Source organism: Poromitra crassiceps (genome assembly GCF_964638095.1).
Source record: "Poromitra crassiceps genome assembly, chromosome: 6".
Lineage (NCBI taxonomy): Eukaryota > Metazoa > Chordata > Actinopteri > Beryciformes > Melamphaidae > Poromitra > Poromitra crassiceps.
In genome coordinates this window covers 10,932,228-11,076,406 of record NC_139627.1, presented here as the reverse complement: position 1 = coordinate 11,076,406, position 144,179 = coordinate 10,932,228, and the positions used below count along the sequence as shown (strand labels likewise).

General features: G+C 43.6%; 1 protein-coding gene across 1 annotated transcript; it reads right to left on the bottom strand.

Moving 5' to 3' along the window:
- Nucleotides 1-34,830: 34,830 nt before the first annotated feature.
- On the bottom strand, nucleotides 34,831-139,147 carry atp8b1 (ATPase phospholipid transporting 8B1). The gene is made up of 30 exons (XM_083639137.1): nucleotides 139,017-139,147; nucleotides 110,953-111,135; nucleotides 105,784-105,881; nucleotides 84,313-84,426; nucleotides 82,207-82,305; nucleotides 81,268-81,329; nucleotides 79,723-79,795; nucleotides 79,057-79,127; nucleotides 76,141-76,223; nucleotides 74,011-74,169; nucleotides 72,856-72,944; nucleotides 71,427-71,617; nucleotides 70,055-70,139; nucleotides 68,233-68,356; nucleotides 61,222-61,265; nucleotides 59,947-60,103; nucleotides 56,740-56,928; nucleotides 54,166-54,278; nucleotides 52,972-53,136; nucleotides 52,325-52,436; nucleotides 50,878-50,953; nucleotides 50,275-50,407; nucleotides 49,210-49,335; nucleotides 46,729-46,885; nucleotides 45,094-45,317; nucleotides 43,807-43,890; nucleotides 42,357-42,602; nucleotides 39,014-39,152; nucleotides 37,694-37,824; nucleotides 34,831-36,892 (listed from the first exon to the last, which is right to left on the bottom strand). The coding sequence occupies exons 2-30, from the start codon at nucleotides 111,116-111,118 to the stop codon at nucleotides 36,662-36,664; spliced, it is 3,741 nt and encodes a 1,246-aa protein (XP_083495263.1). The 5' UTR covers nucleotides 111,119-111,135; nucleotides 139,017-139,147; the 3' UTR covers nucleotides 34,831-36,661.
- Between the last annotated feature and the right edge of the window lie 5,032 nt (nucleotides 139,148-144,179).

Genomic DNA, 144,179 nt, shown 5'->3' with positions numbered 1-144,179 from the left:
ATTTCTGGGGCAGATTGATGAGGGAGCTCCTCAGCCAGCAGACTGTTCAGCTCCACCTGGGCATCTGCCCACAGCATGTTTTTTTTTTATAATATTTATTTTTGAGCAGGGAGCATTGGCAGTACAGTAACCAGTTTAATTTTCTTTCTTTTTTTTTTCACATTGAAACATCGCAACCAACACATCTACCCTCCTTTGCCTCCCCACAACCCAATCCCATTCCAACAGAAAAAATAAATAAAATTAGATAATAAAATAAAATAAGAATAATAATATACATACATACACATATTCATATGTATATGCATATACACACGTACATACAGTAAGAGGTAGTATAACAGTGAAAACAGTAATAACTCAAGTTGTCAAAGTTTATACTTGCAAGCATCTGGGTCAAGTTGGCCTATTTCGGTCTCATGAGGCCAGAAAAACACTGCGCGGCTGTGAGTGTGGTGGGCAGGCAGCAAGGTATCCGTTCATCCCTGGGAGGGCCCAGGCCCTTGTTCTATGGAGCCACGTCGTCTGGGGGAAGACCATCTACGTATTCGATCAGCGGTCTCCAATGTGAATAAAATTTGTCAGAGGAGCCCCGCAGGGTGAATTTAATTTTTTCCAATTTAAGCAAAAATAAAATGTCTTCAAGCCAAGCTTTAAATGAAGGTGGCTGAGAGGTTTTCCAAAGAAAAAGAATCCTCCTACGAGCAATTAACGAGGCAAAAGCGATAACATTGGATTGGGTGACCGACATATCTAGCTCATCCGGTGGTCTACCAAAGATTGCAATATGAGGGGATGGACAGATTCTCACCTTCAGAATGTCCGAACACATATTAAAAAAGGAGTACCAGAAACCAGATAGTTTGGGACAAGTCCAGAACATATGAGTCAAGTTACAAGGTACTTGTGAGCATCTCTCACATTCATCAACCACTTTATCTGGGTAGAATTTAGCCAGTTTGGCCTTACTATAGTGAAGTCTGTGTACTACTTTAAACTGTATCAGGCTAAGTCTGGCAGAGCTAGAAGAAGAGTTGACGCCTCGCAAGGCTTCCTCCCAGAAGTTGTCTGAGAAGGACGTCTGCAGTTCACTTTCCCAGCTCTCTCTGCTTTTATTGATGGCCACCACATTCACTGGAGAGAGGAGATCATAGAAATAGGAGACATGGCCCCTGGATAGAATGTCTGCCTTAAGCAGTAGATCTATTCCACTGGGAGGCGGGATTTGAGGAAATAGAGGGGAGTGGGTTCTACCGAAGTTTCGTAGCTGAAAGTACAGAAGAAAATCTGAACAGGGTAGGTTAAAAACAGTATGAAGTTGATCGAAGCTGGCAAACACACCGTCTATATACAAGTCTCCCAGGCGGCGGAGACCTCTTCCCTCTAAAAGTGAATAGTAAGGGTCTGACTTAGCAGGCAGAAATAGGTGGTTGTTGCAAACCGGAGTCGCCTGAGGTAAAGAAGACCAACCAAAATGACGCCTGACCTGTGCCCAGATCTTAAGAGAGCTTATCACGATGGGATTAGAAGTGAACTGTGAGAAAGATACGGGTAGGGTGCTACACGCGAGAGCCTGAAGTGATGTAGAACGGCATGACATGGCCTCAATCTGACACCAACTACTTTGGGGGGAGGTGAACCAGAGCATGATCTTATGCACGTTGGCCGCCCAGTAGTAGCCCATGAGGTTTGGTAAGCCCAGTCCGCCATGGGACCTGTTCCCCTGTAGTAACAACTTGCCAGCTCTTGCGTGCTTGCCCGCCCAAATGAAAGAAGAGAGAATACCATCGATGGTAATGAAAAACGATTTAGAAAGAAAAATGGGCAAACATTGAAAAATATATAAATATCTAGGAAGTATGTTCATTTTAACTGTTTGGACTCGACCCGCCAGATAATATGTGTCAAGATTTTTGTGCGTTTTACCGCACCATTTAACCCACCAGTGTTCAGTGAAATGATCCTCACTGCCTGCCCACCACCAGCCGGAGCCTCTGTCACGCTTGCCATGGAATGGTCCATGGAAACCTCGGATAACACAGGCCAGACTCACGATGCAGGAAACATATAAGAGAAGTGAAATACTTGAGAGCAGTGAAACACAAAACAAGCAGCATTTTCAAAGTAAAACTTTCAAACGAAAAAATAAAAATAAAAATAAAATAACAAAAAAAAAACACCGACCCACCCCCCTTCCCTATTGGATGAGCATAAGACATCCACCCCTTCCACCTACCCCCTCCCCCTCTAACCCTCCCCCTCCAACCCATACAAACCTTGAACTTCCCTTTCTGCAACGACGGCATTCTTTCTATCTTTCCCGACATGTCCCAGGGACTACCCTTCCAAAGTTTCGCCCCAAAAGTTTACCAGAGTAAGGGTTGTGGACAACATAGCAGTTATTGAATGTGTAATCCTCAGTATCACCAGCAATGCCAAATAGACCAGAGGACAGAACAACCTGTCAAGACAATAGGGAGGTAAGAGTAAAAAATAAAAATAAAGAAAATACACATACACACACACACACACACACACACACACACACACACACACAAAAAAAAAACAAAAAAAAAAACAACAACAACAAGCATACACACTAAAAGATACACACCCCCCCGTAGGTACACATCTACATCCCTGTGCTCGCTCTGGTGTTTGCACAGGTATATGCATGAGTTTCCCATACCAAGGCACACATCGGTATAGAGGTAAGTCCTATTGATAGAGGGAGGTCAGTCAGTTGGCATGTGACTTCCCTACATCCACATACAATCGAATATACCCTCACATACATCAGCATTAATAAGAAAAAGAAAAAAGAAAAATAAGAAAAATTGATCATTCTGACAGAGGTAGGTTAATCAGCCAGCCTGTAGGCTGCACACACCCACACACACACACGCCCACACACACACACACACACACACACAACACACACACCCACACACACGCACACAAACACACCCCCCTCCCATTTCTCTTTTTCTAGTGTATAGTTTGTAGCTCGGCCAGCATGTAAAACCCACATATCCACGCATGTACCACGACCCACATTAACGCTGATAGAGGTAGATCACTTTGATTGGCCAGCCTATAGGACACACACATCCGCACTCATACCCTGGCCCCAATAGAGGTAAACTGGATCAGTCAACTAGAGGACTGGCCGGTAGAATCATTTCATGAGTGTCAAGATTTAACATTATGGCTGACCGGGTTACATGTAGGCGCGCACCCACATACTCGCACACACACACACTTATACCCCCCTACATTGGCATCACAGACTATGTACCTATAATGTTTTCAGCCTTTTACCCTCCCCCCCCGCCCATACCCACGACGGCCAAAAAGATCTTCCATTCAACAGTGGTTTTATTAAACTAATATTAACTGAAACTATTATACTGGCCTATTCAATAATAGTCTGCACTCAGTGTGATATGAAAATTAAACAGAATGGAACAAAGAAAGAAAGAGAGAGAAAAAAAAAATCCAAATCATTGTCACTGTGGACTGATTTACCACTCTCAGTCCCGCTTTAGAAGTAATGAAAAATCCTCTTGGTTGATGTCCTTATGTCCTATGATAGAGGGCCAGTACTGTGTAGTCCTGTGTTAGCCAACTAGTTAGCATCATAGTTAGCCTGAACCATGTCCGAAGTAGGCCATATCGAGAGTCAAGGCCTAGGTTGTAGAAAAACGTCAAGCTTTGTGAAGTCCGACCCGTTTAGGTAGAGAAGTGAAGAAATGTGGCCGCACCGGAGTGTGGTCCCGGGAGGCACGCTATGGTTTGTTTCCAGAGAAGTGAAGTAACACAAACAGAGTGGTGGAATGGTGCTGGCTAATGTAGCGGTTAGCTCCGTTAGCTCGTCTCAAGTTGACGGCCGTGGCTAGGCTAGATAGCTCCTCCGACCCAGTAACAAACCACTCAAAGAAACAAAAAGGGAAACAAGAAGACAGGACCTCAATCTTGTCGATAACTGACTGCGAAGGTTTCGGCCTCCTCTGGCGATGTGAACCGTTTCTTGGTTCCATTTTGAAGTGTGATCTGTAGCCGCGCTGGATATAGCAAGGATGGCTTGAGACCAAGGCCATACAGCTTCGCCATGATATTTCGATACCTTACGCGCTGTTCAAGCACTTCAGGGGTGTAATCTTCAAAGATGTGCACAGCTGCTCCTCGATATTGTATTTTACCACGTCGGTTACGAGCCTCTCTGATGATCCGGTCCTTGATTTGATATCGATGTATTCTGATTATTACAGGCCGCGGTCTCGCTCCGTTTGGCGGCCTAGCAGTAAGCACTCGATGTGCTCGGTCCAGCTCCGGAGGGGAGGTGAGGATCTGGTCCCCCAGCAATTCCACTAGGAGCTCCGAGAAGAATTCAGTAGGTCGAGGTCCCTCAATGGATTCGGGGAGGCCGACGATTCTAATATTGTTGCGACGGCTACGTCCCTCCAGGTCCGCCGTTTTCGCCATCAGCCTCATGTTGCTCTCAGCCAGGGCGTCGCACCTTTGTTCCAGCTTAGTGATACGCTGGTCTTGGAGGTCGACATTCGATTCAAGGGAGTCGATACGTTGTCCATGCTCTGTCACCGAAGACTGTATTTTATCTAGCTTCGCTTCCATTGATGCGAAGCTAGTCATTATATCGATCCTTAAGTCTGCCAGCATGCTGATAACGCCAGAGTCGTCAACTTCTATGCTCTGAAGCGCAGCAGTTTCTACGGGTGGAGCTTTCTTTGCTGGCATGTCGTTTGATAAGTAGTTAAACGATAGCCATTCTTAATTCAACATTCAAACTTTGCATAGGGCACGAAATAGTAGGTTTTAAGCATAAGCGGGCAGGAGAACCCGAGACGCCACCTCTCACTCACATGCTCACCAAACCGGAAGTCTCGGCCCACAGCATGTTATATGTCATTTGCGACATGTCAGTGCAGTGCAAGCACAGAGTGGCTCGTTTTTAGTGTTTCAAGCAAACTAGTGCAGTGATTTATGACATCAATGTAGATGTCACAATGTCTAATTACATCATCAATGTCTGTCATAAATCACTGATGATAATAACTTATGCATAGAATTGGATGTCACCGAGCACTCTATAAGATGTGACATTACAATTGCTCGAATGACATCACTGATGAGATCATCACTGACAACATCATCACTGATGACATTACCGATGAAATCGTCATCACTGTCTGTGACATCATCAGTGATTTTTTTACGACATCATCGATGACTTGGTGACTTTCTTTCTTCACTCACTCATGACATTACTCACACTGCATTTTGCCAGGGAGCTGGACACAAACACAAACACACCACCACAATTGGGCTTCGAAGATGTCACAATGTCAAGACTGCTCTCACTGATGACATCACAATTGCTTGAGTGACATCACTGATGACATCATCACCAAGGACATCACAACTGCTGCATATTTTCTTTCACAGAGACATGATATCATGACTCATCACAATTGCTCGGTATAAGTGATTTGTGACATACACTGATGACATCACAATTGCTCAACATAACTGATGACATCACTAACATCTGATATCTCGCCACAGCTATTGCAAATTTGCGCTTGTTATATAAGTCACTTGTTTAGAGTAGCCTACAATAGACGATACAAAAGGCTGTTTTAGAGATGATTTACAGGTCACCTGTCCATGATTGCGCAGCTTGCCGATAGATAGACCAATAGCATGCAGACCAGGGTAGTCCTTGTCTTGTTCCGTCTCGTGTGAGTTGCGCAAGGACACCAAGACTACATACACTAGGCTTCCAGAGTCTATAAACCAATGGTAGACTTCGTCATGCAAAGTTAGGCTAAACGTTGGCTAGGGAAAACTGGCCTGGCCATTTTTAAAGGTGTCCCTTGACCTCTCACCTCAAGATATCTCCCCTTTTCAGACATGCCCACTTTATGCTAATCCCTTGCAGTTAAAAACAATGCATGCAGTGCAGTGGGTCCAGTTGTATTAATGTGCGATGATGTTAGTCCCCATATAGTAGCCTACCCCGCCCGATCCCTTACATTAGAGTGAGACCATTCTTTCTAAACTTGACCTTTTAAATATAGTAACTAACTACATGTATAAAATGACCTAAATGTATTTTTAAATAATGTGGATGTGACTGGATATAGAAGTTTTATTTATTTATTTATTTATTTATTTATTTATTTATTTATTTATTTATTATAAAGCGGCTGTGGCTCAGGAGGTAGAGCGGGTCGTCCACTGGCTACAGTCTAATGTTACTACACACTCCAGTACAGTAGGGGGCAATATGCACCTATACGTTGGTTTGCGAGCCGCCCTTAAATAAGAGAAGAAGAAACCCTCAACAAACTGCATTTACCATCAGCCTTCTGTTTATTGTGTAACGATGGTGGTCGCATTCCACTGACAACTGACTTTTTGTTTGTCGTCTTGCTGGGACAACTGCTGCTGCTGTGCGCTTCAGGGTGCGTCGTGCTTGACTCTCCACAGCCAGCATCCATTGGACCGCTCGCCTATGATGGGAACCACATAAATGCCCGTTGTTTGTGTGCGCGCTGCAAATTCACCATGATGTCTGTAAGTCGTGTTTTTGTAACCCTAAAGTTTTGCTTGATACTGCTGATACGTATCCCCCTCTCCCCCCATTTAGCAGTGTGTTTGCTTTATATGCTTTCTCTCAGTGTGTATGAGAGAGAGTGTTCCTTCATGGAGCGATCACCTACTGAAAAGAACAGCCAGAGATAGGCTATGTCCAATTGAGTTACGGTAACTAATGCGCAATGTGAAGTAAAGTGTTACTCATTTTTGCAGCCTCTGCACCACTAGTCTGGGCACCTTCCACCCCGCTTTTTGTCATGGGGGCGTAAACCCCGGACCCAGAATTAACACCGGATGGCAATGCGCCTAACAACGTCTTTGTTGCCGTTAGCTTGACGCGGTGATGTTACCTAAACTAGAGTCTGATCAAAACAAAGCTAGCGTTACATTAGCCGCAAAACGCGACTATTTCACTCGAGTACCTCTCCCATCATAGTCGCGCTCGCCCGACCCCTTTATCGAGGGAAAGTTGCACATTTAGCGATCTACAAGCTTCAAACATGCACCAATCACTAATATAAACTACGCACCTTGTTGCCACGGATGTTGTCGAGCAGGCCGCGCTGAGGCCGCGCTTTGTTAACTCGTATTTTAAGAAAGTTTGGGTTATTTGTGTGTCCGGAAACATTATTTTCCCTTCTCCAACGACTCTTCTTCTTTTTTGCTGCTCACCGGTTCAACTGCTCAACTGCGCCACCGCATCATGGGGTATTACATCATGTGTCAAGTATGGGGTTTGCCCTGTGTCGTTCTGTCAGTCACATGCGGTGGCGCAGTTGAGCAGTTGAACCGGTGAGCAGCAAAAAAGAAGAAGAGTCGTTGGAGAAGGGAAAATAATGTTTCCGGACACACAAATAACCCAAACTTTCTTAAAATACGAGTTAACAAAGCGCGGCCTCAGCGCGGCCTGCTCGACAACATCCGTGGCAACAAGGTGCGTAGTTTATATTAGTGATTGGTGCATGTTTGAAGCTTGTAGATCGCTAAATGTGCAACTTTCCCTCGATAAAGGGGTCGGGCGAGCGCGACTATGATGGGAGAGGTACTCGAGTGAAATAGTCGCGTTTTGCGGCTAGCGTTACATAAAACAAAACGTTTATGCAATATGGCATCTCCGCCACCACCGCCTGACACACCGGTCAAAACGGTGAAAGAGGATTCTGATACTTGAGTCAAATTGTCAAGTTAACGTGAAAGTTGGCGAGCTAGAAACGCTGCCATCCGGTCTAGGGCGGGCTCTAGGCGGGAACCAGTAGGGTGACAAAATCAATTGTGGGCGGGAGCCAGGCTCTTTCTCGCCGAGAAGAGCCTGGTGACGCGAGGTTACTGCACCACTGGCATTGTTTGCTCCACACACTCCGCCAGGCTGTAAAGTTAGAGGCTATTTCAGTTATGCTGCAGTTTGCTGCAATCTGCAAGTATTCTGTCCACTTATAGGACTGGCAAATTATATCGATATTTTGATATGAGATAGACTGTAACTATGTCTTCGATTTTTTGGTATGGCACAAACGTGTCTTTTCCTGGTTTTAAATGCTGCATTGTTTTTGGGTGGGAATTGTATTTTGTGGGAAATTGTGGAAAGCTGAAACAAATAGAAAGCATTTTTTTTTAATAATCAAAACAAAGTGGCTTATAAAGGGTTAAAATTCTGAAAATGAATAAACATTTGGGTATGTATGATGTCATCTGAGGGTATAAGTTTTGGCAAACACAAAAAAAACAAAAAAACAAAAAAAAAGGAACCAATCTTGCATTAACATATTGTAGCGCGGGGTAAGGTGGAGTATTATGGGATAGCTAGTAGGGTGTATGTCTAACTGTATCTGTCTGTTATGTTGTTCTGTGCATGTGGGGTTTGGGGTTTTGGAGTGGCAAGTGAAGGGAGCATAGGGCCAGTGGGTGGAGACTAGGGGAGGAAGTGGGAATGGTCGAGAGAGCTGTGTGAAGCTGGAAGAGAGCAGACGTGCTGGGGAGAGCTAGGCTAGGCTAGGAGAAGCTAGCGAGGTGTTGGCGTGCCTGCCTTTATGTGTGTCTGTTCGCTCGTTAATAAAGAGTTTGATAAGCCAAAGGATCTGCCTCGGTGTGCGCCTCATTCCGCCACATTGGTGTCAGAAGTGGGATCGTTTTGGCTTAAAAATCAGGCTCGACTTAGCGTTAGCAGTTAGCCGTTTCTAGCTAGCTGCCATGGACGACCACAAAGGAATGGCACGCGACGGAGCACGCCGGGAGTTAACGATAACTCCGGAGCACAGCTGGTGGTCTGCCAACTTGGGGAAGATGGAAGCCCGTGTGTTGAAGGGGATCAGACAGCTGTTGGAGGCTACGCCTGCCTGGGCAGAGAAGTTGATGCAGCTAATAAAAGAGGCCACTCTGCACGGTGAGCAGCGGCCGGAGCCAGCACGGACAGCTTGTTGGACTTGTGGGAGAGTGGGTCACTTAGCGAGAGGGTGCCACTACGGTTCCAGGAGAGGGACCAGACCCAGGGAGCAGAGACTTTGGGCGCGTCCAGGTGTCTGCTGGACGTGCGGGACATGTGGACATTTGGCCAGGGTGTGCCCCGACGCTTTCCGAGATCAAAGGACAGTGCGAACGGAGGGAGGTCCGCCTGGAGGAAGGGTGAGGCTCTGTTGGACGTGCCGTTCGCCTCAGCACTTAGCTAGAGAGTGCACTGAGACTGTGGGGAACGGAGGAGACACACAGCCTGGGGAGGAGGTGAGCAACCAGAGGGAAGAGCCGGTTCTTCAGGTCGGGGCGATTGTGTTTCCTGAGGTACCAGTGGTGCAAATGTCGGAAGAGCCGGCCCAGTCAAGCTGCTCCACACCCCCCGCTGGTGCTGTGCGGAGGCCCGGGGTGGAGAGTGAGATGGCGTCCATTTGTGTTCCCACCGCTGACCTGAGCTCGCCGCCCCCTGGTGGAGGGTGGAAGGACAAGCGTCTACAGGTGGAGGATGAGAACGTGACTATGGGGGATGTCGATGTGGAGGAGTGGATACGCAGACAGGAGGAGGACGCTAGCGTTGGACCGGTGCGCAAGTGGGTGGCGTTCGGACGCCGGCCTTCCGTGGAGGAGGTTGGCATGTGTTCAAGTACCACGAAGGGACTGTGGGAGTTGTTTCCGGACCTGAGGGTGTGGGAGTCGGGGATTCTGGGGTTGGAAGGGCGCGGGAAGAGTGGCAGAGTCGTGGTTGTGCCCAGCTGCCTGCGGGGGTTGGTGCTACGGGGGGCGCACAGGGGCCACAGCGGTCAGGGGCATCGCGGGCCTGAAGAGACACTCAGCCGCCTTTGTCGACATTTCTACTGGGTGCAGATGGAGGAAGAGGTAGAGGACTACTGCCTTTGCTGTATTGAGTGCGGTGCGGGGAGGGGGAACAAAACTGTTGAGTGGGGAAGGGTAGGACCACCTGTGCCATGGTAACATCAGAAACGGAGATGGGCTAGATGCACGAGGGACTTGGGGATGTGATGTACGGGGGGGGAATAAAAGGGAATAAAAAGGGGAAATGTTCTGTTTAAAATGTAAAATGTTGAATGGCTTATAGTGTTGATGTAGGGTTGTTTTGGGGTGTCATTTGGGGGCAAATGGTTTAAAAATGGGGGGGGCAGTGTAGCGCGGGGTAAGGTGGAGTATTATGGGATAGCTAGTAGGGTGTATGTCTAACTGTATCTGTCTGTTATGTTGTTCTGTGCATGTGGGGTTTGGGGTTTTGGAGTGGCAAGTGAAGGGAGCATAGGGCCAGTGGGTGGAGACTAGGGGAGGAAGTGGGAATGGTCGAGAGAGCTGTGTGAAGCTGGAAGAGAGCAGACGTGCTGGGGAGAGCTAGGCTAGGCTAGGAGAAGCTAGCGAGGTGTTGGCGTGCCTGCCTTTATGTGTGTCTGTCCGCTCGTTAATAAAGAGTTTGATAAGCCAAAGGATCTGCCTCGGTGTGCGCCTCGTTCCGCCACAATATTGAGTGACCAAAAATGGTCACTCATTATACTAACGCAACTCACGTATAGTATTAATTGGGGTAACATGGGGGTTAAATAGTTACTTTGACCGACTCATTTTTTTTCTCAACTTCCAAAATTGTCATATTAACCCTTAATGGGGGTATAGAGCTCAAACAGCTCTCTTGATACCCCTGTTGAAACTATGGCGCATTGATATGAACGGTGAACAGACCATTTGCATTTAGCTAGGTTTACATTATCACTGTACATTATCACATTGACACACGCTTTATAGGCAAGGAAGGCAGAGAGAAACAGAGAGAGGAGGGGAGAGGAATGTATGAATAGTTTGGAGTGTGCGTCAGCGCAGTCCAACTGGGAGACTTGTTATCAGCAAGCGTTCCTTTTCTCATGGTCATTGTCATGCTGAGTTTCTGAAGGCCAGAGCAAAGGGGAGAAATCTCCTCCTTGATAAACTAGTTATGTGTCTCTGCATAGTGCAAATATGCATTTGTGAGATGTCTTATGACTAATAACTCATAGCATTAATTATGTGTATGCAATTATAGCTTATAGCTTATTGATTAGGAAATGCCAATGGAACTTCAATTTTCTACCACACCAACAGTCTCTGTTTGATTATGTCACAGCTGATTGGCAGGAAGAGATCTGGTGGAGGAAGAGAGCAAGAGACAAAGATGACTTCTTCACAAGAGGTGAGAACATTAGAATCTGTTGGTACATTTAATCTGTTAGCTCACCTATTTATAGGATGTTGTACTGTATGTCACAATGATTACTAAGTATTCTCTCTCCCTCGCTAACTTTGCTAACATTAACCTGTTGACGTGGTTCTTCCTACATTTATGATGAGATATTTCACAATGCAAAGCTGCTGCTGTTGTCCAGGTCTGGATCAAATAACATAACCTGCCATTTATTTTATCATGTGACATTTTCTGATATGTTACACACAGTGTTGGGCAAGTTACATTCAAAATGTACATACCAGTAGCGTAGCCAGACTTGGCTCATTGGGTGTGCCACAGAAAGCCAGGGTATGCCAGGGGGCGGACCATGGCCGCCGCCAAAATTTTTTTGGGTCTTTTCAAACCAGATTTAGAGGAATATTTGTGTGTTGTTTGCTCCTTTTCACACTCATTATTAGCAGGTAGAAGCAGTCAATTAAATTGTATTTTTTGGCAACATGTAAAACCACTTTGTTTAGTATCTCAAAAAAGTCTCACCTACTTTTTCCAATGAGTGTTCTAGTCGGGAAAGAACGCAAATTTGGTTGGCATGAAGGTTCGTCTACTGCAGAGAGATCTGTAACGTTCTCAGTGTCCTCTGGCTCTGCACAAACCTCCAGTGTGTTGTTGGCTGCGTTCCCCGCTGTTAACGTCATTGTTTCGGCTGCATCATCTTCTTCATAATCATCTGTCTCTTCTCCACTGTACACCACCAATACAGGTGCGGGAAGGGTGCACTACAATCCGCACTTGTTGAGGGGGAGGGTGACAACGAGTCATCTTCTTCCTCGTCGTCAAAGCGACGTTTCTTGCCTTTGCCGAAAAAGCTTAAAAGCGAGCTTTGTTTCATGTCTTCTTGATTTGCGCTGCTGCTGCTGCTACAGCTGTGCGTGCATTTGTTTACTTTACGTGGACGACAGCTTAACTATTCCCATGATGCTCTGGGGCACATAGGTCAGCGGAGCGTGATTTCTATTCGCACATAGGATAAGTTGGACACAGTGCATGACAGCGTTGATGCGTTTTGCAGACAAAACAAAAAACCTTTTTTACCCCATTTTTTTTGGGTGTGCCAGCGGCCTGTCTGGGTGGCATTGGCACACCCTAGCACACCCGTGGCTACGCGCCTGGTACATACTATGGATACATGGGAGGAGGTGTGCACTGAGGCACACCTAGCTACAAATTCAAACACATGGAGGGAATTTAAATGGAAAATAATCACTAGATTCTTTAGAACACCAGAAATTGTAGCCAAAATGGGCCCTTCACTTTCCAGCTCATGCTGGTGAAATTGTGGAGCCGATATGGCCAATCACACACATGTATTCTGGCTATGTCCTAAGGCAGCTAAATTTATTCTGGGGAGAGGTATTTGACGCCTTAAAAGAGGTCTTCCAACAAGATATACCGCAAGACCCCACAGTGGCACTGTTAGGGGTAATACCTGAAGGCCTAGACGGGAGGGCCAAAAAATATCTTTTAAATATACTACTAACTACAGCCTTAAAGTGTATTACTATAAGATGGCTGAAACCAGATCCCCCCACATATATTGTATATGGATTCAAAAAGTGTGGGATATTTACCAGATGGAGCAAATCACTTACACACTAAGGCTTCAGAAACCAATTTTTGTTAAAAGATGGGGGCCTGTCATGACTCTATTAATGCAATGACTACCTGTGAGGTTGGCCCTTTACTGGAGATTTCAGTGAGGAGGCAAGAGGCAGATCAAGCGGTTTACAAACCCTCGTGAGGCCATTTATTTTCCATCAGCATAACACCAGCAACACTGAATTCACACAAACCAGTCACCCTTTACATAGTGCTTACAATGATTGGGAAAAACCAATTACAGGGGAGCTCCAAACACAGACATAATTCAACATAAGGAAACAAACACATTTTAACATATAACATATATATCTATTTAACCCCGGTATACCATTTAGTTTCCTATATCTATATATACAAATCATTTAGGAAATATAACTATAATAACTCATCAGAAATCTCCCCCTTCACATACTATCCCCACCAATCCAGAAAGGGATAATCCGGGATAATTGAGTGGCAGCTGGAAGTCCTTTGCTCCACTCAATAGCCTTAATTGGCCTGTTCCATGGCTGCCAAACACTGCACCCAATGGCTCCTCCTGAGACACAAGCAAACATGTCAATACATACAAAATACAGGGTGATATGAGGGAGGTTAAGCAGCATCTCCCTCACACTACCCAATGCTGTACGCTCCCCTAGTCTAATTTCCATTCTCTTACACATTTCTGATAGATATCACATACATACGGTACATACAATCACTAGTTCCCCCGAAGTAAATTTCTCTCTTCTCTCTCTCTCTCTTGCTCTCCTCCCTATCTATGAAGCGCTGCTGGACATATGTATAATTTCCATTCTCTCACACATTTTTGATAGATATCACATACATACTACATACACACTAGTTCCCCCGATGTAAATTTTTCTCTTCTCTCTCTCTTGCTCTCCCTATCTATGAAGCGCTGCTGGACATATGTATATGATGGAGTGGAGGTTTATTATTTTTTATTTGTTTGTTTTCAGTTTTGATGGTCATTATTATTGTCATTACAAAGCTATGAGTGTATGATAATGTGTACAATAAGCACACTGCTGGAAAAGGAAAAGGAAAAAGTAAACAACTGTAATCGAAGGAATACAATGATGTACAATGTTGATGTAAACCAAATAAAAATTAAGTTTAAAAAAACAAAACAACAAAACAATGTACATACTAGTTATTTTCTTTTGAAAGTAATACGTTATTTTACAATATTATTGTAAAATAATATTATCACACTACTTTTGCGTTGCTTTCACCAAAATAACCGCAGAACGAAACCACCGTCCCCCAAAAAAATTCAACCGCCCTAAAGTCAATGTAAATCATCCACAGTTCTAAATGTAAACAATCCTTTTACTTTGTTATTGTCATCTATAGTAGTTATTTGCATAAAAAACACAATTTGATTAGGAAATTATCTTTATTTAAATATGTGCTTTGATCAAAATAAAAAATAAAGTCTTGGCATTAGTAGTTTTAATTATTATAAGCTGCTTAGAACTATAGTGTAGGAGGTTACAGTAAACAGGGCATAATTCCCTCTAATATTCTTTTGTGAAGTCATAACGTTATAATTTACCTTCACCCAATACTTGACTTTACTGAGTAGATGAATGCATCATAATGTAGCTCAATGCACCCTAACGAGGAGCTGACAGCAGCTCAGTTTCAAGTTGTAACTCACATTACTTGACATAGTACAGTAACTGGTATAATATTACCAAAATCCTATTGGCGTTATATTACTGTGTTTACTGCTAAAAGTAATATATTACCTGTCTCGACCAGGAGGACCCAGAGCCCCCAGACATTAAAGAGGAACAGGAGGAACTCTGGATCAGGAGGGAAGACCAGCTTCAGGAGGACCCAGAGCCCCCAGACATTAAAGAGGAACAGGAGGAACTCTGGATCAGGAGGGAAGACCAGCTTCAGGAGGACCCAGAGCCCCCAGACATTAAAGAGGAACAGGAGGGACTCCGGACCAGTCAGGAGGGAGATCAGCTTCAGGAGGACGTAAAGCCCCCACACATTAAAGAGGAACAGGAGTTAAGTCATGAGGGAGAGCAGCGTCTATACTGTACCCTCCTCCTCCTCCCTCCTGTCCCTCCTGACCGTACCAGTCAGGAGGGAGAGCAGCTTCAGGAGGAGTCAAAGCTTCCATACATTAAACAGGAACAGGGGGAACTCTGCACCTGTCAGGAGGGAGATCAGCTTCAGGACGACTCAAAGCCCCCATACATTAAAGAGGAACAGGAGGGACTCCGAACCAGTCAGGAGGGAGAGCAGCTTCGAGGGCTGGAGGAGGTTGATATCACCAAGTTCCAATTCACCCATGTTCCTGTGAAGAGTGAAGATGAGGAAGAGAAACCTAAGTCCTCACTGTTTCATCAAAGCCAAACTGAGGAGAACAGAGTGGCAGAGCCTCTAGCCAGCTGCTCAACTGAACAGATGGAAACAGAAGCTGATGGAGAGGACTGTGCAGTATCAGAACCAGCCATTAACTTAGATCCAGGTAATGATTTACAACCAACTAGTCATGGCAAGACTTCAGACTCTCCTGAACCTGAAACGGAAGACAGTGATGATTGGAAGAAGACTAGTGAACCTCAGTCAGGTGGTAAAATATTTGACCGCAGGCGGGGAACTCTGTTGAGTCACATGAGAGTCCACACAGGTGAGAAACCATCTAACCACACCCTCCACATCACGTAGCTGATTCTGTTAAATGGGCATATATCGTGTCATATCAATCACAGACCCCCGAATTGAATCAAAATAATATTGTGGTAGACTTTGTGATATCAGCAAATATCATATCTTTGTCCAAAGAATCTATGGCCTAATCCCAATTCTTATTTGACCCCTACCCCTTATTTTTTGAGTGCCCCTCGCATTTCCCCCTTGTCCTTCAAAACGGAGCCAGGGGTTGAAAACAGTCGCCTAGGAAATGGGACACCACTCATTACGTCATCACATTGGCAAACTGTGATAACAAAGCTATTTCTGCTTCAAACATTGATTGAAGTCTGCAGATTCTCATAGATACACTATTTTGTCATCATATTGCATATTACCAGAAATTAATCAATTAAATTATTGATAACTTATTCATATTTAAATTATACTATTTTATTACTTGACTGGTTTGCTCAGAAGTCACTGGAAACCATGATTATAACTAGAGCTGGTTATTGGTGCAAATTTCAAGAATCGATTCGATTCCGATTCACAAGGTTGCGAATCGATTATCCCGATTCGATTCGATTCCGATTGGATTGATTTCAATATCGATTTGGTTAGTGATAGCAAAACGTGTTTTTTGAGCTGTAACATGAATTACATGACTGTCCAGTTATGTAACACAGGGGTTCCCAACCTTTTTTGCGCCAAGTAGATACATGGGGAAAAAAGTTGCGGACCGGTTGTCAATTTTAATGGTTTTAGTTACACATATATTTACTCACCAGGTGGTGACAAAGGGTAAATAACAGCCTTTTCATCTGTCAATAAAGACACTTTCACAATTATGCACAGTGATTTTATTTCAGCCTATATAATTTCTAAAAGTAGATATTAATGATCAAACATTTCCATTTATGTAGCCTACAGTATTTATGTTTTTGTTTCAACTACAAACATAAATAAACGTCAACTTGAAACTATGTTTCAACTATCACACACAGCATAATATTTTAGCCTGTTTATTAAAAAATAATAATAATAAAAAAAATCGATCTCTGGACATATGAATCGATATCAAAGGATTAAAATAAAAATCGATTAAAAATCGGAGAATCGATTTTTTTAACCCAGCCCTAATTATAACACTATAGTAGGCTAGAGCCTACTATAGGGTAGTATAGCCTATTCAAATTTATGTTGATATTGTATAATAATAGTCTGGTTTTTTACATTTTATTCTGGTGATTGGGTTGCTTCATAATCAGGAGAACTATGTGGTTTTCACTGGGTCGGGTGTTGAATCTTTTTTTTTATTGCTCCATAGTCACGTTTCAGTGTTGAAGCCGTTTTACACGGACCTGCTTGCAGAATGCAGATGTTGGCTGTTCCCAGCTTGGAAGCGGGCACCCATACCGTCTATGTTAAAATAGTCACAAAATAGCTAACCAAAACTTACAAACCTGGAAAAGTTAATGGAATTAGTAAAAAAAATTATGAAAGCTTTTGAAAAGTTAATGGAATTTAATTGTGTTGTCTGTAATGAAATTAATTCAGCTATGTTATAGTAATATCTCTTCCATGCATGATGAGGTTTTGGTGTTGGAATAGTAACATGCCATGCGTCGATGTGTGACTATGTCCTTGTTGCTTTTGAGTTTTGCAAGCTACAATGTTTTGTTGTTGTTGTCTTTGTAGATCATATGGCTACTGCTCCATCACGACGACTGGACAGCGAGACCTGGGATACAGATACAGGCAGAAAGCCACAAAGAGAGGAGACGACTTCTACTTCTCTAAATGGAGTGAAAAAGCCAGTGGTCGTCTTGCGCAGACTATCTGAGCAGACCATACGTAGAGCTCCTCATCCACCAATGCCTCAGCTGGGCAGCAGTGAAGAGGATGATGACACACAGAGGGAACCTGAAGAGGACTTTGATCGCTCGAGCTTAAGCTCAGAGACTAAGTCAGTCAAGGCGAGAGGAACGGATGGAAAAGCTAAAAAGCTCAGCACGGATGATGCAACCAAAACATCCAAACCACAAGCAAACCGTGACGCCAAAAGGAAGGCCCAAAACAGCACAAGTACACCGCAAGGAGACGGGAATGTTGCAAAGAAAAGAGCAGCAAAACAGACAACTGCCACAGTGCAAAAGCCAAACAAAGGTAACCTTCCAGCTCTTTCAGTTTTTTGAGTGGTACATTCCACTACTGTTTGTATGAAAATTACTGACAATTAGAGAATGAAAAAGTTTGCCGTTTAATTTTTTATACAATAATCAACCCCATTTACTTGTACTTTTACTTTAAATACTTAGGTACATTTAATATCAGAAAAATACTTTTGGTAAAATGAGTAAATATCCGATACTTTAAAGAGTATTATGCAACATTTGATCATATGACTCATTTGATCATAATATGACTCGTCTAGTTTATTTGCATTTCACCTCAGACAAGACAAGACAGTCTGAAATTTACATAGATTTGCTAGAAAGATTAACACTGTGTCACTAGGTTGACTCTACAGTAGAGTAGTAAGGATTTTGAACGTTTTGATGAATCAAAACAACCACAATCCAAGTCAGAAACACAACAGCATACAGTATGCTGTGAGCCTGTTAGAATTCAAAATCCTTAGTACCAACACTTAACACATTCACTGCCAGCCGTTTTTTTTTTACTGTAGGTAGCTTCTGCCAGAGGGTTTTTTTGAGGATTCTGGCTCATCTTTCAAGACCCGAGGATTCTTTTCTGCTAAGATTTTGTGAACACAAAATATCTCAAAAGAACTAATAGAATGTGTGCTTTCTCTGTCTAAAAGAGTTAGTTTGTAGAGTTAGTAGTTATGTAGGCATTAGCACTTGAATACAGCATGGTTTCAGCGTCTGAAAATTTAAGCTGAGATAAATAGCTTTTTGTGAAATTCGATAGAACAGTCACTTTAACCATTCATTTTTGGCATCAGTAAGACGTCAGACATCTAAACAATAGTTTTGAACAGTAATTTCCTCCATAACAGCAGGAAACACCCCTCTCCTTCAAACTCCTCCCTCCGTGTGTGTTCTTCTTGGCTGCAGCGGGCGTGTCACAAGCTCGTTTCTGCTGCTGCTTTGCTGCTGCTCCTGTCTGCTGGCGGCCGCTGGGCAAGTCTGGATGGGCTCGCTCGTTTCTTGGGGTTTTGGTTGAGAGCTTTGATGAAGCTTTTGCGATTCTGGTCTTATTTATGCTGCGTGTTTCAAAGTGTGTTCCACCCGTAATCTATTATGCAAATTTGCAATCCCGCACCGCCAGCTCCCAAGCGCGAAAGCGAAAGCGTTTTCGCCAATCCATTTTCATGAGAATGGCTTCCTCACACTGCTTTTTGCTTGCCTTCCTCTAGTCTGGAGAGCACTGTCGCCACTTAGTGGGTCGGTGGAATGGGTTGTACACGTTCGGTGGCTCCAATATTTATATAAGAGATGTAAAAGGGTTAGATGCACATCCCACGGTCAAAAAAAAAAAAAAAAAAAATTTTTACGTATTAACACGTCATTGGCAGTCAACCGTTGGATTTTTTTTGACGTATTAACACGTCATTGGCAGTGAACGTGTTAACTAGCCTGTACTCCACTACTGTACTCTACTTAGATTGATAGGTTTTCTTTTATATCAGACACAGGTTTGTATTCCTACCTGACATGTTTCGACGGTAATACTTCCGTCTTCTTCAGAGGTGTCACTAGATGGTGTGTGACGTGTCTTTAACAGCTGATGTTGTTTACAGAGGCGTGATCGTCCTGTCAGATTTGACAGGACGACCACGCCCCTCGCTGTCATTTCGCCGTTTGAGAACGCTGCTCCAGGTGGTGGAAAGCATGTAAGCCCCCTCGTCCCGGTTCATCGTCGTTTGCGCCCGCTTCCTGATCTCCACTGCCTCCATAATCCAGCGCTGGTGTTTGTTGTCCTGGGTGCGGATGACTTTGGCCTTATCCCAGTCCATAATGTGGTTCTCCCTTTTGCAGTGATCTGTGATTGCTGATTTGAGATTTGCTTGTAGTGCCTGTTCCTTTATAGCCCGTGTCTGCCTTTTTGTTGTCTCCTTCTCACATTCCTTTTGGTGCTCTTTTTTGCGGGTGATGAATGACCGTCCTGTTTCTCCTATGTATGATTTATTGCATGATTGACATGGTATCTCATAGATGACGTTACATTTATTGTTTGGGTCGATTTTGTCTTTTGGGTGCACTAGCAGTTGTCTGAGTTTTATGTGTGGTTTGACTGCTTTCCACCACCTGGAGCAGCGTTCTCAAACGGCGAAATGACAGCGAGGGGCGTGGTCGTCCTGTCAAATCTGACAGGACGACCACGCCTCTGTAAACAACATCAGCTGTTTAAGACACGTCACACACCATCTAGTGACACCTCTGAAGAAGACGGAAGTATTGCCGTCGAAACATGTCAGGTAGAAATGAAAACCTGTGTCTGATATAGAAGAAAACCTAACGATCTAAGTAAATTATAGACACTATGAACCTTTTTGGATTACTGTACTCTACTGTTCTGTACAGTCAACCTAGTGACATCATCTAGCAGTGCCCTTGGTGGCGAAAAGCTGAAACGTCTTTCTAGCAAATCTAGGTAAATTTCAAACTTGAAAGCCTTGTCATGTGTTGTCTGAGGTGAAATGCAAACTAACTAGAATACAACTTTTCACGGCCCACCTCCGACCCCATGAAAAATACGGAGGCCAAATATGTTCTCAAAGCCCTGTTTATTTTAATGATAACGATCGAACATTCAGGAATTAAATGAATGCAAGAGAAACACATAGGAAGCTCCACAGTCACTAACAGCATTTGAAACATGTTGCAGCATTTTCAGTATAGAGAGCCAAAGTAAAACGTCACTTCCTGCTTTCTCCCTGTACCAGCGCTGCGAAAAATATGAATGGCGGTGGACGGAGAATAAGGTTACTTTTTTGACCCTGTTTGAATTGTGCCACGGGGTGCCAACGCCAATTTTGTCAATTTAAAACATAACTTTGCATGTCAAGAAAGTCACAGTTTGTCGCCAAACTGTTGCACTAGAAGTTATAAATCAGAAAGACTACATACACTGTCGCCTAAGTGACGTCACTTTCTCTCCCGGCAAAGCTGAAGACCGGCGATATGCCGCGAGCTTCCACGAGCTATGTAGTTTTTATAGGAAACTAACCCCTACGTTTCAGTTTGACGACAAACTGTGACTTTCTTGACGTGCAAAGTTATGTTTTAAATTGACAAAATTAGTGTTGGCACCTCGTGGCACAATTCAAACGGGATCAAAAAAGTAACCTTATTCTCCGTCCACCGCCGTCCATTTTTTTCACAGCGCTGGTGCAGGGAGAAAGCAGGAAGTGCAGCGCTGGTACAGAGAGAAAGCAGGAAGTGACGTTTCACTTTGGCTCTCTATTAGTTTTCAAGGAGCTGTCCATCAGCACCACACAGAAATCAGACATTAAAACTAAAGTGCAATTAACGAAAAATTTGTTGCTAATTAAAAAACAGCATCATGGAGAAATGCATTTTCATAGCCTAATCTGGGGCGTGATTTCGAATCGCACATAGGTTACGCAAAAACCACGCCCTGTGCCCGCCTACGCAGCAGTCAAGCGCCGGGATTGGCCAGGAGCAAGTCTTTTGTCTTCTTTTGACAGCTGGAATCTCCCACACCACAACCACTGCACGGCACGCAGCCCAGCGATTTCATGAACCAACTGAATTGCTCTTGATAGCGGACATTGAAATTAATTATTAGTGTGATGAAAACGTAACACACAAGCTTTTAACACATTTCCCACACACCACAAACACTGTGCCCAGCCCAGCGATTTTATTAACCAAATTGCTCTTGATAGCGGACATTGAAAATAAATTACTGTAATAACGCCAATGAATACGTAACACAAGCTTTTAACACACAATCAATTTTTAAACATTTAATTCAAAACATCATTGTACAATTCAGGCCTTTAGCCAAAGCTTCAATAACAGAGCTCAGCTGACAGTTTAACCTGCAAATGAAAAATATAAAATTAAAAATACAATAGGCTACAGCACATAGGCCTAGCTCCCCCCCCCCCCCCCCAGGCCAGCCGTTTGTTCCAGGCCAGTGAAGTCCCAACAATCTACAAAAACATGCAATAATATAAAATCATAGATAAAAAGTTGAATCATACACAATAAATAAAACCAAAAGTAAAGGGTTAGCCTTCCCAATGGCCAAGGGCAGCATCTGTTATTCTGGCTGAGGCGGGTGGTCAGAAAGTCAAATAACATTCAAATACATTGTATGCTTTGGTGCGATGTAGGATTTTGTCTTTCAATATCCTCATTGCAGCCTCGCTTGGTGTTGTTGCTTCTCACAGGAATGGTGTCCCTGTAACAGAGAGCCCAACATGAGCATGAGCGCCTGGCCAATCCCGGCGCTTGACTGCTGCGTAGGCGGGCACAGGGCGTGGTTTTTGCGTGACCTATGTGCGATTCGAAATCACGCTAATCTGGGGGGTACAAACATTATTTTTTATTTTTTTTATCTCACCATTGTTTTCATACCCTACATAAGCAAGCAGGTTTGACGAGGTGTGATGTCTGTTGATTAATCCAATTGCACCCATAAAAACGACTCTCGTATGCTTTGTGTCATCCGACAATGAGATGAGCTTGATAGGCTGCACTGGCTTGCGGGGGACAAAATTAAATTCTTCCCAATGGTGTGCGGTTCCCCCGCCTTGGCTATGAGTTGGGAGACCCGATAGGATGTCTCCACTGCCTATGTGTTCTCGCTGCCCAATGCATGTTGACTCAGTGACTTTCTTCTTGCTCTGATATTCCCTGAGCTTGTTCTCAAAAAATCCAAGTGGCTAGTAGTAGTAGTAGTAGAAAACTTTAATGTACTCCAAGGAGGCAATTTGTTGTACAGCACACTACAGTACTACATGAGGACACAGACACATTAAAATAACATGCACAACTCATAAAAATCATAAAATCATCTGTAGTGGTCAAAAATACTACAAAAATACGCAATAATACTGTGTATTAAAGTGTTAGCAGCCCTGCATATTTAAAGTGCATATATATATAAATAAAAACTTCAGATTCCCTGAATCTCACATCTTATGTCACGTCTTATATCTCTTGGCTCGGTCACATACTGTCCATGCTTTGTCTGGAGGTGATGGCGCGGTTTACATGGCTCTGTTTTCCAAATGATTTGGTGGTCCACTTGCAATAGCTCCACGGACCACCAGAGGGCTGTGTTTTGATTTCAGTAATAATTTGTGTCTGATATAGTTTTTCCACAAAAAAGTTCAATTATGGAATTAAATTCCTAACTCCTCCCTCATAAAAAAAAAAAGTCCAGGGTATATGAATATGCAAATGTTCATTTCAGAAGTTTAACTGCTGAACACAAAATGTCTCCTAGATCACTGTAAAGCCCATCCTTGTATGTACTGCGGAAGCTTCGAGTTTCTACATTAAACTGTCTTCTTCCTCTTTCCAACATTTTGGTAACCAGCGTTAACGTGCATTACCGCCACCTACTGTATGTTGGATTTAGGGCCGTCACTTTTTATGCGAAATTTGAACGTTCGTTCAAATGTGGGGGGGAAATAAATAATATTTGAACTGAAATGACGCTTATCTTTTATAGTAATAAGAAGTCAACCGCGGCGCTGATTCAGTAATTCAGATTCAGGGAGCTATTGTCATTCAGTTTTGGGGTCAGCAGTCAGCAGTAAGCTACAGTCAACAGTATTTGGTACCCCTCAATCAAGAGAGTGGTGCCAGCGGAAGTCCAAAATGCGTGACTCAGTAGCCAATGAACAGCCAGGAAGGAGGCTCACGCTACATTTGAATGCTAAAATAAAGCTGATAATGTACAATTTGATTCTTTAAACATCAGACCCTTTCAAAGTACATCACAAACTGTCCATTTTGCTGCAACTCGACAGCGCTGCTTAATCCAGAACCCTACTTCCGGGAACTCTTGAGAGTAAAAAAACTGGTCCATTGTAGTGAAAGGAGATGTCGCGACTCTTCTATATATATGGCTCTGGGTCCACCCATAGACTGTATAAAAATATGGGCGGAGCCACTGTGACATCACCAATTGGGTAATGGACTCCTGTTTTTAAGCCTCAAGTTTGGCATTTTGACCATTGCCATCGATCGCTCTTTTTATTTTAGCTAGAAGCAGCGAGGGCGAGACCAGGGGTTTCCCACACAGCCACAGCTATTGACTTGCATTCGCAGTCTTCATTCATGTGTGTATGTCTCTATTTCAGTCGCACCAGCAGCCCTCCTGTTGGTCAGTAAAGAAGAGGTTCCCACTGAGCAGGAGGAGCGGAGCTCCAGTCTGGACCAGGAGGACCTAGAGCCCCCACACATTGAAGAGGGAATTGGAGAGACACACGATTCAAGATTGAAGAGACACAAGAGAGTCCACACAGGAAAGAAGCCTTGTAACTGCTCAGTCTGTGGTAAAAGTTTCAGTCGATCAACACACCTGAAGCAACACATGGTAGTCCACACAGGAGAGAAGGCATTTAACTGCTCAGTCTGTGGTAAAAGTTTTGGTTTTAAACATGTCTTGAAGCAACACATGGTAGTCCACACAGGAGAGAAGGCATTTAACTGCTCAGTCTGTGGTAAAAGTTTCAGTCAATCAGCAAGCCTGAAGAGACACATGGTAGTCCACACAGGAGAGAAGGCATTTAACTGCTCACTCTGTGGTAAAAGTTTCAGTATATCAAGAAACCTGAAGAGACACATGGTAGTCCACACAGGAGATAAGCCATTGAACTGCTCAGTCTGTGGTAAACGTTTCAGTCAATCATCAAACCTGAAGACTCACATGGTAGTCCACACAGGAGAGAAGGCATTTAACTGCTCACTCTGTGGTAAAAGTTTCAGTATATCAAGAAACCTGAAGAGACACATGGTAGTCCACACAGGAGATAAGCCATTTAACTGCTCAGTCTGTGGTGTAAGTTTCAGTCACTCAACAAGCCTGAAGCAACACATGGTAGTCCACACAGGAGAGAAGCCATTTAACTGTTCAGTCTGTGGTAAAAGTTTCAGTCACTCAACAAGCCTGAAGAAACACATGGTAGTCCACACAGGAGATAAGCCATTTAACTGTTCAGTCTGTGGTAAAAGTTTCAGTCAATCAGCAAGCCTGAAGCAACACATGGTAGTCCACACAGGAGAGAAGCCATTTAACTGCTCAGTCTGTGGTAAACGTTTCAGTCAATCATCAAACCTGAAGCAACACATGGTAGTCCACACAGGAGAGAAGCCATTTAACTGTTCAGTCTGTGGTAAAAGTTTCAGTCACTCAACAAGCCTGAAGAAACACATGGTAGTCCACACAGGAGATAAGCCATGTAACTGCTCAGTCTGTGGTAAAAGTTTCAGTCAATCATCAAACCTGAAGCAACACATGGTAGTCCACACAGGAGATAAGCCATTTAACTGCTCAGTCTGTGGTGTAAGTTTCAGTCACTCAACAAGCCTGAAGCAACACATGGTAGTCCACACAGGAGAGAAGCCATTTAACTGCTCAGTCTGTGGTAAAAGTTTCAGTCGATCAACAAGCCTGAAGAAACACATGGTAGTCCACACAGGAGATAAGCCATTTAACTGCTCAGTCTGTGGTAAAAGTTTCAGTAACTCATCAAGACTGAGGAATCACACGAAGATCCACACAGCAGAGTAACCATTTAATTGCCGTCTGTGGTAAAAGCTGGAGTCAAAATGGAAATTTGAACAGTAACATGACTTACCACACAGGAGAGAAACACCATAATTGCTCAGTTTCCCTGTTGCATACAATGTGTGTATTCATTATATAATTCTGTTCTATGATTGGTTGTTGATTAGATAATGTAGATCTAGCTAGGCCCGTTGTTAAGTCTGTTTCTAACTGAACAGCTGAGGAAAGTTGTGAATTAAACGGGCAGAAAAGGAAAAAGAACCGCAGGAAATTAATATTTAGATGTGTTTAGTGAAGCAGACGAAGCAGATCAAACTTAACTGTTCTGATTCACCTGCTAACGTGACACCACCTGGTTCAGATACAGGAAGTGCCTCAGACCCTAAAAAAGTAGTTCCATGCTGGATAGGCAATTTTCCCGCTTTTTAATAGTCGTGATAACACCGTTGTTACTGGTGACACTTAATAGTCTAAATGTTTGTGTTTCTCGCTCATACAGCTCAGCTGTCCTGATTTTTCATTTATGTGCCCTCAGTTCAACGCAGCTAGCTATCAGTCACCGAGCGTGGATATTATTTTGCCACGAAAAGTTAATTTGTTTAGGTGGGGTCGTCACAATGTACTTGTTCACCACAGTTGAGAAATAAAGTTCTTTGTTAAAATGCACTGCCTTTTTGTTCAGTCTGATAAAATAGCAAATAGAGGTTACCCCAAAGAAAGGGGCAACTGGTCTTCCTCTCCCATTGCCTACAGCTTGGTAAACATGATTAATGTATAAAATGAGACAATAAATGCATTATATACATAGCCACAGTTCTGTGCTGTGCTTGTAAGAACAGTATGAGGTGCGTCAGAGCCAGCGGTCTCATAGTGTGGTGCTCTTGTCTGGTCTCTACTTCGGCGAGGCGGCTTGGCGTTGTCATTTGTGCATGAATGACATCACCGTCCACAACTTAAATCAACTGTCAAACTAAATGAATGTCTGCAAAGTTGTTGACTGTTTTCGGCTATACTATATATATATATACTATAGGCCCCTACTGATTTTGTAATGATATAAAGCTAGCTTTACTCAAAATATAGTTTTAATAATAACAATAGACTTTAGCGGCATAGTGATTTCTAAAGAGTTAGTGTGCTTTAAATACAATGAAGTGATTATGTAAAAAGCAATATGATGAATGACAGGGCTTTGGAACAATGAAATGAAAATAAAAATAGGTGCAAACAAACGCATACATGTCCATACACACATAAAACACATAGTGTAAAACAGCCATGTATATGCTCTGGACTACTTTGATGTCTGTGTACTGAGTGTATGTAGCTATGCAGTGACTTTCCACTCAGTGTCTGCTCCACAGTGCTTTAATGATGACCTCCATGTCAGGTCAAAGGTCACTTGGTCACTAGCAGCCAGAGCCAATGGCGTTCTGGAGGGCAGGGCGTGGCCAAGGCCCCCTTCCCCCACCCCTAGCACTGCATCTGCAGCCTCCTGCATCAGTGCAGGGAAGCAGTGGGCAGCCCCGGACAGCAGCCAGGCTAACAATTCCCCTACAACAACCAGGAAGTTCCCCATCCCTTCAGGGCCTGTGGACAGACAGGTCAGGAGAGGCTGTGCTGAGGATGAAGTCCGGTCCCCCCCCTCCTACCTTCAAGAGAACCAACACGGTCAGTGCACTTCCTTAGCTGCCAGGAGCTGATGGTGGTGTTGTGTTGTTCAGTCTTTGCTCATGTTTTCCCCCAGCTTAAATGTGAAAATGTTTATAATAATATAGTGTTTACTAACCTATTAACATCCTGCTCTCTTTGACTTTAATATATCATAGATTTAACTTGCGCTCGTTTTTTGAGGGAGCAAGCACAGTGTCATTGCAAGCTTTAATGGAATCATTGGACATAAAGGCTAAATGTTGTTGAGACCACTCTCCATGCAGTAAAAGTGACACTCATTTCTCCTCCACTCTTGATCCGAGTAGTAGAGGATTCCACTGCCAGCATACTGACACCAGCATCGCCGGGCCCCCTCTGCTGGTCGTAAAAAATGGATGCAACACAACCCCTCCACCAGCCTGGACCTGGGGTCAATTTTGCAGCCCGTCTGCCCCAAATCTACAATCAAAGTGTCTGCTGCCCCCAGTTTGAAGGCCCTGTCCAGGTGTAATAAATATGTGCTCGCGCATCAGCCGATGGCCTCCAGTGGTGAGATCCACACCCAACTCATCCAGGTAAATCAGCTGAAATGGTGAAGATACTGTATTCTGGACACACATTGAAATGTTTTAAACTGCACCAAGCAGCACATGCTCGGCCCATGGCAGGTCAATGTGGTGCAACAAGCCTGTTGGAAGGGTCTGCGGTGGACACAATGCACCTAATGCCTCCTGTTTGTTTCCCCTATTCTTCTTCTGTACAGGGTGTGGTCGTGAAAACCAGAGGAGGAGGGCGAGCGGTCCAGTTCACAGAAATAGAGAGCCTGATGCAGGAGCCCACCACAGGCCCAAGGTAGCTTTCCACACATATGTGAACGACAGACAGACACTGCTGACATTATTATAATTAATAGTAATATACTAGTACAGTGCCTGTTCCCCCATTCACCACCTCCCACACACACACACACACACTGCACTCCATCGGGTCCCCCTAAGCGCACTCGCCAAGTTTGAGGTCGATCCAACAAACGGTTCTCGAGATACGCAAAAGACAGTCAGTCATACAGTCCTGGAATTGACAGAATTGAACACAAATTCAGGGGCCAAAACCCCAGGCTCGCCTGCTGCGTGGCCTCGCCTGCTCTATTGGCAGGCGCGGCGCACCATTCGCTTAACTTCGCATCACTGAAGACATCGCTGTCACTGATGATGCGACAATGGCTATGACATCACTGATGATGTCACAATGCCTATGGCATCATCAGTGCCTATATCATATCTGATGATGTCATCATAGACATTGTGACATATCATCCAGTGACATTGTTGACCAAAATCATATTATGATCTCACTGATGATGTCATAGGCATTGTGACATCATCAGTGGGACAACAATTGAAACAGACAGACAGATATTGCCCACTTGCTCACTTTTATATAAATAAATATAAAGGATTGAATGTGTTGCGCGTCCAAATTGCACAAAAACAGCGCTCTGCACTCAGTCCAACAGTTGTGGAGAGAACTATGTGAAGGACAGACAGAGAGACAGTCCTGACGATGGATGGTTGGATGGAGATAATGATGTTTAGAATGTTTACTGTGTCACCATGTCTTTGTTTCTGTGAAGGAGAGCACCAGAAGGCAGCCGCACCAAGGAGCACCGGTGGTCCCGCTGGTCCCGCTCTGTTGGTCACAATGATAAATGGATGGACCACAAGCCCTCCACCACCGTGGACCTGGATAGAGTTTTGCAGCCCGTCCTCCAGAATTCCATCCCGGTGTCTGCCCCTATCAGCGAGAAGTCCCTGTCCAAGTGTCAGAAGTACATGATCACACATCAGGAGGTTGCCTCCTCCGATGGTGAGATCCAGACCCAACTCATCAAGGTAAATAAGCTGAAAAGGGGGAAGGTTTTAGACACAAATTGAAATGTTTTAAACTGCACCAAGCAGCACATTCTCAGCCCATAACAGGTCAATGTGGTGCAACATGTCCATTCTTTGACACTGGAAGCCTGTTGGAAGGGTCTGTGGTGGACACAATGCACCTAATGCGTCCTTTTGTCTTTTCCCTTGTCTTTGTCTTTACAGGGTCTGGTGTTTAAAACCAGAGGAGGAGGACATGCCGTAGAATTCACTGACATAGAGACCCTGAGACAGGAGGACGTCGCAGCAAATCTTGGAAGTTGGTTAAATCCTCATCAGGGTCTGTGTCACCTCCCACTCTTCCTGAGCTTTTAAAGGTAAACCACAGTGAAATTAAGGGTAAACAGAATATAGCAGATGCCTTTAATAGGCATTTTATCAATGCAGGCTTAGACACTGTTTCACTGTAAATACTAAAGGCAGTGTAGCCACCACTTTAGGTTGCCCTCGAAATAGTTTTAATGTTCTCTTAATTTCTCCCACTCAGGTGTGCAAAGCTCTATCAAGTCTTGATTGTAAAAAATCTGCTGCTCCCGACCAAATTGAGCCATATTTTTTAAAAACAGCTGCCAATTTGATTGCAAGGCCCATTGCCTGCATTTTTAATCTTAGTCTAAGCAGTGGTGTGATCAGGCGCGGACTGCATAATCGGGCACGTCGGGCAAATGCCCGGTGGCCTGGGCTGGCCTGGCCTGTAAATTTTTTTTTTTTTTTTGGTGCCCGCAGTCAGGCCACTCACTGAACAGCAGGCCAGGCGCCACCTACTGGTTTACTAGTGGTTTTATTACTTTATTCAGGGTTAAAGTGGGTGCATCTCATTGTAAAATTGGACTCGGCCCAAATTGGGCTTCAAACGGCCCAAATTGTGCTTCAAACTGCCCAAATATGGCTACAAACGACCCAAATTGGGCTTCAAACGGCCCAAATCTGGCTTCAAATGGCCCAAATTGGGCTTCAAACGGCCCAAATTTTTCGCGCGTGCCGGACCGTATCGGCCTGGCCTGCTTGGTATCTAATGCCCGGCCTGAATTATGATCCCAGTCCGCCCCTGGGTGTGATCCCCAGCTCTTGGAAGTCAGTGTTTGTCCTTCCTTTATTAAAAGGTGGAGATCCTTCTGTTCTTGATCATTATCGCCCTATTTCTAGACTGTCTGTTACAGCTAAAGTGTTTGAATCCCTTGTGAATGAACAGCTAAAGCATTTTTTGTCTGATAATAATATTTTAAGTCAAACTCAGTCAGGTTTTAGGCAAGGGCATAGTACTGTAACTGCAGCTATATCGGTCACAAATGATATTATAATTATTAATACTATTATTAATAATATAATAATAATATAATAATATTATTATTATTATTCAATATCTCACACATGTTAACCCAGGATAACCTGAACCAGGAGTTTTCAAAGTCTGAGACTGTGGGCCTCCCCTCAGACAAAGCTTGGAAAAGCCCCCCCCCCCCCCCCACCCCCATTAGTTTACTTGCTTATTTTCCCTCAATTTCTGAATGCCTATTGGATCATGATTATGTGATTTGATCCCATAAACACTCAACAATTGAGCCAAGATAGCCTGATATTGCTGTTTGACATACTTCAGACTAAATACATAAAAAGGTCTGTCTGAAGGCATTTATTTCTTTCTGGCTCTGGGAAAGTGAGAAAAACAGTAAAGTAAAATGCACAGTCCCTAAAACTACTGTATCTCTGAACTATCTCTTTAACCAAATCACACACATTCAGGCTATTCTATGATCTCCTTTTGATAACTAACAATATTTTTTCATTTCTATTCACTGAGCCTCCCCTGAAACTGTTTGGAGCCCCCCCCCCCCCCCCCTGCATGGGAAGAAAAAAGTTATATTCTTTGAGGATGCCGATATTACTGTCTTTGAGAGGCTGTAGCGGGCTCATTTTTAAAGCCAGAGTGAAGATCATGGTATTATATGAAACTAAAAGACCTAAATTGCTACCAATCTTGTCACACTAGCTTGTCTGGAGTGTAAAGGGAAAGGGAGCCCCCAAAGTTAGGCTACATTTTGAAGGGGGAAATCTGCTCCCTTAGCCCCAGGCTAACAGAATCCCTTTAGTGTAGTCAGTGTGAAACGCCCTCTTGAGTTACATTGACACATTGCAATGATTCATTCATGTCTTTTGTAATACAATGATCTCTGTTTGTGTAAAACTATGCAAACTGTGTACTTAATCCATTCTCCAAACAGATGGGCTTGGCTGTGAATTGTTGTTGAAATCTTTTTTTTTTTTTTTATGACCAGTGGAGAAACTACAATAGCTGAGTGTGTGTCAGAGGTAGTTGAAGGGATCAGAGGCAGGGAGGTGTGTGAGCTGTTTGCTCCGTGTTTGATGAGTGCCAGAAAGTACGTCACTCATAACTTTGCCAAAAGGATGCAGGATGACCCATCCTGCTCGTATAACATACTGCTCTTAATCAAGTGATTTAGAGACTTTGTTTGACATCATCATGTCTCAGTCTGTTTGAAGTACAGTATAAAGAAAGTCAGGGAGACGAGTCTGGGAATTAAAATGAGATCCGAGTGTTCAGTCTCTCTATAGGTCAGATCTAGTATTGCAGATTGATTTGGGTCAATTTTGATTGTGTATGGTTTGCCATATGACAAGCATCAGCCTGGTTTTTTATCAGCGATCCCCCCCTGCCCATTTCTTAGCTGTCGATCTAGAGACACAAGCACCATATTCACTCGTCAGCATGGATTATAATAAGCCTATATGCACACTCAAGATTCCTGACAGTAGCCGTAGTGACAGTAGCCGTTATGGCTATTTGTCCACGCTGACACCTGAAATGTAGCTGTATACGGATGTGTTCGATCTTGCACACCATTGCTATTAAAGGGCTAGGATGAATAGCACATCCAGTAAGGAAAGAGGATCATGTGGGCTACAAGACTTGAGAGCAGGCGAACAGCAGCCAAGTCTTTGCGACACTGAGAAACATACGGAGCAGCATGTTGTCAGATGATGACAGACAAATTGAAACGGATACAATACTCATTTGCAACAGTATGGATACCAGCAATACTTCCTTAATGAAAATCAAACATACTACTGATTTCTCCCTCCATATCATTGGTGGGTATCTGTTCCTTCAACAAGCTAAAAGTGTTCCGATAGGCTGATGACTAGAGCAGGGGTGATCTGCCGTGTTGTGATAGGCTGATGACTAGAGCAGGGGTAATCTGCTGTTTTATCTGAGTTTTATCGGGCCTAGATTCTGGAGAAGCGTGCGTCTGTCTGTCTGTCCATCTGTCTTCCTTCCTTGTTATGCTTGCTGTTGTGATGTCATCACCAACCCCTCTTGGTGTTCAGCAGTCTTATGGATTCAGATTGCGGCCTCCTGCTCCCCCCCTCTCAAAAGGAATTCATCAGAGTTATTTTTGGTGTCTGTACCCCTTCACCTCAGTACCCTATGCTCTTTCATTAGTTTAGTGTTTATTCATTTATTTGTGGTCCTCAGCCCACCTCCCCGTGCTGAGCAGCATGAGGCCTGGATGAGGCAGGTACAAATCACCCATGGAGATGAAACAGACGCATGTTCAAAAGCAGCTGCTCCTCCTCCTTCTTCCTCCTTTTGCCTCTGCTGTGTTTTGAATTTGTCGAGATGGTTGCTTGGTCCAGAGATGCCCGCTGTGTGCCGTTTTCTTTTGATTGACTTTTGAACATTTGTGTGAAATCGGTCCCGTGACATGACGGTCCTCTCTTCTTTGTTCTCAGGTACCATGGCTTCTTTGCCTGCTTCTGGTTTGTAAGTAAGATCTACAGTGTGGTCAAGGTGGACTAGAGGACTGAAGGAAAGACTAACTCCCAGTACTGGCCTCCTCGGTGCTGGCTCTGAGAGGAAATGGTCTGAATGGACCTGGACTGAAATAAATCGCTCATCTTAGAAAAGACCAGAAGACCAGAGTCCGTCCTCTTTTGTGCTTTAAGCCGATGTTGCTATTGTTTCTATACATTTTTTGTTCACTGTTGTTGACCAGTAATTTGTTTTGAGTGGCACCTTGAACATCAGGTTGCTCACTAGCTGTCGTATTGAGCAACTTGTTTTGGTGGGTTTAACAGGACATCCGTTTGTTTTCCTTTTTCTAATGAAAATAAGAAGTTCTGTATTTTGTTTTTATATTCCCTTACAGCTAAATGTTATATTTTTTTTTCACCCCCTCTGCTGTAATGATGAGCTATGTGTGTATGTGTATATATATATATATATATATATACATATATATAGATACTTAAAGAATGTCACCATTATGGAACTGTCCTTAAAAACATCTTTTTTCTTTTCTTTTTATGTTTGTTGGAGGTGAAGACAGGTCTATAAATTCCTAACTATCAGCATCCTGTATTGTAGTTCTGAAGAAATTATATAAAACACTGATATTGCTATGATGTCCATTCTCTTATTTAATGTCCACATTTCTGTTTGCTTAAAAACAAATGGTAAAGGTGGTTATGAAGCAGATCTGTATTGTAGAAGATTAGGCTACTGTAACAGCGATGTCATTCATGTAGGTAACCCTTTATTTTACAGGTACCCTAGTTACATATGAACTATTTGTAATTACACATGAACACCAAATCTAATTACACAGTAATTACCAATAGTTTAAATGACGTTTTTGTGCCCAGTATAATAGAACAGTATATAGTGACTGATTCAGTTATTACAATTATTCTACCTACTAGAAAAAGGATAGGCCTATAACAGAGTACCAACAACTCCATGACTCAGCAAGGAAATAGCCTATATTCGGAGGTTCTACATGGATTGTGATTTTTGACATTTTCAATAGTATCGTCTCTGGGTTGCTTCCTTCTTGCAATAGGGTGGCTGTGGCTAAAGGCTAATGCTATTTGGGGGCCCTTGGCATGGACAAGTTTGGGAAAAGTCTAGGCCTTTGTAGTACAGTGGCTTTGTTGTGTTATTTACTCATGTGTTGGTTTCTGATCACCATCTAGTGGGCAGAAAAATAGCTCACTACTGCTCTACATGTGCCTGCCCCCTAACAAAGCATACGTGGGGGTGGGAGCGGAGTCAAGAGCACTAGACCATATCATGCACACCCTTTTTATTTGTCAATTGGTGTAAACTAAATTAACATACTAAATTAATATACTGAATTCATATACAAAATTAATTCAAGCTAATTATACATGTCATCTGTAAACACATGCAATGTCTTCATGTGCACTTTTCTTGTCTTACCCGACAAGATTTCACCATTTCAGTTACCTGAGATGTTACTTCCCTAGTCTCTAGTCTCTAGTCTAGTCTAGTATTTTCCCCCTCTAGTGGACTAGAGGGGGAAAAGGCTGTTTAAATTACAGCCATCCACCAAACGTACCACCATGCAGGCTGCTCCATTGTATAATCCACATCAATCTTTTTCAGCGTGTAGCAACGAGCTAGCGACTAGCGCTGCTGCTGTTATTGTTTCAAAGGCAGCGGCGCAGGCATTTAAGCTCGGCAGATTCGACACGCACCGCAGCAGAGGCAGACAGATTCAACACGTGGAAAGCAAATCCAAATATGGTCGCAGCCGCAGTCAGAGCGGGTCGGAGCCAATTGCAGAGCTCGCGGGGAGCGGAATGGGATTTCCATCCGGCACCGACTGAAATGGTCGGCACCAATGAGAGAGCTAAGTCCACCGTGCTGCTTCCACCCAGTCAGACTACAATTTGACAGTCTACAGGTCATGTGACTCGAGTCCCCACCTCTGATTAGATGTCACCATTTACATAGATTTTGGTTTGGGGTTTAGTTCCTCTGTAATTGAAAATCAAACAGTTGGTGATCGCGCGCGCGCGCGCACACACACACACACACACACACACACACACACACACACACACAAAATCACTGATTCGAAGGTCTGATTTCAGATTGCTAAACGCGCTCATGGCTTTTTATTAACCACCACATAAGACAGACAGTAAACCATTACAGCATCCTGACCACTGGCTTCATTCAATCAATATTAAAAGACACTTGTCTGTGTACAGTAACACTAGCAGGACGGGATACAGTAACAGTCGGAACGGGAATGTGTCATTTGGCATAGTAACTGTTCACCAGATACAGTAAAAGCTGATTATTATACAAATGGACAAAAAATTCATTCGGGAATGGTGTAAACAACCAATTAAACTTTAAAACAATTATTACACACACACACACACACACACAAATCCTTAGTTTTTGTACAGCTACTTCCATGCATCTGAAATTGAAAGAAAGAAAAAAACAGACAGACATCGTTGCTGTCAAATAAAGATATAAACCTAGCGCTCCTCAGAGTGTCTCCAACAGCTTACAGAGGTTACAGCACCTTTTGGAAAATAGAACAGTGAGGTATAGAAACAACATTTAGGTCCAGCATTGAACAAAAGAGCTTAAGGCTGAAAATAACGGTTGAATTATTGATTACAACACCCACCTGAAAGTACACTTGGGACAGCTGATACCACATAAGAGATAAAAACAAAAAAAACAAAAAGAATATTCACAATATATTAAATTAAGACACAATAAACCTCCATCTCCCTTGCATAGCCTGGCATAGTAACGTTCCACCATTATTCATATTAAAACATTAAAAAGAGAAACCTCAACATTAAGTTCAGTTTTAGACCACCGTCTTCACTCTCACGGTGCTCGTCACACAGCTCCAGTCCCAAGTCAGTCTCAAGTCCAGTCCCAGGTCTAAACGTATAACACCAAGTCCAAGTCAGGACAAAGAATCCAGTATCAATTTAATATCAAATATCAAAAGAAATATCTGGGATGTTTCAATGCAATATGGTTTCCGAGTCATTGAGTCGTAAAGTCAAGTCCAAAGTCACCAGAACTGAAGTAAAAGTCAAGTCAAGTCTCGCGTCTTCTCTTGAGCCATCAAGTCAAGTCTCAAGCAACTCAAACGGTGACTAGTCAAATTCATGTGACGTGAGAGTCAAGGTCATGTGACACGAGTCCCTAGCTCCTGAGTTTAGCTAATGACAAACTGACAAATGAAGGAACTGCTTTTTTGTGTAACTGATGTGAAGTGCTGGTCGGACAACAGACTAAAACTCCACATGTCAAAGTATCAAACATCATTATTGCTCTGCGGCCGGCCAGAGGAGAGACTCACTGACTGACAGAGGCTAAAAAGAAGGCGGACATTTTAAAAATCCTGAGTTAAACGACAGTATCTGTCACACACGCACTCGCTGCACATCAAACCCCGGTGTCGGCGGTCATCTCTTCGGCACGGAGGAAAAGACGGAAGGACTGGAGCAAAACGGACAGACTGCTTCGGGGAGCGCTTCATTTACCTTCCCCCCGCATCTGAAAAAAGGGCGAGGCATCACTGGCAAATGCGGATAAAACCCCTGCTGTTTCATTTCGACTAGTTTGACTACTTTAGGAGCGCTTGTCTTGTTTTTCGCTTCTCAACCCCCTAAGGCACTTTAATGCCCTGAAGCAAAACTGACCTGGGATCAGTTTTCAAGCCTTGTTGTTCACCTTTGAGCATCCGACCTTTTTGCTGCTTTCGACTCCGTTCCAGTTTCCTGATGGTTGAAAAGCTGTGACAGCCTTTCCACTCTGAAGCACTTCCAAGGTCACCGTCCCCGTAACTTTCAAAATAAGATAAACCAAGTGCTCCTCGCACTTTTCCAAATATTTACAACACGTCCGACACCACAGTTCTGCTCCGTTGCCAGCTGGGCCGGGTCAGATGTTCTCCGCCTCGCCCTGGGGAGCCTCCCTGATGCTGTCCTGGGGCCCTCCGTGCGCCGCCACGGTCGGCCGCCTCCGGATGCTGCGCCCGGACGCGATGAGGTCGGCGTAGCCGCGCGAGTGGGAGAAGGCGTACGCGGAGCGCCGGGAACGCTGCCCGCGCTGGAACGCCGGCTTCTTCTTCTCCTCTTCCTCCATCTCGTACTTCTTCCTGTTCCTCTGGACCTGGGGGAAGGACGGGAAATCGCGGTCAATATCAAAGCAGGCGTGTCAAACATACGGCCCGGGGCCCAGAACCGGCCCGCTAAAGGGTTCAATTCGGCCCACAGGATGACTTTGCAAAATGTGAGAATTGTCTGAGAAGTCCACCATTTCAATTGTTCTATCTCAGGATTTGACACCTAATGCACTTTGTAAAGGCTGGAGCGAGGCACCACGTTTCAGGAGCAAGAGAATAGCGATTTCATGTTTTCTGTATTCATCACTAAATGGTCGATATAACTCTATACAACTATTTTCATTGTTTGAATTGATGTTGTTTGAATTGTTGAATCGACTCATCTCAGACTCCAGTCAAAAGCACCCAATTGTGCCTGTATACCAGGGGTGGGTCATTATTTGACCTGGGGGTGGGCACATTAGAAACCCAGATTGACTCTGTCAGTCATTTTGAAGGAGACAGACAAAGATGCAGCCAACACAGATTTCCTCATGTGCTCTGTCCACGAGCCTAAATACATACTGCTCTAAAATGCTGTTCAAAGTCAGAAATACAGCATCAAATACGTCATCTAATTAAAGCAGCTATACGGAATTTTCCTTTTCTATTGACTGTAGTCAATGATTGCATCAGTATTAAATGTAGAATGTTTCATAACCAGTTAAGGGTTCACTGTAGCTGCTTTAACTGTAACTTTCCTCAAATAATAATATATGTATATCTTTTTTAAAGATTAAACAATTAAATAACTGATAATGTTTTGAGAAGATGGTTTCATGCAGTAGGTTTGAGTGGTGCAGTGTCACCTTGTCGCCCACAGAGGGCCAGATGGTTTTATGGAGGAACTGGATGCAGATGACGGGCAGCAGGCTGATCCCCACCGTCAGGATGATGGTCAGCCACAGGTAGGGCTGCCGCAGAGCGTTGGAGGCTGCACCTGCACACACACACACGCACACGCACACGCACACGCACACACACACACACACACATCATTGTGTGCCCCGTCTTCTCCTACGCTGCTTCCGTACCTGCTGACCAATCAGAGCGTGTGCCCTCTCTTCTCCTACGCTGCTTCCGTACCTGCTGACCAATCAGAGCGTGTGCCCTCTCTTCTCCTACGCTGCTTCCGTACCTGCTGACCAATCAGAGCGTGTGCCCTCTCTTCTCCTGCGCTGCTTCAGTACCTGCTGACCAATCAGAGCGTGTGCCCTCTCTTCTCCTACGCTGCTTCCTTACCTGCTGACCAATCAGAGCGTGTGCCCTCTCTTCTCCTACGCTGCTTCCGTACCTGCTGACCAATCAGAGCGTGTGCCCTCTCTTCTCCTGCGCTGCTTCCGTACCTGCTGACCAATCAGAGCGTGTGCCCTCTCTTCTCCTGCGCTGCTTCCGTACCTGCTGACCAATCAGAGCGTGTGCCCTCTCTTCTCCTACGCTGCTTCCTTACCTGCTGACCAATCAGAGCGTGTGCCCTCTCTTCTCCTACGCTGCTTCCGTACCTGCTGACCAATCAGAGCGTGTGCCCTCTCTTCTCCTGCACTGCTTCCGTACATGCTGACCACTCAGAGTGTGTGCCCTCTCTTCTCCTGCGCTGCTTCCGTACCTGCTGACCAATCAGAGCGTGTGCCCTCTCTTTTCCTGCGCTGCTTCCGTACCTGCTGACCAATCAGAGCGTGTGCCCTCTCTTCTCCTGCACTGCTTCCGTACCTGCTGACCAATCAGAGCGTGTGCCCTCTCTTCTCCTACGCTGCTTCCGTACATGCTGACCACTCAGAGTGTGTGCCCTCTCTTCTCTTGCGCTGCTTCCGTACCTGCTGACCAATCAGAGCCATTTCTCTCACCGACGACCCAATGGCGATTCAACATGTTGAATGGCCAGGAAAAGCCGCCTACAGCCAACGGTGCGGGACACCCCCCAAATACTACAGACGCCCAGACATGGCCGACACCCACTAATTGGCTGTATGTGTCTTCCGCTATATAGACAGAGAGATAGACAGACAGAGAGAGACAGACAGAGAGAGAGAGAGAGATACAGACAGACAGACAGAGAGAGAGAGAGAGACAGACAGAGAGAGAGAGAGAGACAGACAGAGAGAGAGAGAGACAGACAGAGTTTAACTGACCGGTAAAAGTGAAGTAGGAGGGGAAGATGACGTGGATGCCGGCGCTGTGGATGTCGAACATGATGCCGAAGTAGATGGCTATACTGCCCAGGACGGCAAAACAGTTGACGAACGTCCAGTAGGAAGTGTCCAGAGAGATCTGAGCAGGAGGAGAGACAGGTCAGCAAACAACACACAAGACAGTGTCCACCAAGCTACCTGGGAGTCATGTGACTTTTGTTTACAAGTCCTGGTTGGCTTGTGTTTGGGCAGCGAGAGGCTAAAGCAATGGTTCTCAACGTGGGGGTGAGTTGTTAAACTTGTATTTCATTGACAAGAAGTTAAAGGTTAGAGAATGTAGAGAAATTTGCGTTTTGGTCATAGATTCTCTGTTATCTTTCTACCTACAATACAGACAGACTGTTATCTCTCTACCAACAATACAGACAGTCTTATCTCTCTACCTATGATACAGGCAGTCATGGAGTTCTGGACTAAATCATATCTGAAAAATAAAAATCGATCGGATTTCACATCACGTGTGTATGTGGACTAAACACATCACATGTGTATGTGGACTAAACACATCATGTGTGTATGTGGACTAAACACATCACGTGTGTATGTGGACTAAACACATCACATGTGTATGTGGACTAAACACATCACGTGTGTATGTGGACTAAACACATCATGTGTGTATGTGGACTAAACACATCACGTGTGTATGTGGACTAAACACATCACATGTGTATGTGGACTAAACACATCATGTGTGTATGTGGACTAAACACATCACGTGTGTATGTGGACTAAACACATCACGTGTGTATGTGGACTAAACACATCATGTGTGTATGTGGACTGAACACATCACATGTGTATGTGGACTAAACACATCACATGTGTATGTGGACTAAACACATCACATGTGTATGTGGACTAAACACATCACATGTGTATGTGGACTAAACACATCACATGTGTATGTGGACTAAACACATCACATGTGTATGTGGACTAAACACATCACATGTGTATGTGGACTAAACACATCACATGTGTATGTGGACTAAACACATCACGTGTGTATGTGGACTAAACACATCACGTGTGTATGTGGACTAAACACATCACGTGTGTATCTGGACTAAACACATCACGTGTGTATGTGGACTAAACACATCACGTGTGTATGTGGACTGAACACATCACGTGTGTATGTGGACTAAACACATCACGTGTGTATGTGGACTAAACACATCACGTATGTATGTGGACTAAACACATCACATGTGTATGTGGACTAAACACATCACGTGTGTATGTGGACTAAACACATCACGTGTGTATGTGGACTAAACACATCACGTGTGTATGTGGACTAAACACATCACGTGTGTATGTGGACTACCGTAAATTCCGGACTATAAGACGCACCGGTGTATAAGCCGCGGGACCAAAATTGACTATTTTTTTCTTCTATAAGCCGCACCGGTCTATAAGCCGCGGGTGTTTTGATGTTTAATTACCATATGAAAGGGTTCGTGCACAGAGAGGAATGTCGGGAAAGCGATGGCTGTTTGGGGAAGCTCCCATTTATTAACATTTCAACAAAACAAAACAAAAGTCAGGTCACTAATCCCCAGACAAAATCACACAACAATAGGCTATATGTGCAGCAAACCTGTAACCAGAGAAGTCAAGTCACTAATGCTCGTCTTCCTCTTCTTCCTGCGTACTGAAACCACCAAAGTCCTCATCTTCAGTGTCGGAAACGAACAGGTTCAGGGTGGCTTCGTCAACCACTCTCCTCTCTCCTTCATTGTCACTCAAAACCAACGAACTCCTCTTCATCTATAGCTGTGTTTCCATTACAGTTTTTCGCAAAAGAATTGCGATATTTCTACAACTTCGACAATGTACAATTGCGACTTGTAGGCGTTTCCATTGAAGTTGCGTTTGAGTGATTCCCCGTTGCAGCAGCTGCCACAGTGATTACGCACGGGGATCTGCCCCATATCCCGTCCCCTGCATGCTCAAATCCAACCAATGGTCAATGGAAATCCCAACATGAAGTTACAATGCATATAAACGAGCCTGATTATCAATTCAAAAGAAAATGAGTCGCAAAATGTTGCTGGCTGCGTGAATGCAGTCAGCGCGACAGGCAGAGGAAAAAAGGTAGCCTAATAGCCTACAACTGGTCCGATTTTGAGATGGAGGGGGGAAAAGGCTGATTTGGTTCTATAATTGCACCTGAAACGTGTGCAATGTATTAGCCTACTCACAGTCACTGTATTCACTTCAGACAGCACCACCGCACCAGTGTGTGCTTTTCATCCTCTCATCTCGCTGCTGTGCCAAATGCGCGCACACAGGCAGCCTGCTGGATAATATGGGTCACATGACGTGCAAATGCGAAAAATGTGTTTCCATTACACTTTTGCGATAAACTGCTATATCGACACGTCTGAAAAACCACCTCATGATCATCTACTGCTCGTTCTCATGCTGTCGAGAACGAGCAAAGCTTTTTTTTGGTGAAAGAATCCTCCAGGGCGCTTCTTGTTAACAGTCCGAGTGAGTGGCAGGTCGAACGTCAAAGGCACTTCATCCATATTTATGATCTGCTCCGGTTCGATGGAATATTCCTTGATCTTCCTTTGTGTGAATTCGCCGAAGTTTGTGATTTTCTCCTGGTAGTCGGGGGAGGGAGTTGATGGGCTTGTGGCCGTTTGCTTACCGTAATTACCATATGTAAGTGGTCACGCACAGAGGGGATTGTCGGGAAAGAGATGGCTGTTTGAGGAAGCTCCCATTTACCGTATTACCATAACATTTCAACAAAACAACATAACACAACACCACCGTTGTTTATTTTTACAGTGCACACAGTGTCCGCGGTGTGGTGAAAAGAGGGCAAGAGAGGAAATTAAAACAGAAGTGGATTTATAGTTAGAAAGAGTGCTAAAAAAGAGAGATTTTTTTTTTTTTTTTTTCTGAAAAAATCCATAGATAAGACGCACCGTTATATAAGCCGCAGGGACCAAAAAACGGGAAAAAAGCCGCGGCTTATAGTCCGGAATTTACGGTAAACACATCACGTGTGTATGTGGACTAAACACATCACGTGTGTATGTGGACTCTATAAGTCACTCTGTTGACCAGCAGCTCTATAAGTCACTCTGTTGACCAGCAGCTCTATAAGTCACTCTGTTGACCAGCAGCTCTATAAGTCACTCTGTTGACCAGCGGCTCTATAAGTCACTCTGTTGACCCTGCAGGCCCCAACAGGTGTTTTGCCCCAACAGGTGTTTTGCCCCAACAGGTGTTTTGCCCCGGGCGAGGCGAGGGACCCCACCTGCAGGTTGACGGTGATGATGAGCGAGGAGGCGGTGACCACGGCCAGGGACTGGTAGTCTGAGGGGGCCTCCCCGTCCTGCCCCATGGTCTGCAGGAAGGCTCCGTACGGGATGAAGAAGATGATGAGAGACACGAAGATGCCGTGGAACAGGCTGATGAAGAAGTTCCTGTAGTTGAACAGCGACCCCTGCTGGCCCGGCAGGTACAGCTTGGGGAACTTCAGACTCAGTTTGTCGTTTACGTCCTGTAGGTGAGAAGAGAGGAGAGGAGAAAACACTTACTCACCCGCAGAGCTCACTTTCTTTACAGTATAGGCTCCCCACTACGATAAACTAGACTACACCACTGTATAAATGTGATTGTTTTATGCACTTGTGCTTTCTGGGGGAGCCTGTGTGGTGACCACAAATGGACTGCTAGCGACCTCTAGTGGACATTTGGCATTAACAACAAGTGCAGGTTTGGAATGAGTCACGTGGCTCGATGGGAAGGGACTATACGGTATGTTGCTGTGCTAGTCAGTAGGGGTGGGGGAAAAAATCGATTCACCTAAGTATCGCAATTTTTAATGTCACGATTTTTTTAATTGATCTTTTATTCCAGAATCGATAATCGCAAAAAAAAAAAAAAAAAAAAATTTGGGTGCTTGCAGTCAGGCCACTCACTGAACAGCAGGCCAGGCGCCGCCTACTGGTTTACTAATGGTTTTATTAGTTTATTAGTTAGTCTGAAGTAATAATTACACTTCAGGGTTAAAGTTAAAGTATCTCATTGTAAAATTGGACTTCAAACGGCCCAATCTGGCTTCAAACGGCCCAAATTGGGCTTCAAACGGCCCAAATTTCACACGCGTCGGCCCATATCGGCCTGGCCTGCTTGGTATCTAATGCCCGGCCTGAATTATGATCCCAGTCCGCCCCTGTTTTTAACTATATCGCCCAGCCCTACTCATGATATATAATATACAGTCTCTAGTGTATGATTAAACTTTTCCCATGTTCTAATCTAGTGTAAAAAAGCAAACAAACTGAAAAAATAAAATAAAAAAATAAACAAAAATCGCAATAAATCGTAATATCGAATCGCAATAATCGTAGAATCGCAATACTTAAGAATCGCAATATAAATCGAATCGGCACCCAAGAATCGTGATAGTATCGAATCGGGAGATAAGTGAATCGCCACAGCCCTACTAGTCAGTCTTGTCTCCCCTCTGGGGATGGGAGCACACAGCTACCGCTGCACCAGCTAGTTAGCCACATCATGTTAGCTAGCCCAAAACAAGCTGTGTACTATGTTAGAGATTAGGAAATAAATGGCTCCAGCGCCTTGCTGGGCTAATTAATATGTGATCCGACTCTCTCCTTTCCTCTCATCTCTAGTGACTGAGCCCTGGTTTCTTGCTGTGATGATGGGAGTAAAGTGTGTGATTTTTGTGTTCTTTGCACCTGGTCCAGGAGTCCAACCAGCAGCACAGGCAGACTGCTGTAACACACGTTGTACAGAGTGATGAACCAGTCCTCATACGCCACCTGCAGGCAGAAACACATTACAGTCATTTAGTCAAGTCTATTTATTTGTATAGCCCTAATTCGCACGCAAAGTCTATACTAGCTAGATCTAACTAAACACTATCGATAAACAGAAACTGAACAATTTATATAAAATATTGCCAAGTATGGCAGGTGAGGGAGAAAAGTGAAAGAGTTTTGAGTTTTAACAAGCCTTTAATGAAACCTCTACCTACGACATGTACATCATGGCAGAGGACAAACAATTTTCACAAAAACAGAACCAATGCAACCCCTCGACAAAAACATTTCTTTTTTTCCCCTTTTTGACACAACACCAAACAAAACAAAACCGACCGGTCATGGACAATCATACACATTGTCAGGCCCTCCTCATCCCAACTCTGTGTTAAAAAGCAGCTCTCCTCCCTCCAGCCTGCACACAGCTTCCCCCAGACACCACCTGCTCTGAAACACTATCATGTCCTGCATCTTTTTGTAGTACTCAAAGTCTATGGCTACGCTCGCCCTAACCAGAGCTTTAAACAAGACTACAGGAAGAAAGAAAGAAAGAAAGAAACATTGGTGCCAATAGTCTATCAGAATGTCTGCAGTCAGAATGCGTTGTTTTGTTGCCACCGCTCTGCTTGTTATTAGAGGCTATATTATAGTATAGTATAGTATAGTATAGTATGCATCAGTGCTGCACGAATACAATAACATATCAGATGATCAAAAATATGTCGCCTAATAATTGAACCCCCCCCAAGCAAATCATATGCCCGCCATAAGACTGCCCCCTGGTGACGGGTATGCGCAATGTGCTTAAATTCACACCAGCATAGGACGCCATAATATCTTTACTTTATTTTGTTGTTTTGTTGCCTTTATTGTGTATTTTATATTCTATTTGTTTTTATATTTTATTAACTTCTTCTTAGTCCCATTTCTTTTGCTGATGCAGTTTCCCTTTGCAGATCCATATAAATTAGTTTAACCCCCCCCCCCGCCCATTTAATTTAATAGACAACAAGGTTAAGACATCAGATTATATATATTTTTTACGCAAAAGACTGGTTCCTACGACGTAGATCACACTTGTTTTAATGTCAATATTGCTATGAAATATTCCTGTCCGACCATGCGTGTGTGTGTGTGAGTGTGTGTGCGTGTGTGTGTGAGAGTGTGTGTGCGTGTCAGAGAGAGAGAGAGAGAGAGACGGACCTGTGCAGAGTACCCGCTGAAGAAGGAGTACCAGAAGTGGACGAGCGTGAAGGCGAAGTTCTTGAAGAAGAAGAAGCGGAGGAACTTGCACATGCGGATGTAGGACCAGCGGCCGTGCACCAGCAGGAGGCGCTGCAGGTAGCGGAACTGAGCGAAGGCGTAGTCACTGGACATGACCGCCTGCATTCCCTCCTGCCCACTGATACCAACACCGATATCTGCAGCTGGGGGGTGGTAGGGGGAGAAAGAGTTCAATAAGAAATTGAAATTGAAAATAGGGAAATGCTGTTTAGGACACTGGATAGATATTGTGGGCGTTCCCACACAGACCGACTGTATCTATTGCACTCAGCCTGAATTAGAGTCTCCAGTTGTCTTCTGTGTTTGGAACTGACTGAGTTGAGGTTTGGCAATGTAAACCCAGTCAGAACGGAGGGAAAGAACACCAGAACTGTCCTTCAAACACGAGCAGAGCGGCTGGACCTCCTTACTCTTGATCATGTTAAACACGAGCAGAGTGGCTGGACCTCCTTACTCTTGATCATGTTAAACACGAGCAGAGCGGCTGGACCTCCTTACTCTTGATCATGTTAAACATGAGCAGAGTGGCTGGACCTCCTTACTCTTGATCATGTTAAACACGAGCAGAGTGGCTGGACCTCCTTACTCTTGATCATGTTAAACATGAGCAGAGCGGCTGGACCTCCTTACTCTTGATCATGTTAAACACGAGCAGAGTGGCTGGACCTCCTTACTCTTGATCATGTTAAACATGAGCAGAGTGGCTGGACCTCCTTACTCTTGATCATGTTAAACATGAGCAGAGTGGCTGGACCTCCTTACTCTGGATCATGTTAAACACGAGCAGAGTGGCTGGACCTCCTTACTCTGGATCATGTTAAACATGAGCAGAGTGGCTGGACCTCCTTACTCTTGATCATGTTAAACATGAGCAGAGTGGCTGGACCTCCTTACTCTTGATCATGTTAAACATGAGCAGAGTGGCTGGACCTCCTTACTCTTGATCATGTTAAACATGAGCAGAGCGGCTGGACCTCCTTACTCTTGATCATGTTAAACATGAGCAGAGTGGCTGGACCTCCTTACTCTTGATCATGTTAAACACAAGCAGAGTGGCTGGACCTCCTTACTCCTGATCATGTTAAACATGAGCAGAGTGGCTGGACCTCCTTACTCTTGATCATGTTAAACACGAGCAGAGTGGCTGGACCTCCTTACTCTTGATCATGTTAAACATGAGCAGAGTGGCTGGACCTCCTTACTCTTGATCATGTTAAACACGAGCAGAGTGGCTGGACCTCCTTACTCTTGATCATGTTAAACACGAGCAGAGTGGCTGGACCTCCTTACTCTTGATCATGTTAAACACAAGCAGAGTGGCTGGACCTCCTTACTCCTGATCATGTTAAACATGAGCAGAGTGGCTGGACCTCCTTACTCTTGATCATGTTAAACACGAGCAGAGCGGCTGGACCTCCTTACTCTTGATCATGTTAAACATGAGCAGAGTGGCTGGACCTCCTTACTCTTGATCATGTTAAACACGAGCAGAGTGGCTGGACCTCCTTACTCTTGATCATGTTAAACAAGAGCAGAGTGGCTGGACCTCCTTACTCTTGATCATGTTGACGTCGTTGGCTCCGTCTCCGATGGACAGCGTGATGGCCTTCTTGTACTTCTTCACCAGACTCACCACGTTGGCTTTCTGCTTCGGCGTGACGCGGCAGCAGATGACCGCTTCACACTCACACGCCATGTCCACAAAGTCCACCTGCAGACCACACAGGTACATGTCAAATGTCATGTAAAACTATGATGATAATAATAATAATGAACACCGTTTACAAAGTGCTCTGACAGACAAAATCAAAGGAGAATAGGATCGTAGGATGAAAACCAAGATAGGTAGTGGTGGCCTAAAGGTTAGAGAAGTGAGCTTGTGACAGGAAGGGCGTCGGTTCAATCCCCGGGACCGGCAGGATAAATCTGGGTGAGGAAAATGAGAGAGAAGAAAACAGCACTTTCTCCTCCCTCATTACCACCACTGAGGTGCCCTTGAGCAAGGCCCTTAACCCCAACCGCTCCAATGGAGCTGCTCAGTGGCCAGCAGATCAGATGGGGTTGTACTGGGCAGCTTCTAGGTATGAATGTGTGTGTGAATGTGAAAAGCGCACTCCTGAAAAAGAGAGCATTGCTCTCAGTGAGACTCCCCCTGTATAAATATTATTAATTAATTAATTAAAAAAACAAAACAAAAACAAAACTGTAAAACAGAATAAAAGTACAACAGAATTATGACAGAGTTTAGACGTAAAAAGACAGTAGAAAGATGGTAAAGAGATAAGCCAATAAAAGATGAAAAGATTATAAAATATAACACGGACTGGCCATCCAACATTTAGTATCTGGTGGAGAAAGTCTTTATATCCTTCACTTAAAAGTAGCAAAACCATAGTGTAGAAATACTTCATTAAGTCCAACTCAACTCTGCTCAATTAACAGCAGGCACCAGCTCATTCAATTTAAAGTTGTTCACCCTCTTCATTATTCTAAACATAAGTTACACAGGATCTACCGTTCTGTCTCACCATTATGTGATAGGTGTCAAGAGGGCACACTGTCCCATGCCTTTTGGTTTTGCCCTTTGCTATCCGGATTCTGGGCCAAAGTATTTGACTGGTACTCTCTAGGGCCTATCAAATAACCCTTCAACCGGAGGCGGAACTCGCCATCTTCGGCTGCTCTGAATCCTCACTGCTCCTCCCCACAGCTGTGCAACAGTCTCTGACGCTGGGGACAACTGTCGCCAAGAGACTCATTCTAAAAGGAGTGGAAGTCTCCCTCTCCTCCTTCCTTTCAGTTGTGGCTGCTGGACATGGTCTCAGTTGTGCGCATGGAGAGACTCGGGTTCCTGAGGACCAACTCACTTGGGAAGTTTTCCACCATTTGGGACCCGTTTCTGGCCTACTTTGATGTAGTCAGGGGTGACGAGCGACTCGCCCAGCTGACCTCTCATGGACCCCTTGCATGTGATCCTATGTAAGACATCTCTCATAAGGACACCACGCTGCTGGTAGCCGAGACGTTACTTTGACAATGTCGTCTATGTTTTTCCTTTTTCCTGGGTATGAGCCTGTTTTTGTTCTTATGTTTATGTTCTGTTTTCATGTTCTGAAAACTGTAAAATAAAATATATATATATATAATATAAAAAAAGAAATACTTCATTAAAAGTAAAAGTCCTGCATTTAAGTAAAAGTATAGAGGTTATTATACTTCAGAACATTTACTGATATATCAGTAGCGTTACATGTTGTGAAGTATCAAAGTAAAACTCATCATTCTGTTCAATTATTGAAGCATGAATGTTCCAACTGCTCCATATACTGTTGAGATTATCTTGTGTTTTGATGTAAAACCTTATTCTGCAAAGTAACTAGTAACTCGGGCCAGCGGATGTAATTATTAATAATTAATGTAATAATTAATCATTAATCATTAATAATTAATGTAATAGAAGAAAAAGTGGATTTCCCTCTGAAATGTAGTGGAGGAAAATTAGACTCACAGAATGGAAATAGTCAATACTTTTACTAGTATTTTACATTATAACAAATAAACCTAATTTGAAATGGATCAACTAGTGTTATGATGTTAGCATTAATCTACCCTATCGATCTCATCTTGTCTGTCCTTCCAGTCATCTACAGCAGTTCTCAAACCTTTTCACATCAAGGACCCCTAAACTGACTCACAAATTAGACCACACTGACCCACATCTGATTTTTGCTTTTAGATATTTTGTTACAGAAAGTGTATGAAACCCATGACCAAAATAGTCAATATATTCTGTCATTGTGTTACTTATAGAAGGAATTATAGTGAAAATAAATGAATCCCCTTTTGCTGGGGACCTCTTGCAACCATCCAAGGACACCTGGGCATCCCCGGACCCCACTTTGAGAACCACTAGTCTACAGGCTGTCCCTACTGTTTTAGATTACAATAACAAAACCATTGAAAATGCTTTATCTGTTATTTAGGATGTTATTTCTCTACCTGTCTCATCTGTTATTTAGGATGTTATTTCTCTACCTGTCTCATCTCCTTCTCCCAGTCGTCGACCGGCTGGTTGTCCTGCGGGCTAGTGGGCGGACGCTTCCCCAGACGGCGAAGACGCAGGCGACGGCGTTTCTTCTTCTTTTCGTACAGAATCTCATTCTGGAAAAATCAAAGATAAAGAAAGAGATTCACTTAACCACAATAGAGACGCTGCATGAAATAGGCCACACCCATTGTGGGTGTGGCTTTTGAACTGTGACGCGCTCCGCACCGTCTTTACGCAGCAACATTCTTTTCACATGCTTTCTCCAGACAGTGGCAGTGAATGGAGAAAGAGAGATACAGAATTCTCCACTCTCGACACTGGGCTCCCCTAAACCTGAATCTGGACTGGAGTGACAGCAACTGGATGTTTGAGCCATTTATCCATGTTTGCTAGTTGGTTTGTGCAGTTTTGACATGTGTGAACGTGACATCACGACCTCAAACAGCAGTGTTACAGTTTTGACAAGCTGCTCACGTACGCCCTGCAAGCTGCTCACGTACGCCCTGCAAGCTGCTCACGTACGCCCTGCAAGCTGCTCACGTACGCCCTGTAAGCTGCTCACATACGCCCTGCAAGCTGCTCACGTGCGCCCTGCAAGCTGCTCACGTACGCCCTGCAAGCTGCTCACGTACGCCCTGTAAGCTGCTCACATACGCCCTGCAAGCTGCTCACGTGCGCCCTGCAAGCTGCTCACGTACGCCCTGCAAGCTGCTCCAGGACCTCTAGGGGCTCCGCGTACGCCTGGTTGGGAATCCCTGACATAGAGAATTCAACAATTTCACCACTGGAGATATACTGGCTTTTAACCCATTGATACCTGATGCAGCATTTGTGTGTGTATCCCTTTAAGACCGTCTTAAAGGGATACACACACAAATGAGGGATATACACGCAAATGCTGCATCAGGTATCAATGGGATGTGTTCACGTGCGTTTCATGCATCAGAACGCTACTCATACACTCCAAACGGATGCAGGATATGCGAGGTGGCCATCATGCGCACGAGCAGGCGTAGTCGAGAGCAAGTATGTATATATCCGGCCTAACTCACCAGCCATCCTCCAGTGATGATCAGGGCGTTCTTGCTCTGCTGGTTGAAGAACGGCTCGTACGGTTTCTTCTTGCTCCGCCCGAAAGACGGCGGCTCGCTTCTCCTGTTGGCCTGACGGATCGTCAGCTTCTCACTACACACACACACACACACACACACACACACACACACCAGATTGATACTTGTGTAATAAATGGGTGTTAAGTACAATGCCGAACAGTATCTTCTTTTTTTTTTTACTATGTCTAATCTTACTTACAGATATATTCAAATTGTCTTTCACATTGCTGTAATTATTTTCTCTACTACTACTTGAGAATGCCACTTTTCAAACCCCTGGAGGGGTTTTTAGGCCATTCTTCACATTCCCTTGCAAATTATAAAATTGTTTAAATTGTTTTCTTTTACATTTTTATTCAATTAAATAATAATAATTCCGTAATCCGTTTGTAACACACATACTCATCGACGCAGAGAGACCAAGAACACAATTTATTCTCGTCTCCTATGTCTTTTCAAAGTGCTAACTGCTAATTCATCGGCACAAGGCTTTGATGCATGTGTGTGTGTGTGTCTGCACAGCAGATACTGGACTGAACTCACTTGACGTCTTCTCCGTAGTGGAGCTGCATGTCGTCCGTCAGCAGCTGACAGGAGAAGCCAATGTTCTCCGCCGTTTCTGAGGAAAAACAAACCAAAGCACAAACAGCTCTTCTCAGTCTGGATCTTCACACAGAGACCACAGTTACAACTACAGTACATCACTGCTGCAGCTGATGCATTTTCTAATGCTGTAAAGTGATTGGATGATTATTGAGTATTGACTAAATGTTGCAAGGCTAAATGTAAATTTTGCCCAAAGCTAAGACCAGTAACACATTTGTATGCAATTGTATATTTCCTATATATCACATTTGCGAGAAACAAAAAAAGCATAACCAGCAGTTTTATGTTGCAAAGCGCTTCAGAATAAAAACTAGGGTTAACAATAGGGATGGGTACCAAGACCCGGTACCAAAACGGGCCCCGGGGCCGGATTTCGAGACACCGGAGGATCAATACGTTTTCACGTTAACGCTTCTCTTATCGGTACTGGAGAAATTAAGAAAATAGATTTCCTATTTATTTGCTACATAAACGTTGTTTTGCACATTTTATTCCACCAACTCCGTAAGACATGCCTAAAGATGTGTTTCTTGCGATTTCCGAACGAGAAAAGAGTTCTGTGTTGCTTTCTCTCTCAGACGAGAGACAGGCAGCAGCCTGCAGCGAGGAGCCGAGCCTGAGAGGAGAGAGGGGCGGGGCTGGGCGGGCAGCACACACACATGTACACACTACACACACTGATTAGGGAAGGCAGCTGAGCCGAGGAGACACCGCAACACGTTAAGAAAGAACGGAGCGATCAAAAGTCTGGTTGTACTTCACTCGAGTTGATGCTGACAATTCACGTTGTCATAAGTGCGATAAATCGTTCACTAGCAACGGTGGAAACACGAGCAATTGGTCTAAACACACAAGACAAAGGGCATCAAATAGGTACAAACGGAGAAATGCACAGTTTTCGACAAGCTAGCTCACACTTCATCATCTGTCAATAATGACCCGGTTGTGGTTACGCATGATACACGGACCCACCTCGTCATCAGGTAGGACTATGTGAACATGGATGATTAAGACGAGAGTAGTAAACATTATCCAGCTGTGTGGGTGTGTTAATAATCAAAGTAAAGTAAAGTAACTTCACTTTATAACTTTTTAAAGGAGTAATACGTATTTTTTTTATCATATTTTCTTTTCCATCTGATTTATTTGACAATTCTATCAGATCCTGCATAGTATTGGTAAATGACAAACCAGGTTTTCTATGTAGATCACACACACACAAAAAATTACCGGTAAATAAAAAAATCATCTTATTTTGGATCTGAACTGTTAATTTGCCTGCCTTGATGCTGAATAAGTTCCTTAGAGTGGAGGGAACTGATAGGGCCTACACTGATGTTGTACAGTATGTTGAGCATGGCAGCCTGAGCTGGAGGAGGCCAACCTTTCTTGTCTCCGGTCAGGACCCAGATCTTGATGTCGGCCTTGGCCAGCTTGGCGATCGTCTCAGGGACTCCGTCCTGCAGCTTGTCCTCGATGGCTGTGGCTCCAATCAGCTGCACAGAAGAGCATGAACACAAGTTACAAGTTACAAAGTTACAATCAGCTGCACAGAAGAGCATGAACACAAGTTACAAAGTTACAAGTTACAAAGTTACAATCAGCTGCACAGAAGAGCATGAACATAAGTTACAAGTTACAGAGTTACAATCAGCTGCACAGAAGAGCATGAACACAAGTTACAAAGTTACAAGTTTCAGAGTTACAATCAGCTGCACAGAAGAGCATGAACATAAGTTACAATGTTACAAGTTACAAAGTTACAATCAGCTGCACAGAAGAGCATGAACATAAGTTACAAGTTACAAAGTAACCGTATTTAAGATTTTGTCTCTCAGAGCCAAATCTGAAAAGACTTTTATATTCTGATCTGTAGTGACAAAGCAGTCATTCTTCTAATCTACATTCTCTAATTGTGTTAACTTATGGACTTTAAACTCCATCCAGAAGCGTGCTCCAAACCACTGATATATATTCGCCTTGACCCGAAAACGAGTATAACACAAACAATATCAAAATTGGATTATTTACCATCAGGTTCTTCTCGATCTGCTCGTAGACGCGGTCGAGTGCAGCGTCTCGGTCGCCCAGCGTCAGTGCGGCCTCTTTGTGCTTCCTCTCCCAGGCGTCAAACTCCTGGCTGCTGACGTCTCTGTAGCACAGGCACAGCGTCCGCAGAGTCTCGTTCGCAAAGATCTGGAGACACAAAGCAAGATGGAAAACACTGCCGCTGCCGTACGCCCACCCACAGACAAACCGTTACGTTTTATTTAATAGACCGTCACAGACAAAATGTTACGTTTATTATTTCATAGACCGTCACAGACCAAAATATAGATCCAAGTTATTGGTTTTTGGACTCCCGTTTTGAAGCCTAGTGTGGCTGTCGCCATCTTGGGGTTGTTGCGCAGCTCGCGCGAGACGACCGTTTAGTTTTCTCATACTACTGATGTAATGATACGGTACAAAGCTGGTGGAAAATTGGCAGTGTTCCTTTAAGTTAGTCTACTCCACATTAACCAGCCATCATCTGGATGCCTATCATATTCTGTACATCTGGATGGCTGCTAAAGCTGTGTTCACACCGAGATATTTATTTTTCTCTCTGTCGCTCGATTCAACCCTTTGGAATCGCTCTGTCGCTCTGTTTAAATCGCTCATCAACAGGAATAAGAATTGACGGACATCTGGGAGCTATAACGTTACGCAATGTCATGTTTGTCCACTACGAGCCACCATAGATGTTTACAAGCTAAGCCTATCAGCGTGCTCCTAACGCGAGCTCTATACCGGTAGTACAGACTTCACTTCATGTCAGCCGTCAGCCTGTCAATCAGCTGTCAATGCGGTTTGTTGCCACACAATAAACCAGCGGTTTGTTCCAAGCCAGTGTGATCCTTGACTCACTCTCACACGGCAGCCAATCAGCATTGAACAGCGACATCGCTCGAGTTGGGATATTTCATCTCGGGGCGACGAGCAAATCTTCGCCCTATCGCTCCGTCTCTGTCGCTCGGACGCCCAGCGATTTTTCTCCCGGGCGAATATACGCTCAATGGCTCGTTTGCATTGACTTTGTATGTAAACTCGATGCCGGCGAAAAACTTGAATAGGTCGGTGTGAACGCAGCTTAACATAACAAATGTGGCTGCAGGGTGAATTTGAGGATCACCAGCACCACCCAATTCACAAGAAGAAGAGGTGAAAGGCAGGCAGTGAACTCACATCCAGGGCGGTCTGGGTGGTCTCCTTGTGTCTGGAGTTGGGAGAAAGACGCTCGTAGATAACGGTGTCCGCTCCTTTACAGTAGAGACGAATACGACCGTCAGGAAACCTCACTGGGAGAGAGAGAGAGAGAGAGAGAGAGAGAGAGAGAGAGAGAGAGAGAGAGAGAGAGAGAGAGAGAGAGGGTGTCAGCAGAGAGGAATATGGACAGGAGACAGGAGACAGGAGACAGGTAGTGAGACAGACAGGATCAGAAGAGAGAGGGGGGAGTGAGATAGAGGGAGAGCATGGAAAAGAACAGGACAGGAAGAGGGATAGAGAGAAAAGTATAATTTTACTTTTTTTTTTTTTTTTTCAATATTTTATTTTCATTTTTCTATAGAACACAAACAAAACAACAGACAGACAGGCTCAGACACAAGAAAAGAAAAGAAACATACAACATAATGAACATTCAATATTACAGTGGTGCTACCAGCCACGTAAGGTGCTTATGTAATTGCAGGCGATGTACTTGAGATCTCACGCAAGAGGGTCTATAGGAAACCAGCCGTGCGAGTCACCCGTCGCCCCTAACCTCATCGAGGTAGACTAACCTCATCGAGGTAGACTAACCTCATCGAGGTAGACTAACCTCATCGAGGTAGACTAACCTCATCGAGGTAGACTAACCTCATCGACGTAGACTAACCTCATCGAGGTAGACTAACCTCATCGAGGTAGACTAACCTCATCGAGGTAGACTAAGAACGGGTCCCATATAGTTAGACATTTTCTAAGTGAGTTGGTTCTCAGGAACCTGAGTCTCTCCATCCGTATAACAAGAGATCATGTCCATCAACCACAATTGGAAAGAGGGTGAAGAGGGGGACTTCCATTCCTTAAGAATTAGTTTTTTGGCAACAGTTGTCCCCAGTGTCAGAGATTGTTGCACAGCTGTAGTGAAGTCCAGAGAGGACACCGAGCAGCCGAAGATGGTGAGTTCTGCCTCCGGCTGAAGGGTTATTTTGTAGGCCTTAGAGTACCAGTCAAATACTTTGGCCCAGAATCCTGCCAGTGACGGGCAGAACCAGAAGGCATGAGACAGAGTGCCCTCCGATACCTGACATCTATCACATAGTGAAGAGACAGAGGGGTAGATCTTGTGCAACTTTAGCCTAGAGTAGTGAAGACGATGGGTGACTTTAAATTGGATCAGCTGGTGTCTACTATTAACTGAGCAGAGCTGCACCACAGACAGACTCCTATCCCATATAATATCAGATAACTCAATGCCAAGTTCCCCCTGCCACGCTTCTCTAATCCTCTGAGTAGAGGCCGTGATGCAGTTGTCAAACAAACATACAAACGTAGAAATTAGATGCTTGGAGTGAGGAGGGCTCAGCAAAACATCGAAGAAAGCATGTTCATCTGGGAGTGTTTCAAAGGTATTAATCTTGGATCGAACATGATCCCTGATTTGCAAGTATCTGAGCCAGTGCGCAATTTTACTTAACACGTTCACTGCCAATGACGAGATATCTCGTCAAGCAGAAACCAACGGTTGACTGCCAATGACGAGATATCTCGTCCAAATTTTTTTTTTTTTTTTTTTGACGGTGGGACGTGGATCAACGCCCCCCACGTCTCCTATGAAAATATTGGAGCCACCGAACGTGTACAACCCATTCCACCGACCCACTAAGTGGCGACAGTGCTCTCCAGACTAGAAAAAGCAGAGCCAAAACTGCAGGGGAACGCGCGAGGAAACCATTATCATACTGTAAAATGGATTGGCGAAAACGCTTTGGCTTTCGCGCATTATCGCGCTGGGAGCTGGCGGTGGGGGATTGCAAATTTGCATAATAGATTATGCGTGCAACACACTTTGAAACACTGGCAGAAAGCCCACAATCGCACGCAGCTTCATTGCAGCTGAGCTCACAACCGAAACGACTCATGCAGACTCGCCCAAAGAGCAGCCGCCAGCAGCCAGGCAGCACAGACAGGCAGAGCCTCGCTTGTGACAAACGCTGCAAAGCCACCAGAGACACACCCACGGAGGGAGGAGTTTGAAGGAGAGGGGGGTTTCCTGCTGCTATGGAGGAAATTACTGTTCAAAACTATTGTTTAGATGTCTGACGTCTTACGCCAAAAATAAATGGTTAAAGTGACTGTTCTATCGAATTTCACAAAAAGCCATTTATCTCAGAATAAATTTTCAGACGCTGAAACCATGCTGTATTCTACTGCTAATGCCTACATAACTACTAACTCTACAAACTAACTCTTTTAGACAGAGAAAGCACACATTCTATTAGTTCTTTTGAGATCATTTGTGTTCACAAAATCTTAGCAGAAAAGAATCCTCGGCTCTTGAAAGATGAGCCAGAATCCTCAAAAAAAAAAACTTGGCAGAACCTACCTACAGTATTGAAAAAACGGCTGGCAGTGAATGTGTTAATATTAAAGATGTTGCTCATGTTGCTAGGTAGGAGTGTGTGTGTGTGTGTGTGTGTGTGTGTGTGTGTGTGTGTGTGTGTGCATGTGTGCGTGTGCGCGCGTGTGTGTGTGTGCGTGCGTGCGCACACGTACGGATAATGGACATGCGCTTGCGGTCGGAGTTGAAGTCGAGCAGGGCGAGCATCTCGTAGGTGGTCTCTGTCTCCATCTCCTGGATGGTGATGGTGTCCTGGGTGCGGGACAGGAACACGAAGCCAAAGTTGCGGGCGGCCGTCACCAGGGCCCCCTCGTCCGGAGACGCCGCCTGGTAGATCAGCTCGTCTGGGAGGGAGAGAGGGCGAGACACACAGGTGGAGAGTTAAGCCTTTGGCATAGTCTTCGCGCCCAGCCAAGTGCATAGGGCGCGCGGCGATTTTGACGTCATCGCACGGGGCGTGTCGGGGGGGCGAGGCCTGAGCGCAGCGCAGGGCGTCCATGGAGATTTTTCTATCAGCGCGTCGGGTTTTGCTGCCTGTGCCTGTGAGATCTCCGTGGTAGGCTATCAGCGGATATCTGCTGTGATTGAGTCCTCACCGTCCTCATCGTCGTAAAGTCGCCTTCGAAGCATGACGTTCGATTATAACGAACTAGTTGTGTTGCTTAGCCTTCCCAAATGTTGAGGGTCGTTTTTTAGAATTGAATACATAGAATTGGGAACGTTACATTAAATTTCATTCAGACTGCCTGGCACTAATCGCCGCCATTTTCCCCTGGAGCTGCCACAGGAGGAGGGGGGTGGGAGGAGCGAGTTGCACACTGACTATGTTCTGTTTTGGCCCGCGCAGAGTTGCGCGTGCCCTCCGCGGAGCCCCGCCTCCAGCGCGTGCGCGAAGAGTATGCCAGACGCTTTAGGCCTGGGAACTCATCAAACCTTTATTCCGGACTCAAGAGTCCATAAAAAAGACACAATTACAACACACAAAACACAACAAAACAAGGCTAGGTCAAAACCTAGCATATGGCCGACGCGGGAAAGCGTTGCTGAGCTTGTTGTTCTAGCAGGCAGCGGCGTTGTTAAACATTTTGCTAAGTATATGAACCCTATGTGACGTTTGATTTGAACAGACGAAAAATATCTCTGTGTGCTCAGTTACGATAGGGAACCCTTCCCTTAGCACTAGAAACTGGTAGGTTTAAAGCCCCAATCAGTCACTTTTTCACCTTAATATAACAGCTTTTTAGTCACTGAAGATGGTAGAGTGACTTGTAACACGGAGAATGTCACCTCTATTGGTCACACAGCGCCCTCCAAAGGCCTCTCCTGGGACTAAGCAGTTTGGTGCCTGCGTCCCGGAGGGAAGCTGCGCGCATGCGCTGTACAGCGCGAGCGTTGTGTTCATGAAAACAAGGAAGTAACTCTGTGCGGATTTGCTACGACAATAAAGTTTCACCTAACTATGGATTATTATTTGATCACGTGGTGAGTACCCGATGTGTACATGTACATAGAGCTTTCTGCCGCTCTGATTGACATGGTCGGAGCCAATGACAGCGCTTGTAATAAGCCGGGAGCGGACATCCGGCAGCGACTGAAACAGTCGCTCCAATGGGAGAGCAGAGTAGAGCAGGGGGGGGGGTTTATCCCAGTTATGGAGACCTGCGGCGCCAGACTCCTCAGACGGAAGGGAGAGGAGGCTGGCCAGCGAGACTACTTCTTATCCTCCTGCACTGCTTATGATGATGCAACTATTGCAGCATTTATGACCTGGGTGTCTGTGGTGTGATTGTCACTTTAACACATTATGTTCCTAAGTTGAAAAACTTCGGAGCACATGAAGAATTCGAATGGCACAATGAAAACTAGATAGTACAGAATGATATAGCACGTATTCGATACGATTCGATTAATCTCTGGTACGTTACAATTTAGTTCAATTAAATGAAAGTACAGTATTCTCATGATGCACCAGCATGTTGAAACGCTGTTTCTCTGCTCTCTGGCCCACTGTTTTCAGACGGACACTGCCGTTTACATGTCTCGGTGGCTGTCATGCGCGCACGTACTTACATGGTATTTACTCGTTAGCTTAGCTGTCCAGTTAGCTTCTCTGTCCGTTTTCCACTTCACTGGTGGTAGCTCCAACAATGATATGTGGTAGGAAATGGGTGTTTATTCGACGTGCAAGCCAAATACTGCAGTTTGCCGCCTGTTGGCATGCATTTGATTGGCTTAGAGTACAGGCCGTTTCACACCGGTGCGGATCTCCGTGCGAATAATCGGCACAGACATTCGCAAAAAAATGTTTTAATTAGTTGTAATTGAAGCTTGCACACCGCGGCCGAACATTCGTGCGGCATTTTATTTTTCCGGATAGACATTGACGGCCGCGGATTTCCGCCTGCGGAAAATACGTTTGACCAATGAAATCCATTGTTTACAGCTGATGTCATACCTCCACTACTCTTGCCGAACCTCATCAATTTGGTTTCTCAACATCCAATTTTATACAAACACCATGACGATCAACACCGAAATTAAGGACAATAGATCTTCAGATCGCCCAGCAGCTGGGATTCACTGAAGATGGTAATGTTGCTGAAACAAATTCCTACTTGCTAACGTTGTAAACCACTGTTGTAAATGGATGGAGCTAATGTTAGCCACTTGTATCCAAGTGCTAACTAGCAGTTTAGCATCAAATTTGGGGTCCGCTGCTCCTGCCTCCATTTCACTGAAATGGACGGCAATTTCACTGCCTCCAGTTGCTTTTCATGGCTCGTCTCGCTGCTGTGTCTGTCTGTCTGTGTCTGACGTTAGCCGACTGGTAGCTAGCTTGCGCAAGTAGGCGGTGCCGTCCTACTAGACGGGAGCCGGGGAGGGACATTAACTACTGGTTACAGTGAACACTGTTTTTCCGCTGCGGAAAATGAATGTGGGACTGCGAATAATTCGCACCGGACCTGTGTGTATAGGTTGCAATGCGGAAAATTCGCACGGAATTTCGTACCACATTCCGCCTCTGCATTCGCACCGCATCTGTGTGAAACGGCCTTACAGCAGCCACAGCCCAAAGACTTGCTGCGTGTTCCGATTGGCTGAGTACCGCAGCGCCCCGCCCACAGGCTGAAAGGCTTCCTCGGGTTGGCGTGCAGGAGTCGTCCTCAACAGAACACTGGTGCCTAAATCCGTGACTAAAAGTCCTTCGGGACAAAGCAAGATAAAGGGGCGTCGCCAGCGTCGGCCAAAAACATACACACAAAACAACATACTGTGTGTGCCCGGCCTCTCTGCAGCCCATGTCTCAGTCTATGTCTCTCACTCTCTCTCTCTCTCTCTCTCTCTCTCTCTGACTCACTCACCTTCTTTCTGCTCCACCATCACAGTGTGGCAGAGGGAGAGCAGTTTGAAGAACTCCAGGGTGTCTTTGTCCTTCCTGGATCGGATGCAGGAAACCAAAGAATGGTCCATGAACTGGAACTTCCTGTCCGCGTGCTGGTTCCAGCTGAAGTCCACCGGCTACCAGGAAATAAAGAATACATTATATCATTATATATACATATATAGATATATATATATATATATATATATATGATTGATGTAACGCCCAGGCATTGCCAGGCCACACCTGTGAATAATTCTGGTGGTTAACACCGCCCAAATCCTGTTTGCGGCGTGCATAAATGATTTGGCACGCATCTAATCTGCGCTTGTGCCCGTTGTCGTGATACATTATGCTCCCCCGCGAGTATGGCATCCTCATGGGATTTTGGGGATATTTTACCTTAAAAACAGGGAGGTCACGTCTACCCAAACAATTATATTATTTTTAAACAGTTATGTTTCTGTATAAATCATTACAATTATGCTCCTGTGAGGTGGGGATGCTTTTCTTTTGCTGCCGGGGCGGGGGTGCAAAACTCGGCATAACACCTGGACAAATGCGCAAGGCGGACTGTTATCTTGCCTGCGTTAAGGCACGCGCAAACAGGTGCGCAAGCGTAAATAGGGGATATCGCCTGTACGAAGATAGAAGATAGGGCCCATTGTCTCTTAAAACAGACACATTGGCTCCCGCAACGTGCAAATGCTTCTGCCTACCCTTCTGTACTTCGCGGAGGCGGGACATCCGCTGAAGGCGGGGACATCCACTAAGTTCTCCAGTCACCTGCCTCGGTTTTGTTTACATGCTTGTTTATGGTTTCATATCGTGATTGGTCGAATACAATAAGCTGACAACTCCCTCTGTCCACATTTTTAAGGGCTGAAGTACAGACTGTGTCTGGAGCATTGGGAGATTGTGGAAGACAGACTGGCTCGAGTGATGTCTATCAGAAAACCTGCTTGATTTTGGCATCCAGGATTTATACAACTACATTAACTGGCCTAATGGGGGCACCATAGCACTAACTGATCATTCACTGCAACATAAATGTGTGAAGAATTTCAAATACATGATATCATAATCTTTTTCAGTCATGTACTAATGATTATTCTTCAAGTTAGGCTGCAACGTTGATAATTTATCTCAATTGCTGGGTTAATTTGGTTCTATCAGACATTTTGTCAATTCATTTCCTGTGTATCTGATTTAGGAATTCTTCATATTCAAAGTGATTGTATTGTATATTTCTCACCCGTCCTCGGTCCAGGGACACGCCCTCCGCTGTGGTGGGGTCACCTGTGGAGAGGAGAGCAGAAACATGTCCTGATTGACAATACAGGGCGGGGCAAAGCATCACAGTGATGTAGAGAGACATGTGGACAGACAGACAATACAGGGCGGGGCAAGGCATCACAGTGATGTAGAGAGACATGTGGACAGACAGACAATACAAGGCATCACAGTGATGTGAAGAGACATGTGGACAGACAGACAATACAGGGCGGGGCAAGGCATCACAGTGATGTAGAGAGACATGTGGACAGACAGACAATACAGGGCGGGGCAAGGCATCACAGTGATGTAGAGAGACATGTGGACAGACAGACAATACAGGGCGGGGCAAGGCATCACAGTGATGTGAAGAGACATGTGGACAGACAGACAATACAGGGCGGGGCAAGGCATCACAGTGATGTAGAGAGACATGTGGACAGACAGACAATACAGGGCGGGGCAAGGCATCACAGTGATGTGAAGAGACATGTGGACAGACAGACAATACAGGGCGGGGCAAGGCATCACAGTGATGTAGAGAGACATGTGGACAGACAGACAATACAAGGCATCCCAGTGATGTGAAGAGACATGTGAACAAAGAGACAATACAAGGCATCACAGTGATGTAGAGAGACATGTGGACAGACAGACAATACAAGGCATCCCAGTGAAGTGAAGAGACATGTGGACAGACAGACAATACAGGGCATCCCAGTGAAGTGAAGAGACATGTGGACAGACAGACAATACAGGGCATCCCAGTGAAGTGAAGAGACATGTGGACAAAGAGACAATACAAGGCATCCCAGTGAAGTGAAGAGACATGTGGACAAAGAGACAATACAAGGTATCACAGTGACGTGAAGAGACATGTGGACAAAGAGACAATACAAGGCATCACAGTGACGTGAAGAGACATGTGGACAAAGAGACAATACAAGGCATCACAGTGAAGTGAAGAGACATGTGGACAAAGAGACAATACAAGGCATCACAGTGACGTGAAGAGACATGTGGACAGACAATACAAGGCATCACAGTGATGTGGAGAGACATGTGGACAGACAGACAATACAAGGTATCACAATGATGTGAAGAGACATGTGGACAGACAGACAATACAAGGTATCACAATGAAGTGAAGAGACATGTGGACAGACAATACAAGGCATCACAGTGAAGTGAAGAGACATGTGGACAAAGAGACAATACAAGGCATCACAGTGACGTGAAGAGACATGTGGACAGACAATACAAGGCATCACAGTGATGTGGAGAGACATGTGGACAGACAGACAATACAAGGTATCACAATGATGTGAAGAGACATGTGGACAGACAGACAATACAAGGTATCACAATGAAGTGAAGAGACATGTGGACAGACAGACAATACAAGGCATCACAGTGACATGAAGAGACATGTGGACAGACAATACAAGGCATCACAGTGACGTGGAGAGACATGTGGACAGACAGACAATACAAGGCATCACAGTGATGTGAAGAGACATGTGGGCAGACAGACAATACAAGGCATCACAGTGACGTGAAGAGACATGTGGACAGACAGACAATACAAGGTATCACAATGATGTGAAGAGACATGTGAACAAAGAGACAATACAAGGTATCACAGTGATGTGAAGAGACATGTGAACAAAGAGACAATACAAGGCATCACAATGATGTGAAGAGACATGTGAACAGACAGACAATACAAGGTATCACAATGATGTGAAGAGACATGTGAACAAAGAGACAATACAAGGCATCACAGTGATGTGGAGAGACATGTGAACAAAGAGACAATACAAGGTATCACAATGATGTGAAGAGACATGTGGACAGACAGACAATACAAGGCATCACAGTGACGTGAAGAGACATGTGGACAGACAGACAATACAAGGCATCACAGTGATGTGAAGAGACATGTGGACAGACAGACAATACAAGGCATCACAGTGACGTGAAGAGACATGTGGACAGACAGACAATACAAGGTATCACAATGATGTGAAGAGAAATGTGAACAAAGAGACAATACAAGGTATCACAATGATGTGAAGAGACATGTGAACAGACAGACAATACAAGGCATCACAGTGATGTGAAGAGACATGTGAACAAAGAGACAATACAAGGCATCACAATGATGTGAAGAGACATGTGAACAGATACAAGGCATCACAGTGACGTGAAGAGACATGTGGACAGACAGACAATACAAGGCATCACAGTGACGTGAAGAGACATGTGGACAGACAGACAATACAAGGCATCACAGTGACGTGAAGAGACATGTGGACAGACAGACAATACAAGGCATCACAGTGACGTGAAGAGACATGTGGACAGACAGACAATACAAGGCATCACAGTGATGTGAAGAGACATGTGAACAGACAATACAAGGCATCACAGTGACGTGAAGAGACATGTGGACAGACAGACAATACAAGGCATCACAGTGACGTGAAGAGACATGTGAACAAAGAGACAATACAAGGCATCACAGTGATGTGAAGAGACATGTGAACAAAGAGACAATACAAGGCATCACAGTGATGTGAAGAGGCATGTGAACAAAGAGACAATACAAGGCATCACAGTGATGTGAAGAGACATGTGAACAAAGAGACAATACAAGGCATCACAGTGATGTGAAGAGACATGTGAACAAAGAGACAATACAAGGCATCACAGTGATGTGAAGAGACATGTGAACAGACAGACAATACAAGGCATCACAGTGATGTGAAGAGACATGTGGACAGACAGACAATACAAGGCATCACAGTGATGTGAAGAGACATGTGAACAGACAGACAATACAAGGCATCACAGTGATGTGAAGAGACATGTGGACAGACAGACAATACAAGGCATCACAGTGATGTGAAGAGACATGTGAACAAAGAGACAATACAAGGCATCACAGTGACGTGAAGAGACATGTGAACAGACAGACAATACAAGGCATCACAGTGATGTGAAGAGACATGTGAACAGACAGACAATACAAGGCATCACAGTGATGTGAAGAGACATGTGAACAAAGAGACAATACAAGGCATCACAGTGACATGAAGAGACATGTGGACAGACAGACAATACAAGGCATCACAGTGATGTGAAGAGACATGTGAACAAAGAGACAATACAAGGCATCACAGTGACATGAAGAGACATGTGAACAGACAGACAATACAAGGCATCACAGTGATGTGAAGAGACATGTGGACAGACAGACAATACAAGGCATCACAGTGATGTGAAGAGACATGTGAACAGACAGACAATACAAGGCATCACAGTGATGTGAAGAGACATGTGGACAGACAGACAATACAAGGCATCACAATGATGTGAAGAGACATGTGAACAAAGAGACAATACAAGGCATCACAGTGATGTGAAGAGACATGTGAACAGACAGACAATACAAGGCATCACAGTGACGTGAAGAGACATGTGGACAAAGAGACAATACAAGGCATCACAGTGATGTGAAGAGGCATGTGAACAAAGAGACAATACAAGGCATCACAATGATGTGAAGAGACATGTGAACAAAGAGACAATACAAGGCATCACAGTGATGTGAAGAGGCATGTGAACAAAGAGACAATACAAGGCATCACAGTGATGTGAAGAGGCATGTGAACAAAGAGACAATACAAGGCATCACAGTGATGTGAAGAGACATGTGAACAGACAGACAATACAAGGCATCACAGTGATGTGAAGAGACATGTGAACAAAGAGACAATACAAGGCATCACAGTGATGTGAAGAGGCATGTGAACAAAGAGACAATACAAGGCATCACAGTGATGTGAAGAGACATGTGAACAGACAGACAATACAAGGCATCACAGTGATGTGAAGAGACATGTGGACAAAGAGACAATACAAGGCATCACAGTGATGTGAAGAGGCATGTGAACAAAGAGACAATACAAGGCATCACAGTGATGTGAAGAGACATGTGAACAAAGAGACAATACAAGGCATCACAGTGATGTGAAGAGACATGTGGACAGACAGACAATACAGGGCGGGGCAAGGCATCACAGTGATGTAGAGAGACATGTGGACAGACAGACAATACAAGGCATCACAGTGATGTGAAGAGACATGTGAACAAAGAGACAATACAAGGCATCACAGTGATGTGAAGAGACATGTGAACAAAGAGACAATACAAGGCATCACAGTGATGTGAAGAGACATGTGAACAGACAGACAATACAAGGCATCACAGTGATGTGAAGAGACATGTGAACAAAGAGACAATACAAGGCATCACAGTGATGTGAAGAGACATGTGAACAAAGAGACAATACAAGGCATCACAGTGATGTGAAGAGGCATGTGAACAAAGAGACAATACAAGGCATCACAGTGATGTGAAGAGACATGTGGACAGACAGACAATACAAGGCATCACAGTGATGTGAAGAGACATGTGGACAAAGAGACAATACAAGGTATCACAATGATGTGAAGAGACATGTGGACAAAGAGACAATACAAGGCATCACAGTGACGTGAAGAGACATGTGGACAGACAGACAATACAAGGCATCACAATGATGTGAAGAGACATGTGGACAGACAGACAATACAAGGCATCACAATGATGTGGAGAGACATGTGGACAAAGAGACAATACAAGGTATCACAATGATGTGAAGAGACATGTGGACAAAGAGACAATACAAGGCATCACAGTGACATGGTGAGACATGTGGACAGACAGACAATACAAGGCATCACAGTGATGTGGTGAGACATGTGGACAGACAGACAATACAAGGCATCACAGTGACGTGAAGAGACATGTGGACAGTTGGGCTGAGCCGGACAAACAGGAGACAGAGCTGTACATTTGTCTCGTTATCTTCTATTCCTGTAACTGCTGCATGATAGTCTCTATTTGCTCTACTCTTATCTGTAGGTTCTTCTCTGCTGAAGCCGTGACCCACTTTCCTCACAGGCATCATTCAAGTCTCATTTGACGTGTTTCTGACAACTCAGTAAAGCCGACAGGTCGGCTTCATGTCTAGACTCTGAACGTCCCGTGTAATCACAGCTGTGCTTTCATTAGGCCAGCAGAGGGCAGCAGCAGCAGCAGGTGTCACTCCCTTCTACCCATAATGGCTGGGTTTCCCAAAAGCTTCTTTGCGCTAAGAAGCTAATTCAACCCTTCTTAAGGCCCCCTTAAGAAGCAAACGCGTTTCCCAATTGCTTCTTTACGAAGGCATGCGTTTCCCAAAAGCTTCTTAGCGCTAAGAAGCTTCTTTGACCCTCCTTAAGGCTCCCGTAAGAAGCCAACGAAGCCAACGCGTTTCCCGATTGCTTCTTAGCCTAAAATTATCTTCCAATTATCCTCCGTTAAGAAGGCTGCATTTCCCAAAAGCTTCTTAGCGCTAAGATGATCTTTCGTTAAGAAGGTTTTGTAAGAAGGGTCTGGAGCCTTCTTAACACCTTCTTAATGACAAAACACTGGCAGATCCAGCCGCATCAGGCAAAAGGAGATACTTGTGTCCACTGTTCCTCTTGTGTTTTTCCCTTTTTCCTTTCTTTCATGCACCCTTTAGTGTTTAAAATTGGGGAACACTTGAAAATCTCCCCTGTATGTATGGTTACTTGTGTTTTAAATGTTTTACCGTAGGCTATATTTCTCTAATCAGAATGGATTCCTTTTATAATGTTGTGGATTTATATAGCACCTTTCACAGAACCCAAGGTCGCTTAAATTCTGTAGTGTTTCTCTGTTTTGTTGTATGCTGTGTATATAAAGCAATTTGAACTGCAGTCCATGTCTGAAATAAATAATGTTTAATAAAGTTTAACATGACCATGATTAGGTGTTAACAGTGTTTCTCAACCACTGAGTCGTGGCCCACTGCTGGGCTCAGAGTGCCATCAAGTGAGCCGCTCCAGTTAAGATGCTTCTTAAGAGCCTTCTATTTTTTTTATTTTTCTCGACTGTTAAGAAGGCGTTTGGGAAACACTTCTTTGGAGCCTTCTTAACTCCTTAAGAAGCTTCTTAACCCCTTAAGAAGCTTCTTAACTCTTAAGAAGCTTCTTTGTTGGGAAACTCAGCCAATGTCATTCTCTTCCTTTCTCCTCCTCTCGGTCCGTCTCTCATTCCTTTTCCCTCTTCGCCTCTGTTACATTACGTCATTTAGCAGATGCTTTTATCCAGAGCGACTCACAATAGTACATTTTGTCAACAGTAGCGCAATAAACTGTATCACAGTCTTCATCAATCAGACCTTTAAAAAGGATTGTTGATAGTTGAATGAATAAGTATATACTGTATATATATACATACATATATATATACATATATATATATACATATATACTGTGTATATATATATATATACTGTATAAATATATATATATATATATATATATATATATATATATATATATATAGATTAGTGGTTACTTCTGGGAGTAACCTGCACAATAACATCCACAATATCTCTTTCCATATTTCAATCCTTTCCTCACAAACTTGTATATTTCCTCTGTAAGAAACAGCACTGTTCCAGGCCTAGGCAACTCTGGCTCTGGCATTTTTAGTTTTTTTTAAGGAATAAACTAAGTTTTTGCGAGGTTTGCCCCACATTACCAGTCTATACGGTTGATAAACATTGCAGAAAAGCCATAAAAGTCATCACAAAATCAAATAAATTAAAACAATCTATGGTAATTAAATGTTTTCTTGCATACTATAATTCAATGGGTAGGTTTAGGGGTTCACTTCTCTAGAGGAAGGCACTAACACTGCCAGGGTCCCACTGTGGTACAGTACTGTACTAAGAACCTGTCCTCATGGCACCATGTGGTGCCTTTGGGTACTGCAACCATCAATACAACATGTTAAAAGAATACAATTTAGTGCAATCTGATGCAATTCAATGTAATCTAATCCAGTGATTTAAATAAAAGCGCTTGGTACCGTATGTCTGTCCACCGATGGTGCACTTCTTGAAGGCCATGACGTTCTGTGTGAGCGTCCCCGTCTTGTCAGAGAAGATGTACTCGATCTGCCCCAGCTGCTCGTTCAGGGTGGTGGTGCGAGCCTGGGAGGGAAGGGGAAGAGGCCATTTAACAACACGCTCCATCAAAGAGACACCTGCTCCATCAAAGAGACACCTGCTCCATCAAAGAGACACCTGCTCCAACATCAAAGAGACACCTGCTCCATCAAAGAGACACCTGCACAGCTGCTCCATCAAAGAGACACCTGCTCCATCAAAGAGACACCTGCACAGCTGCTCCATCAAAGAGACACCTGCTCCATCAAAGAGACACCTGCACAGCTGCTCCATCAAAGAGACACCTGCACAGCTGCTCCATCAAAGAGACACCTGCACAGCTGCTCCATCAAAGAGACACCTGCACAGCTGCTCCATCAAAGAGACACCTGCTCCAACATCAAAGAGACACCTGCTCCATCAAAGAGACACCTGCTCCAACATCAAAGAGACACCTGCTCCATCAAAGAGACACCTGCTCCATCAAAGAGACACCTGCTCCAACATCAAAGAGACACTTGCTCCATCAAAGAGACACCTGCACAGCTGCTCCATCAAAGAGACACCTGCACAGCTGCTCCATCAAACAGACACCTGCACAGCTGCTCCATCAAAGAGACACCTGCACAGCTGCTCCATCAAAGAGACACCTGCACAGCTGGGGGTTTGAGTCCGTTTGAATTGCTCGAGACTTGACGCATGAAGAGAAGACGTAAGACTTCTTTCTTTTTCTTTTTTCTTTTTACTATGCTATTACAGATACAGGCTTCATGAACAACATTCAGAGAGCCTAGCATTGATCTGCAGCTACTCATAAATATATGTGAGACTGATTAAGTATGATGAATAGAAGTCCTTGAGTTTTAGGGTCTGGTGCTGAGGAGGTGTTTGTTCAGTCTCTTCTTGAAGGCATCAACATTACTTGATGTAATGTCTCCAACAACCGCAGGGGGAAGGCTGTTCCATGTTGCTATGGCAGAGCGGAGAAAGCTCCTGTCCAGGCATTTGGTGTTTGTCCTGGGCAGTGACAGGGCATGGTTGGGTGTCTGTCCTGGGCAGTGACAGGGCATGGTTGGGTGGGAGCCTCCGGGTGGTTCGACCTGGGACATGAGCGGGGGGTAGTAGCGCTTTCAGGTCTGCCGGGCACTTGGTAGTGTGCATTTTGAAAAGAACAGTTGTTGCAGCAACTGGCTCAACTTGGTGATGGCGAAATCCTTATGGGCAGAGTCCTCATCCACACCTATGATTTTAATTGCCTTTTTTTGCCGTGGGTTCAGGACTTGACTTGACTCTTGACTTGTACTTTGAAAAGGTTTTTAAATTCTTGACTTGAGATCTCGTGTTTGTGTAAATGACTTCGATTGAAAGTGATGAGATTTGTTCCAGCAGACGACTCAATTTAAATGTTTTCTGAATCTATGTGGAATGAGTGGAATTGATTGTTGAAACCGAGTATAGAAATCAAACTCATGACACTCTTACCAAGTTTGTATCCTATTAACACCATATTGCACTGAAAAGCCCTAGATATTTAGTTTTATTTAAGATATTAAGTTGATACTGGTCATTCTGCCCACCGATTTTTTTTTTTTTTTAATCACATAATTGCAATTAGATTTTTATTTTATTGTCAATATATTTCAGCTCGAACACAAAAGTAATGTTTTTTTTCCATTTCCAGTTTTTTGGAATCAACAAGTGGGTGGTTAGAATGTGAGGAAACATGGCGGTAAGTTCACCAACCTTAGCTGGCGTGTCTTTCCCTGGAAAATACATCTGCAGGTCCCAGTTGATGAACTTGCTCTGCCCGAGGCGAATCACTTCCACACTGAACACAGAGCAGAGGAAGTGGAGACAGCATTAACACTTCCACACTGAACACAGAGCAGAGGAAGTGGAGACAGCATTAACACTTCCACACTGAACACAGAGCAGAGGAAGTGGAGACAGCATTAACACTTCCACACTGAACACAGAGCAGAGGAAGTGGAGACAGCATTAACACTTCCACACTGAACACAGAGCAGAGGAAGTGGAGACAGCATTAACACTTCCACACTGAACACAGAGCAGAGGAAGTGGAGACAGCATTAACACTTCCACACTGAACACAGAGCAGAGGAAGTGGAGACAGCATTAACACTTCCACACTGAACACAGAGCAGAGGAAGTGGAGACAGCATTAACACTTCCACACTGAACACAGAGCAGAGGAAGTGGAGACAGCATTAACACTTCCACACTGAACACAGAGCAGAGGAAGTGGAGACAGCATTAACACTTCCACACTGAACACAGAGCAGAGGAAGTGGAGACAGCATTAACACTTCCACACTGAACACAGAGCAGAGGAAGTGGAGACAGCATTAACACTTCCACACTGAACACAGAGCAGAGGAAGTGGAGACAGCATTAACACTTCCACACTGAACACAGAGCAGAGGAAGTGGAGACAGCATTAACACTTCCACACTGAACACAGAGCAGAGGAAGTGGAGACAGCATTAACACTTCCACACAGTTTTTCTGGCTAAGTAACATCAGACTGAAGTCCACTGGTGGAAAAAAGTGCCTTAAACTTGCATTCTTTGTAATGGCCAGCAGGGGCGACTCCACTGGCTGCGAAAAGAAGCCTGATTGTATAGAAGTCAATAATCCCTGACTTGATGTACGACCTCCGTAAAGACTTTCCTAACAAGTCTATGGTCTCAATCTCTAGTTTCAAGTCTTCTTCAACACAGCCTGATGTTCATTTTAGTAAACTATGGTCCCATTTAGAGTCAAATAGACTCATAAAGCAGACTATGCTTTGGGGCGTGATTGACAGGTCGCCTGTTCAGCTTGCCGATCACAACCAACAGCAGGCGGTGCTGTGGCTATGTGGGAAACCCCTGGTCTTACGCTCGCTGCTCCATAAACTGTTAACATGGCCCATGAGAAGCCTATGGGTGACGTCGCACTCACTACGTCCATCTTATTTCACAGTCTATGAGTAGTACTAGCAGTAGTAGTAGCAACAGCAGCAGTAGCAGCAAGCAGCAGCAGTAGTAGCAACAGCAGTAGTAGTAGCAACAGCAGCAGTAGTAGCAGCAGCAGTAGTAGCATTTGTCCTAACCTGACGTATAGTGAAATGGGCACCATGGTGTTGAGGACGATGATGTAACCCCAGAAGCTGAGGAAGCCCCTGTAGGAAGCCCCCTGTTCTTTGCCGTCCTTCAAGTACCAGGCCTTGGAGCCGATCTCATCGTACCAGAAGGTGTGACCGATGGCCAGGCCGGCCGCCACCAGGATCAGCAGCGCAAAGATCTGCAGAAGGGACCACAGGGTTTATCTGGTGACTTCGGTTTCACCAGGAGGAGGAGGAGGAGGAGGAGGAGAAGAAGAAGAAGGCAAGGACAACAAGGGGTACAACCCAGTTCTCTTATGAGATATCTCCCTGTGTGAACTAGAAGTTGTTCTGGTCGGCCATCTTGAAGACCGTCTCAAAGCTCTTTTACCTGATTAGGGTAAAAAAAAAAAAGTTGTAGCTGTGACCTGCTGCCACCGTCATGCCACAGTCTCTCTCCTCGCAGTGGGAGGGACTAAGACACAAGGAAAATACGCAAGGGAGGGAAACGTTCGCAATTAAGACTCGAGAAATGGGACGTACCCAAGGAGGAGAAGCAGGAAACGAGATGAACAGACAAAGCAGCTTTATTTCTATGGCACTTATCTAAAAGCCACGTTTATCAAATGCTTTACATGAGTAGCCTGGTAAAATACAACAACATCCTGATCAGATCACATGACCACTGCACAGATCAGTCTGGACTTCCAGACACCCACATCGATTTCAGTGTGGGCGGGACTCCTTGCCTTGACAGAAAAACTCAGCCAATATCCCATTCCCTTCAGCCAATCAGCATCGTCAAATCCAATATCCCATTCCCTTCAGCCAATCAGCATCGTCAAATCCAAAATCCACTTGGAAGAACAGCAAAAACGTCTTATGCGCCAAGAAACTCTTGTTCTTGATTAATTGTCGTTATTGAGGTTTTTTTCTACAATAACTGCACTTATGCCTGTGTTTACTCTACTAACATTAACGTTACCGCTTGTGGCGTTGGGAGACGCCATTACTGTTATGCCCTGATTGGCTGGTTACATCATCAACTACGATGCAGTCCCTGATTGGCCCGTTACATTGTCATTTCAGGAAATGGATATGGGCGGTTGGAAGTCCAGACTGATCCGTAGAGCGCAACAGCGAGGTCATGTGATCAGGATGGTTTTTACCGGGCTATAACGTGAAGGCCTAAAAAAAAGAATAGTAAAATACATAATGTCACAAATGAACACAAGAGAAAATATTAAAAATAAGAATAGATATCGGACGAATAAAAACACACAAGTAACAGATTCCTTCGTAACACTGAAAACATCTGAACTGGACGAATGTAAAACAGATGAAATGAGGGGCTGAATGACACAAGGTGAAAGTGAAACACTGATTGATTACGGCGATGTGTCAGATGCATGCTGGGAAGGCGTGTGAGCAGACTTACCGTGTAGACCATGTAGTTCATCAGCTCATCAATTTTGGTCCTCTTAAACCTGGTCTTCCCTCCATTCCTCATGATCTTGGTGTCGCCCCCTACAGCACAACCACGTACAGTGTCAGTGCCACAGAACATGTGTCAGAAAATGGGACCAATCATTTTAATTGGCTATCCACTGCTTTAATTTGATGACGTGAAATCAATGTTTGATTTGATTTTTCTTCTTCTCTTATGAGATATATTCCTTTGTATAAGTGTAAACACCATGTACTTTTATACTTCAACTTTTAGTATATTTTTATTATTATTTATTTACACTTTTTATTTGAGTATGGAATTTGTCTAAATTAGTCAAAAGTTTGGACACACCACATTTTCCTTTATTTTTTTCAATTTTCAACATTTTAGACTAATAGTGAAGGCATTGAAACTATGAAGTTACACAAATCAAATCAATCAAAACGATCTTATATTCGAGTCTTGATAGAAAGGCAAAGGCTTTGGAAAGAAATGCATGCATACTGTAGGATCAACTTCACTATTTATATTTGTCTGAGAAACACATTTCAGCAGAAGCCTTTAGATCAAAATGGCTTCAAGAGAATGAGGAGCACAGAACATTCAGTGCAGACTGGTACTAGACTCAGTTGTCAGTCTCTCTCCGCGTCACTCACCTAGAGACTGAGAACTTTGTCACAACTGCGCGGGAATGATTTGAGAGTAAAAAGAAACCGTGTCACAGAACCAATCCAGAGTCTCTGTGCAGAAGGGGCGGTGACATGCACAAGTCGTGTGCTTGTAAACGGATAAAACAGAATCAAGTAATGTAACGTTGCTCGGGACATCCATTTTTGATTTTTTTTAAGTTATTATCTCTGTGTTACAAAGCGTATCTCCAGTTTGTTTCACTACATAATAAGATAATGGCGGGAGCGCGTCATTTCCGGTAACTTGACAAAGGGGCGTCCGTCGGTTTGTTACCAGCCGTTCTTGCCGCCGTTCAAGAAACCTGTGTCTGCGTGTGCGTAACTGTGAAGATGACCAGTCCGTGGCACTCGTCTGTGTGTGCGTACCTGCGAAGATGACCAGTCCGTGGCACTCGTCTGTGTGTGCGTACCTGCGAAGATGACCAGTCCGTGGCACTCGTCGGTGTGTGCGTACCTGCGAAGATGACCAGTCCATGGCACTCGTCGGTGTTGCGGATCGTGCAGCCTCTCAGGAGCATGTTGTCCAGGTCCAGCGGGTAGCGCTCCCTCCGCCACAGCATCATCCCCGTAAACTTATCCAGACGGTTGTTCGGCTCCTCGCACTCGATGAGACCTGCAGGAGAGACCAGATGAGCAGAGGTTTAGTGTGCAAGAGATACCAGATGAGACCAGATGAGCAGAGGTTTAGTTAGTTAGATCAGAGCTGCAGGAGAGACCAGACGAGCCCAGATGAGCAGAGGTTTAGTTAGTTAGATCAGAGCTGCAGGAGAGACCAGACGAGCCCAGATGAGCAGAGGTTTAGTTAGTTAGATCAGAGCTGCAGGAGCGACCAGACGAGCCCAGATGAGCAGAGGTTTAGTTAGTTAGATCAGAGCTGCAGGAGAGACCAGACGAGCCCAGATGAGCAGAGGTTTAGTTAGTTAGATCAGAGCTGCAGGAGAGACCAGACGAGCCCAGATGAGCAGAGGTTTAGTTAGTTAGATCAGAGCTGCAGGAGAGACCAGACGAGCCCAGATGAGCAGAGGTTTAGTTAGTTAGATCAGAGCTGCAGGAGAGACCAGACGAGCCCAGATGAGCAGAGGTTTAGTGGGAGTAAAAATATCAAACTGGGGAGACACGAGGAGCCTGGGTAGTGCAGCGGTAGATTCCCTGACTGCCAACCAACATGAGGGTCGTATGTACGAGCCCCCGTTTTACCTCCAGCTTGGCGCAATTGGCCGTGTCTGCGGGTGGGAAGCCGGATTAAGTGTGAAAAATGAATGTATAGTCCCAAACCCTGTCTGTTTCTGGTTGTATTCAAGAGAATCTCTTATGTAAAATACACATTGCGTAATCTAAACTCAAATAATACTTAATCATAATTCTTATCTGTTAAAAGTTGCAGTTATCAGCTGAGCAGCTGTGTGTGTGTGTGTGTGTGTGTGTGTGTGTGTGTGTGTGTGTGTGTGTGTGTGTGTGTGTGTGTGTGTGTGTGTGTGTGTGTAGGGGTGGGTTTGGTTGGGGGCTTGTCATCAGACTTTTAATGTTTTTTTATTTTATTTTTACCATTATGATTATTTGCATTCTCTTTTTTCTTTCTTTGTTCTTTATTAAACTGAGTGACACGCTAACTCATTTCCTTGGGGGGGGGGTTAGGGATGGGGCAGGGAACATCGTAACCAGACAATCAGGAATGCCGCTGACCAAACAGAAATGGCTGCCTGTCTGCCTCGAACAGTAACATCAACGTTCGTCGAGTTTAAACAGTCAGGGGGAGTACATCAACAGTTTTTTTTCGCTCCACTGTTTCCTCAATCTCACTGAAGGTCTGAGGTTGAAGAGTGTCCTTTACTTATTATAAATTGCGCCTTAATGTGTGTGTTTTTTTTTTACATTTTTTATTTTAATATTACACAAACAAGACAAAACAGACAAACAGGCTCAGACACAGGGGAAAGAAATGAAAAACAAAACAAAAACAAAACAAAACAAAAAATATAATCAACATTACAAAGTGGTGCCGCCAGCCACCTAAGGTGCTTATGTTCTTGTAAACGATATACCTGGGATCTCACTCAAGGGGTCTATGGGAAGCCAGCCGGGTGAGTCACCCGTCACCCCTAGCCTCGTTGAGGTAAACTAAAAACGGGTCCCAGATAGTTATACATTTTCTAAGTGCATTGGTTCTCAGGAGCCGCGCCTTAATGTGATTAACAGCTGTATAACTATAAGCTAATGGAAAACCCCAAATGAACCACTGTATACACACAGTGCTGAGCCACTGTATACACACAGTGCTGAGCCACTGTATACACACAGTGCTGAGCCACTGTATACACACAGTGCTGAGCCACTGTATACACACAGTGCTGAGCCACTGTATACACACAGTGCTGAGCCACTGTATACACACAGTGCTGAGCCACTGTATACACACAGTGCTGAGCCACTGTATACACACAGTGCTGAGCCACTGTATACACACAGTGCTGAGCCACTGTATACACACAGTGCTGAGCCACTGTATACACACAGTGCTGAGGGATTCACCATCAAACTGGGCCATTGGGTACTGTGAGTGTGTAGAGAAATGTTTCAACGTTACCGTCAAAGCGAGCCAGCTGACTCTCCTCCTGCAGCCGTTCGTCTGTCACCCTCAGACCAAACTTAAACTTCAGGTTGGTCTCTCTGCAGGGTGACAACAATATATAGAGTATTAGTTCAGTTAAAGACCAGCTGAAATGACATCTCAGGGTCTGTGAAGATGTAACCCGACTGGAAACAAACATTGCCCTGATTGAAACGAGGTAGAGAGGTGGGACATAATGTGTGGAGGAGTTTGATTGGACCGTTCTGGGACTGGAGTTAACACATTGGACAATCCTGGTGCTTGAATTCTGTGAATCCCACTCGGTGAAATCGATGGATCCCACCGGACTTGGGGGAAGAACACGCCCGCACTGCTCCGCAGTGTGCACTGCAAAATAATGTATTTTACCGGACAAATCTGAAACCTACCTCTCTACCTACTTCTCTGTGTGCTCAGCTACGATCAGGAACGCTTCCCTTAGCACTAGAAAGCGGTAGATTTAAGGCTACCCCTGAAGAAGAAAGACTCTGCTTACTTTGTGAGCTACACGAAATTGAAAATGAGGTTAATTTCTTGTTTTACTGCACTGCGTATGATAACGCAAGGGATGTACTCTTTAGCAAAATGTCCTCTATCTATGTTGACTTTTTTGAGCTGGATGACTATGAGAAACTTGAGCTATGTTTGGGAATCTTCCTCATTGCAAATTGTATCTGTCAAGCATGGGAGCAAAGGCAGAACCTTCTATTTAGAGATTGATATATTGGTTTTTATATTGCTGTCCGGCCCATTGGGGTCTTACAAACTTGTATTCTAAATGTATCATGGTTGTGTTGTTTATTGTTCTGTTTTATTGTTGTGTCTTGTAAACCCATGGGGGTTGGGCACCTAGAGTGCATGACAGGTAAATCAATCAATCAATCAATCAATCAATCAACCTACCGGTCACCTTTCAATAGCAGTCCATGTACAAACACAATCTATCTATCTATCTTATCTACGGTATACATTTGGCAATGTGGACTGTTTGTTTCAAGAATGTTGTCCGGCCACAGCTATGCTGTTTTACGTGCGATCGGGCTGAAACTTTCAGGGGGTGTAAAGAGCACCCGTGCGGGAGACCTGACGGAGCCAGATTTTTTTTTATCAGTGATAATGTCATCAGTGATGTCATCAGTGATGATGTCATCATCAGTCTAAGGCTATATAAGACTGAGACGATGGCTTCTGCCCCTGGGCTGTGCGGGTGACCTGACAGAGCCGGATCTTTTAATTAGGCGATTGTCCTAATTGTCATCAGTGATGTAGTGATAATGTCATCATTGATGTCATAGAGCAGGCGAGGCCACGACGCGCACTGGTCATCAGTAATGTCATAAGAGCAAGTGTGCCCGCACAGCGGGCGAGCTGCAGGGCGGGTGAGGCCGCACAGCGGCCGAGCTGCGTATGCAAGCTGCAGGGCCAGCTCGGCGAGCTGCAGGGTGGGCGACCCCTCGCAGCGGGCTCGCCCAGGAATCGAGCGGGCGCAGCGTGCGAGACGCCTAGTATGATATTTGTATAAATATGATATTCCTGGAATGCGAGTTTAATGAGCCAGTTACATGTCCTTTGCATTCTACATTAAATTAAGACACTACCGTTAGTTTTATTTTGTATGTTACATACTTATTGGCCAAGTATTAACATTTATGGGCTTAGAAAAGTGTGCCCAGGTTACAGGCACTAGGCAGCCATCTTGCCTGCTCAGAATGTTCTCCTAGCCTGAAGATTGATTGACAGCTGTCATGTCGTGGTATGATTGTTGACATGTAGTAGAAATCTGATAGTACTAGCTGACGTCAGAAAACGGTAGTTTATTGTTATGAATGAAATCTTGAAAAATGATCTTTTGATGTGAAAAAATTTGAAAAATGAAATAAATTAGATTTTTGTGATACACTGGCATAGATTATAGCTGCACTGAATAACCAGGGATGTCATCTAAAATAGAAAAAATTTAATTTTTCTTTCTAAGTTAAGTTAACCTGTTCAGCAGCAATCAAGGAAAAAGATAAATTTGCCTTTCTCGCATTCAAAATGATTTGCTCTCAAATAAGACAAACATTACATTCTCTGGTGCAGCCTGCCTGCCAAAAAGCACAGAATCAACATGGGGAAAAGCGGCTAACAATGTATTTTAGTTGCCAGTTGATGTGTTTGATGTGTCCATTGAAAGGCCGTGTTTGGTTTGTGGGTGTTTCCTGCAACGCTTCCCACATATTCAGTCTGCTCTTATCAGGCGGAACTATTGACCGAACGCTTGAGAGAAAATCACACATCAAACAAGAAGTGGTAAGTATGATGAGGGCTGCTGCAGCCTGAACAAAATACATCAGTTCAAATGCTCTTCACCAATTACATTTTTGTGTAACCAAAAAAACAACAACATAAAATCATTACATGCAGTTCATCATGTAATAACAGTCTGTAATCATAGTATTTTGTCCTCTAAGGCAGTGTAGTTCAAATGTATCATAGTTTGTTTCAATTCTATTGGGAGGATTTTATTGGAATATTTTGTAAGTGCTAGTCTCACAATTTATTGTTCCAAACTATTCAAATATTAATCAAACTTTTGCAGAAAGTGGGAATGAACGGACAGAAGCCGATATGTTTGAAAGATTGATGATAGCTCGTCGAGGTTTGAGTTGTTCCTTCTATTTTGCACTTTGCAACTTCGTCAATAAATGCTTTTATATGCAAATATTTGAACAAAATAAATAGAAACTATGTTTGCATGTTTACGCTTCAGTTCACACGACAGCTCAGCTAATTACAGACATTTCAGCTCAAATATGTAGATCAGGTTCAGGTCAGTGACACGGAGTTAAGATAAGGGTGAGGTTTTTTCCTCACGTCTTCGGCAGGTTAAGGGGAAATGTGAAGTCTTACCCGTCCAGCTCGGCTGTTTCTACGTAGCACAGACTGTTGGGGTTGGAGCTGGACAACAGCAAGATGTCTGCCTGGGAGACGATAAAAAAAGACACACCAAACACCACAATAAGGAAATTAATTTGGTATAATTCATCAAACATATGGGGGGGGGGTTTAGGGTTCAACATGGTTGATGACCAAACATGGAATCAGTGTCAGCCAACAACAGACTGAAAAACAACATGGAGAACTGTGACTAAGAATAATGGCATGGAAAATATATGAATAGTATTATATTATTATGGTAAAGTTACTTATGGTTGTGATAACGTTTCTCATGGTTATCGTACAATTTCTTATGGTTAAGTAGGTTATGATAAATGTCATGTAGATAAGAGATTATCAAACTTTTTCATATTACACACCCTTAATTTAGTTAAGATTTTGTCTCTCAGACCCAAATCTGATTTTATTTTTTTCATGATTTTGTCCAGAATTCCATGACTATCTGTATTATAGGCAGAGAGAACAGTGAAACTATTTATTCTTCTACATTCTCTAATTGTGAGTTAACTCCAACTTTAACAAATCTTCAATTTGCTGAGGGCTCCTTGGAAACCCCTCAAGGACCCGTTGGTGGTCGCCGGACCACATGTTGAGCACCACTGATGTAGATGGTCTTACCGGTATGTGGTCATTTTTCTTCAGGCGAACTACATCTCCCACCTGGATGTTCATCCATTTGGACTCTTGAAACCTGAAAGCAGAACGTCGCCACGTTTTATATGATGATGTCATTTTGTTGATTTAGAGACACTTCATAAACTAAACGAAACATCTGCCACATAATAATATAATGACACATTTGACAGGGACAACAGCACGACGACATACAGACATAATGTATGTCGTATGTATGTATGAACAGTGGGAACACGACTACATACACGTATGTATGTCGTAAGGTACCGGTATATGTAATCTATGTCCACACAGACATACATCAGACATGTAGGTTTCAATCACTAGTATGCGCACTCAGGCAGCATGCAGGTCATATTACAAAACACTATACTGAATTTAGAAAAAACAAGTCTTTACAGCACATGAGCAAAGGATATCCAACTTGAAAGAAATATAAGAAATGGAAAGAATGACGGATACAATCTGACAAGTGTATTTCTAGATGGGCTTTGGCAGATGAGTTGATCCTCTCCAACATATCAAAATCTATCTATTAATAATGTGAAATCCTCCTCATCCCTTTTTTGCGGTCTCTTATCTCATTATTTATTCATGAGGATCTGGTTGTATGAGAGTCTGTCATGACCTTTTTTGTTGTTTTTCTCAACAACGATAAAAAAAAAAAAAAGTCTTTCTAGTTCATCTAAGGCGGCGTTCACACACAACGCGCTCATTTGAGCTGCCAGCGCCTTTCTGCAATTCAAGTAAGGACGCGCCAAGCGTGCTCCTCTCTCAAGGAGCGCACCTGGCGTTTAAGCGCTGGTGGCGTCTTTTGTTTTTGGCGGAGCGCTCTGGGCATTTAAGCTGAAAAAAGTTGAACAGTTGGAGGAAAAGCACGCTGCTTTGTCTTTTCACATCTCCTACCTGTTCTCCTCCCAGAGGGATCTTCAACCGCCGCTGCTGCCAGAATTGGCAATAATCTGGCTTTCATGTTCACAGTCAACAACATGTGAAAAAGACAATTATGCGCACATCCAAAAAACGTACAGGTGCTGGACAAAAGGTAACTAGAACAAAAATATATATTTTTTGCTTGACAAAGATCCTGTGAAGATCGAAACGTTGCAAATGAAAAACCATTGATGGAGCCTCAGTGTGCAGACTCGATCTTTTTGTCACAGTCAACAACATCAAACAGACGAAAGCAGCTGGCTACCGTCCGTGTGATCGTTGTGTCCTAAACTGTGCTGCACGCGACTGCAGGGGGAAACAAAACAAAGCACAAAAAGACCGCTCCGTTTTCACACACGTCCTGTGTGAACGCCGCCTTAGACTTTTAAAATGTCATCACACGGTCAAACAAGGACTTGAGCTACTTGCCGTCCTAAAGAAGTACCATCAACTTGATCAACTGGTTGATAACTCATTTGAAGGTATCAACGAGCTCTTAAGATTAGGTCCCGCCCCCTTTCTTTTGAAATGGCAGATACCTCATTTTGAATCACTACTCAGTTTGAAGCAGGCAGAAGCTCCGTTTGTTCTCACCTGCCGTCCAGAAGCACCTCAGACTTCCTGTTGTTGATTTCCTTGTCCATCCTGTGGCGAGCCTGGAGGAGAGACAGAGGTCCATGTAACAAACACCACCGCCCAAAAAATGGTTAACAGATAAGACAGGTGTGACGTTTCAAATGGGCCACACCTACAAAGTGCGGTACAGGTAAGAAAGCTTTTTAAATTTTTACTTGGCGACATTTTTAATCATTCAAATTTAGCTGGGTGGTTAATAACACTTTTTTGTGATGTGACAAACTCAAAGGACATGCATTTTTGGTTTCCAGGGGTAAATTAAGCTAATTACAGTATTGTTTTTGAAGTTTTCATCGTTCATATTCACTTTTTTTAGAATTATCGAGATAGTATTGTATATCGCAATACTAGCGCATTCACGACTACTGAATTTTAGTCGTCATCGACTACTCCCAAAAAGTACTAGACTCGTCAATTAATATCGTGGGAGATATTTTCTTTTTTTATCACCCACTAAAAATGATCAATTCTCGTCAAAAATGTCTCAAAAACGGCCAGTAAAGGGTTAACTAATGCAGGCGGGACCAACCTGGGGGTATGTGAGATAGCAGAGATTGGCTCGTGAGAGGCTGTTTATAAATGACTAAACTCTGGCAACTTGTCTAAGCTGGAGATACCGACTGTTTGACTGCAATAAGTCTCTCCCTCTCTAAATACCTTAAATGTAACGTGTAGAAAATGATTGTTCAAACAAATCTATGTTCAATTTATTTATTAATTAATTAATATTGTTTATACCAAAAAACCACAGATGAACGATTAGTCAACTATGATGCAGAGTGTCGACTAGTGGTTATAGTCGACTAGTCTGTGAAAGCCCTACGCGATACAGGCCTTACACACACACACACACACACACACACACACACCGCTCCACTCACACAGCCACACACTCACCAGATCGTCAACCAGGTCTTTGATGGCAGTGATGCCCAGCACTAGGACCAGGGGGACCAGTGTGGTGTACCAGGGGAGGGTGGTGATCTCCGGGATGATCTGACAGTGACAACACACAGGGAGCAAAGGGTGAGAGCCAGCAGAGAGAGAGCCTGTCCTCCACCAGGACCCCACCCCCATCAAGCCTGTCCTCCACCAGGACCCCACCCCCATCAGCCATCACAGGTGGCTGCGTGAGAGGCAGCAGAGAGCCTGTCCTCCACCAGGACCCCACCCCCATCAAGCCTGTCCTCCACCAGGACCCCACCCCCATCAGCCATCACAGGTGGCTGCGTGAGAGGCAGCAGAGAGCCTGTCCTGCACCAGGACCCCACCCCCATCAGAGGTGGCTGCGTGAGAGCCAGCAGAGAGCCTGTCCTCCACCAGGACCCCACCCCCATCAGAGGTGGCTGCGTGAGAGCCAGCAGAGAGCCTGTCCTCCACCAGGACCCCACCCCCATCAAGCCTGTCCTCCACCACCCCCATCAGCCATCACAGGTGGCTGCGTGGGGTGGGGTTCATGGCACGGTGGCTCAGTGGTTAGCACGGTCGCCTCACAGCAAGGTGGTCCTTTCTGTGTGGAGTTTGCATGTTCTCCACACGAGGGCATTCACGACTAGTGAATTTTACTAGTCGACTAGTCGTCCCTAAAGGTAGTCGACTTCTTTTTTTTTTTTCTTTTTTTTTTCTTTAAGAAAGAACATGAGGTATTTACACGACATACATGGACTATCATATCCCATATCCCATATCCCCCACAAAGAATTGGCCAAACAACCAAACAAAAACAATGCATTCAGCTCCTATCCTGATAAGCCTAATGACACTGGGGTAAAAAGTTCTTAAAGTCAAACTCTGTATGTGGTTGCCATATTTTGGGGATGTCTAAGAATCTGCCTTTGCTCTTGTAGTAAATGTTATCCAACGTATGGTAGCTTGAGAGTTCATTCCACCAGTGAACTATAGCTGGGGGATTGGATGCTTTCCAATTCAAAGCTATGCATTTCCTAGCTGCCAACAGGGCAAGATCTATGTATTTACTTTGAATGCATTGTTTTTGTTTGCTTGTTTGTCCAATAGTCTTGTTTGTTCTTGGATTATTGTGTATCTTATGCAGTTTTCTTGTTTTGTTTTGTTGTGTTTTGATGTTCTTTGTGGGGGATATGGGATATGATAGTCCATGTATGTCGTGTAAATACCTCATGTTCTTTCTTAAAGATTAAAAAAAAAAAAAAAACGACTAGTCGACTACTAAGCACAGTGTCGACTAGTGGTTTTACTAGTCGACTTGTCTGTGAATGCCCTACCCCACACGTGTTGGCGTGGGTTTCCTCCAGGCGCTCCGTTCTCCTCCCACAGGCCAAAGACATGCTGTGTCTGTGTAGTATCACAATGTAATCTAGTAAAATGCCTAGTACGTATATGATGTGTGTAACCTATTTTGTGTAGTTAGGTCCAGATATACGAATTGTAGAAAGAGGAAAAAGAACGCTGCTCGGCTTCAGGAATCCGTTATAAAACTGGAGAGGTGCTCATTGGAGATGGGGTTCTTGTCCATATATATTTGGACATTGAACACAGTCTTCATCATTTTGGCCCTGTACACCACCACCACCTGTACACCACCACAATGGACTTGAAATGAAACAATCAAGATGTGCTTCAACTGCAGACTTCCAGCTTTAATTTGAGGTGTAGGAATTACATTACCGGTACATTTTAAAGGACCAAAATTACATTGTAAGGGACCAAAAGTAATTGAACAAACCAACATAATCATAAATCAATTTGTCACATTTCATTCTCAGGATGAATTCGCGCAATAGTATGTGCTCATATTCACCCAGATGCTTCAGAACTCAGTGGACGGCGCTTCACAGTGCAGATGGACAATGACCCGAAGCATACTGCGAAAGCAACCAGAGCTTTTGAAGGCCAAAATGATGTCCAATGTCCAAATCTATATGGACCTAACTGTATATGGTGTTGTATGATGATGCTATGTAAGTAAGTCCTTCCTGAGCCATGCTTGTGATCAGGAGCTAAACTGATGTTGTTGAGACACACCTGTAAGATGAGCAGGGCCAGGAAGTAGAGGTTGGCGGCTCTCTTGAACTGCTCAAACAGGTTGAGGGGGATGAAGGTCAGAGCGTTGTACTTGTACGTCTTGATGCCGTTCCCCTGCACAGAGAAGAAGCACAACATCAGTACACTGAGGACACATGTTCCCCTGCACAGAGAAGAAGCACATCAGTACACTGAGGACACATGTTCCCCTGCACAGAGAAGAAGAACATCATCAGTACACTGAGGACACATGTTCCCCTGCACAGAGAAGAAGAACATCATCAGTACACTGAGGACACATGTTCCCCTGCACAGAGAAGAAGAACATCATCAGTACACTGAGGACACATGTTCCCCTGCACAGAGAAGAAGAACAACATCAGTACACTGAGGACACATGTTCCCCTGCACAGAGAAGAAGAAGCACAACATCAGTACACTGAGGACACATGTTCCCCTGCACAGAGAAGAAGAACATCATCAGTACACTGAGGACACATGTTCCCCTGCACAGAGAAGAAGAACATCATCAGTACACTGAGGACACATGTTCCCCTGCACAGAGAAGAAGAAGCACAACATCAGTACACTGAGGACACATGTTCCCCTGCACAGAGAAGAAGCACAACATCAGTACACTGAGGACACATGTTCCCCTGCACAGAGAAGAAGAAGAACAACATCAGTACACTGAGGACACATGTTCCCCTGCACAGAGAAGAAGAAGCACATCATCAGTACACTGAGGACACATGTTCCCCTGCACAGAGAAGAAGAAGCACATCATCAGTACACTGAGGACACATGTTCCCCTGCACAGAGAAGAAGAAGAACATCATCAGTACACTGAGGACACATGTTCCCCTGCACAGAGAAGAAGAAGAACATCATCAGTACACTGAGGACACATGTTCCCCTGCACAGAGAAGAAGAAGCACAACATCAGTACACTGAGGACACATGTTCCCCTGCACAGAGAAGAAGAAGAACATCATCAGTACACTGAGGACACATGTTCCCCTGCACAGAGAAGAAGAAGCACATCATCAGTACACTGAGGACACATGTTCCCCTGCACAGAGAAGAAGAAGCACAACATCAGTACACTGAGGACACATGTTCCCCTGCACAGAGAAGAAGAAGCACATCATCAGTACACTGAGGACACATGTTCCCCTGCACAGAGAAGAAGAAGAACATCATCAGTACACTGAGGACACATGTTCCCCTGCACAGAGAAGAAGCACAACATCAGTACACTGAGGACACATGTTCCCCTGCACAGAGAAGAAGAAGAACATCATCAGTACACTGAGGACACATGTTCCCCTGCACAGAGAAGAAGCACAACATCAGTACACTGAGGACACATGTTCCCCTGCACAGAGAAGAAGCACAACATCAGTACACTGAGGACACATGTTCCCCTGCACAGAGAAGAGGAAGCACATCATCAGTACACTGAGGACACATGTTCCTCTGCACAGAGAAGAAGCACAACATCAGTACACTGAGGACACATGTTCCCCTGCACAGAGAAGAAGCACAACATCAGTACACTGAGGACACATGTTCCCCTGCACAGAGAAGAAGAAGCACAACATCAGTACACTGAGGACACATGTTCCCCTGCACAGAGAAGAGGAAGCACAACATCAGTACACTGAGGACACATGTTCCCCTGCACAGAGAAGAGGAAGCACATCATCAGTACACTGAGGACACATGTTCCCCTGCACAGAGAAGAGGAAGCACAACATCAGTACACTGAGGACACATGTTCCCCTGCACAGAGAAGAGGAAGCACATCATCAGTACACTGAGGACACATGTTCCCCTGCACAGAGAAGAAGAAGAACATCATCAGTACACTGAGGACACATGTTCCCCTGCACAGAGAAGAAGAAGCACAACATCAGTACACTGAGGACACATGTTCCCCTGCACAGAGAAGAAGAAGCACAACATCAGTACACTGAGGACACATGTCCCCCTGCACAGAGAAGAGGAAGAACATCATCAGTACACGGAGGACACATGTTCCCCTGCACAGAGAAGAAGAAGAACATCATCAGTACACGGAGGACACATGTTCCCCTGCACAGAGAAGAAGAAGAACATCATCAGTACACGGAGGACACATGTTCCCCTGCACAGAGAAGAAGCACAACATCAGTACACTGAGGACACATGTTCCCCTGCACAGAGAAGAGGAAGCACAACATCAGTACACTGAGGACACATGTTCCCCTGCACAGAGAAGAAGAAGAACATCATCAGTACACGGAGGACACATGTTCCCCTGCACAGAGAAGAAGCACAACATCAGTACACTGAGGACACATGTTCCCCTGCACAGAGAAGAGGAAGCACAACATCAGTACACTGAGGACACATGTCCCCCTGCACAGAGAAGAAGCACAACATCAGTACACTGAGGACACATGTTCCCCTGCACAGAGAAGAGGAAGCACAACATCAGTACACTGAGGACACATGTCCCCCTGCACAGAGAAGAAGAAGAACATCATCAGTACACTGAGGACACATGTTCCCCTGCACAGAGAAGAAGCACATCAGTACACTGAGGACACATGTTCCCCTGCACAGAGAAGAGGAAGCACATCATCAGTACACTGAGGACACATGTCCCCCTGCACAGAGAAGAAGAAGAACAACATCAGTACACTGAGGACACATGTTCCCCTGCACAGAGAAGAAGAAGAACAACATCAGTACACTGAGGACACATGTTCCCCTGCACAGAGAAGAAGAAGAACAACATCAGTACACTGAGGACACATGTTCCCCTGCACAGAGAAGAAGCACATCAGTACACTGAGGACACATGTTCCCCTGCACAGAGAAGAAGAAGCACAACATCAGTACACTGAGGACACATGTCCCCTGCACAGAGAAGAAGAACATCATCAGTACACTGAGGACACATGTTCCCCTGCACAGAGAAGAAGAAGCACATCATCAGTACACTGAGGACACATGTTCCCCTGCACAGAGAAGAAGAAGAACAACATCAGTACACTGAGGACACATGTTCCCCTGCACAGAGAAGAAGAAGCACAACATCAGTACACTGAGGACACATGTCCCCTGCACAGAGAAGAAGAACATCATCAGTACACTGAGGACACATGTTCCCCTGCACAGAGAAGAAGAAGCACATCATCAGTACACTGAGGACACATGTTCCCCTGCACAGAGAAGAAGAAGAACAACATCAGTACACTGAGGACACATGTTCCCCTGCACAGAGAAGAAGAAGAACAACATCAGTACACTGAGGACACATGTTCCCCTGCACAGAGAAGAGGAAGCACATCATCAGTACACTGAGGACACATGTTCCCCTGCACAGAGAAGAAGCACAACATCAGTACACTGAGGACACATGTTCCCCTGCACAGAGAAGAGGAAGCACATCATCAGTACACTGAGGACACATGTTCCCCTGCACAGAGAAGAGGAAGCACATCATCAGTACACTGAGGACACATGTTCCCCTGCACAGAGAAGAAGCACAACATCAGTACACTGAGGACACATGTTCCCCTGCACAGAGAAGAAGAAGAACAACATCAGTACACTGAGGACACATGTTCCCCTGCACAGAGAAGAGGAAGCACATCATCAGTACACTGAGGACACATGTTCCCCTGCACAGAGAAGAAGCACAACATCAGTACACTGAGGACACATGTTCCCCTGCACAGAGAAGAAGCACAACATCAGTACACTGAGGACACATGTCCCCCTGCACAGAGAAGAAGAACAACATCAGTACACTGAGGACACATGTTCCCCTGCACAGAGAAGAGGAAGCACATCATCAGTACACTGAGGACACATGTTCCCCTGCACAGAGAAGAGGAAGCACATCATCAGTACACTGAGGACACATGTTCCCCTGCACAGAGAAGAGGAAGCACATCATCAGTACACTGAGGACACATGTTCCCCTGCACAGAGAAGAAGAAGAACATCATCAGTACACTGAGGACACATGTTCCCCTGCACAGAGAAGAAGAAGCACATCATCAGTACACTGAGGACACATGTTCCCCTGCACAGAGAAGAAGAAGAACATCATCAGTACACTGAGGACACATGTTCCCCTGCACAGAGAAGAAGAAGAACATCATCAGTACACTGAGGACACATGTTCCCCTGCACAGAGAAGAAGCACAACATCAGTACACTGAGGACACATGTTCCCCTGCACAGAGAAGAAGCACAACATCAGTACACTGAGGACACATGTTCCCCTGCACAGAGAAGAAGAAGAACATCATCAGTACACTGAGGACACATGTTCCCCTGCACAGAGAAGAAGAACAACATCAGTACACTGAGGACACATGTTCCCCTGCACAGAGAAGAACAACATCAGTACACTGAGGACACATGTTCCACTCGACTTGACTTGGGTTCTGGTGACTTGGCTCTGACTTGTACTTTGATGACTTGAAACGGTTTCTAACGTCATGACTTGAGATCTTGTGTTTGTGCAAATTATTTACATTTAAAGTGATCGAGATTTGTTCCAGCAGACGACAGATTTTAAATTATGATTAAATTTATTGAAGTGGAAACTGATTAGAGAAATCAAACTCATGATCATCGCACCAAGTTTTTATCCCATTAAAACCATGTTGCATTGAAAAGCCTAGATATTTAGTTTTCTTTAAGAGATGAATTTGATACTCAGTGGACTCTTGATTTGTTCTGACTTGACTTGCTGTTCTACATTCAGACTTGAGCCTTGACATTAATGACATGGACTGGACTCGCTAATCTACATTTAGACTGGCGACTACTCGCCATGTAGCCGAGCAGTGTGACAGACACGCACACAATCCTGCAATGTCACCAGTATTTACATAAACAGTAGCAACACACACAAATAGAGGAGACATTATTGCAGGAAGTCTCAGTCTCTCAGTCTCTCTCTCTCTCTCTCTCTCTCTCTCTCTCTCTCTCGGCTGCTGAGCCACTCCTACACTGACTGCACTGTACTGACTCAAACGCCGTGGAAACAGAACCGAGGTCTGTCAGTAAATTCTAGAACGGGACAAAATATGGAGAGATTCAATAACGTCATCTTAACGCGGTCCGATTCAGAGTCTACAACTTAAAATTCTGCATAAGGCATATCTAATGCTACGTTCCATTTGCACTCGGAAATGGGAACTCCGAGTTCACAGACGGGAACACCCCGACGGACCGCTCCGGAACTCTGATTCCCTATCCGCCCCTTCCCTCACCATGCCCCCTACCACTGCTCCCCTTACCCAGCTCTTGAATCATGACTCTCTATGACCTCCCTATCCCGAGCTACGGCACCTTGTCCCTAGCCCGGCCCCCTTCACTAAACGTCCACGAGTGTGTGACTGATAGTGTCCCGATGCCATCTTCTGACCCCGGCAGGCCTGCTGGCCAGCGCCGTGGGAAAGAGGTCAAATGTACATGCATGTGAGGCTTCCCCTGTAATTTGTACAACAGCTAGAACATTTCACTGGGACCAAAAATATGTTTTTTATGTTTTTGTTTTGTAAAAAGTGACTACGGTGTTGTTCTACGGTCTCCCCTGATCCTAAATATAGCTGAATCGCTTGGTTCGACAAAAAGTAAAACTGTTTTTATAAGCATTTTACGAAATGTCTATGGAAAAATAAATGGCGGATGAAATCCCTTGGGTGTGACTTTGGCTCTGTATTGGGGTGAGGTAACACAACAAATAGGAAGATGAGAACAGGCACATTTTTATCAAAGATATGTTCACGTGTTTCCAGATGGTGCTGCATTTCATGTGAGATAACCATCTGAACTCATTATGGCCTGGTTTCCACTGGACAGCAGACCATCTGAACTCATTATGGCCTGGTTTCCACTGGACAGCAGACCATCTGAACTCATTATGGCCTGGTTTCCACTGGACAGCAGACCATCTGAACTCATTATGGCCTGGTTTCCACTGGACAGCAGACCATCTGAACTCATTATGGCCTGGTTTCCACTGGACAGCAGACCATCTGAACTCATTATGGCCTGGTTTCCACTGGACAGCAGACCATCTGAACTCATTATGGCCTGGTTTCCACTGGACAGCAGACCATCTGAACTCATTATGGCCTGGTTTCCACTGGACAGCAGACCATCTGAACTCATTATGGCCTGGTTTCCACTGGACAGCAGACCATCTGAACTCATTATGGCCTGGTTTCCACTGGACAGCAGACCATCTGAACTCATTATGGCCTGGTTTCCACTGGACAGCAGACCATCTGAACTCATTATGGCCTGGTTTCCACTGGACAGCAGACCATCTGAACTCATTATGGCCTGGTTTCCACTGGACAGCAGACCATCTGAACTCATTATGGCCTGGTTTCCACTGGACAGCAGACCATCTGAACTCATTATGGTCTGGTTTCCACTGGACAGCAGGCCGTCTGAACTCATTATGGCCTGGTTTCCACTGGACAGCAGACCATCTGAACTCATTATGGCCTGGTTTCCACTGGACAGCAGACCATCTGAACTCATTATGGCCTGGTTTCCACTGGACAGCAGACCATCTGAACTCATTATGGTCTGGTTTCCACTGGACAGCAGACCATCTGAACTCATTATGGCCTGGTTTCCACTGGACAGCAGACCATCTGAACTCATTACGGCCTGGTTTCCACTGGACAGCAGACCATCTGAACTCATTACGGCCTGGCTTCCACTGGACAGCAGGCCGTCTGAACTCATTACGGCCTTATAATTATAAATAACTAGGAATACAAAAGCACAAATAGAACAAATTTAAAATATAACTTGAATTAAGAAAAAATATCAAATATACACATGTTGTCTATGACTTAAAAAATACAAAATAAAAACATATCGATCGATACCGATATATCGGTTATCGGCCGATAATATCTGTGGACCGATATATCGGTCGGGCTCTAGTTTCGAACATAATAAAGTCGAATAACTGGACTTACAATTTAAATAAAACAGCAGTCCCAGCCCAGGTGGACTCAGTTTGGCCCAGTTGTCTGGCTGCTGGTGAGACAGGACTGCATCTCATTAATAATAGCCATCTGAACTGGTCTAGCCTTCCACTGCAGGCTAGGGCCCAACAAAACAAACTCATCGTCTCGTCATCTAGTTAACTTTCTCTCCACCAGCTTCTCTTGAGACCTTGCTTAAATATGAAGGAGAGCAAGGTAAAGTAAACACGTTATGTCATTTATAGTCCATGTGTCTAAAGTGGCCATCACCAGGAGGCAGGTCAGCTTACAGGCAGGCTTCCCTGTTTTCTCTGCTCAGTCACAACACACAGACAGCGGAGACTCTCAACCACCAGCCAGACAGACTAAACTCACTTCGGTCCACTGGTTTATCCCAAAAGCATTTCACCAGTCAACTACATGTTTAGAATACACTGTAAGGTGCCACGCCCACACAAAGCTTTTTATGAGCTGCCAGCGCCTTTCTGCAATTCATTCTCTATGGTAAAGACACGCTAGGAGCGCTCCTCTTTCAGCCACCGCGCTGGCGTTTCAGCACTCAAGCAGAAAACAGTTTTTGTTTTTTTGTTTTTTTTTCAACTTTTGGATAAATCAGAATCGAGGAAGAGGCGGGACTAAAAAGGCTCCAGGTGAAAATTATTCATTGTATTATATTATCTTGTTGCGTTGATGTCAGTTTGCCATTTACCTTGTATACTAGCTAGCCAACTACTAACTGTCAGAGTCAGCTGCATGCGCTGTGTGTCTGTGCACGTTGGAAGTGCTCTGGGCATTCATATGTTTTATATTCAAAGCACTCCACCAAGAAAGAAAGCGTTGTCTGTCGGTGTATGGACGGAAAATAGAACAGAGAATTAACCATTGACTGAAATCAGTCTGTAGACCGAGCTCTGCCACCCATGTGTAGAGCAGACTAACTTTCAGACACAACAAAATACTGACGAGCTGGTGGTCCTCGATCCTTCCGATTCTTAAAAGCTGCTAAATGTTTCATTTTGCCATCAGTAAAACATGGCCTCACTAGTAGAGAAGGATTCACTTGACGATATACAGTATTGATGTTTTGTCTGTAAACCAACTCCTCCCAGTCTCTTCTCTAACCCACTGATACCTGATGCAGCATTTGTGTGTGTATCCCTTTAAGACTGCGAACCATGTGACGCGGTCCGCGGTCTTAAAGGGATACACACACAAATGAGGGATACACACGCAAATGCTGCATCAGGTATCAATGGGCTAAGTATAGGATCATCCCTTTCTTTTGTTGCCACACATTGTCTCTCTTTTCTAGGCTCATGTGGGCGTGGCTGCAGCCTGCAGGTTAGCTAAGCTAAGCTAAGCCAGCTGGCTGGGAAATAAGAAGCACACCTTCGATTCCCTCAACGACCAGAGACCGTCAGCAGAATGACTGCAGCTGTGAACATGTTAAACTGCACTACAAAAATAAATCCATCAACAAGTCATCTAGTCTCATGATCTACTCAAGCCTTCAAATCGTATCCTTAAACACACAGAAACATTGTGTTTCCAACGCCGCTTCATTTGTTTCAAGAGTTTTCTGGAAATCAGTGTCAGTCTGTTGAAGAAAACGGTGAAGGACATCCTAAAGAAGAAGGTGCCGCACCAAACGAAAAACAGCACTACAAGAATTTTATTTATTTATTTACAACCTTGTTTTTCGACGTTTCAAGCTCATGTTTTTTCCTCCCCAGCCATAAAACATACATAGACAGACGCCACCTTAAATAACCCTTCCCCTCGGTCACATGACTCCCATGGTCATCACATGACCCCGGTAGAAGTAAGTTTGACCCAGTGATGCAAAATGCTTTTAAATCAATACATGTCAATAAATATATACAGATATGTAGAAATATAATAGTCAGTTCTATATTTGACTGTTGAAGTCTGTTGAAAGCAGTGAGAAGAGGCAGATCACAACATGACTCTTTGATTCCACTAAATTCTTCAAACAACTTGATTTGCAATGCAAACAAGTGAAACTCTCTGAACGTTTTTTTTAATTGCTTTAAGAAAATTATGATTTTAGGACTGAATGAGCGGCTAAATGACTCGTTAAGATGATGTTTTGCAGCGTGTGTGAATGTGAGGCAGAGGAGGATCCTGCGTGTCAAGAGTGAAATCATGACTCAGCAGAAATGGAGCCCGGCTGACAAGAGGAAGAGAATCAAATTCACTCCACGCACTTCCCAGTCGTCTCGTGTTCAAACCACGAGGAGGATTAGGCCTGAACCCAATACACACGTCTCATTTAGAGCACTGTAACACCCAATGTCTCATTTAGAGTGCTGTAACACCCAATGTCTCATTTAGAGTACTGTAACACCCAATGTCTCATTTAGAGTACTGTAACACCCAATGTCTCATTTAGAGTACTGTAACATCCAATGTCTCATTTAGAGTACTGTAACACATGTCTCATTTAGAGTACTGTAACACATAATGTCTCATTTAGAGTACTGTAACACACGTCTCATTTAGAGTACTGTAACACATGTCTCATTTAGAGCACTGTAACACATGTCTCATTTAGAGTACTGTAACACATGTCTCATTTAGAGTACTGTAACACATGTCTCATTTAGAGTACTGTAACACAAGTCTCATTTAGAGTACTGTAACACATAATGTCTCATTTAGAGTACTGTAACACATGTCTCATTTAGAGTACTGTAACACACGTCTCATTTAGAGTACTGTAACACATAATGTCTCATTTAGAGCACTGTAACACATAATGTCTCATTTAGAGTACTGTAACACATGTCTCATTTAGAGTACTGTAACACACGTCTCATTTAGAGTAGTGTAACACACGTCTCATTTAGAGTACTGTAACACACGTCTCATTTAGAGTAGTGTAACACACGTCTCATTTAGAGTACTGTAACACAAGTCTCATTTAGAGTACTGTAACACAAGTCTCATTTAGAGTACTGTAACACAAGTCTCATTTAGAGTACTGTAACACATGTCTCATTTAGAGTACTGTAACACATGTCTCATTTAGAGTACTGTAACACACGTCTCATTTAGAGTACTGTAACACATAATGTCTCATTTAGAGTACTGTAACACATGTCTCATTTAGAGTACTGTAACACATGTCTCATTTAGAGTACTGTAACACATGTCTCATTTAGAGCACTGTAACACAAGTCTCATTTAGAGCACTGTAACACATGTCTCATTTAGAGTACTGTAACACAAGTCTCATTTAGAGTACTGTAACACAAGTCTCATTTAGAGTACTGTAACACAAGTCTCATTTAGAGCACTGTAACACAAGTCTCATTTAGAGCACTGTAACACATAATGTCTCATTTAGAGTACTGTAACACATGTCTCATTTAGAGTACTGTAACACAAGTCTCATTTAGAGTACTGTAACACATGTCTCATTTAGAGTACTGTAACACATGTCTCATTTAGAGCACTGTAACACAAGTCTCATTTAGAGCACTGTAACACATAATGTCTCATTTAGAGTACTGTAACACATGTCTCATTTAGAGTACTGTAACACAAGTCTCATTTAGAGTACTGTAACACAAGTCTCATTTAGAGTACTGTAACACATAATGTCTCATTTAGAGTACTGTAACACATGTCTCATTTAGAGCACTGTAACACATAATGTCTCATTTAGAGTACTGTAACACATGTCTCATTTAGAGTACTGTAACACATGTCTCATTTAGAGCACTGTAACACAAGTCTCATTTAGAGTACTGTAACACAAGTCTCATTTAGAGTACTGTAACACAAGTCTCATTTAGAGTACTGTAACACATGTCTCATTTAGAGCACTGTAACACATAATGTCTCATTTAGAGTACTGTAACACAATGTCTCATTTAGAGTACTGTAACACATGTCTCATTTAGAGCACTGTAACACAAGTCTCATTTAGAGCACTGTAACACATGTCTCATTTAGAGCACTGTAACACATAATGTCTCATTTAGAGTACTGTAACACATGTCTCATTTAGAGCACTGCAACACAAGTCTCATTTAGAGCACTGTAACACATGTCTCATTTAGAGTACTGTAACACATGTCTCATTTAGAGTACTGTAACACGTCTCATTTAGAGTACTGTAACACAAGTCTCATTTAGAGCACTGTAACACATAATGTCTCATTTAGAGTACTGTAACACATGTCTCATTTAGAGTACTGTAACACAAGTCTCATTTAGAGCACTGTAACACATAATGTCTCATTTAGAGTACTGTAACACATGTCTCATTTAGAGTACTGTAACACAAGTCTCATTTAGAGCACTGTAACACATAATGTCTCATTTAGAGTACTGTAACACATGTCTCATTTAGAGTACTGTAAAACACGTCTCATTTAGAGTACTGTAACACACATCTCATTTAGAGTACTGTAATACACGTCTCATTTAGAGTACTGTAACACAAGTCTCATTTAGAGTACTGTAACACAAGTCTCATTTAGAGTACTGTAACACACGTCTCATTTAGAGTACTGTAACACACGTCTCATTTAGAGTACTGTAACACAAGTCTCATTTAGAGTACTGTAACACATGTCTCATTTAGAGTACTGTAACACATGTCTCATTTAGAGTACTGTAACACATGTCTCATTTAGAGTACTGTAACACACGTCTCATTTAGAGTACTGTAACACACGTCTCATTTAGAGTACTGTAACACAAGTCTCATTTAGAGCACTAACACACGTCTCATTTAGAGTACTGTAACACAAGTCTCATTTAGAGTACTGTAACACAAGTCTCATTTAGAGCACTGTAACACCCAATGTCTCATTTATAGTACTGTAACACCCAATGTCTCATTTAGAGTACTGTAACACATAATGTCTCATTTAGAGTACTGTAGCATCCAATGTCTCATTTAGAGTACTGTAACACCCAATGTCTCATTTAGAGCACTGTAACACGTCTCATTTAGAGCACTGTAACACCCAATGTCTCATTTAGAGCACTGTAACACATGTCTCATTTAGAGCACTGTAACATCCAATGTCTCATTTAGAGCACTGTAACACCCAATGTCTCATTTAGAGCACTGTAACACCCAATGTCTCATTTATAGTACTGTAACACCCAATGTCTCATTTAGAGTACTGTAACACCCAATGTCTCATTTAGAGTACTGTAACACCCAATGTCTCATTTAGAGCACTGTAACATCCAATGTCTCATTTAGAGTACTGTAACACATGTCTCATTTAGAGTAATGTAACACCCAATGTCTCATTTAGAGCACTGTAACACCCAATGTCTCATTTAGAGCACTGTAACACCCAATGTCTCATTTAGAGCACTGTAACACCCAATGTCTCATTTAGAGCACTGTAACACCCAATGTCTCATTTAGAGTGCTGTAACACCCAATGTCTCATTTAGAGTACTGTAACACCCAATGTCTCATTTAGCGTAATGTAACACCCAATGTCTCATTTAGAGCACTGTAACACCCAATGTCTCATTTATAGTAATGTAACATCAATGTCTCATTTAGAGTACTGTAACACCCAATGTCTGATTTAGAGCACTGTAACACCCAATGTCTCATTTAAAGCACTGTAACATCCAATGTCTCATTTAGAGCACTGTAACATCCAATGTCTCATTTAGAGTACTGTAACATCCAATGTCTCATTTAGAGTACTGAAACACCCAATGTCTCATTTAGAGCACTGTAACATTCAATGTCTCATTTAGAGCACTGTAACACCCAATGTCTCATTTAGAGCACTGTAACATCCAATGTCTCATTTAGAGTACTGTAACATCCAATGTCTCATTTAGAGTACTGAAACACCCAATGTCTCATTTAGAGCACTGTAACATCCAATGTCTCATTTAGAGCACTGTAACATCCAATGTCTCATTTAGAGCACTGTAACATCCAATGTCTCATTTAGAGCACTGTAACATCCAATGTCTCATTTAGAGTACTGTAACACCCAATGTCTCATTTAGAGTACTGAAACACCCAATGTCTCATTTAGAGCACTGTAACATCCAATGTCTCATTTAGAGCACTGTAACTTCCAATGTCTCATTTAGAGTAATGTAACACCCAATGTCTCATTTAGAGCACTGTAACACATAATGTCTCATTTAGAGCACTGTAACATCCAATGTCTCATTTAGAGCACTGTAACACCCAATGTCTCATTTAGAGCACTGTAACATCCAATGTCTCATTTAGAGCACTGTAACATCCAATGTCTCATTTAGAGCACTGTAACACCCAATGTCTCATTTAGAGCACTGTAACATCCAATGTCTCATTTAGAGTAGGGCTGTGCGATTAATCGATTTTGAATCGTAATCGAATTAATTATTTGGGACGATGTTAAAAAAATGAAAATCGTAAAATCGTTTTTTTTTTTTTTATTAATTAAAATTTTTAATTTTTAATTTAATTTTCACTTTAACTAGGGTAAGTACGTTACGCGGGCGGCTCTCTCTCATGTACGCATGCTGCTACTTGTCCATTCTCCCCGCTGTAAAGTCTCTAGAGGCTGTGATACTGGCTACTAAAAACAGCAGCGCAATGGACTTATTTCAACACCTCCGACCAAAAAGCACAGAGTGAGCACTGAGCGTAGCTTGTTGCACTGTGGGCTGTAGCCTACAAGATAACGATTGCCACAACACACTCATGCACGCACACGAACACAGACGTTATCACCGGACGATGAAACGTTGCCTTTACAGTTCACATAATAACAAAACAACACGTGAGGCCACCGAGTACTGATAGATTGGCTGTATTCATGGCTGTAAGTTAGCAGCCTCAGCTGACTCACCTGTCCCTGTGTGTCTGAATTTCCCCCTAACTGCTATCGCAGTTCCACGCATTCCTGTTGTGATTTTGTGTTATTCTAGTACAGATATAACTCCAAGCACGGGTGGTCGATTAGACACTAATATAATTATCTCACGGAGGAACACGCAAATCCACCAGTGTCAAGTTAGCAAGCAACAGTTAAGCATAGCAGCGGCAAGCTAAAACAGGAAGTTGAGTTGTTCTACCTTCAGAGTAAAAGCGTAAATTGTCAATTATGGAAAAAAGGGGGGAAAAGAGCTCTGCAGGGCAACAAATGTTTAGAGAAGTATAATAGTATAATAAATCGAAATCGAAATCGAAAATCGAGTTTTGAGAGAAAAAATCGTCAATTCTAGTTTTAGGCAAAATCGCACAGCCCTAATTTAGAGTACTGTAACACCCAATGTCTCATTTAGAGCACTGTAACATCCAATGTCTCATTTAGAGTACTGTAACATCCAATGTCTCATTTAGAGCACTGTAACACATAATGTCTCATTTAGAGCACTGTAACATCCAATGTCTCATTTAGAGCACTGTAACATCCAATGTCTCATTTAGAGTACTGTAACACATAATGTCTCATTTAGAGCACTGTAACACATAATGTCTCATTTAGAGCACTGTAACATCCAATGTCTCATTTAGAGCACTGTAACACATAATGTCTCATTTAGAGCACTGTAACATCCAATGTCTCATTTAGAGTACTGTAACACATAATGTCTCATTTAGAGCACTGTAACACATAATGTCTCATTTAGAGCACTGTAACACATAATGTCTCATTTAGAGCACTGTAACATCCAATGTCTCATTTAGAGTACTGTAACATCCAATGTCTCATTTAGAGCACTGTAACACATAATGTCTCATTTAGAGTACTGTAACACATGTCTCATTTAGAGTACTGTAACACATGTCTCATTTAGAGTACTGTAACATCCAATGTCTCATTTAGAGTACTGTAACACATGTCTCATTTAGAGTACTGTAACATCCAATGTCTCATTTAGAGTACTGTAACATCCAATGTCTCATTTAGAGCACTGTAACACCCAATGTCTCATTTAGAGTACTGTAGCATCCAATGTCTCATTTAGAGTACTGTAACATCCAATGTCTCATTTAGAGTACTGTAACATCCAATGTCTCATTTAGAGCACTGTAACATCCAATGTCTCATTTAGAGTACTGTAGCATCCAATGTCTCATTTAGAGTACTGTAACATCCAATGTCTCATTTAGAGCACTGTAACATCCAATGTCTCATTTAGAGTACTGTAGCATCCAATGTCTCATTTAGAGCACTGTAGCATCCAATGTCTCATTTAGAGCACTGTAACATCCAATGTCTCATTTAGAGCACTGTAACATCCAATGTCTCATTTAGAGTAATGTAACACATAATGTCTCATTTAGAGCACTGTAACACATAATGTCTCATTTAGAGCACTGTAACATCCAATGTCTCATTTAGAGCACTGTAACACATAATGTCTCATTTAGAGTACTGTAACATCCAATGTCTCATTTAGAGCACTGTAACATCCAATGTCTCATTTAGAGTACTGTAACATCCAATGTCTCATTTAGAGTACTGTAACATCCAATGTCTCATTTAGAGCACTGTAACACATAATGTCTCATTTAGAGCACTGTAACACCCAATGTCTCATTTAGAGCACTGTAACACATAATGTCTCATTTAGAGCACTGTAACATCCAATGTCTCATTTAGAGTACTGTAACATCCAATGTCTCATTTAGAGCACTGTAACATCCAATGTCTCATTTAGAGCACTGTAACATCCAATGTCTCATTTAGAGCACTGTAACATCCAATGTCTCATTTAGAGTAATGTAACACCCAATGTCTCATTTAGAGCACTGTAACACATGTCTCATTTAGAGCACTGTAACATCCAATGTCTCATTTAGAGCACTGTAACATCCAATGTCTCATTTAGAGCACTGTAACATCCAATGTCTCATTTAGAGTACTGTAACATCCAATGTCTCATTTAGAGCACTGTAACATCCAATGTCTCATTTAGAGCACTGTAACATCCAATGTCTCATTTAGAGTAATGTAACACCCAATGTCTCATTTAGAGCACTGTAACATCCAATGTCTCATTTAGAGCACTGTAACATCCAATGTCTCATTTAGAGTACTGAAACACCCAATGTCTCATTTAGAGTACTGTAACACCCAATGTCTCATTTAGAGCACTGTAACACATAATGTCTCATTTAGAGCACTGTAACATCCAATGTCTCATTTAGAGCACTGTAACACCCAATGTCTCATTTAGAGTACTGTAACACCCAATGTCTCATTTAGAGCACTGTAACATCCAATGTCTCATTTAGAGCACTGTGACATCCAATGTCTCATTTAGAGTACTGTAACACATAATGTCTCATTTAGAGCACTGTAACATCCAATGTCTCATTTAGAGCACTGTAACATCCAATGTCTCATTTAGAGCACTGTAACACCCAATGTCCCATTTAGAGCACTGTAACATCCAATGTCTCATTTAGAGTACTGTAACATCCAATGTCTCATTTAGAGCACTGTAACATCCAATGTCTCATTTAGAGTACTGTAACATCCAATGTCTCATTTAGAGTACTGTAACATCCAATGTCTCATTTAGAGCACTGTAACACATAATGTCTCATTTAGAGCACTGTAACACATAATGTCTCATTTAGAGCACTGTAACATCCAATGTCTCATTTAGAGCACTGTAACATCCAATGTCTCATTTAGAGTAATGTAACACCCAATGTCTCATTTAGAGCACTGTAACATCCAATGTCTCATTTAGAGCACTGTAACATCCAATGTCTCATTTAGAGTACTGAAACACCCAATGTCTCATTTAGAGTACTGTAACACCCAATGTTACATTTAGAGCACTGTAACACATAATGTCTCATTTAGAGCACTGTAACATCCAATGTCTCATTTAGAGCACTGTAACACCCAATGTCTCATTTAGAGTACTGTAACACCCAATGTCTCATTTAGAGCACTGTAACATCCAATGTCTCATTTAGAGCACTGTGACATCCAATGTCTCATTTAGAGTACTGTAACACATAATGTCTCATTTAGAGCACTGTAACATCCAATGTCTCATTTAGAGCACTGTAACATCCAATGTCTCATTTAGAGCACTCTGCGTCTCTATGGCTCCAAGTTTGGGGTAGGAAGAAGTAAAAACTTTTGCCCTCCGCCCTTTACCTGATATAAAAAATCTCTCTCTCTCTATCATAGGAGTGTAAAATAGTTTAAAAATAAATAAATAATAATAATAATAATAATAATAATGATAATGATATTAATAATAATAATAATAATAATAATAATAATAATAATAATAACTTTATAAAGCATAAAGTAACACTGGTGACATAGCTGGCCCGTTAGCTGTAGCATTCAATAATATTTTACACACAGCTGCTTCACTGAGCACACCCCACCATAATCTTTACTCCGGCACTCATGTTTGCACAAAGACAAACATTTGCGTTACCTTGTGTGCCCTTTCTTATCGTTTCACAAAGTCATTCAACATCTTTTCACTATTTGTGTTAAGCTGTATTGATACAAGTCCTGTTTACTTTGGCATATTTGGCCATTTCTGCTATTAAAAAGAGTGTGGTGGTAAGCAACCATCACTTCATAAGACCAATAGGCATGAGATGGCGCTGGTGTGGCATCGCTGGCCAGCTACAGCATTCAAATACCTGGACGGCCTCGCACGCGCGCGCACACACACACACACACACACACACACACACACACACACACACACACACACACACACAAACACACACACACACACACGTTTGATCATTGGTTGAACACACCCTGAAACACCAACATAATCCTCTGTGCACATGTTTGCACGTAGCCACAGTGTTGCCAGATCGTGCGGTTTTCTGCCATTTTGTGTTCCATTGTGCTGGGGGGAAAAAGTGGGTTGGGCAGCAGGGTTTCCATAGACCTGCATTTGTCTGGGCGGTTTTGTGTGTGTTTTGTTGGTTTTTGAACAGTCGCCGGGGGCTGGAAACCATCAGCTGTATTTGGCTGCATTAGGCTGAGAATACGATTTTTCGTGCTTCACCTGCACTTTTGCGATAATGTAAATTATTTTTCCCTCCAGCTTAGTCTGTCGTAATCTCCGTTTTTTGAAAACTGCCGATAAGGTTCGAGTCTTTCAAACCAGCGGATCCGTGCCAAGACCAGACCTGATGAAATCAGACAATTGGGATCACAAGAGAGAGATCAGAGTCTTTCACTTTCATTACCCGGAAACCCTGGACTACCGCACACTCAAATCGATCTCAAATCGTTGCCAAATCAGGCTTCAAGAATGTCTAATGTATCTCAGCCTTAACCCGACACCAGCCAGTGTCAGTCCTTTTATTTGTTTATTTGGGTTTGGTTTCTACTGGGACCATCAGGAGAAGGATGGGACGCTGATGTCATCAGACTGAGAAGCAGCAGTGGAGCCACAGCACTTTTAACTTTTTTTTTAACTGCAGTTTCTTTTTGCTAACATTTCACAAAGGCAAAGTCTATTAACAGGTGGACAAGTACTGCAAAGACACATTACTAGTCGATTAATCGATCGACAGAATTTGAATCGATTATAATCCTGATAATCTATTTATCGTTTGTCATTTTATGAAGTGGGAAATAAACATTTACTCGTTGCAGCTTCACAAAATGTCAAAAGTCACAGCTCGTTATTTTTTTTACATTTATAGACAATGAATCATCATAATAATGTATAGATAATGGAAAAAATGTTTTGTTGTAGCCCTGCTGTGTAGTGAGTTGATGAGAATCTCATCACGTTTACAGCGGTATGACTAGGGCTGGCCAAAATATAATTCTTCATATCAGTTGATACAATAATTAGTACGATCTCAGCATCGGCCAAGGAAGAACGCATTATATTTTGGTGCGGATCCGATCCGATTAAGGATAGGAACTGAAGGTCGTAGAGAGTCGGGGTTCGAGGGGTGGCTAGGGGGAGTGGCTAGCGGGATGTGGGTGGCGGCGAGGTCAGGAAGGGGGCAGGGCTAGGGAAAAGGGGCCGTAGCTAGGGTTAGGCAGATCCAGACCTGTGTATATAGAAGAGTCGCGACATCTCCATTCACTCCAATGGACCAGTTTTTTTGACTCTCAAGAGTTCCAGGAAGTAAGGTTCTGGATTAAGCAGCACTGTCGAGTTGCAGCAAAATGGAGAGTTTGTGTTGTACTTTGAAAAGGCTTTTATTTTTTAGAATCAAATTGTACATTATCAGCTTTATTTTAGCATTCAAAAGTAGCGCGAGACCCCTTCCTGGCTGTTCATTGGCTAATGAGTCACGCGTTTTGGTCCTCCGCTGACGCCACTCTCTCTCCAAATTGCTCTGGGCAGATCATAGAGGTGGGGTGGATTATTGGCCTTGGCGGAGGTCTGCACTCTGCACGAGTGCACTTCTAGTTTACATCCCTATCGATTCATTGTCCACCGCTAGGTGTGACACACAATTTGATTGTCTAAATCAAAACGGTGTTGTTATACTGTAAGTACATTAATCTACTTGTATAGGCAGGCGCGGACTGCATAATCGGGCACGTCGGGCAAATGCCCGGTGGCCTGGCCTGGCCTGGCCTGGCCTGCAAAAAAAAAAAAAAAAAAAAATCTTTTTTGGGTGCCCCCAATCAGGCCACTCACTGAACAGCAGGCCAGGCACCTACTACTGGTTTACTAGTGGTTTTATTACTTTATTCAGGGTTAAAGTGGGTGCATCTCATTGTAAAATTGGACTCGGCCCAAATTGGGCTTCAAACTTCAAACGGCCCAAATCGGGCTTCAAATGGCCCAAATTTTTTGCCGCCGCCCTACAGACGCCGGCACGCGCGTCGGCCCGTATCGGCCTGGCCTGCTTGCTATCTAATGCCCGGCCTGAATTAGGATCCCAGTCCGCCCCTGTCTATAGGTCTATAGGTCTGTCTATAGGTCTATAGGTCTGTCTATAGGTATAGAAATATGAAATCGGAGGACAGGTGAGGAACAGGATGTCGTGACGTGAAGGCTTGTCTCTGGTGAAACCAAACCCAGGAGCGGACCGCTGGATCCTCAGTCCAGATTTGTATCCGAGTCAACAGTGTGGTCTCATCCTGAGGTTTGTGCAGGGAGGATGGCCTCAGTGCTAACCCACATCAAACATCAGCTATTGTCCTGTTCAATCAGTCAACATTTGCTGAACGACTGAAACATCTGACATCTGATGACTATGACTGGAGCTGCAGCGCTCCAAGAGCTTCCAGTGGGTTTTCTGAAAAACTTCTGCTACTTCTTATGAAATAAAGCCAATAAGATATCTGCAATGTATTCTCTGTTGATCTGGCTATTTCTCTCTTCAGTACTGAAGGGTTTGGGATCAAATAATTGTCAATTAAGTAATTTTTTGAATTGTTTGATAATGATTCCCCCAAACCCCCCCCCCCCCCCACACCCAGATAAACGTAAAAAATTACAATCAGTTTTATTTCAATATTTCAAACAGACAGTAAAGCGTCTGAGTTTTTAGAAAAGCGCTCTATAAATTAAATGTATTATTATTATTATTATTATTATCATTATGATTATTATGATGATGATGATGAAGATTATGATGATTATTATTATAAATTTCTTACATCTCATTAATTAGCTGAAGTGAAAATTATCAGATCGATTTAGTAAATTTAACGGAGAGCAGAACCTTTCATTTGACATGTCCTTGGAAAGGATGCGCTTTCCCGGTGGCTTTCTTAGTGGTGCTAAACCAACAAAGTTCAAAACATCAAGATAATTGCACCTAAGGCACAAGGTAGCACACACAGATCTTCAGGACAAAGGATTCTCTATTTCACCATCTATTTGGCCATGTCAGGTAGTACTAGAGGAGCTCACCAGCTAGTTAGCAGCTGCGCAGCGAACACCAGATAATGTTAATAATCTTGAACAATCTCCTTTTTATTTCTCCTCAAAAAGAAGCTCCAGGCAGCTTTTTACACACAAAAACCACCGTGTGTGAACGCAGCCTGTGACCACACTGTATCTCTCAATCAATATACAGATCCTTTCCAAAAAATTAGAATATCATGGAAATACCATGGATGACCGTGGGCTTCAGCGGATTGTCAAAGCAAAGATGATTCAAAAATTTGGCGATTCAGAGGGAGTGGACTGAGGCTGGAGTCGGTCATAACTGAGAAGTACGGTAACTGCTGATTTTCTTCACACTATTCTAATTTCTTGAAATACTGTTTTGGGGGTTTTCTGGAGCTGTAGGCCAAAATTATGAAAAATGAAACAAATAAAGGCTAGAAATATTTCACTTTGTGTGTAATGAATCTATAATCTATGAACGTTTCACTTTTTGAAAGGTATTATGGAAAAAGACAAACTTTTCTATGATATATTTTCTTTTTTGGAAAGGATCTGTATAATACAGTCAGGGTAACTGGATCACAGAAGCTCGCATGTTAACTGATGAACTTACAGAGTATTTGCTCTTCTTGATGCAGAGGAAGACTTTCCTCTGAAACTCTGGCAGGTGGTGGAAGGCTCTGTCGTTGGCCTTCACCTTCCAGCCAATTTCTGGAAACAGACAGACACAAACAGGCGTTCAATACCACCATCTAAAAACACACACAACACAACACAACACAACACAATGCAACACAACACAACACAACGCAACGCAACGCAACACAACACAACGGACAATGCAGGTTCAAAGGTCAACAGCAGAGAATTAATTTGCATCGTTTGAATCACTCTTTCCGTCCGTCCTCTCTCTCAGTCTCTACTACTTTCCCTCTCCGGTGCCAAATTGACGCAGGTCCCAAATAGACGCGGGGTCTGGCTACATGTTTTGGTAAATAAACGCCAGTCTCAATTTGACACCGGGGTTATTAATTGAAGTTTTATGGTATGTAGGCTATCAGACAAACCTGTTTAAAGGGAACCCTCTGATGTCACGGGACCTAGAAAGCAGCACATTTTCCTCTTTTTCTGTCACTCCTGACTCTCCATAGTGATGATGTATGCTAATCCACACTAGATGTCATAAACAACTGACTTCTTCCAACAACTTCTTGTGCGTTTCATGTTGTGTAACCTGTTTCTATGCCAAGTCAGCTAATTTGCCTGGCTAATTTGGATGCCCCGTGCTGCAAGGCAAGCTAACTTGGCTAACTCCACTGTCGAGTCAGTCAGTCAAACTAACTGTGAGCTAGCTTAGCTAATAGCTACCGTTACTCGCTAGCTAATCAAACTGCTGCTTTCCAATGAAAAACACAAACTGAATGTGAGCGGTAGGCTAATGTTACTTGTTTGAAGTATGGCTGTTTGGCAGCTACATGTGACAATAGAGGGTATGCATGTGATGTCACAGAGGCAGAAGTCACTGTGGGGTCACGCCCACTGAGTCACAGCAAGACTGAGCTTGAATGCAGTAATCAGCCTAGATAACTGACACCTGCTGCTCAGGGAGGAACTTGACACTCATTCCCGATTGAGGGGGCGTGTTCCAGTGGGTGTGCATACCCTCTATTAGCTACTGTACTGAAAAATACACACCAAATAGCAGTTGGCACGGTCAAACCATATTTTATTCAAGCCTACTATTCATACTGGTTTAAATACACAATTTGATACCATTTCCAATCTTTGCTGAGCAAGAATTTTGTGCAACAAAAATGTAACGCAATTAAGTCCCAAATTGACAGACGTGGGGTCTGCCTACACATTTTGGTAAATAAACACCCGGGCTATTAAGTTTTACGGTATTTCTTCTTTTCTTAATGTCTTTGCGTGTCTGCTTTGGTGTTTGTTTATCTTGTCTGCCTTTGTTTTTTTTGGGTAAAGAACTGTGAAAAGGGTGGGGGGAGGGATCTGGGTGTGGTCTGTGGTAAAGACCTGTAAACAGTGTGGGGGGAGGGGTCTGGGTGTGGTCTGTGATAAAGACCTGTAAACAGTGTGGGGGGAGGGGTCTGGGTGTGGTCTGTGATAAAGACCTGTAAACAGGGTGGGGGGAGGGGTCTGGGTGTGGTCTGTGATAAAGACCTGTAAACAGTGTGGGGGGAGGGGTCTGGGTGTGGTCTGTGATAAAGAGCTGTAAACAGGGTGGGGGGAGGGGTCTGGGTGTGGTCTGTGATAAAGACCTGTAAACAGTGTGGGGGAGGGGTCTGGGTGTGGTCTGTGATAAAGACCTGTAAACAGTGTGGGGGGAGGGGTCTGGGTGTGGTCTGTGATAAAGACCTGTAAACAGTGTGGGGGGAGGGGTTTATTTGTTTATTTAAAGGATCCCCATTAGCTGACGCCATGGCATCAGCTAGTCTTCCAAAGACTGGGTGTGGTCTGTGATAAAGACCTGTAAACAGTGTGGGGGGAGGGGTCTGGGTGTGGTCTGTGGTAAAGACCTGTAAACAGTGTGGGGGGAGGGGTCTGGGTGTGGTCTGTGATAAAGACCTGTAAACAGTGTGGGGGGAGGGGTCTGGGTGTGGTCTGTGATGAAGACCTGTAAACAGGGTGGGGGGAGGAGTCTGGGTGTGGTCTGTGATAGAGACCTGTAAACAGGGTGGGGGGAGGGGTCTGGGTGTGGTCTGTGATAAAGACCTGTAAACAGTGTGGGGGGAGGGGTCTGGGTGTGGTCTGTGATAAAGACCTGTAAACAGTGTGGGGGGAGGGGTCTGGGTGTGGTCTGTGGTAAAGACCTGTAAACAGTGTGGGGGGAGGGGTCTGGGTGTGGTCTGTGGTAAAGACCTGTAAACAGTGTGGGGGGAGGGGTCTGGGTGTGGTCTGTGATAAAGACCTGTAAACAGTGTGGGGGGAGGGGTCTGGGTGTGGTCTGTGGTAAAGACCTGTAAACAGTGTGGGGGGAGGGGCCTAGGTGTGGTCTGTGATAAAGACCTGTAAACAGGGTGGGGGGAGGGGTCTGGGTGTGCTCTGTGATAAAGACCTGTAAACAGTGTGGGGGGAGGGGTCTGGGTGTGGTCTGTGATAAAGACCTGTAAACAGTGTGGGGGGAGGGGTCTGGGTGTAGTCTGTGATAAAGACCTGTAAACAGGGTGGGGGGAGGGGTCTGGGTGTGCTCTGTGATAAAGACCTGTAAACAGGGTGGGGGGAGGGGTCTGGGTGTGGTCTGTGATAAAGACCTGTAAACAGGGTGGGGGGAGGGGTCTGGGTGTGGTCTGTGGTAAAGACCTGTAAACAGTGTGGGGGGAGGGGTCTGGGTGTGGTCTGTGGTAAAGACCTGTAAACAGTGTGGGGGGAGGGGTCTGGGTGTGGTCTGTGATAAAGACCTGTAAACAGGGTGGGAGGAGGGGTCTGGGTGTGGTCTGTGGTAAAGACCTGTAAACAGTGTGGGGGGAGGGGTCTGGGTGTGGTCTGTGGTAAAGACCTGTAAACAGTGTGGGGGGAGGGGTCTGGGTGTGGTCTGTGGTAAAGACCTGTGAACAGTGTGGGTGGAGGGGTCTGGGTGTGGTCTGTGATAAAGACCTGTAAACAGGGTGGGGGGAGGGGTCTGGGTGTGGTCTGTGATAAAGACCTGTAAACAGGGTGGGGGGAGGGGTCTGGGTGTGGTCTGTGATAATAGGCCTTGTGTCCGTTCGGGGTTTTGACCACCAGACTTTTTTTTTATCCGGTTGTTTGGAAATAATTTCATAAACTCAGGACAGCAGTCATCCCATCCGTTCTCATCCCATAGAGAGATGTAAGGTCAAGCAATACACCACCAATTTATGGAAAAAAAGAAGCATTACGGTAATATACATCATATAAAACGAGTTGGTGCATATAAATGCAGATAAATAATTTTTGCATTTTTGGACCAAACTCCGCAAAAAGCACTACAAAAAAATACAGTATCACTTGAATGCTATTTTTTTCTAATGCAGACTTCAACATGTGATGGTCTTTCTTAAATCTTTCCCACACCTCTTTTCATTGGAAATAGAACAAGAGCAGTTGGTTTAAAGGAAGAGCCAAACACAAAGCAGTGTCTTGCCTGGAGGCCACAGGTTTGGGTTCCAGTCCTGCTGTCACACTGTCAATACATCTACCTGCTATTATTACTACTACGTGTACTGCTTTTGGCTTTATCAGTGTTGCCAACTCCTCTCCAAGGAAAGTAGCTACTGGCTGCTCAGAAAGTCGCTAGAAGTCACCAGATGATGTCATACGCTAATTTGCAAATCAATTTTGCTACATGATGCCGTCTAACGTTAGCCCGTTTGAATATTAAGTGCTGATTCCGCCCGCACGGCCCAGATTCGGAGTACACCGCTAACAATTAAAGGTAAACCCGGTCCTATACAGACCCTGCTCTCAGGCGGCAGAGGGAGGGAGCTGCACTGTGCCAAATGCTTTGGGATTCAAGACATCAACGTTGCTTCCCATGGTCAGAAAAAGCGGCCAGATTTGTCGCTAGTCGATTTTGAGACATCCATTCACCAGGAGGGTCTGAAAAGTAGCAACAAAAGTTGCCAAGTTGGCAACACTGCTTTCTATAGTCTGTCTTTTTATGCATTTCATATTTTACCTTAACGCTATCTTAAATGTATCTTACTTTTATTATTATTTATTATTATAATTTAATTTATTTTTGCTTTCATCCTACAATTATACCACCATTTACTTAATGTTTTCTCTTTCTCCGTCCTATAAATTTAATCCGTGTTTATTACAATGGCGTAACTATGGGTGTGCCTGGGTGTGCCAGTGCCACCCACACAGGCAGCTGGCACACCCAAAAAAAGGGGGGGGAAATTAAGGTTTTTGTTTGTCTGCAAAACACATCAGCTGTCATGCACAGCCTGTCATGCGTCAGTGTCCGACTGTCCGCTGACCTATGATTCTGTGCCCCAGAGCATCATGGGAAACTAGCTACGCTGTCTAGTAGTAAAGTAAACAAATGCAGCCGCGCAGTGCCAAATCAAGAAGACATGAAACAGAGCTCGCTTTTAAGCTTTTTCCACAAAGGCAAGAAACGTCGCATTGACGAGGAAGAAGATGACTCGTCGTCGCCCTCCCCCTCAACAAGTGCGGCTTGTAGTGCACCCGTTCCCGCACCTGTATTGGTGGTGTACAGTGGAGAGACAGACGATGATGAAGATGATGCAGCCGAAACAATGACGTTAATAACAGCGGGGGGACGCAGCCAAAAAAACACACCGGTGGTTTGTGCAGCAGCAGAGCCAGAGGACACTAACGCTACAGATCTCTCTGCAGTAGACAAACCTGCATGCCAACCAAACTTGCGTTCTTTCCAGACTAGAACACTCTTTGGAAAAAGTAGGTGAGACTTTTTTGAGATACCAAAGTGGTTTTACATGTTGCCAAAAAATACAATTTAATTGACTGCTTCTACCTGCTAATAATGAGTGTGAAAAGGAGCAAATATTGATGATTATGGTCATATGGTCCTATCTTCATATTCCTCTAAATCTGGCTTGAAAAGGCCAATTTTTTGAGGGTTGGCCCCTCTGGCACACCCTGTCTTTCTGTGGCACACCCAATGTGCCAAGTCTGGCTACGCCAGTGGTTTATTATTGTTTATTGCCTTTTAAATTCATGATTTGAGTATTCTGCTTTTATTATGTGTAAACTTAGTTTTTAAAGGTGCTAATATAGAAGTGCTATTATTATAATAGCTGTCATAGCTCACCGCTGGTTCTGAGCTCCAGGGGGGGGTGGGGCGCTCCTGGAGGAGGGACCACCGTTTCTGCATCAGAGCCCACATCCAGCTCGTCGTCCGTCTCGTCGTCACTGTAGGGCATGACCTCATCGTCAGGCCCCAGGGAGCCATGGGAGTCCGTCCGCCGCCGACTCATCGCTACGCCTCAGATCTCTGGAACAGGGAGAGAATGGATGGATTGGTGAATTGGTGAATTCTGAACACCGACATATCTCCCTTCCTCACTACCCTCATCAATTCCTCTCTGTTCTCAGGTCTGGCTCCTCTAAAGACTGCTAGAGTCAAGCCTCTGCTTAATAATAATAATAATAATAATAATAATAATAATAATAATAATAAAGGTAATAATAATAATAATAATAATTATTATTATTATTATTATTATTATTATTATTATTATTATTATTATTAATAATAATAATAATAATAATAATAACAATAACTGTGAATGTTGTTTACCCCTGACTGAATAAATCCAATAAAGTATATTTAAAAAGAAAGAAATATTGAGGTAAAGAGAGAGAGAAACAAAATAAAAAACACACTGTCAGCTGACGGGCAGCAACGTTTTCTGAAATCACACCCCATGACTGTGCACTTTGAAGAGGAAACTCTCTGTGCTTTTGACAGTGGCCCAAAAGAAAATTCATTCACTCACTAGTAGTCCACACCCGGGGGTGTAGTCCACACCCGGGGGTGCGTGCTCCACAACACCATGCAAACTTGCCAGAAATAAAGCTAGGGAAATGGAAAATTCAGCATCGTCAGTCCCTGCCTGATTATCTTTGGGTTGTGGACAAAACAAGACATTTGAGGTCAGATCGACAGATTCATCAAGAATGAAAACAATCATTAGGTGCAGCCCTAGATTCAACAAGCACATTTCTGCCCCCTTCCACTCTGTGTGTGTGTGTGTGTGTGTGTGTGTGCGCGCGCGTGTGTGTGTGTGTGCGTGTGTGTGTGTGTGTGCGTGCGCATGTGTATAGTGTACAGTATATGACGTTGGGGAGTGTGTGTACGTCTGTTGAAGTGTGTGTGCGCAGGTGCGCATATACAAAGGTAGAGGCAACTGAGAGGAATGTGACCACACCCTCCTGCTCACAGTCGTCATCGTCAGGTGGTCACAGTGTTCCTGGTCTATGTAGCACACACCTGACTTTACATTTCAGTCAGCCTTTCCACTTGGTCAATGGTAAATGGCCTGCATTTATATAGCGCTTTTACCCAAAGCGCTTTACAATCAGTAGGTACATTCACCCATTCACACACCGATGGCGGCAGGCTACCACGCAGGGTGCTGGCAAGCCATCAGGAGCAATTTGGGGTTCAGTATCTTGCCCAAGGACACTTCGACATGCAGACTGGAGGAGGCGGGAATCGAACCACCGACCTCTTTTATCCAAAGCGATTAGTGGACGACCCCGCTCTACCTCCTGAGCTACAGCCGCCCCTTCTGTCTTTTCCTAGCACTTCTCTATGAAGCATCATCATTGTTCTCAGATGACTGATATATATTGACATCTATTGTAGACTTTACTGGGTTGGTTCATTAGGTCCGTTGTAATGCTGTTGATGTAGGAATTGAATCTTTAAATCTCATTGTAAGTCACTCTGGATGAGAGAGACAAGATGATAAATGACTCAAATGTAAAGCCGTTTTCCTAACACCTTAAATCCTAAACATATAGGCTATTTCTGCTCCTCCCCATAGAGACACTGCATGAAATAGGCCACGCCCATCACGGGGGAAAGGCTCCGTTCATTTCCACACACCAGCGTCATTTTCCTTGAATTAAACCTAGCTAAAAGCTGTTGTGTGGTGGGGCTGCGCAGACAACAAATGTAAAAAATCGCCAGTTAAAGTTTTTTTGTACTCCCGAGCAAAACAAGGAAGCCATTGAGAATTGGCGAGAAGAAAACTGTGGATCTAGCTGTCAAGGAAGTAAGTTGGAGTGTTCATCTTCCGTATATACGATCTTTCTGTGCAACACGTAACCATGCACGTGACATAGGAGAACGCCAGGATTGGAGGGGGGGCTTTCCGTTTTCCCCCGTCTTGGGCGTAGTTTCTGAATGATGACGCGTTACGCAGTGTCTCCATGCTGCCACTTCTCATATTTGCATTAAATCGTCAAGGACTTAATATGCACTTTAAGGTGTTTCTGAGTGGAATTCATGTTGTGCTGGTTTTTGATTTCCCTTGGGAACAGCGCAGAACAACAAACATTGTCTGTTTTTGACCAAAGCTGACCTGTAGAACCAGTCTTCTACCTGGAGAGCAACAGACAGACTTCATGGTAAAAGGCAACAGATTTTAGCTGCGATATCAAGATTCAAGACGACTCTTATTTGTCCCTGGAGGGAAATGGCCCCATAACAGATTCAGATTCAGATTCAGATACTTTTATTGCCACGCAACCAGGTTGGTGGTATTTAGTTTCAGTACATGATGTTATAGCTCTGGCAAAACAAGGAAACAGGACATTGATACATTTAGACAATTAAACAGTTACACCTTTCCCACTTCCAACAATAAATACATAAATACAGGATACAAGACCAACAGACGTAAAGTTAGGGGGAGGGGGGAGGGGGGAGAGGGAGGGGGGTGCTGAGGGAGTTCAGAGTCCGTATGGCTGTGGGAAAGAAACTGTTTTTGAAGCGGGTAGTTTTGGTGGGAATTGATCTGTATCGTCTTTTTGAGGGGAGGGGCTGGAACAGGGGGTGGGCTGGGTGGGAGGGGTCCTTAATGATCTTACAGGCACGGGTGATGGTTCGGGAGGTGTATATGGAGTCCAGGGGACTCAGGGGACACACATACTATCCTCATCATTCACTTGCTGCAGCTGGCAGGTTGTTCTCAGCTTCGTTGTTTGAGGGTTTTCACAGAATTTTGTTGGAACCGTTTGAAACCTAGGCTTATTTCCTGTCAGTTATTGTACCAGAAAACACTGCAACAGGAAGTAAGCAGGGGGCAATTTATAATATTTATGATTGAAACCGTCTATATACTCATCTAGAACTCAAACTGGGCTAAAATAAGAATAACAAGGCTAGGTTGAAAGCTAGCATTTGGCCGGCGCGGGAAAACATTGATGAGCCTGTTGTCATGATGCACATTTGTTTACCAGGCAGGCATATTTTGTTACCCCACTTTTGTGTGTCTAACAACTAATTAACGGCCAATGCGGGTGGAAGGTGTTTACGATGATGAAAAATGTGAAAATGGAAAAGAATTGTTCTAAAAATGGCCTACTTACACCAATAAAATGCGATGACAAAAAAGTTATCCAGCAGTGCAGTTTTCTTCAGGTCTTTGTGGAAATCAAACGCACGTCATCACAGAAGCTTCCTCTATGCACAGGTGTGCCTTGGACTGGTCACAATAATGGCTCATTTGCACCACATATCACAGCACAGTACAGCTCTACTCGACCTGGTCTTACTCGTCTCTACTTGATATAGACTCTGTTTCCATAGCAAGTTTACTCGCCTCATAGCGACCGCATATCTGTCCTCCGCCCATAGCCGAAGTAGCCTATAACGTATAACGTTAAAATTTAATCCATACACATAACTTTTAAACGGGTTATGAAATACTGGTGCCTCTAAATGACCTACAGTGTACATGGGCAAATGTGACAATCGGCCAGGAGAACGGATATCACTTTGTTGTTACTCAAACTCACATGCATGCACTGCGCGGGGGACGGGAGTATGCTACGGGGAGAAGGGAAGCCAGCCCACTAGCCCGGCGGCAACTCACCAGGCAAGACCACGGCTTCACTAAACCCCCGCCTCCGGCCGAGCGGAGCCGACGTAGCACACAACAAACAAAGGGCTTCCCGAGGAGCGGACTTTCTCTCTCTCAAAACAATTGAAAACCACCGTCATGTTAAAGCTGAGCAAGGAGATGGATTTTATTTCACCAGAGCCGAAGGCAGCAACACAAAAGACTGATGGAAATAACAGAAGAGAAGGTACAGTAAGCCCCACTAAACTGGTATCCAGCATTGACAGTAGACAGTAAACACGATTCTGCCTGACCAATCAGTCGTCTGCAGTGTTTTCACGTCACAGTATGGTACCGGGTCCACAGCGCTGGAACCTCAACAAAGCAGGGACCAAAACTAGCACGACTCAACCCCGACTCAACCCGGGCTGTCCACGTTTTTGATCGGTGGAATGAGACAAAAAAGCGAGACGAGCTGGACGGGGCCGCGCTGATACCAGCGGTGGAAATGGGCCATAAAAGGCCGCTCTAAAAAGTAGTTTTAAGCACACAACACAATGCCACAGATGTCGTAGGTTGTGAGGGAGCATGCAAATTCACTTTTCCTAAGTCACGCCCATTTTTGTTCTGTGCTCCAATAACAGTTGAGCAAGCTTTTATCAGCCTATGGAATCATCAGCATCCTGATATGCCACACCCGTCAGATTTCGCATGGCAAAAAAAACTGAACCCATTTATCTCCACACCCAATCAGAAACTTCCATATTTAAATGTTAACGGTGCAGATGTTTTTCCTGATTTGATGTAAATAGTCCAATAGCGATACCTGTTGTTGTTGTTTTTTATTGCCATGCAATTTATTGAAACAGATTATTCGCTTTTGGTCTGAAAAGTCTACACGGATTTAAACAAATTTGAGAAAGTGTGCAAAGAGTCGTAAATCTTTCATTTGAACTCATGGAAAAATAGGAGCAAAAACTAAAGTGTTGCATTCATATTTCTGTCCGGGAGATTTCAAGCAGGGCAGAGGGGCATCTTGCCCTGACGAACACAAGTCAAAATGTTGGATAAATTCGATTAATGACATCATCAAACTGTTGTGCAGCAACATTTTTTCCAACCATAATGCTAAATTGACTCTTAACAGTCCTGTCAGCCAGCTGCCTCCCGCCTGCTGCGAGGTTCACCGCGCTGGCACGCCGGCCCGCCGCGCCTCCATGTTTAATGAGCTGGAGGAGGCTATTAGCCAGGCTGATAAGCTTCATTAGTGTGGTTTCCAGTACCAAACACACCTAAACAGCTCAGCAGGCAAGGCAGGGCCAGGCAGGGCCAAACAGAGCCGGGCAGGGCCAAGCAGAGCCAGACAGGGCCAAGCAGAGCCAGGCAGGGCCAAGCAGAGACAGGGCCAAGCAGGGCCAAGCAGAGCCAACACGGGGCTTAGCCAGGCTTCACTCTGTAAAGACGTGCCCATTTTACCATTTAAAACACAAGAATCTAATCCTATAGTACCATAGGTGTAGTGCTTGTGTAACGCGGGGGAACGGCGTTCCCACACTTCTCCAAGGGCTGTTTTGTGCCTTATTATAGCCTGAAGAAGAGTGCGACTGCAACACGTTATTATGGAACCCACCGCGGTTCTTCCCAAGGAAGAAAAACAACAAACACCTGAATAATGTCATATGGACAAACTGGAGGAGTGCAGAAACGCCTGTTGAGCCGTGGGTGGCGGCAGTACAAATCAATTGGCAACTTTGATGGTATTTCAATCTGCGCATTGAGTAGCCTCCCCCTGTGCGTAATTGTGCAGCGCCAGCTCACCTGATCCAGCCGCTTTGGTGTCTGTTACAGCCCCCGATTCGTACGCTACAAGCCGAGAATATGAACTTGTATATTGCTACAATTAACTCATTAACAGTGTGTAACAGACATTCAGGGGGCAACAGAATAGCCTACATTCTGACTGTGTGTACCAGCAGCCACAACGCCACAACGACAACTGGGCCAAGTTAGAGAAAGCGTGTTAAACCAGAATACGGGACTATCTGGGGAAAACAAAACAAATGTGCAGTGCATGGAGACCTAATCATTTATAATTCATGAAATATACCTACTGTACATAATGAATCAGTTATAATTCATGAAATATACCTACTGTACATAATGAATCAGTTATAATTCATGAAATATACCTACTGTACATATGAATCAGTTATAATTCATGAAATATACCTACTGTACATAATGAATCAGTTATAATTCATGAAATATACCTACTGTACATATGAATCAGTTATAATTCATGAAATATACCTACTGTACATATGAATCAGTTATAATTCATGAAATATACCTACTGTACATATGAATCATTTATAATTCATGAAATATACCTACTGTACATAATGAATCAGTTATAATTCATGAAATATACCTACTGTACATATGAATCAGTTATAATTCATGAAATATACCTACTGTACATAATGAATCAGTTATAATTCATGAAATATACCTACTGTACATATGAATCAGTTATAATTCATGAAATATACCTACTGTACATATGAATCAGTTATAATTCATGAAATATACCTACTGTACATATGAATCAGTTATAATTCATGAAATATACCTACTGTACATATGAATCAGTTATAATTCATGAAATATACCTACTGTACATATGAATCAGTTATAATTCATGAAATATACCTACTGTACATATGAATCAGTTATAATTCATGAAATATACCTACTGTACATTTAATTATTTATAATTCATGAAATATACCTACTGTACATATGAATCATTTATAATTCATGAAATATACCTACTGTACATATGAATCAGTTATAATTCATGAAATATACCTACTGTACATATGAATCAGTTATAATTCATGAAATATACCTACTGTACATATGAATCATTTATAATTCATGAAATATACCTACTGTACATATGAATCAGTTATAATTCATGAAATATACCTACTGTACATTTAATCATTTATAATTCATGAAATATACCTACTGTACATATGAATCAGTTATAATTCATGAAATATACCTACTGTACATATGAATCAGTTATAATTCATGAAATATACCTACTGTACATATGAATCATTTATAATTCATGAAATATACCTACTGTACATATGAATCAGTTATAATTCATGAAATATACCTACTGTACATATGAATCAGTTATAATTCATGAAATATACCTACTGTACATATGAATCAGTTATAATTCATGAAATATACCTACTGTACATATGAATCAGTTATAATTCATGGAATATACCTACTGTACATATGAATCATTTATAATTCATGAAATATACCTACTGTACATATGAATGTTATAATTCATGAAATATACCTACTGTACATATGAATGTTATAATTCATGAAATATACCTACTGTACATATGAATCAGTTATAATTCATGAAATATACCTACTGTACATATGAATCAGTTATAATTCATGAAATATACCTACTGTACATATGAATCAGTTATAATTCATGAAATATACCTACTGTACATATGAATCAGTTATAATTCATGAAATATACCTACTGTACATATGAATCATTTATAATTCATGAAATATACCTACTGTACATAATGAATCAGTTATAATTCATGAAATATACCTACTGTACATATGAATCAGTTATAATTCATGAAATATACCTACTGTACATATGAATCAGTTATAATTCATGAAATATACCTACTGTACATATGAATCATTTATAATTCATGAAATATACCTACTGTACATATGAATCATTTAATCATTTATAGCTCCAGGTCATGAAAACTAAGCAATACATGTTTTTCCAGCTGAGAGATTTGAACATTCCACAGAGCAGAGCAGAGCAGCGGGCCAAGAACGATGAGCATTCCACAGTGGTGCCGATTCATTGTTCAGACAGCTGATTGTGAACTGCATCCGTTTTATGATGTCAGTCGGGGAAAGTGGGCGATCTTTGTAATACGTGATCTTTGTAATACGTGATCTTTGTAATACGTGATCTTTGTAATACGTGATCTTTGTAATACGTGAACATCAAAGTGTTAAAATACTTGATCTATGAAGCACAACAGACGGGTTAAAAGTCTGACACATTGGCCATCAGCCTCAGCGTCACAGTTAACCCTTCAGAGGCCGACACATTAGCCATCAGCCTCAAGTCATAACTTTGTCAAGTGTTGATATTTGTTTGATATTTGCAAAAAATGCGTCTAATATAATGCGTTTATAAAATATAAGAATATGGGCCAAAATACCGACATCGGAATTTTGTTTTACTCCCCAATATCGGTATCGGCCCCAAAAATCCAGTATCAGTAATACAGTAACAACAAAAGCTACACTATTCTCTATTTGTTCACCAGCTTATAAATACAATCAATGATGTTTTTGGTTTGTTGTTTGCACTCTGACGTGAATTTTTAAGCTCAGTCTCACCCAGCGACCCAGGCTCATCAATATTCAATTTACTCCAAGATTTGATCCCAAAGCACGCCTTAAACATACAATGACCACCACATCAATTTTTAACACGGGTGACCACATGGGAATCAAGTCGCAGACCTAGGCTGTGTTAACATGTCTCGGGACACGTCAACACGTGTCGACATGTCCCGAGACATGTTAACAAAACACGTGTTGACATGTGATTGGTGGAGCTTCCAGTGACTATTCCTCGAACCACTTTTGGCTTTGGTGAAATGAAGTCTAGCCCCGCCCCACACCACATGCAACTCCCCAAGAGCCAGCCAGGAGGGGGGAGGGAAGGAATCAAGGACACTCTGAAGGGAAGGAAGGAGGGAAGGAGGAGGAGTCAGTGTGACAGAAGATAGAGACAGTCGGCATGTGTGGGAACGCCCACTAAATGTTTTAGGGATGGCGAGCGAGTGGGGTAAAACCGCCTATATATCTCAATGGGCTGACTCACCAAAGGACGGTGCTGCGGCTCTAAACTACAGGTTTGGGGGTTCTAGAGCAGAACATAAGACGTCAGCTAAATTCTAACTTTGCTGAATGGATAGAACAGGGGATTTACCCCACCCTGACCATGCCCCCAGCCAGGTTGAGCCAGCTAACCCAGCGTCTATGACGAGACATCGCCTCAACCTATAGAAGATAGCAAAAAGCTGACTAAGTACTGGATTTTTTTAATTGGTGCAATATAAGTTAACCTTACAGAAAAGAACAGGACGAGTGGAGGAAGTTAGAACATACAGACATTAGATTATTATTATTAATTAATCACACAATTGATTATGGTGATATTTTATATATGCATGCAAATCCATCCTAGTTGAAAATGTTAGATTCAGTGTAACAAAACGAACCAAGGCACAAATGCAACAATTGTATCAATTAAGCCCCTGAATCAGAACAAAGCAAACGAACTAGAGGTGTGAATACACACTTAATTCATCTGTGGAAAGTAATTCATTACACTACTCGTTACATTACTTTTGCATTACTCCGCAACATCGCTTGAGATGTGAGGTAATGAGCTTATCTCCACCCCTCAAAAATTGTAGACCACACTGCCATTCCCCCCCCCCCCCCCCCCCCCCATCTTCCTTGACCTCCTATGAAAGTTGGTGCAACAATGGATCAGCCGGAGCGACGACTGCCTCCGATTGGCCTGAATCAACCTATGTAATGCAATGTAATTTAAGGATTATAACAAGATCATTTCACTTTTTTTTTGTGGGGAAAACCATCAGAGACAAATTATTATTCAAGGGTTAGTTTAAATATCAACCAACAGAGACGAAGAAATCGAGAAAAGATTCCAGAAAATATAGTACAGTAAGTGTGGGAGGAGCCAGGCAACAGACAAACACACCCTCAACATCAGACACTGAACTCCGATTTCAAGCCGAGATAAACCCTTATCTCACCCTTACCTTAAAGCACCTCTTCAAGATAAACTACAGTCCAGGATCATATCAGATCACAGCTACAAGAAGGGGAACTTCCATTCTCCTGGAAAGTACGTGTAGTGTACAAAGTCAACACTTGTCCACTAATGTTTCAACACTGCCGTGTCTTCAGAGTGTCTGATGAAGACAGAGTGGTGTTCAAACGGCTGTGAATCAGTCTGTATACTCCAGTCCCCTGAATTCTGTTGTCTGGAAACACACACAGTACGCCCTTTTAGATGGGCCAAATATCCCACTAATATCCAACTATTGGCATTTTCTTGTGAAGTGAGGCAGGTTATATTAACGAGGTGGCTGGCGATCTAAATGTTGGCATTGCTCCAATGCATTATTTTTCTGTATTTTTATTTAATGTATCCTGCCCCTTTTCTGGCGTGAATCAGTGATTCCCACAGGCTGAAATTCGACTTTCTTAACAGTTAATTATACTTTACATTGACGGAATATGCCGACAGAAAAAAGCTCTCTCTTGCATGAGCGTCAGGCACATAAGACTGCGTCAAGTCAGCCAGAATGTAAGTAGGTAATTCGCTTTAGCTCTTTCAAAATAAAAACCTTGTTGTAACGTTAACAGTCATTTTCATTTTGAGTAATGCTTTACAGCCACATGCAGTTTCATTCCATATGTAACATTAACATCACGACGAGTATTTTGATACAATGTTTGCTCCTTTGTTGGTTGAAACACCTTTTTCTCCTTTAACGTGAATCAGTAAGGCTATTTGTTTAAATGACATTTTTAAAGTTTTACACGGAAGTCTCCATTTTGTTTTGGCTGACCTGACGCTGGGCGGCTGGGTGAGGAGGGAGAAGGGAGGGGGAACAGAGAGCCAACAGCCGTGGAGAAACTGAAGGGGTTGAGAGTGCGATGGAAAAGTTTAAAAGGCGATGCTGCTGCTGCTACGTACCCCATGCTGCTGTCCTGGGTAACAAAAAAAACTTTACATGTAAGAAATAAAAAATAAAAAGGTATTATGAAAGTTTTTGGTTTTGGGCATCTAAATATTTGTGTGTTTGAGATCAATAATGCTTTACTTTGATTGGTAGTAGTGAAATAATTTTACTCGTTGCCTTTCATTTAAAAGTAATCAATGTATTTAAATACTGCATCACTGTAGTACTGTATACAGTGGCAGCCACTGTAGAAATCCATTTATGCTGCATTAGTACCGTAGTTGTTGTGGAACTACTCCTTTATGCATTTATACTGCATTAGCGCAGCCACTTCTTTCTTGATTATACAACAGACGTAAATGAGTATAATCAAAATACTGTAACGCCTCTTACCACACTGCTCACTGAAACAGCTGAAAGGTGGGTTTGCCTGTTTAGTTATTATTAGTAACTGGAGCAGCCTGCAGTACAGGTCTGACTGAGTCTGTAACCCACTCATCTGGACTGACTTTGGATCAAAAATGTCTAGTCATACTCCAGTTGAACGATGTGACACACCAGGAAGACTACACATTTTAAAAGACCTGTGCCACTCCTACACCTACACACCTACACACACACACACACACACACACTCCGTCATCACAGCCGGCATGCGTGGTATTCTCCGGTGGCATCCAGTAAATAAGTGTGTTTCCTTGATTGTGAAACACAGAGGTGCTACTGCTAACCAGAGGATGGACTGTTTGAATAGCTTGAGAGTAGGGGTGCCTGTGATAGTAAATGATTGATCACATGTGGTCACATGTGGTCACATGATCACATGTGATCACATCACGGTGTGGTCATTTTCGCACCGGGGAATAAACACGTGACAACACCGGTGTTACCGGTAACATCGTATAAATATATAATATCATATAAAATATTAAAATAATATTAAAAAATGTATAATAATCCTCAGTTGTCCTCACGGTCCAGTCAGTCAGCTCCTCTCCGCTGCTGTGTTAGCTTGGACGCTCACAGTCACAACACTGGCTGCCTCACAATACTTGGCTGCATCCAACTCGAGACAACTTTTCAGACCCTCCTGGAGACAATCTTTCTCAGAAGAGACTAACGTTAGCGACACATCTGGAGACTTTTTCTGACATGGGATTAACATTACCAGCAAGCAGCAGTAAGCAGGCAATGACGATAGCTGGGTAACTCCCGCTAGCATCGATGCTAAGTTAGCAAAGTACTGGGTGAGCGCAGCTGAAGCACATGGCTAATTAATATGGTTGTTAACGTCCATATTAATTAGCCATGTGCTTCAGCTGCGATTCGCTCGCCCCATGATGAGACTAGCTACAGCATAACTCCAGCTCTTCTTCTGCCTTTACAAAACAAACACAATCTCAACACTGCAGCACGGCTCTGTTTAGCCAGCTATAGTTTGTCACAGTGCAGCCACGCTGCAGCCCAGAGGGAGCGCTTGTAATTTACCCCGGTGCTGAAACTAGCACGAGCGGGCGGAGTTTTTTCTTTCTTTCTTCCTCCATAAAAATGGTCTTCCCGGTGGGCATGTTATGTAATCGGTGTATGCCCCACCACCGTGTAACACCGGTAACACAGACTACCGCAGCAAGCCTACTTGAGATTTGACACTTGACACTTGACGAAAAGACTTGACTTGGGTTCTGGTGACTTGGGACTTGACTTTGACTTGTGCTTGTGCTTTGATGACTTGAAAAGGTTTCTAAAGTCTTGACTTGAGATCTTGTGTTTGTGTAAATGACAGATGGAAACTAAGTGATCAGATTTATTCCCGCAGACGACTGAATTTTAATTCTGTTTTCTGAATTTGTATGGAATGATTGAATTGATTGAAGTTAACACCATACCATACTACATTGAAAAGTCCAAGATATTTTGTTTTCTTTCAAATATGAATTTGATACTCAGAGGACTCCTGAATTGTTCCGACTTGACTTGCTGTTCTACATTTAGACTTGAGACGTAACATTAATGACTTGGACTTGACTTGGTCATCTAAATTTAGACGTGGAACTTGACCCGAGTTTTGTGCCTCAAGACTTCTGCATTGAACAGCGTTGATTTGGTCACAGCTCTGGTGTCAATCTAAATTATTCAAATACAAACAACAACAACAAAGTGCCATTTCCCACCCCGAGTCAAACCAAAGTAAGCAAACTGTAGGTGTGTTCACCTCTTCAACCCCTCACCAAACTGTAGATGTGTTCACCTCTTCAACTCCTCACCAAACTGTAGGTGTGTTCACCTCTTCAACTCCTCACCAAACTGTAGGTGTGTTCACCTCTTCAACCCCTCACCAAACTGTAGATGTGTTCACCTCTTCAACTCCTCACCAAACTGTAGGTGTGTTCACCTCTTCAACCCCTCACCAAACTGTAGATGTGTTCACCTCTTCAACTCCTCACCAAACTGTAGATGTGTTCACCTCTTCAACCCCTCACCAAACTGTAGGTGTGTTCACCTCTTCAACTCCTCACCAAACTGTAGGTGTGTTCACCTCTTCAACTCCTCACCAAACTGTAGGTGTGTTCACCTCTTCAACCCCTCACCAAACTGTAGGTGTGTTCACCTCTTCAACTCCTCACCAAACTGTAGGTGTGTTCACCTCTTCAACTCCTCACCAAACTGTAGGTGTGTTCACCTCTTCAACCCCTCACCAAACTGTAGATGTGTTCACCTCTTCAACTCCTCACCAAACTGTAGGTGTGTTCACCTCTTCAACTCCTCACCAAACTGTAGATGTGTTCACCTCTTCAACTCCTCACCAAACTGTAGGTGTGTTCACCTCTTCAACTCCTCACCAAACTGTAGATGTGTTCACCTCTTCAACTCCTCACCAAACTGTAGGTGTGTTCACCTCTTCAACCACTCACCAAACTGTAGGTGTGTTCACCTCTTCAACTCCTCACCAAACTGTAGATGTGTTCACCTCTTCAACTCCTCACCAAACTGTAGGTGTGTTCACCTCTTCAACCCCTCACCAAACTGTAGATGTGTTCACCTCTTCAACTCCTCACCAAACTGTAGGTGTGTTCACCTCTTCAACCCCTCACCAAACTGTAGGTGTGTTCACCTCTTCAACCCCTCACCAAACTGTAGGTGTGATCAGCTCTTCAACCCCTCACCAAACTGTAGGTGTGTTCACCTCTTCAACCCCTCACCAAACTGTAGGTGTGTTCACCTCTTCAACCCCTCACCAAACTGTAGGTGTGTTCACCTCTTCAACCCCTCACCAAACTGTAGGTGTGTTCACCTCTTCAACTCCTCACCAAACTGTAGGTGTGTTCACCTCTTCAACTCCTCACCAAACTGTAGGTGTGTTCACCTCTTCAACTCCTCACCAAACTGTAGGTGTGTTCACCTCTTCAACCCCTCACCAAACTGTAGGTGTGTTCACCTCTTCAACCCCTCACCAAACTGTAGGTGTGTTCACCTCTTCAACCCCTCACCAAACTGTAGGTGTGTTCACCTCTTCAACCCCTCACCAAACTGTAGGTGTGTTCACCTCTTCAACCCCTCACCAAACTGTAGGTGTGTTCACCTCTTCAACTCCTCACCAAACTGTAGGTGTGTTCACCTCTTCAACCCCTCACCAAACTGTAGGTGTGTTCACCTCTTCAACCCCTCACCAAACTGTAGGTGTGTTCACCTCTTCAACCCCTCACCAAACTGTAGGTGTGTTCACCTCTTCAACCCCTCACCAAACTGTAGGTGTGTTCACCTCTTCAACCCCTCACCAAACTGTAGGTGTGTTCACCTCTTCAACCCCTCACCAAACTGTAGGTGTGTTCACCTCTTCAACCCCTCACCAAACTGTAGGTGTGTTCACCTCTTCAACCCCTCACCAAACTGTAGGTGTGTTCACCTCTTCAACCCCTCACCAAACTGTAGGTGTGTTCACCTCTTCAACCCCTCACCAAACTGTAGGTGTGTTCACCTCTTCAACTCCTCACCAAACTGTAGGTGTGTTCACCTCTTCAACTCCTCACCAAACTGTAGGTGTGTTCACCTCTTCAACCCCTCACCAAACTGTAGGTGTGTTCACCTCTTCAACCCCTCACCAAACTGTAGGTGTGTTCACCTCTTCAACTCCTCACCAAACTGTAGGTGTGTTCACCTCTTCAACTCCTCACCAAACTGTAGGTGTGTTCACCTCTTCAACCCCTCACCAAACTGTAGGTGTGATCAGCTCTTCAACCCCTCGCCGGATGCGCCGAGGAGTGTGCCGCGGTCTGCGAGCCTGCGTGCAGCTCCTCGAAAATGTGACTCGAGTCGACGCAGCTGACGCGAACAGCGCGAGTATAACATAATGTGAGAGAGTGAAAGCTAGTACAAAGTATATTATGCACCATTCTCTCCTTGGGCTAACTTCTAGTCATTAAAATCCTAGTGAAACCACAAAATGTTTCACATTTGCTGGGGACTCCCCTGTGACCTCGTCAAGCTGAGGTTAGAGTGTCTAGGACCAGCTGCCGCCTGGAGCTGGTCTGCCTAAAAAGAAGAATGTGCCCGACTCAGCCTGAGAACTAGTCAGTCTCCTACTCCCTATAGGGAGTAGAAGACTTGTCAACTAGTTCTCATGGTAGGAGTAGGAGACTTGTGAACTAGTCCTCGTGGTTAGGAGGAGGAGACTTGTGAACTGGTCCTCATGGTTAGGAGGAGACTTGTGAACTAGTCCTCATGGTTAGGAGGAGGAGACTTGTGAACTAGTCTCATGGTTAGGAGTAGGAGACTTGTGAACTAGTCCTCATGGTTAGGAGTAGGAGACTTGTGAACTAGTCCTCATGGTTAGGAGTAGGAGACTTGTGAACTAGTCCTCATGGTTAGGAGTAGGAGACTTCTGAACTAGTCCTCATGGTTAGGAGTAGGAGACTTGTGAACTAGTCCTTGTCCTGATGGTTAGGAGTAGGAGACTTGTGAACTAGTCCTTGTGGTAGGGAGTAGGAGACTTGTGAACTAGTCCTTGTCCTGATGGTTAGGAGTAGGAGACTTGTGAACTAGTCCTTGTGGTAGGGAGTAGGAGACCTGTGAACTAGTCCTTGTCCTGATGGTTAGGAGTAGGAGACTTGTGAACTAGTCCTTGTGGTAGGGAGTAGGAGACTTGTGAACTAGTCCTGATGGTTAGGAGTAGGAGACTTGTGAACTAGTCCTCATGGTTAGGAGGAGGAGACTTGTGAACTAGTCCTCATGGTTAGGAGTAGGAGACTTGTGAACTAGTCCTCATGGTTAGGAGTAGGAGACTTGTGAACTAGTCCTCGTGGTTAGGAGGAGGAGACTTGTGAACTAGTCCTCGTGGTTAGGAGGAGACTTGTGAACTAGTCCTCATGGTTAGGAGTAGGAGACTTGTGAACTAGTCCTCATGGTTAGGAGGAGGAGACTTGTGAACTAGTCCTCGTGGTTAGGAGTAGGAGACTTGTGAACTAGTCCTCATGGTTAGGAGGAGGAGACTTGTGAACTAGTCCTCATGGTTAGGAGTAGGAGACTTGTGAACTAGTCCTCGTGGTTAGGAGGAGGATACTTGTGTGGGTTTCTATTCACGTTGTGCCCTGGAGAGCCCCACCTACACATGGATGATTTACACCACTGAGTATCAGGGTAGCCAGATCTGATTGACAGTTTCCAGCCAAATCACAACATAAAACCAGCCCAATTCAATCAAAACAAGCCCAAACGTAACCTGGCCAGAAACCTGTTTCAAACTGTAGATCCTTTATATTTATACACACAATAGAAAACAGCACACAAATCTTCATATCTGCATAGTATAACCAAAGATAGATAAATAGGCTATCGCTACCTGCATAGTATAACCAAAGATAGATAAATAGGCTATCGCTAACCACAAAGAGTGCAGTCAGACAACCAAATATAGTACACACAGAAATGCACCTCTGGCATCATAGCGTACTGTAATCACAATAAAGTGACATGAATATATGTAATAATAATATGAAAATACTGACATGATATGTGACATGACATGTGACATGACATGTGACATGTGACATGACATGTGACATGACATGTGAGCCACACAAAAACACCCAAATCCAGCCTATTAAAAACCTGGCTGGAAGGAAGGCTCTCTTGCTCGCACACACACACACACAGCCAGCCTCGAAAAACGGATCATTTACATTGATCAGTAAATAAATGAATGTCACAAATAACGACATAAAAACATATGGCAACAAAGACGCCAAGAAGAAGACTGAACAAGAACCAAAATAGAAGCTTCAAAACCAGAGTCCACAAACCATCATGCGTGACGTCACACTCACTACGTCCATCTCTTTTTACAGTCTATGGTTTTGGACCATAAATGACAGCTTAATAGCTTAACAGCTTAATATATTGTTTCACAATATTTTCAAAACACCGCCAAATCTTGACAAGAGCAGCTCAAATTTCATCTACCAGCCTCTATACCAGGGGTGGGCAACTATTTTTCATGAGAAACCCAGATTGTTGCCGGAGGCCGAACAAATATTGTCATGCCGTAACCCAGGAACTTTGATGATAGAGAGGACCACAAAAAAATGTCCTCGCTACCAGAGGGCCAGATTTTGCTGAGGGTTGGGGGCCGAACGGCGCCAGCGTGAAAGATTTGGCGCATTTGAAGCCAGGTTTAGAGGAATAACTCATTTTAAATTAACAGTTGTGATGTCATTATTCAGTCTTAACCACCAATATTTGATCCTTTTCTCACTCACTCCTATGTCACCACCTGCTCTCCCTGCAGGGCTTGAAATTAACTTTTTTCACCACCTGCCAATATGGCTGCTAGATTTTAAATTTACCAGCCAATTCGAATTTCCACTAGCCAAAATGTTTTTCTTGAAATAAACCAGAATATGAGTGGGTTGATTTAAGCATACGTATCAGTGGCCCGGGATTCTCAAAGCCTGTGTTGAGGCCGGGTCACACAAACAAAAATGCACTCTTGAAGCTAAATGAATCCAAAACCAACAAGTTAATTATTTAAATTTATACTTCAACATTTCTTACACATGAGATTACTTTTAGCCTTTTAGTCATAAAGATTATTGAAAGATATTCCATATTCCAGACTGAAATGCTATAACAGAAGTGGAGTATTGGCCAGAATGACATGAACATTTGGACACTTATTCAGCGGGTATCTTGCATGTTAAGTTCAGGTGCATTGTACTTTTCTTTTTTTTTTGCAATTCCATCGCGGGCCACACAGGGGGCGTATTTTGCCCATGTGTGCCCTATACGGTATTTCCTCCGGCCCAACATAATCAAAAGTAGCCCAAATGAGAGGAAAACCGCCCGATCTGGCAACCGTGGTGTGGATGGCCCATCACAGAGAACAGGTTTTGGTGTCTGGCCCGGGGCGGCGCTATAGCAACAAGGGGCGTGTCGATAGTATTCAGACCTCCTTAAGAACCACAGAGCAGAACAGACAATAACATACCTGACCCACTGCAGAGAAACCTGAGAGCACAGAGGAGGTTTCTCTGTGTGTGTCTCTCTCTCTCTCTCTCTCTCTCTCTGCGTGTGTCTCTCTGTCTCTGTGTGTGTGTGTGTGTGTGTGTGTGTGTGTGTGTGTGTGTGTGTGTGTCTCTCTCCCTCTTTGTATCTCTCTATGTTGTCTCTCTCTCTCTCGGTTTCTCTCTAGCAGCTCTAGCAGAACGATGCACCAAAAACAGCTTGTTGAAAAGATTGGAAACTAGTCCAGTATTCTGCAGATATCTGCCTATATTTCTGTTTGCTTTCTAATACTTTCATAGCTTTGCATCAGTGAAAGCAGACCGACTCAAAGACAGAACCATCTATCTATTCACTTAAACTTCTTTCCATATTGTATTGTATAAACTACCCTCATTTCTATACTTCTTGTATATATTACTTACTTTTTTTGTGTCGTATTTAAAATGACCTACATTGCAACCAACCCAAACACATTGCTTCTATGTGCAAACTTGCTTGGCCAATAAAACTCATAAGCATTTTGTAAGCTTGGTGTAAGCTTGAGTTAAACAGAAAAATGACTTGACAAAAAAATCTAACGAAAAAATCAAAAAGAAATCTAAATCTAAAAGAAAGTATTTTGTAAATTAAATATCGTCTGCCATGCAAATGTAAAAGTCAAATGAAAAGCATCTGCTGGAAGGGAGTGAAAGTGGCGTGGTAGTCACGTCACGCTGTGTCAGTTATACATGTTTAATAAGAAGATGATTGAGATGAGATAAGACGCTGTCCCGTCTGCCTGCTGCCTGTAACCTGAGCCTGTAGCAACCTAGCAGGCCCTGGCAGCACGGCTGATGTTGAGCGCTCCATCAGCTCCTTTGTAAATGCAACACCTGGGCTACTGCTTGTGGTGACCACTGACCTAGGCAGTTTGAAAACGCCAAAATAAACCCGACATGCCCCAGTACACAGAAAGACTGAACAGTAGGTGCGTCAACCAGGGTCTGCCAGGGCTATATGCGATATGACTTCAAATCAATATTACAATTATTTCAAACTTTCACTTCGATTACGATGAATGAACGATGATTTACTTTATTGCACTTGTTTTTTACACTTTGACACTTGGCGTAGTTCTCTGACGAGGTCTGTACTGTAAACTGTTTGTCTTTGTCTTCCCTGACTTTTATTATGCTGCCAAGTGTGTGTGTGTGTGTGTGTGTGTGTGTGTGTGTGTGTGTGTGTGTGTGCAAAATAAATCAGCATTGTTTTTCGGTGACGTTCTCCTGTAATAAAAAATAAGAGCTACCAAAAGAGTTTAATTGAACTTTTTTAATGACACCTTTTCCCGATCAGTCCCAGGTAGAGAAGGCAGAGGAGAGAGGTAAGCCCGAGGAGAGAGGTAAGCCCGAGGAGAGAGGTAAGCCCGAGGAGAGAGGTAAGGCCGAGGAGAGAGGTAAGGCAGAGGAGAGAGGTAAGGCAGAGGAGAGAGGTAAGGCAGAGGAGAGAGGTAAGGCAGAGGAGAGAGGTAAGGCCGAGGAGAGAGGTAAGGCAGAGGAGAGAGGTAAGGCCGAGGAGAGAGGTAAGGCAGAGGAGAGAGGTAAGGCAGAGGAGAGAGGTAAGGCAGAGGAGAGAGGTAAGGCCGAGGAGAGAGGTAAGGCAGAGGAGAGAGGTAAGGCCGAGGAGAGAGGTAAGGCAGAGGAGAGAGGTAAGGCCGAGGAGAGAGGTAAGGCAGAGGAGAGAGGTAAGGCAGAGGAGAGAGGTAAGGCAGAGGAGAGAGGTAAGGCCGAGGAGAGAGGTAAGGCAGAGGAGAGAGGTAAGGCTGAGGAGAGAGGTAAGGCAGAGGAGAGAGGTAAGGCAGAGGAGAGAGGTAAGGCCGAGGAGAGAGGTAAGGCAGAGGAGAGAGGTAAGGCCGAGGAGAGAGGTAAGGCAGAGGAGAGAGGTAAGGCCGAGGAGAGAGGTAAGGCAGAGGAGAGAGGTAAGGCAGAGGAGAGAGGTAAGGCCGAGGAGAGAGGTAAGGCAGAGGAGAGAGGTAAGGCAGAGGAGAGAGGTAAGGCAGAGGAGAGAGGTAAGGCCGAGGAGAGAGGTAAGGCCGAGGAGAGAGGTAAGGCAGAGGAGAGAGGTAAGCCAGAGGAGAGAGGTAAGGCAGAGGAGAGAGGTAAGGCAGAGGAGAGAGGTAAGGCAGAGGAGAGAGGTAAGGCCGAGGAGAGAGGTAAGGCAGAGGAGAGAGGTAAGGCAGAGGAGAGAGGTAAGGCAGAGGAGAGAGGTAAGGCCGAGGAGAGAGGTAAGGCAGAGGAGAGAGGTAAGCCCGAGGAGAGAGGTAAACCCGAGGAGAGGGGGGAATGTGAGGTATTTCTCCAGGAGATGAGTTCTCAGGTTGTGACGGAGCAGGACAGGGGGCGCTTGTCCCGTGCTGGCCAGGTGGGGGAGGGGAGGAGGGGTCAGATCTGATCACAGGGCTTTAGAGCAGGCTCAGTTAGACCAACAGAGGGTGGGGTTTCTCAGACACCTGAGGAAAAGCCGTTTAAGCCGGAGCCTCTGATATGATCAGGGGAACAAAGGGAGACCCGCGTGCCTGTTTACGGTGCGCTCTCACCTGATACCAACACTGACAACAAACATCTTGAAGAAGCGCCTCAAGTTCCCGTGACCCACTAAATCTTCCTGTAAATAAATGTCCATTCTGCTCCTCTCTCTCTTCCGACGCAACAGTTTATTTGTTTATTTGTTGAAATGGATCCCCTGTGATCCGGCCTATATTATCCAGTTCATGAAAGTTTGATATTTGGCATTCCCGCCTTGTTTGGAATCAGCAGAAGAGGAGCCTGGGCGTTAGCATGAGGACTGATAGCCACCATAGCCCTTCACACAGAGGTCTGCCAGGTTGATTCTATCTGAAAGGGTTAACCTGGGTTAGCCCAGTTGGTGTAGTCGAGTTTAAATATGCTTTGGTTAGGGCTGCACGATAAATCGTATCTTCATCGTCATCGTCCGTGTTGGGCAAGTTACTCAGGAAATGTAATTAGTTACCGATTATTGATTATTCCTTAAAAACTAATAGAATTACTTTACTGATTACTTGGTCTCAAAAGTAATTAGTTATGTCACTAGTTACTCTCTCCACCGCAACCCAGCTTCGGTTGAGCGTTGCTTCGGCGTCCTGTGTGAACGGGGGCTTAGGGTTGTCAAAAGTATCGATAGTATCGAAAGTATCAATACTGAAAATTTGAATTGGATACAATACTCATTTGCAACAGTTTCAATACCAGTAGTGCTTTCTTTAAGTGAAAAATCTGAGTTTCCCCTCCCTATCATTGGTGGGTATCTGTTGCTTCAACAAGCTAAACGTGTTCTGATAGGCTGATGGCTAGAGCAGGGCTAATCTGCTGTCTAAATTCAAAGTTTGATCAGGCCTAGATTATGGAGAAGTGTGCGTCTGTCCGTCCATCTGTCTAAATTGATTTTTATGCTTCTTGATGTGTCATCATCCCGCCTTCCCGTGGTATCGAAAATTGTATCGAGTATCGATATTTTCCTGGCTATCGGTATCAAAGTAGAAATTCTAGTATCGTGACATCCCTATTAGTAAAATGTAATAGAATTACTTTTTAGGAAATTGGAATCCCTACATTACTAGTTAATGGGAAAGTAATAAAATTACAGTAATGCGTTATTTTACTTTACTGGCAAACACTGGTCATCGTGATATGAATGAACATGAGCAATGTTCTGTCTTGTGTTGTAAATCCAGCGCACATCTTTCCCTTTGCAGCGGTGCGCTCAGGCTCCGCCCCTCTGCCAAAGCCCAAACACACTGTGTAGTTTCAGCTCCGCCCCTCTGCCAAGGCCCAAACACGCTGTGTGAAGTTCCAGCTCCGCCCCCTCTGCCAAAGCCCAAACACACTGTGAGTAGTTTCAGCTCCGCCCCTCTGCCAAAGCCCAAACACACTGTGTGCAGTTTCAGCTCCGCCCCCTCTGCCAAAGCCCAAACACACTGTGAGTAGTTTCAGCTCCGCCCCCTCTGCCAAAGCCCAAACACGCTGAGTAGTTTCAGCTCCGCCCCCTCTGCCAAAGCCCAAAGACACTGTGTGTAGTTTCAGCTCCGCCCCTCTGCCAAAGCCCAAACACACTGTGTGCAGTTTCAGCTCCGCCCCTTCTGCCAAAGCCCAAACACACTGTGAGTAGTTTCAGCTCCGCCCCCTCTGCCAAAGCCCAAACACACTGTGTGTAGTTTCAGCTCCACCCCCTCTGCCAAAGCCCAAACACGCTGTGTAGTTTCAGCTCCGCCCCTCTGCCAAAGCCCAAACACACTGAGTAGTTTCAGCTCCGCCCCCTCTGCCAAAGCCCAAACACACTGTGAGTAGTTTCAGCTCCACCCCTCTGCCAAAGCCCAAACACACTGTGAGTAGTTTCAGCTCCGCCCCTCTGCCAAAGCCCAAACACACGGAGTAGTTTCAGCTCTGCCCCCTCTGCCAAAGCCCAAACACACTGTGAGTAGTTTCAGCTCCAGTCGCTAACAGAGAGACATGCATGTTTGGGGTCTATGTTAGCTGCATTAAAGCAGAAAGACATAGGAACTGTATAGCTAATATGCATGTTCAATATTTGTTTATTTATCGCAAGTCATATCGTCATCGCAATGCTGAACAATGTTATCGCACATGGCAGATTTTCCTGACCTCATATCGTGCAGGCTTATGGCCTGACTGACTAGACTAGACAATGATCTAACAGTCTGTTGGAGTGAGTCCCCAGAGAAACCAGCAACAAGTAAAGAGCAGAGGGCAGAGCAAGGTACTAACACTGCCAGGGTTAGGGGTTCAATTCCATGTGTAGCTCAATGTTTTTTTCATTTGGATTTCAATTTCGGTTCAGTTTTAGTTTTTTCGAATCTGTCTGTATGTAACTATTATGGAATAGAGAGGCAAAGTGACCGCCGCCTACTTCCTGCTTCAGCACTGTACCAGAGATTTTCATCCGCCATTTATTTTCCCACACACATTTCGTAAAATGCGTATACAAATAGTTTTACTGGTTCAAACCAAACGGTACAGATATATTTAGAAACAGGAGAGATGGATCTTTTTTCTATGTTTTTTTTTTAAGTTTTGGTCTGAGTGAAATGTTCTATGGTCTCTCCCGATTATAGCGTTAGCTGAACCGTTTGGTTCGACGAAGTACAACTATTTTATGAGCATTTTACGAAAATGTCTATGGGAAAATAAAATGGCGGATGAAAATCTCTGGTACAGTGCTGAAGCAGGAAGTGACGTTCCACTTTGCCTCTTTATATAAACAGAAAATCTGAAATTCTATGTCAAATGTACTTCCATTTATCTGTTCATTTTGAAATAGTATAATAGCCCTGTTTCACATGGCCATGAATCAGACTTTGGTTTGACTCCCCCACTCCGTCCGCCTTCATGTAGTCAAATCAGATTCCGCTGCTGATTTGCATTCCAGAGTCACACTGAGTGGAGGAGTGTCGCCACCTGAGAGTGGCGCATAATCCAGTCGTGGGGGAGAAAGTTATCTGGCAACCAAAAAAACCCCAAACAAACAAAAAGATATCAGATGCAGGTGATGGCTATGGACATGGGAAACTATAGAAAGTAGGTGAATTTTTGAATCCAGCAATCTTTTGTGGTTGGTAATGGTGACTGGAAACCCGCTGCATGCAAAATAATAAGACAAAATCCTACTGCATGTTCATATAGAGCTACTGTCAGGGAAGGAAATCAACCAGCCACTTTCACTATAGAGAGTATTCAACGGTTGTAAGACACGCCCACCGCCGCCATATTGTTGACATTTCCACAGCGCGGGGGTCAAAAGTGACTGACAGCCTGCAGCAGCAGAGGAGGACCCCAGCATGGACGCTAGCCACCATTACTAGCCTATAGAGAGGCAAAGTGACCGCCTACTTCCTGCTTCAGCACTGTACCAGAGATTTTCATCCGCCATTTATTTTCCCATACACATTTCGTAAAATGCGTATAAAAATAGTTTTACTGGTTCAAACCAAACCGTACAGACATATTTAGAAACAGGAGAGATCGCATAACATTTCACTGGGATCAAAACGTTAAAAAAAAAATGCGGGTTTAAAGAACATATTTTTTCTAAGTTTTGGTCAGAGTGAAATGTTCTATGGTCTCTCCCGATTATAGCGTTAGCTGAACCGTTTGTTTCGACGAAGTCAAACTATTTTTATAAGCATTTGCAATAATGAATGATCTTTACTCATGGTAGCCAAGTCAGTTTTTTTATAGGGGGCCACACCTCCGACCAAACTCAATTTTTCATCATATATTCTCTTTGACGAAGCCATAACTGTTGCTATACGCTCAGCTAAATTAGCCGGCCAGACTGCTTTACATCTGTGGTTTGTCAACAATATGTCATAAATAAACAATCAACAACAAATAGACTTTCAGAATACACTCACACCTCCAAATGACGGTCACCAAAGTGACTGGAAAATCAATTAGCTTAATCTATTAATCTATCGATTTTTGTTTCAATTAATCCATTGATCATTCAGTCTATAATTGTTTTTGTCAATAACGACAATAATGACAAATACCGATGACCGATACCAGATACAAAAGTGATTCTGACCAGCAGTAAAAAAAAAAAAAAAAAAAAAGTCTTCATTTTATAATGCGATAACAGAGAAAAGCAGCAAATCTTAAGGATGAAGCTGCAACCAGAAAAGGTATTTTTTGTACTTGAGAAATGACGGTCGATCAACTAATTGATTCATCATTGATCATTCCAGCTGTAGCTGTGACGCTAGCTACATAGAGAAAACAAACTACTTACTGTAAAAAGCATCGTACAAAGTGTAATATTAAGAAATAAACGTGCAAAAAAGGACTTAAGGGAGAAGACATTTTGGAAAGAAGTCTGCCATACAATAATACTGATGGCTCAAACATACTGAAAACCAATCACTTTCAACAAAGACAGCAAGATCACGACAACCAACCCCAGACAGACAGCTGGGATAAGGAACGTTCCCGCCTCGCCCCATCCGTGTGGAAAACATTTACAAGATGTTGGAAGCTCCGCGCACGCCACCATGACCACCACTCAACTTCCAAACCATCTGCCTCGCAGGTCTCAATTCAAAGTCTGAGTCACTGCCTGGTTTCAAGGTTCAAGGCATTTCCACAAGGAACTAACATTTCCAGTGGCAACGTCATTGCCATGGGCCCCGGTGCAAATATTTGCTCTGGGCCCTACCTGACAATTATATTGTTATATTATTATACATTATTCCTCCTCTCTTGCTCTAGCTCCATATATGGTCAATGATGTCACCAGAACCTCACAGGAGACACCGCTGAAGACACGTTGGAAAGAGAACGCGTTCGTATTTTCCCATACGATGACGCCAATCCACTGAATCCAGTAAACTCAACTTAAAGCTAATAGCATTTAGCTTTAGCACTTATTAGAAACTGTAAGTACGTTACGTCTCCCCAAAGCGAGACTCGCTCTTCATGGGCCCTTGACAGCTCTGGGCCCCGGTGCACCGCACCTTACGCCAGTAAATATTTCCATAAGCAACTAACATTTCCATAGTCAAAGCCAAAGGAGTCCACCTGGCTTGGCTTGCAAAATCTGAGAGTTTGATCTTGACTAAAGCTGGTCTGACTCTTTGATACAACAATATCATAATCATAGGCTAACTAAACTAAATGAACAATACCTACAGTTTATATACACTTTAACAAGGTGTTGAACTTGTGTGGTTCTTTAGTAAGCATCATTATATTATTGCCAAGTGAATGTTTCTACTCTCTACTGACTGACTGCCCAGTGAGTCCATGTTGGAGCTGAATGTTCTCCTCTATCTCCTCCAGTAGAGTACCGCAGGGATGACGTCTTTTTGTAGTCGGAAGGCGGACGTCTGGGACTTCCTGGATCGTACGGGGGGAAGTCAATGGGTTTTAGAATGTGGATTTCACTTAACTGCATAACATAAGGTCTGTGGTTAAAAACAGTTTATGGGAGTGGTAGTTTGGCTTCAGCAGGATAATCTTCACGAACATGAATCACTTTTATGACTTTTGAAGCGTTTTCTAAAAATTAATTTCAAAAGTCATAAAACCAAGTGATTCACATTCGTGAAGATTATCCTGCTGAACCCAAACTACCCACTGCCATAAACTTGTGTTAACCACAGACCTTATGTTATGCATTTAAGTGAAATCCCCATTGTAAAACCCCATTGACTTTTCCCGGTAAGATCCAGGAAGGCCGGGACTTCCGCCTTCCGACTACAGAATTACGTCATCCCTGCGGTACTCTATTTAGTTCTGTTTCTCCACATTAAGACTACATTTCCCATCAGCCCCGGGGCTTCCAGCAGATTTCCCTGCAGATCCAGCAGGTGGAGAAACAGTGGGGGATACAGAGGAGAGACTGGAGGCTGACAGGCAGTCAGACACTGCTTTGTTTAAATGACACACAGCAGCTTTAAGAGACATTCACGTCCCAGCACATTCCAAGAGAGATCTGAACTCATTTTAAAAAAAGGAGACAAATCACCAACATCATCGGGGGTTCGAGTCCCACTGGGCCATCCACTGTCAACATTTAGACACTTTGAGCACACAATGTTTCCATGCAGAGCACACTGCACCCGGTCTGGCAGTCCAGGATTGATGGTCTCATCCCACCAATTTGAAGGAGGAATTGAGGGAATACATAGCAACTTCCCGGCGTTCCCTGAGAAGCAGCTACAGAGAAAAATGTGATATCATTCATTCACGACTACCGGCATTAACGCAAAATTGTAGTTGGGTTTTTAGATGTCACTTCTGTTCAAATGGTAGATGTCTTGTTTTACTTTTATTCATACTTTTGCCTAAATTTCACCTGAAACACTGACACAGCAGCAATGGACACAATGCTGATGTGGTCTCGCTGGGCAACCCCCCTTCCACACACACACACTTTAAAGTTCCACTGGGAGGGTGTGTGTGTGTGTGTGTGTGTGTGTGTGTGTGTGTGTGTGTGTGTGTGTGTGTGTGTGTGTGTGTGTGTGTGTGTGTGTGTGTGTGTGTGTGTGTGTGTGGGAGAGAGAATTCCAGAGTTGTGTTGTAGTAATCCCTCCAACATTCCTAGTCTTATAGAGACAGTGTGTCTGTGCTACTCAATAGTGACTTCATCATACTTTCATATATCATCATACATTTTTATGTCCTACGGTATTCTTCTATTTTCATATGGACTTTTTTAATGTGTCTATAGTAGCCTACTTGATAGTGAGTTTATACTTTATATCTACTAGACCTAGGGCCTTCCACTGTGTATTCCAGTGACTTAGCGACTTTAACCTGTATGGCATTTCTTTTATAGCCTATATCTCCAATGGTATTAAACGTTCCCTACTGACTTGCTGTCATGTTTGTATAGCCTATCCCTCTGTAACAGCTCATGCCTATCCTAATAAAGTCTAGCATAATGAGGGGATATGTATGTATGTATATATATATATATATATATATATATATATATATATATATATATATATATATATATATATATATACACACACACAACTCAGAGAGCAATTGTGAATCAAATAAAACCGACATTGACAATTAGGTAGCCTACACAAGAATGAAAGGAAGACAAATAGTAAAATGGGAGAACAGATCCACTGAGGGCTAAATTAGGCCTGCCTGTAACACACAACTTTTGTAAGCTCATATTCAGCCCAAACTGTTTAAATCATGTATGAAAGTACAAACAGACACGGGCCCGTCATGGGTTTCAGTCTGGAGGAAGGTGAATTCAACAGCAGCCAGCAGGTAAAGGCGTTGATCCGTGCATCTTGGTAGCCTACTCTAGGCCTATTTAAAGACGAATTACAGCCCACAAACTAAAACGCAAACCACACAAACACACACACACATGTTATATCAACTTACCCGTGTCCTGTGAAGAATACTCAAGGTGTGGGTTTTCCTTTGAAGTGCGTGTTGTGTCCAGGCGTGTATTCACCGCACCATGTTGTCCTCCTCGCAGCAAACAGTGTGGCGTCTTCCTGCGGCTCCCCTCCCCTCACCTGCCGAACCTGAAGCCGACAGACCGGTCTGACAGGTAGGCTAACAGCTAGCCTAGGCGAACTCCACAGGGACTTAAACAGGCGGACAGGACAGAAAGCGTGCTGGTGCTCTCTCTCTCTCTCTACAGGCGAAGGGTGCGGAAGTGTGCGCTGTCTCTCATGGTGCCGCTGCTCAGACAAGACAGACGAGCTGGAGCTGGGAAGGTTCTGGTCACGTGATGGCCAGGTAAAGGTGTGTAATTGAATTCCTAATTAAGTCACGTGACGTGACCGTTTGTGAAGGCAGCGGCCGCGCCCATGCTGCGACTTTACAAAAAAGAGGGGGGGAGGCCAAAGGGCTGTTTTGCATAACATCCTATTATAGCCAAAATAGTTTTTAATAGCCTGGCCCAGGGCCGCTGCTGGCCATTTGGGTGCCCTAAGCGTAATTGTTTTGTGGTGCCCCCCGCAAAACTTTCAATAACTGTCAAATGAAAGACTGCATAATCATTCATTATGAACGATACTAGTGTATCTCACATTACATTACATGTGGCAAACAAACAACTGTTAGAATTACTGTACATGTCAGCAAACAAGCGATTGTTAAACTGTACATGCAAGCAGGGGCAGACTGGGATCATAATTCAGGCCGGGCATTAGATACCAAGCAGGCCAGGCCGATACGGGCCGACGTGCATGCACGCAAAAAATTTGGGCTGTTTGAAGCCCAATTTGGGCCGTTTGAAGCCAGATTTGGGCCGTTTGAAGCCCGATTTGGGTCGTTTGAAGCCAGATTTGGGCCAGTTGAAGCCAGATTTGGGCCGGTTGAAGCCAGATTTGGGCCGTTTGAAGCCCGATTTGGGCCGTTTGAAGCCCAATTTGGGCCGAGTCCAATTTTACAATGAGATGCACCCACTTTAACCCTGAATAAAGTAATAAAACCACTAGTAAACCAATAGGCGGCGCCTGGCCTGCTGTTCAGTGAGTGGCCTCACTGAGGGCACAAAAAAAAAAAAAAAAAAAAAAAATTGGTGCCCTCAGTCACATGATGCCCTACGCAGTCTGCGTACTCTGCGTAATGGGGTGCGGCGGGCCTGGCCTGGCCCTATAGCCTATTTGTTTGGACTCTGTATTGAAGAATTTGATTTTAAAAAAAAAAGTGCAATGTTGTGTTGCACCATTACAAATTCACATATCTTATTGTCTACTTTCTGGTTATTAAAAAGTATAAACAGTTAAACATATAATTCAGAATATATATATATATATATATATATATATATATATATATATATATATATATATATACATACATACATTTGGAAAACAATAAAGCTAAATTAGTAGGCAGATGTGCTTGGTTGGGGTGGCTTTTGCTCTCATTGAAAATATAGTGACGATCACTTGCCTAGACTTATTTCAAATTTAGTTTTCTTTTCATTAGTCTATTTATAGGCTACACCAATTAGTTTGCTTATGATTGTAAAGGTAATAGCATTGCATAAAATACTCAAAATATACTCAAAATATAAATATACTCAAAATAGTCAGGACAAATCGCCTACCTGCCTTGACATTTATCGTCCTATGGCGCCACCTAGAGGCTCCACTGAGGCTGTGCTGTAGGCCTAGATCAGGGGCTCAACACTGCCTCAGTTTACACAATAAGTTGGCTATATCTCTAATAATGACAACAACAATTTAATATTGTTCAATGTTAATTTGATGATAAATGAATGTTGAATGTGAACAGAAACAGCAGTGATTTCTGGCTCAGGTCCTTTTCAGTGTTGTAGCCAACATTATTTCAGGGTGCAAAAGTGAAGATGGATATTTCAGCTGATACTCACGGGAAGATGGTGCTCTGCTCTCCTTCCCAGTCTGACTTAATGAACCTCATGAGGAAGATGGTGCTCTGCTCTCCTTCCCAGTCTGACTTAATGAACCTCATGAGGAAGCAGACACACTTGCTTCTGCATGTATCAGATGCTGTTCAGAAGGGCTGCAAGAAGGTGACTATTTGTCCTGTAGAGACTGACATTGTTGTCCTGGCCGTGGCCATGTTTAGGAAGATCGAGCCAGAGAAAATGTGGATTGCTCTTTTGGTGCACCAGGCACCAGCTTCAGATTGGTGGTCATGAAGTGACCATCAAGCTGTATGCACCGATGTGAACATTTTGGCCGATAACCGATATTTACCTATGTCGATATGATCTGTATAAAAAGACATTTATTTATATGATAATCAAATGTATGAAAAACACATGTAAACACTGTGAATTTGAAAAAATTATTTCTTCTAAAGCATTTCCAAAAGCCCATAAATCATAGATTTACCGCGTTGTTTCCTCTCAATGTGAAAACTTTGGCTGATACTGATAACCGATGTTAACATTGCAACATCGGACCGATGCCGATATGTAAAAAAAATGCCTCTGATTGCTGATACATTGTGTTGGCTACACAAGTAGTAGTAGGCTACACGCACATACGGGATGTGACACAATGTCAGCATTTGCTGGAAGAGGAAAGAAAACTGCATGGGACGTGTCCTGGTGGCTCACCTGGACATACGACGTATGTCGGAGGCTCGTGTCCTATAGGCTAGGCTATATATATATATATATATATATATATATATATATATATATATATATATATATATAGCCTAACCTATATATATATATATATATATATATATATATATATATATATATATATATATATATATAGGGTAGAGTCGCATTTTCCAGCGGCTGACCTTATCACGATCACTATTTGACAGCTGACATTTGGGCAATGTGCAAACAGGCACTCTGCAGATGTTTGTTGATATCTTTTAGGAAAATATGTTTTTCACTGAAACAAGATTAAACATGAAAACCATCAGATCAAATGCAGGGTGGAAAACTGAAGTGGTTTCCTGTGACGATAATATGATGAAGTGTTAAGAGCAGACAGCGTCACTCGGCAACAGATCAAACTGACAAACTGATAAAACTGATAAAAGGAGGTTTGAGGTGGTGTTGCTATGGAACATGACAGCTATCAGATAACATAAACTTGCTTCAACGTCAGCCTGGACTTGAGATGTTGCCGGTGGCAGAATTCTGATATTAATCTCAGAATTCTGACTTTAAACTTAGATCTCAAATACATTTTCCATGTGGCCCTAATTCTCTTCTGTAAATAAATGAGTAAAAAACAGAAAGTCCAGACAAACATGTCAACAGTGATGTATCACCATTCTATTCTATTCTATTCTATTCTATTCTATTCTGTTCTGTTCTATTCTATTCTATTCTATTCTATTCTATTCTATTCTATTCTATTCTATTCTACTCTATTCTATTCTATTCTATATTCTATTCTATTCTATTCTATTCTATTCTATTCTATTCTACTCTATTCTAATCTATTCTATATTCTATTCTATTCTATTCTACTCTATTCTATTCTATTCTATTCTATTCTATTCTATATTCTATTCTATTCTATTCTATATTCTATTCTATTCTATTCTATTCTATTGACTTGCTGAATGCTGCTACAGTACATGGGCTCAAAACTCCATCAACAGTTAGTAATGTACCCTAGTGATAATGACCTGAAGGCCACAAGCCTAAATGTGTTGTTCTAACAATAAAGTTGTTCTACTAAAAGTGTTGCATGAGTTTAGACGTCTTTAGACTTGTTTCTCTCCTGCACCTTCAGTTGTGCCAGAAACCACTGCTCTGCTTCTAATGTTAGCCTGGTAAACCAGCCGGTCACGTGAACTCACATTTCATTTTGTTCTACCAGACCAGACGTCTATGGGGTTTTAGAATGGGGATTTGGGTTAGATCCATGAAATAAGGTCTGTGGTTAACACAAGTTTATGGGAGTGTTAATTTGTGTTCAGCAGGATAATCTTCACCACTTTTATGACTTTTGAAACGTAAATACGTTTTTCTTTTTCAATACGTGGTTTTCAGAAAACGTTTTAAAAGTCACATGTGGTCACCGTTTGTGAAGATGATCCTGCTGAACACAAATGACCACCATAAACGTTTCTTCACCACACACCTTATTTCATGCATTTAAGTGAAATCCCCATTCTAAAACCCTATAGCCTTTTGCCCTGATGATCCATGGCGGTGATTTCCTACAAAAATACATCATCCCTGTGGAACTCTATATATATATATACTATATATATAAATAGACTATATGTGGCTCTCCACACAGTATATAATATATACTGTGTGGAGAGCCACATATAGTCTATTTTGAGAGACAAGCCGTGGACCGTTTAAAATCAGTCCGCAGGCCACAATTGGCCCCCAGGCCGGACTTTGGACATGCCTGATCTATATAACTGATCTGAATATTTTTGTCCTTTCAGCACTTGAGGCTTTAATTTGAATAAAAAGATAATTGCAGTGAGTTAAGTGACTTTTTTTTAACAAGATGATGAATAATATTAATACTATTAATTTAGCTGTTGAATTAAAAACAACAAATGTTGCTCAGTGGGAAAGCAAAGAACTAAGAGAAGTAAATAGAAGGATTTCTCTCCTCTTCTCTTGACCTGCTGAATGCTGCTGGATGAAAGAGAGACTCAGTGGACTCAGGTGCTGTGAAATGAGGAAACAGTGCCACCTGCTGGTCTCAGAGACACAGAGAGCTGAGATGATGATGATAATCATAATTATTATTCATATAACTTATAAAGCACTGTTTAACGACCCAAAGACGCTGACATTATAAGTCAACATAAATACATAGAAGGAGGGGGGATGAGAGGGAGCAGGGAGGGGCGGTATATGTGGTTATGGGTATGAGGAGATGAATGAGTGCAGGTATTAGTACTTAATCTGGACAAGTTCTCCAGATTCTGGAGTACTTGCTGATACAGAGTAGGCTAGTGATATAATTCTGATCTGGTCTTTCCTCTTTGCTCTTTGTGTAAATGGACAGTGAGTCAATGGAAAGAATGCTAACAGGCTCTGACTCCAATTTAGATTTGTGTAAAGGATAGAATGATTCTAAAACCTCTCTCCCC

Coding starts and splice junctions, on each gene's coding strand:
- atp8b1 (XM_083639137.1), bottom strand. CDS start 111,118: ATGAGTCGGCGGCGGACGGACTCCCATGGCTCCCTGGGGCCTGACGAT. Junction 72,945..74,010: donor TGGACTGGTCATCTTCGCAG/GTACGCACACAC, acceptor GTTGTGCTGTAG/GGGGCGACACCAAGATCATG. Junction 43,891..45,093: donor TCAGCGGGTACTCTGCACAG/GTCCGTCTCTCT, acceptor TTCTGCCTGCAG/GTGGCGTATGAGGACTGGTT.